The following is a 144179-nucleotide window of genomic DNA, read 5'->3' on the forward strand; positions in this document are numbered from 1 at the left end:
TGCATGCTTGACGTTTGCTTTACCTAGAACAAGTATGAAACTAGAAGTACTTTGTAGGTGTTGTTGGATAGGTTTGCAAGATAATAAAGAGCACGTAAATAAAAGGTAGGGGCTGTTTATATAAAGAAACAATAAAGTAAATATAGCGAGTGTGGAAAAGTGGTGGTAGGAGTTGCGAAATTGCCCCTTAAGCAATTGACTACTTTACTAGACCGATAGCAAGTATTATGTGGGAGAGGCCACTGCTAGCATGTCATCCCTGACTTGGAATTCTATGCACTTATGATTGGAACTATTAGCAAGCATCTGCAACTACTAATGTTCATTAAGTTAAAACCCAACCATAGCATTAAGGTATATTGGTCCCCCTTCAATCCCATATGCATCAATTTCTATGCTAGGTTGAAGCTTCTGTCACTCTTGCCCTCCAATACATAGTCCTATCAACATACAACTAACCCTAGGGTGTGATCCACGCGCGCAATCATATGATGGGCACCAAAGGACAACAACATAACCACAAGCAAATTAAATCAATCATAGCAATTCATCAACCACTGATAGGACAACAAAAATCTACTCAGACATCATAGGATGGCAACACATCATTGGATAATAATATGAAGCATAAAGCACCATGTTCAAGTAGAGGGTACAGCGGGTTGCGGGAGAGTGGGCCGCTGTAGATAGAGGGGGGAAGGTGATGGAGATGTTGGTGAAGATGGCAGAGGTGTTGGTGTAGATCGCGGTGATGATGATGGCCCCCGGTGGCACTCCAGTGCCACCGGAAGCGAGGAGGAGAGAGCCCCCTCCTTCTTCTTCTTCCTTGACCTTCTCCCTAGATGAGAGAAGGGTTTCCCCTCTGGTCCATGGCCTCCATGGTGTGGGAGGGGCGAGAGCCCCTCCGAGATTGGATTTGTCTCTCTGTCTCTCTCTGTTTCTGCGTTCTCAGATTCTTCCCTTTCACCGTTTCTTATATTCCCGGAGATCCTAACTCCGATTGGGCTGAAATTTTAACATGAACTCTATCCGGATATTAGCTTTCTTGCGGCAAAAGAAGGGCATCAACCGCCTTACGGGTGGCCCAGAGGGTCAGGGGCGCGCCTGGGGGGGGGGGGGCAGGCGCGCCGGCCTGCCTCGTGGCCACCTCGGGCACCGTCTCGCGTGGATTTTTCTTCCCAAAAATCATATATATTCCCAAAAAAATCTCCGTCGGTTTTTATTCCGTTTGGACTCCGTTTGATATGGATATTCTGCGAAACACAAAACATGCAACAAACAGGAACTGGCACTACGCACCGGATCAATATGTTAGTCCCAAAAATAGTATAAAAAGTTGCCAAAAGTATATGAAAGTTGTATAATATTGGCATGGAACAACAAAAAATTATAGATACGACGAAGACGTATCATCTCCTCCTCCCAGCCCGGCTCGAGGAATGAGCCGGGGTCATCTTCCAGCGCATACTCCTGGTCCATCATGCGGGGCACGTAGGCCTCCGAGGCTGCCGCCCCGAAGAACTTGCCGAAGTGCCCCACGCTCCATGTTGCCAGGCCCAGCGTGCCGCCCTAAGGATGGTAGGGCGGCACCCCGCTGAGGCCGCGGGTGGCAACGCTCGTGCCCGCACCCATCAGAGATGGCGCAGGTGCAATTGGGCCCCCGGTGCTGCTGGTCGGGCCGGTGTCGATGAAGCCTCCTGGCGTACCTGGGGGCATGCAGGCGTGGCAAGGCCCGCCATGCGATCCGGGCGTGTCCTGAGGCGTAAGCAGGGAGCAGAAGGGCGGTGCTCCCGAGGCCGCAGTGTCCAGTAGCTCGGCGACGCGCTCCAGCAATGCATCCCGACCCCTCTCCATCAGCCGGCATCGCAGCAGCTCCCGTGCCAGCATGAGCGCGGCCCTCATGTTTGCTTTATCCCATCGGGTGTGCGGCGCCATGGCCGCAGTGTGGCTTGAGGCCCTTGAGTCCGCCCACGCTTGTCGTGGAGTGAGAGTGGATGCTGTTTGACCGCACCGCCCGCTCCCCGCAGCGTTTAGCGGTGCGCGTGCCGCCTGGGGCGCAGGGTTGAGGTCTTCTTGGGCGGACGGCGCTGCCCGGGCCGGCCAAGCTGCCCAGCGGTCGGTGTTGGTCCTTGGGTTGCCAGACATCAGAACCGCGGAGCATCGGCGGATCAACTGTCAGAAGAGAAGCTCCGACACACCCCTACCTGGCGCGCCAAATGTCAGATTTCGGGTTCGGGCAAAACCCTTGAGGTTCGAACACTGGGGTGCGCACAAAGATCTCTCCCGCTCTCTAGCTCGCACACATCATGATCTCACGGCCTAGCTCGATGAACCCAAAGAATAGGAGACACAAGAGTTTATACTGGTTTAGGCCACCGATGTGGTGTAATACCCTACTCTAGTGTGGTGTGGTGGATTGCCACTTGGGCTGAGGATGAATAGTTACAAGGGAAGAACAACCTCCTGAGGATAGGTGTTCTTGAGCTCGGTGAGCTTGGGTGGATGAGGATGATCTGAGTGATCCGCCCTCCTATGGTGGTGACTAGTCCTATATATAGAGGACTGGATCCTCTTCCCAAATATTAGGCAGGAAGGGATCCCACAACAGCCAATTTGAAGGGGGACAGCTAGTACAAGCTATCCTGACAAAAGTAGTCTTTGCTTGCCAAAGGCTCTCGTGGTGACGCCGTCTTGGGCTCCACAGTGACCTCCGTCCTGCTGTCCGGTTGTCCTGCTGGTCTTTTTCTTGTTGCACCGATATGGAAACCTTTTCCTGATGCCTCGGGACTCCACGCCTGCGCTTGCCTCTTTAGCACCAAAGAGGAAAAAAGGACACTACGCGCGCTGGCGCCCGCCTGGCTCCAGTCGTCATGGCTTGCGTCACATAAACCTCGCGAGGTGTCCCTTGCCTTGATCATTCCGCCCCTCGCGAGCCAGCCTAGTGAGGCCACCCCTGAGGAGGTCTTGCATCGTCCTCCTTGTGAGGCTTGGCCCCTCGCGAGGGTCTTGAGTGTTTGCTGGTGAAGATGGGCCGTACAGGGCCGCTGATGGAGCCACGCTGTGGGCCGCAGGCAGGCAAGTCTGGGGACCCCCATTCCTAGAACGCCGACACTATCTTTGTGTTGACCGTCGCTTCCTGCAGCAACTAGACTCCTACCGAGTCAGCATCTTCAACCGGCTTCTGGAGAAGCACCGGCAGCTCAAGGAGTAGATCACCACCAAGGAGGAGGAGTTCCACGCCTTGGCAAGTATTCTTTTGCATGCTCTCTTTTGTGGGGGCGCGCTAGCGCACCCACTGAGTGTAGCCCCCGAGATTTGGGCCAACTGTGTAGAAGTTGGGTCGAATCTTAAGATCGTACTTCGTTTCTGATTCTTTCTTCAGCAGCCGAGGTGCTGTCTTGGAGGACTCGGCTGATTCAAGCCTGCATTCATTATGACCGGCTCGTTGCTTACACCGGCCGGCTTGGGGCCGAGGTGGCGAGGGCGAGGGCGGAGGCGATGGGAGCCCGGCGGGCTCTCGATGAAGCTAGCCGTCTGCGGGAGTAGCTAGAGGGTGACAAGGCTCGTCTTGAGGCTGAGGTGGGATGCCTCAAGGCGGAAGCCGCCAAGGTTGTGGAGGCGCAGCGGGCCCTTGCCGAGGCAGAACAGCAACGCGGCAAGCTAGCCGACGACAAGGGTCAGCTCCAGGCCGAGGTGGAGCACCTAAAGGCGCTGGTGGTCGCGGCGGAGGAGACCCGTCAGGGGGAAACCCGTCGCCGCGAGGAGGCCGAGAAGATGACCGAGGCCAAGGACACTGAGCTGAAGGCGGCCCTTGCCAAGGTCGCCATGCTGGAGAAGTTGCTGCAGGAGTGCGACTGCACCCTTGCCTTGGAGCGGCGCGGTACGTTGCTCAAAGCGCAGCACCTAGAAGAGTCCTTCTGCAGTAAGTGCTTTTCTTGGATTCTGCTGGGCTGGGGTCCCAGCTTCTTGTCCTTGGTATGTTTTCTGACTTGCTCTTTTTCTTGACAGGGGCCTTCCTAGAGACGTGCGAGCTAGCAGATGGCCTGACCCGCAGGGGGTCGTCGGCTCCGGGACTGACCCACAGGTGGCGTGGACCTTCCCGGAGATCATGACCGCCGCCAAGGCCCGTTTGCGCGTCTTGGGCGATCAGATGGGGTGGCTCTCTCAGTCCGGCGCGACGATGACGGCGGCCCTCTGGCCGGGTTCCGTTGCGCCAAGCAGCTTCATGCGGCTGGCGCGGTGGTTGGAGGCAGGCCGGATCGGCTCCATGACTGGCGCGTTTCCAATGCTCGTGCTGGCGCCGAGATGGCGCTCAGGTTCGTGATGTCTTGGCATCCGGAACTGTCGCTGGACGCATTGATGGCCCAGCGAGCCAGCTGTAGGCGAAGGCCGGCCGGATTACTGCACAACCCAACTACATCATCGGGTTCGCCTTCCATGATGAGTTCCGGCTGGAGCAGGCGGAAGATGGTGGAGTCGTGCGTGCTGACGACTACGGCCTGCTTTTGGACGTCCCGGAGGGTAGCTCCGAGGAGACGGACATCTACCGCGATGCGGACATGGAGGAGGGAGACACCGACACCTCGGCGAACCCAGAGACCACCGAGGGAGGTGCCTGAGGCTGCCTATTTTTGACTTAGTAAAAAATTCTTTTAGGTAGTAGGTCCAACCACCCACTAGGGTTTTCTGGGTGTAATGAATTCTGGCCTTGGGCCTGTTTGAATTTGAACTCGTGATGTATAAATTCTGTGGCTGTTTGCGCTCTTGCTTTTTGTCTTTTGATCCGTTTTCTTGCGATTTTCCCTTCTCGGGCTCCCCCCCCCCCCGTGAGTCTGACGTCCGAGGCTCTGGTCCGTGACAAGGAGTTCGGCCTTTGAGAGGAGCGCGTAGTATTTAGGCTATCGAAACATTGAGTGCGATCAAAACACCCACTGGGTCGGCTGGCGGCGATCCGGTGAAGCCGATGAGCGAGCAGATGGTCATGTGGTATTTTTAAAGTGGTGGGGTCGGGTCGATCAACCCAGCGGTATGTACGGATTCCGTGGATGCTCGTGCTTTTGCTCATCGTCTGTTTAGCCGTTTTCTTGCGACTTTCCCCTCTTGGGCTCCCCCTTCTAACGACCGAGGCTCCGATCCGTGACAAGGAGTTCAGCCTTTGAGAGGAGCGTGCAATACTTGGGCATTCGAAACGTTTGAGCACAAGTGAAACACCCACTGGGCCGGCTGGCAGCAACCGGTGAAGCCGGTTCGCGAGCAGCCGGTCGTGCGGTAACTTAAAGTGGCGTGGCCGGGTTGGGTAACCCGGTGGTCCTTGACTTAGTGTTCGTGGCGTGCTGGTGCTCTGGCCTTGCGCGCTTGCCGGCCGACAGCCGAAGCCGGTTTCGTGGCTTAAGTCAAAGCGGGAGGCCGCGGCGATCCCAACGCATCAGGAACCGCTGAGTAAGGTGGCGGGTATAGTGACCAAGCCAGCCAGTCCTTGAGCCCCCGGGTCGAGCGAGTCGGACCGGTGGCCGGGTTTGATGAAGAGGTAAATAATGCATAAATGTGGGAGACACAATAGCTTGGTCGGAAAGGGCAGCCCCGAGCGTCGTTCGGGGACCCCATAGTTTTCATATGATTACAAAAGGCAGCGATACATACATGCACACGGCTAACTGTAAAACAGGCGGAGGAGTTCTGCGTTCCACGGTCGGGTTGTTTCTTCGCCGGTCGTGTCTCTCTTGCGCTTGTTTTACTTGCGGGAGTCGAAGAGGTAGTAGGCGTTGCGATCGCACAAGGCCTTGCTGATGATGAAGGGGCCCTCCCACGGGGAGGACAACTTGTGCTGGCCGGCCTGCTGCTGGACGAGTCGGAGGACGAGGTCTCCCTCTCGGAGCGCGAGGGGTTTGATCTTATTGCTGTGGTAGTGTCGCAGGCCTTGCTGATAAATGGTTGAGCGACTGAGCGCTAGGAGATATGCTTCTTCGAGCAGGTCGACACCGTCTTTGTGAGCTTCTTTGGCTTTGGCTTCGGAGTACATCGTGACGCACGGCGAGTTGAACTCGACGTCGGTCAGGATGATGGCTTTCGCTTCGTAGACGAGGAAGAACGGGATGAACCCGGTCGACCGGTTTGGCATTTTTGAAGACTCCAGAGGACGGCGGCAGCTCGTCGAGCCAGCTGCCGGGTGAACAGATGAGCGGCTCGACGAGCCACGTCTTGATGCCGGATAGGATGAGGCCGTTGGCCCAGTCAACCTGGCCGTTGGACTTTGGGTGTGCAATGGAAGCCAGGTCGAGGCGGATGCTGGAGACGGAGCAGTACTGCGCAAGCACGCCCTTGGCGAAGTTGGTGGCATTGTCCGTGATGATGCTATTTGGCATGCCGTAGCGCACCGCGATGTCCTTGACGAATCGGATGGCTGTTGTCCCGTCCAGTTTCTTGATTGGACTTGCTTCGATCCATTTGGTGAACTTGTCCACCGCCACTAGCAACTGCGTCATGCCGCCTCGAGTGGTCTTGAAGGGCCCCACCATGTCGAGTCCCCAGACCGCGAAGGGCCAGGCGATCGGGATGGTCTGGAGTGCCGACGTCGGCTGGTGGCTACACTTGCTGAAGTGCTGGCATCCCTCACACTTGAGGATGAGCGACTCGGTGTCTTCAAGGGCAGTGGGCCAGTAGAAACCATGGCGGAAAGCCTTGGCCACCAGGGACCGCAAGGCGGCGTGGTGCCCGCACTCGTCCTAGTTTATGTCGAGGAGGATCTCAATGCCCCTGTCTTGCTCGACACAGCGCTGGAACACGCCGGTGGAGCTGCATTTGACGAGCTCGTTGTTGATGATGTTGTAGGCGGACGCCCGGTGCTGCACTTGCCGGGCTTCGGTTTCGTCCATGGGGAGGACCTCGTTCTCCAGAAATTCTGAGATGGGCAGGGCCCATGATGGCGCCGTCACCACGGCGAAGACGGCCACCATGGCGGGTTCTGGGACGGCAGTCCCCGGGTTGGGAACGGCGGCGGCCGGGTCGACGGCTGCAGTCCCTGAGCCGGGTTGAGTAGTCCCCGGGCCGGTTTCGGCAGCCCCCGGGCCGGGTTGAGGCGCGGTTGGGGCTTCCGGGACATAGATGGACTCGGAGTCCGGAGACGGCTTGACGGACGGCTTGTGCATGTGCTTGAGGGAGACGCCGGACGGGATGGATTGCCGGGACGAGGTGACCTTGGCGAGCGTGTCGGCCACCTCATTTTCCGCACGCGCTACGTGGAGGAACTCGCAGCCCGCGAAGAATTCGGACAGATTCTGAACGAGGAAGTGGTAGCTCGCCATGTTGGGGTCGCGGGCCTCCCTTTTTCCAGAGCACTGTTGCACCACAAGATCAGAGTCGACATAGCATAGGATGCGCCGGGTGCCGAGTTCCTTGGCAAGCCAGAGGCCATGCACAAGGGCTTCGTACTCGGCAACATTGTTGGAGGCGGTGAAGTGGATCTGGAGCGCGTATTTGAGTCGGTCGCCCTTCGGGAAGGACAACACAATGCCGACCCCTAGGCCGAGACGCATCTTCAATCCGTCGAAGTGCATGCGCCAGTGCGTTGAGTCCAGCGGCGGCAGCATGTACTGGGTCTCGGTCCAGTCGACAAGGAAGTCGACTAGAGCTTGGGACTTGATTGTAGTGCGGGGCTCGTAGAGGATGGTGTGGCCGGCTAGATCGAGCGCCCATTTGGCGACCCGGCCAAAGGCATCCTGGCACCCGATGATCTCGCCGAGAGGGGCCGTGCTGACCACGGTAACAACGTGCTCTTGGAAGTACTGCTTCAATTTCTTGGGGGTGAAGTACACACCTTAACACATCTTTTGGTAGTGCGGGTAGTTCTGCTTGGAGGCAGAGAGCACCTCGCCCAGGTAGTAGACGGGACACTGGACGGCTTGGATCTTGCCCCTTCTCTGGTCGCTCGACCACCATCACCATGCTAACCGACCGTGAGGTTGCGGCGATGTAGAGCAACAGCGGCTCCTTCTCGGCCGGAGCGGCCAGGACGGGTGCGGTGGAGAGCATCCGCTTGAGGTCCCGGAAAGCCTCATCCGCCTGGTCATTCCATTCGAACGGCGGCGTCTTCTTCATCAGCTAATATAGGGGCAAGGCCCTCTCGCCCAGCCGGCTAAGAAACCGGTTGCCGAGGCCAAGCAGCCGGTGAATTTCTAGACATCGCGCAGCCGAGCTAGCTTGCGCATGTGCTCGATGGCCTTGATCTTCTTCGGGTTTGCCTCTCAATGCCGCGCTCCGAGACGAGGAAGCTGAGTAGCTTTCCGGCCGGGACGCCAAAAACGCACTTTTCCGGGTTGATCTTGACCTTGTACTCGCGTAGGTTGGCGAAGGTTTCCTTCAGATCGTCGAGGAGCATGAGGTGCTGCTTGGTCTTCACCACGATGTCGTCCACATAGACGTGGATGTTGCGGCCAAGTTGCGGCAGCAGGCATTTCTGCATGCAGCGCTGGAAGGTGGCGCCGACGTTCTTCAGGCCGAACGACATGGTGATGTAGCAATATGCCCCAAAAGGTGTGATGAAGGACGTCTTCAGGGCGTCGGCCGGGTCTAGCTTGATCTGATGATAGCCGGAGTGTAACGCCCCATATGTAACCTGCCATATTTGTATTCCAACTCTTGCCATTTTCGGCACTAAGTTATGATATTTCCTCGTTGTCGGGTTTTTGTCTTCGTGTTGTTTTTGTCTTTGTCATGCATCTCATATCATGTCATCATGTGCATCGCATTTGCATACATGTTCGTCTCATGCATCTGAGCATTTTCCCTGTTCTCCGTTTTGTATTCCGGCGCTCCTATGTCCTCCGGTGTCCCTTTTTACCTCTTTTCTTCCGCGGGTGCTAAACATTATCGGATTGGACCGAGACTTGCCAAGCGGCCTTGGTTTACTACCGGTAGACCGCCTGTCAAGTTTCATGCCATTTGGACTTCGTTTGATACTCCAACGGTTAACCGAGGAACCGTAGAGGCCTCGTGTGTGTTGCAGCCCAACCCTCTCCAAACTGGCCCAAAACCCACCTAAAACCCCTCCATCATCTCGGTCGTTCGATCACGATCGCATGGCCGCAAACCGTGCTCAATTTGGAGCCTCCTAGCTTCCTCTACCTATATAAAGGCATCTCCTCCCCGAAATCCCGGATCCACTCCAACCCTAAACCTAGTCTCCTCCCACCTCTCGCCGCCGGACGCGTCCGCTTCGGGCCGGACGTATCCGACTTTCCCCGCTGCCGCCACGTGGCACCTCCCGGTTCGCCCGGGCGCCTCCCTCCGCCGCCGGCCCGCTCGGCCCAGGCGCGGCCCTCCCTGGCCCTCGCGCGCCCGCCGCAGCCTTCGCTCGCCCCCGCGCCGCCCCGCCGCCCGCGCGCTGTCTCGCCGCACTCGCCGCTCCACCTCGCCGCGCCGGCCAGTCGCCGCCTCACTGTGCCAGCCGCCACCTCGCCGCCCCACCGACGCCGCTCGCCGCCACCGGTCGCCCGCCGTCAAACCTCGTCGCCGGCGCCGCCCAAGTCCCACTCCGGCGCCACCCAAGTCCCACTCCGGCCGGCCCCCGCCCGTTCCGGCCATCTCCAACCACTCCGGCGCCGACTCTGGCGAGTTCTCCAGCCAGCCTCGTCGAACGTGCCCGATCCAGATCTGAATCTCGAAGGTTGACCTAATTTTGCCCTAAGTCCCCAGCATTTTTAGCGTTTTTCGTCATGCCATAACTCTGCATCCGTGGCTCCGTTTTGGGCGTGTAGCATATCAAATTGTTCGTCTCGACGAGCACTTCATTTCATCCCATTGCACCATGTTCATCTGAGTTCATCTTGATGCCCTAAATGTTGTTGCAAGAGTGTTATGCAATGTTAGTTTCAGGTTCTTATCAGTAATTGGACATTTGTCATTTTTGCCATCATTAATGTGTGCCTCCTATGAACTTGAGCCCTACATGTGTTTTGAAGTATGCCATGCCATCTTTACAGGGGTGTATGCCATGTATTTTTGTGATCTCTGTGGTGACTAGCACAAGTATGCAAAGTAGCTCTCGTAATGTTGCTGATTTTAGGGACTTAGAAATCTTCTAAGTCTTTGCCTTGTTAATATTTTTATGCCATGTATTCATGTTGATACAGAGTGATCCATGCCTCTTTTGAGCATGTTCAGTAAGGATGATTTTGAGATAATGTTATGCTCTATCCATCCATGTCTTTGTTTGCAATTATGGAGCACCCTAGCATGACTCAATCGAGCACTACTTTTGCTATAAAATGTTCCTGGCAGAATGTTTACGTGTCAAGCATTTTTGCCGAGGTTGTTATAGTTGATCCTTGCATGCTATGAGGTTGTTTTTGCCATGTTTAGCTTCTATGCATGTCTACTTGCTGGGTGTATGCTTAGTTTGTCATGCAATGCCTTGTGGTGAGTGCATCGAGCTCCCAAACATGCCTACATGAATCTGTTTTGCCATGTTCCAGTTTTCTTCCAAGTATGAATCTGTTAACGAAAGTTGCTATGTTCACATGGTTGCCATTGTATTTTCTGATCCCTTTTGGCTCATGGTCAGTAAGGGACTGTTGTTGTATGCTTTGAGTAGCTTCATGCCATGCCTTGCTTTGCCATGATATATTCCTGTAGCATGTTGTTATCTTGCTCCAAACATTGCTTCCTGATGTTAAATTCCTGACATGTTATTTTCTCTAAGTCTGTAACCTGTTATCTTTTGCACTTTTGCCATGCTTGTTTGAACCTGCTATTGAGTGAATTAGCCGTAGCTCATTGCTCATCTTTTGTCAAGCATCTTGAGTGGATCACTGCCATGTGTTTTGTTGTTATGTTAGAGTGCAGTAGCTTGTTGTTCTTGATGCATTTAGATGGCCTCGTGTTGTTAATCGTAGATCGGTGCCATATTTGTTTTGCTTGTCTTTTGCAAACTGTGCATCCGATTTCGGTGATCTTTATATCGATTTCGAACGAAATCAACTCATCTTTCCAGTGGCACTCTTGGTTTTCCAAGTTGAGTCTAGGTTCAATCTTTCCTTTCTGAAGCATGCATATACATTGCATATCACATCCCGCATATCATGCCATGTTTTGCATCATGTTGCTTGCGCATTGCACCGTGGTTGATTGTGGTTCCCTTTGTTTGTGTTATTGCTTTGGGTAGAGCCGGGAGACGAGTACATGATCGAGGAGCCCGTTGAGTACGCTTACGATGATCAAGCTAACGTCAACTCGGAGAACTTTGCAGGCAAGATGACCATACCCTCAAAATCACTTCTATCTTTGCTTGCTAGATGCTCGCTCTATTGCTATGCCTATGCTACAATACCTACCACTTGCTTATCATGCCTCCCATATTGCCATGTCAAACCTCTAACCCACCTTGTCCTAGCAAACCGTTCTTTGGCTATGTTACCGCTTTGCTCAGCCCCTCTTATAGCGTTGCTAGTTGTAGGTGAAGGTTGGAGTTTGTTCCTTGTTGGAACATGTTTATTGTTGGGATATCATTATTATATCTTGTCTATTTTTAATGCTTCTATATACTTTGTAAAGGGTGGAAGGCTCGGCCTTATGCCTGGTGTTTTGTTCCACTCTTGCCGCCCTAGTTTCTGTCATACCGGTGTTATGTTCCTTGATTTTGCGTTCCTTACACGGTTGGGTTATAATGGGAACCCCTTGACAGTTCTCCTTGAATAAAACTCCTCCAACAAAGCCCAACCTTGGTTTTACCCTTTGCCACCTAGCCTTTTTCCCTTGGGTTTCGCGGACTCAAGGGTCATCTTTATTTACCCCCCCCCCCCGCACCCGGGCCAGTGCTTCTCTAAGTGTTGGTCCAACCTGAGCGATGTCCAGCGCCCCTGGGCAACCAGGGTCTATGACAACCCGACGTCTGGCTCATATGGTGTGCCCTGAGAACGAGATATGTGCAGCTCCTATCAGGTTTTGTCGGCACATTCAGGCGGCTTTGCTGGCTTAGTTTTACCATTGACGAGATGTCTTGTAACCGGGATTCCGAGTCTGATCGGATTGTCTTAGGAGAAGGAATATCCTTTGTTGACCGTGAGAGCTTGTGATGGGCTAAGTTGGGACACCCCTGCAGGGATTTGATCTTTCGAAAGCCATGCCTGCGGTTATGGGCAGATGGGAATTTGTTAATGTCCGGTTGTAGAAAACCTAAAGCTTAATCTTAATTAAAATGAATCAACGGAGTGTGTGGCCGTGATGGTCTCTTTTCGGCGGAGTCCGGGAAGAGAACACGGTCTCGGGTTATGCTTGAACGTAGGTTGTTCTAGGATCACTTCTTGATCATAGTTTATCGATCGTGCCTTTGCCTTCTCTTCTCGCTCTCATTTGCGTATGTTAGCCACCATATATGCTAGTGCTTGCTACAACTCCACCTCATACCTTTTCCCCCTACCTATAAGCTTAAATAGTCTTGATCGCGAGGGTGTGAGATTGCCGAGTCCCCGTGACTCACAGATTCCTTCCAAAACCAGATGCAAGGACCGATGATACCGCTTCAGGAGATTCAACTGAGCTCAAGTGGGAGTTCGATGGGGACTCGGGAAGATACTACGTTTCCTTTCTAGACGATCAATAGTGGAGCCCAGTTGGGGCGATTGGGGACATTATGCATTTGGGGTTGTCTTTATTTTGGTTCCGTAGTCGGACCTTGAGCGTATCTGGATGAATGTAATGATTTATTTATGCTATTGTGTGACGTGGCGATTGTAAGCCAACTATGTATCTCTTTTCTTATTCAGTACATGGGTTGTGTGAAGATTACCCCACTTGCAACATTGCTTACAATGCGGTTATGCCTCTAAGTCGTGCTTCAACACGTGGGAGATATAGCCGCATCGTGGGCGTTACACGGAGTAAGCATCCAGTGGAGTCGATGACTTGGTCGCTTCGTGAGAGGGCAAATGGATCTTTGGGGCAGGCCTTGTTCAGGCTGGTGTAATCGATACACATGTGCCAGGTCTTGTTCTTCTTCAGGACGAGGACTGGGTTGGCCAGCCACTTGGGGTGAAACACTTCCATGATGAAGCTGGCTGCCAAAAGCTTCGCGACCTCTACACCGATGGTTCTTCTCTTCTCTTCGAAAAAACGTCGCATGGGTTGACGGACAGGATTGGCGTCCTTGCGGACGTGGAGTTTGTGTCCGGCGTACTTCCTCGGGATACTCGGCATGTCCTTTGGGGTCCATGCAAAAATATCTCGATTCTCACAGAGGAAGTCGACGAGCTCGCCTTCCTATTTGCTGTCGAGGCGGGTGCCCATGACAATGTATTTGCTACAGCTAGGGTCTTCCGGGTTCGGCTTCACTTTCTTGGTCTCCTTGGAGGGCTTGAACGAGGCCTCGTCGGCCGGCTCCTCGGCAAGAATTGGTGCGGCCGACGCCTCATTGGCTAGGGCGACGATCTGGTCGAGTTGGCGATGCTCCTCAGCTATGACCAGCGACTCAACCAGCTTGGCGCCATCTCGGGCACACTCTATGGACTTGCGGTAGTCGCCAGTGATGGTGATGAGGCCCTTCGGACCCGGCATCTTCATCTTCAGGTAGGCGTAGTGGGGGACTGCCATGAATTTGGCGAGCGCGGGCCGGCACAACAATGCATGGTACGCGCTGGTTAGGTCCACCACCTCGAACCAGAGCGGCTCACGTCGGAAATGGCTGTTGTCGTTGAACAGGATGTCGAGCCGGACCCGGACGATTGGAGAGCAGGAGAGGTCGAGGACGATGCCGTGGAAGATCGTCCGGGTCGCCTCCAGGTCTTTGGCCTTGAGGCCAAGCTTGGTCATGGTGTCGCGGTAGAGGATGTTGATGCTGCTGCCGCCGTCGATGAGGACTCGGAAGAACTTGCAGGTGCGCCGAGGCACGACGATGGTGGGGTTGAGGATGAGGGCATAGTCACCTGAACTCGGCATGACAGCCGGGTGGTCTTCCCGGGTCCATGTGACCGGGCGCTCCGACCAATGCATGTATTCTGGTTTGGCCGGGATGACGGTGTTCACCTCCTGCCGAAGGAGACGCTCGTTGCGCTTGTTGTCGCCGAGGCTGGTGAAGACGACGTACGTCGTGTTCTGGGCCGAGTAGTTGTCGTCGCGCATCGCACCGCCGGCCGGGGACGGTGGTGGAGGCAGAGGCAGCTGCCCCGCTCCCGGAGCCGGGGTCGGAGGAGGCGGGACGTCGCCCCTCATAATGCGCTTGTTGATGGTGTTGGGGAACGTAGTAATTTCAAAATTTTCCTACGCACACGCAAGATCATGGTGATGCATAGCAACGAGAGGGGAGAGTGTTGTCTACGTACCCTCGTAGACCGAAGCGGAAGCGTTGACGCAACGTAAGGAAGTAGTCGTACGTCTTCCCGGTCCAACCGATCCAAGCACCGTTACTCCGGCACCTCCGAGTTCTTGGCACACGTTCAGCTCGATGACGCACCCCGGGCTCCGATCCAGCAAAGCTTCGGGGAGGAGTTCTGTCAGCACAACGGCGTGGTGACGATCTTGATGCTCAACCGTCGCAGGGCTTCGCCTAAGCACCGCTACAATATGACCGAGGTGGAATATGGTGGAGGGGGGCACCGTACACGGCTAAGGAATGATCACGAAGATCAACTTGTGTATCTAGAGGTGCCCCCCGGCCCCCGTATATAAAGGAGCAAGGGGGAGGGGGCGGCCGGCCTAGGAGGGGGCGCGCCAAGGGGAGTCCTACTCCCACCGGGAGTAGGACTCCTTCCTTCCTTGTTGGAGTAGGAGAAGGGGAAAGAGGGGGAGAGGAAGAAGGAAAAGGGGGCTGCGCCCCTTATCCAACTCGGACCAGAGGGGGGGGCGCAGGCCTCCTTCCTTTTGGCCTCTCTCGTCTATTCCCGTGTGGCCCAATAAGGCCCATATACTCCCCGGCGAATTCCCGTAACTCTTCGGTACTCCGAAAAATACCCGAATCACTCGGAACCTTTCCGATGTCCGAATATAGTCGTCCAATATATCTATCTTTACGTCTCGACCATTTCGAGACTCCTCGTCATGTCCCCGATCTCATTCGGGACTCCGGACTCCTTCGGTACATCAAAACTCAAAAACTCATAATATAACTGTCATCGAAACCTTAAGCGTGCGGACCCTACGGTTCGAGAACAATGTAGACATGACCGAGACATGTCTCCGGTCAATAACCAATAGCGGAACCTGGATGCTCATATTGGCTCCTACATATTCTACGAAGATCTTTATCGGTCAGACCGCATAACAACATACGTTGTTCCCTTTGTCATCGGTATGTTACTTGCCTGAGATTCGATCATCGGTATCTCAATACCTAGTTCAATCTCGTTACCGGCAAGTCTCTTTACTCGTTCCGTAATACATCATCTCACAACTAACTCATTAGTTGCAATGCTTGCAAGGCTTATGTGATGTGCATTACCGAGAGGGCCCAGAGATACCTCTCCGACAATTGGAGTGACAAATCCTAATATCGAAATACGCCAACCCAACATGTACCTTTGGAGACACCTGTAGAGCACCTTTATAATCACCCAGTTACATTGTGACGTTTGGTAGCACACAAAGTGTTCCTCCGGCAAACGGGAGTTGCATAATCTCATAGTCATAGGAACATGTATAAGTCATGAAGAAAGCAATAGCAACATACTAAACGATCGGGTGCTAAGCTAATGGAATGGGTCATGTCAATCAGATCATTCACCTAATGATGTGATCCCGTTAATCAAATAACAACTCTTTGTCCATGGTTAGGAAACATAACCATCTTTGATTAACGAGCTAGTCAAGTAGAGGCATACTAGTGACACTCTGTTTGTCTATGTATTCACACATGTATTATGTTTCCAGTTAATACAATTCTAGCATGAATAATAAACATTTATCATGATATAAGGAAATAAATAATAACTTTATTATTGCCTCTAGGGCATATTTCCTTCAGATGGCGCACTGCCGAAGCATGTGCGTGGACGGCCTTGCGCCGCTGTGGTGCTTGCAAGGGGCGTCGAGCATCACCTCGAAGGTCATGGTGGGTTGCCACATCGTCTTGCCGGTCTGCCGGCGCTTGTCGGCTGGGTCGGTCACGGGCGCCTGTTTGGCGGCCATGACAAGCCGGTTGTCGTAGCGCTGGGCCAGCTGATCGGCCTTGCGCTTATTGTTCTGCTGGTTGTGCTGCTGCCGACTTCCTTCGCCGGCCGGCTTCGGAGGGGGAACCGGCTTCGCTTTGCCGGCTTCATCCAGTGCCACCTGGTTCTTCATGGCAGAGTCGGCTTTGGCTTACTTGTCCGCCGTCACCATGAGCGCGGCCATGGTGGCCGGTTCGGAGCCTAAGAGCTTGTGCTTGAGGAGGGTGCCATCCCGGCACCCGTTGACGAAGTATTGGATCGCTTGGACTTCGTGGACACTCTTGCAGCTATTCCGGAGCTCGGTCCAGCGTGCAAGGTACTCGCAGCTAGTTTCCGTCGGTCCTTGCACGCACATGACGAGCTGGCTGGGACGGCCGGGTCGTTTGTAGGTGCCGATGAAGTTGCGCACGAAGGCTTTCTCGAAGTCGACCCACGCATTGATGCTGCCCACCGGTAGGCTGTTCAACCACGTGCGGGCCGATCCCTGGAGCATGAGCGGCACGTAGCGCATGGCAAGGCGGCGGTTATCGCCGGTGATGCCGATGGTGGTGGTGTAGTCGGTGAGCCAGTGTTCTGGCTCACGGTGTTGTTGTACTTGGGGGTGTGGCGGGGGAGCGTGAACCCTTTGTTAAAGGGCTCATCCCGGATGCATGGACCGAAGCCCGCCGGGCCGACAGGGCCGCTCTCCTCCAGCTCTTGCGAGAGGGCGAGTTGGTTGAGGCGGTGGCGGGCGTTGGTGTCATCAATGGCGTGGGGGCCCAGCCGGCTGGCGACCGTGATACGTCTCCGTCGTATCTATAATTTTTGATTGTTCCATGCCAATATTCTACAACTTTCATATAGTTTTGGCAACAATTTATATTATTTTTGGGACTAACATATTGATCCAGTGCCCAATGCCAGTTCCTGTTTGTTGCATCTTTTTTGTTCGCAGAATATCCATATCAAACGGAGTCCAAACGGGATAAAAATGGACGGAGAATATTATGGGAATATTCGGAGAATATGGGAAGAAAGATCCACGCGAGACGGTGCCCGAGGGAGGCACGAGGCAGGGGGGCGCGCCCCACCCCTGGGTGCGCCCCTGACCCTTGTGGCCACCCCGTAAGGCGGTTGGTTCCCTTCTTTCACCACAAGAAATCTAATATCCGGATAGAGATCGTGTTAAAATTTCAGTCCAATCGGAGTTATAGATCTCCGGGAATATAAGAAATGGTGAAAGGGTAGAATCAGAGAACGCAGAAATAGAGAAACATATCCAAGATAGGACCAGAGAGGAAACGCTTGTCCCATCTAGGGAGGAGGTCAAGGAAGAAGAAGAAGGAGGGGGCTCTCTCCTTCTTCTTTCGGTGGCACCGGAGTGCCACCGGGGGTCATCATCATCACCGCAATCTTCACCAACAACTTCACCGCCATCATCACCAACTCTTCCCCCCTCCATGCAGCGGTGTAATCCCTCTTTTACCCGCTGTAATCTCTACCTAAACATGGTGCTCAACACTATATATTATTTCCCAATGATGTATGGCTATCCTAAGATGTTTGAGTAGATCCGTTTTGTCCTATGGGTTATTTGATGATCGTGATTGGTTTGAGTTGCATGTTTTATTATTGGTGTTGTCCTATGGTGCTCTCCGTGTCGCGCAAGCGTGAGGGATTCCTGCTGTAGGGTTTGCAATATGTTCATGATTTGCTTATGGTGGGTGGCGTGAGTGACAGAAGCATAGACCCGAGTAAGTAGGTTGTTTGCATATGGGACAAAGAGGACTTGATACTTTAAAGCTATGGCTGGGTTTTACCTTCATGATCTTTAGTAGTTGTGGATGCTTGCTAGAGTTCCAATCATAAGTGCATATGATCCAAGTAGAGAAAGTGTGTTAGCTTATGCCTCTCCCTCAAATAAAATTGCAATAATGACTACCGGTCTAGTTATCGTTTGCCAAGGGACAAATAACTTTCTCGTAACAGAAAGCTCTTTGCTAAAACTAACTTAGTTGTGTCTTTACCTAAACAGCCCCTACTTTTTATTTACGTGCTCTTTATATTCTTGCACACCTATCCAACAACACCTACAAAGTACTTCTAGTTTCATACTTGTTCTAGTTAAAGCGAACGTTAAGCATGCGTAGAGTTGTATCGGTGGTCGATAGAACTTGAGGGAATATTTGTTCTATCTTTAGCTCCTCGTTGGGTTCGACACTCTTACTTATTGAAAGAGGCTACAATTGATCCCCTATACTTGTGGGTTATCAAGACCTTTTTCTAGCGTCGTTGCCGGGGAGTCATAGCGTGGGGTGAATATTCTCGTGTGTGCTTGTTTGCTTTAGCACTAAGTAATTTTTTATTTGCTGTTCTTAGTTGTTCTCTATCTTTAGTCATGGATATGGAACATGAAATACCAAAAAAAAGGTGTACCTGCTACTCATGGAGATGGGGAACCTCCTAAAACCCTCGATGCTCATTATGTGAAAGATATTATGTACTACTTATATAATCCTAAGAAACCCCATTCAATTATGTTATGGGAGACACATTGAATCAATGTGAATACTTTAGGGATTATCGTTGACTCAAAAGGGGAAACTATTATGGGATCAAATTCATATGTTGCATTGGTATGCTCGACAACTTTGCTTGAGATATGATTATACTTGTTGCTCTAGGATGAAGGCTCCACACCTTCCCTTTTCATGCAAATTTAATGATGATAAAACCTTGGCTTCTTATGCTAATGGTATATATGATTACTATGATGTGGAACAAATAGAAGAATTTGTTGCTTTTATGGGTGCTTATGAAATTGAATCTTTGTTAAAAGAGTGTGAAAATTTTGATGATTCAGTTTATAGACCTGAAAATTTAGCTATCCTTAAATATTGCTATGAGAATTATGAATTCAATGCCGATATTGATGTGTTTATTGAGAAAGTCTCCGCTGTCCAAGAAGAGACTAATATTTTGCAGGAGTCTATGGAAGAAGAAATTGATGAAACTGTGAGCTCATTGGATGAAAAAGATGATGAGGAGAGTGAAGAACAAAAGGAGGAAGAGCGGATTAGCTACCCGTGCCCACCTTCTAATGAGAGTAACTCTTCAACTCATACATTGTTTAATTTCCCTTCGTGCTTACCGAAGGATGATTGCTATGATGATTGTTATGATCCCGTTGATTCTCTTGAAATATCCCTTTTTGATGATGCTTGCTCTGCTTGTGGCCAAGATGCCAATATAAATTATGCTCATGGAGATGAACTTGCTATAGTTCCTTATGTTAACAATGAAATTATTGCTATTGCACCCACGCATTATAGTCCTATTATCTTTTTGAATTCTCCCGACTACACTATATCGGAGAAGTTTACCCTTATTAAGGATTATATTGATGGGTTGCGTTTTACTATTACACACGATGATTTTGATGAATATAATATGCATGTGCTTGCTGCTCCTACTTGCAACTATTATGAGAGAGGAACTATATCTCCACCTCTCTATGTTTCCAATACGATAAAATTGCAAGAAACTGTTTATACTGTGCATTGGCCTTTACTATGTGTGCATGAATTGTTCTTTTATGACATGCCGATGCATAGGAAGAGAGTTAGACTTCGTTGTTGCATGATATATGTTACTTTGTGCTCACTACTAAATTACAAATCTTTGTTGATTCAAATTGGCTTTGATATACCTTGGGATCCGAGTGGATTCATTACTTGAGCACTATATGCCTAGCTTAATGGCTTTAAAGAAAGCGCTGCCAGGGAGACAACCCGGAAGTTTTAGAGAGTCATTTATTTCTGTTGTGTGCTTTTATAAGGTTTCAAAATAAAAATAATGTGCCAAGATTTGCCTTTAGGATGTTTACTTTGCTTGTTGGTTTGTACGGTGCAGGACAGAAACTTTGGCTGTAGTGCGCGATTTTACATTTTTTACTGGAACGTCAAATGGTTCTGATTATTTTTGCAATGTATTTCTATACAAATTATTTATTTTTCCTAATTTTGGTAGAATTTTTGGAGTGCCAGAGGTATGGTGAATGTTCAGATTATTACAGACTGTTCTGTTTTAGACAGATTCTGTTTTTGATGCATAGTTTGCTTGTTTTGATGAAACTATCGATTTATATCAGTGGATTAAGCCATGAAAAGTTATATTACAGTAGCTACAATGAAAAAAAAATATGAATTGGTTTTCAACAGTACTTAGAGTAGTGATTTGCTTTATTATACTAACAGATCTTACCGAGCTTTCTGTTGAGTTTTGTGTGGATGAAGTGTTCGAAGATCGAGGATGTCTCGATATGAGAAGAAGGAAGAGAGGCAAGATCTCAAGCTTGGGGAAGCCCTAGGGACCCCAAGTAAATATTCAAGGAGACTCAAGCGCCTAAGCTTGGGGATGCCCCAGAAGGCATCCCCTCTTTCTTCAACAAGTTTCGGTATGTTTTCGGATTCGTTTCATTCATGTGATATGTGCAGATCTTGGAGCGTCTTCTACATTTAGTTTTCATTTTCTTTTATGCACCATTCTGGTATGAGATAGTCCTTTGTTGATTTATAGAATGCTCATTGCACTTCACTTATATCTTTTGAGTATGGCTTTATAGAATGCTTAATGTGCTTCACTTATATCATTTGAAGTTTGGATTGCCTGTTTCTCTTTACATAGAAAACCGCCATTTGTAGAATGCTCTTTTGCTTCACTTATATTTGTTAGAGCGTGGGCATATCTTTTATAGAAAGATTTAAACACTTTTACTTCACTTATATCTATTTAGAGAGATGATAGGAATTGGTCATTCACATGGTTAGTCATAAAATCCTACATAAAACTTGTAGATCACTGAATATGATATGTTTGATTCCTTGCAATAGTTTTGCGATATAAAGATGGTGATATTAGAGTCATGCTAGTGGGTAGTTGTGGATTGTAGAAATACTTGTGTTAAAGTTTGTGATTCCCGTAGCATGCACGTATGGTGAACCGTTATGTGATAAAGACGGAGCATGATTTATTTATTGATTGTCTTCCTTATGAGTGGCAGTCGGGGACGAGCAATGGTCTTTTCCTACCAATCTATCCCCCTAGGAGCATGCGCGTAGTACTTTGTTTTGATATCTTATAGACTTTTGCAATAAGTATGTGAGTTCTTTATGACTAATGTTGAGTCCATGGATTATATGCACTCTCACCCTTCCACCATTGCTAGCCTCTCTAGTACCGCGCAACTTTCGTTGGTACAATAAACCCACCATATACCTTCCTGAAACAGCCACCATACCTACCTATTATGGAATTTCCATAGCCATTCCGAGATATATTGCCATGCAACTTCCATCATCCTCATATACATGACTTGAGCATTCATTGTCATATTGCTTTGCATGATCGTAAGATAGCTAGCATGACGTTTTCATGGCTTGTCCGTTTTTTTTATGTCATTGCTATGCTAGATCATTGCACATCCCGGTACACCACCGGAGGCATTCATATAGAGTCATATCTTTGTTCTAGTATCGAGTTGTAATGTTGAGTTGTAAGTAAATAAAAGTATGATGATCATCATTATTAGAGCATTGCCGCAATGAGGAAAGGAAGATGGAGACTATGATTCCCCCACAAGTCGGGATGAGACTCCAGACGAAAAAATAAAAAAAAGAAAAAAAGAAAAAAAGAGAAAGGCCAAAAAATGAGAGAAAAGAGAGAAGGGGCAATGTTACTATCCTTTTACCACACTTGTGCTTCAAAGTAGCACCATGTTCTTCATGTAGAGAGTCTCTTGAGTTATCACTTTCATATACTAGTGGGAATTTTCATTATAGAACTTGGCTTGTATGTGAGACTATCTTCTCCTTTTTGTCTTCTCCACAACCACCATTCTATTCCACCTATAGTGATATGTCCATGGCTCACGCTCATGTATTGCGTGAAAGTTGAAAAGGTTTGAGAACATCAAAAGTATGAAACAATTGCTTGGATTATCATCAGGGTTGTGCATCATGTGAATATTTTGTGTGAAGAAGATGGAGCATAGCCAGACTATATGATTTTGTAGGGATAACTTTCTTTGGCCATCTTATTTTGAAAAGACATGATTGCTTTATTAGTAGGCTTGAAGTATTATTGTTTTTATGTCAAATGATAGACTATTGCTTTGAATCACTCGTGTCTTAGTATTCATGCCATGATTAGATATGTGATCAAGATTGTGCTAGGTAGCATTCCACATCAAAAATTATCCTTTTTATCATTTACCTACTCGAGGACGAGCAGGAATTAAGCTTGGGGATGCTGATACGTCTTCGTCGTATCTATAATTTTTGATTGTTCCATGCCAATATTCTACAACTTTCATATACTTTTGGCAACTTTTTATATTATTTTTGGGACTAACATATTGATCTAGTGCCAGTTCCTGTTTGTTTCATGTTTTTTGTTTCACGGAATATCCATATCAAACAGAGTCCAAATGGGATAAAAATGGATGGAGATTATTTTTGGAATATTCGGAGAATATGGGAAGAAAAATCCATGTGAGACGGTGCCCGAGGGAGGCATGAGGCAGGGGGCGCGCCCTGACCCTCGTGGCCACCCCCTAAGGCGGTTGGTGCCCTTCTTTCGCCACAAGAAATCTAATATCCGGATAGAGATCGTGTTAAAATTTCAGCCCAATCGGAGTTACAGATCTCCGGGAATATAAGAAACGGTGAAAGGGTAGAATCACAGAACGCAGAAACAAAGAGAGACAGAGAGACATATCCAATCTCAGAGGGGCTCTCGCCCCTCCCACGCCATGGAGACCAAGGACCAGAGGGGAAACGCTTCTCCCATCTAGGGAGGAGGTTAAGGAAGAAGAAGAAGGAGGGGGGCTCTCTCCCCCTCGCTTCCGGTGGCGCCAGAGTGCCACCGGGGGGCATCATCATCACCGCAATCTTCACCAACAACTTCACCGCCATCATCACCAACTCTTCCCCCCTCTATGCAGCGGTGTAACCCCTCTTTTACCCACTGTAACTGTAATCTCTAGTTAAACATTGTGCTCGACGCTATATATTATTTCCCAGTGATGTATGGCTATCCTATGATTTTTGAGTACATCCATTTTGTCCTATGGGTTATTTGATGATCGTGATTGGTTTGAGTTGCATGTTTTATTATTGGTGCTATCCTATGGTGCTCTCCATGTCGCACAAGCGTGAGGGATTCCCGCTGTAGGGTTTTCAATATGTTCATGATTTGCTTATGGTGGGTGGCGTGATTGACAGAAGCACATACCCGAGTAAATAGGTTGTTTGCATATGGGACAAAGAGGACTTGATACTTTAATGCTATGGCTGGGTTTTACCTTAATGATCTTTAGTAGTTGTGGATGCTTGCTAGAGTTCCAATCATACGTGCATATGCTCCAAGTAGAGAAAGTATGTTAGCTTATGCCTCTCCCTCAAATAAAATTGCAATAATGATTACCGGTCTATTTATCGTTTGCCTAGGGACAAATAATTTCCTCGTAACAAAAAGCTCTTTGCTAAAACTAACTTAGTTGTGTCTTTACCTAAACAGCCCCTACTTTTTATTTACGTGCTCTTTATATTCTTGCAAACCTATCCAACAACACCTACAAAGTACTTCTAGTTTCATACTTGTTCTAGGTAAAGCGAATGTTAAGCGTGCGTAGAGTTGTATCGGTGGTCGATAGAACTTGAGGGGATATTTGTTCTACCTTTAGCTCCTCGTTGGGTTCGACACTCTTACTTATCGAAAGAGGCTACAATTGATCCCCTATATTTGTGGGTTATCAGACCGCTCCACGGGCGGCCGGGTCGACCATAGTCGGGTGTCCGTATTCCAAGGTCGGCTCGTCGCCCAAGACGCCGACAGTAGTTGGGGCAGGGTTACGCTGGGTCCCCGTGCGACCGGAGCGCGCCTCGCCGGATAGTGAAGACACCGTGTTCTGGTGCTCACCGGGTCCGTCAGTGCGGGTGGAGCCGGATCCCGCCGGCTTGGCGAGTTGGTTGAGGCGGTCCTTCTGTGCGTTGGCCGCAGCGTGGAGGTCATTCACCCGCTTGAGGCGATCCTTCAGCTCCTCTCCCACGAGCTAATCCGGGCCGACCGCAGCCGCCTGGGCGGCGCGCATGCTCTTCACGGGAGTCTCGTAGACGGGCAGGAGGGCACCGAGGCCGCACCCGATCGCGCCGCCCTGGGCCCGCACATCGGCGACCCGGCTTGGCTCAGGTGCGTCCAGCATGAAGCCGTAGGCGGTGTTGCGCTCCAGCTGAGCGGAGTCCAGGCGATGCTGCGTGGCGGCGAGCGTCTTGGTGAGGTCCAGCAGGCACTGGCGGTCCTCCTCGAGCCGAGTCCGGGCCTCGGCAACATTGGAGGCGTCGATGTCTGTGCCGATGGGAACGCGGAGACTCTGCATCATGGCGCGCAGCGGGTTGAGCGAGCCGGCCTGCTCCGCTGCGGCCTTGGCTTCAGCGGCCTTTCTCGCCGCGCTGGATGAGGAAGAGGCGCCAGTGTCGGTGATGAAGACCTCCACGCAGAGGTCCATTGCCCCGGTGATGTCTACTATCCAACCTTCTTCTTGTAGACGTTGTTGGGCCTCCAAGTGCAGAGGTTTGTAGCAAATTTCCCTCAAGTGGATGACCTAAGGTTTATCAATCCGTAGGAGGCGTAGGATGAAGATGGTCTCTCTCAAGCAACCCTGCAACCAAATAACAAAGAGTCTCTTGTGTCCCCAACACACCCAATACAATGGTAAATTGTATAGGTGCACTAGTTCTCCGAAGAGATGGTGATACAAGTGGTATATGGATAGTAGATAATAGTATTTGTAATCTGAAATTATAAAAACAGCAAGGTAACGAATGATAAAAGTGAGCGTAAACGGTATTGCAATGCTAGGAAACAAGGCTACTCTCCACATAAGAAAATTTCTTCTCATGAATAATAGTGGGAGCAAACTCAACAAAATAACTATCATGTGATTGAAAATTAAGATCAAGATGACAAGTTTCATGGTTATCATTATTCTTTAAGGCATACGTGTCATCACAATAATCATCATAGATAGGAGGCATGCTTTCATCATAATAAATTTGCTCATCAAAACTTGGGGGACAAAAAATATCATCTTCATCAAGCATAGCTTCCCCAAGCTTGTGACTTTGCATATCATTAGCATCATGGATATTCAAGGAATTCATACTAACAACATTGCAATCATGCTCATCTTCAAATATTTAGTGCCAAACATTTTATAGATTTCTTCTTCTAGCACTTGAGCACAATTATCCTTTCCATCATACTCACGAAAGATATTAAAAAGGTGAAGCGTATGAGACAAACTCAATTCCATTTTTTTATAGTTTTCTTTTATAAACTAAACTAGTGATAAAACAAGAAACTGAAAGACTCGATTGCAAGATCCAAAGATATACCTTCAAGCACTCACCTCCCCAGCAACGGCGCCAGAAAAGAGCATGATGTCTACTACACAACCTTCTTCTTGTAGACGTTGTTGGGCCTCCAAGTGCAAAAGTTTGTAGGACAGTAGAAAATTTCCCTCAAGTGGATGACCTAAGGTTTATCAATCCGTAGGAGGCGTAGGATGAAGATGGTCTCTCTCAAGCAACCCTGCAACCAAATAACAAAGAGTCTCTTGTGTCCCCAACACACCCAATACAATGGTAAATTGTATAGGTGCACTAGTTCGGCGAAGAGATGGTGATACAAGTGGTATATGGATAGTAGATAATAGTATTTGTAATCTGAAATTATAAAAACAGCAAGGTAACAAATGATAAAAGTGAGCGTAAACGGTATTGCAATGCTAGGAAACAAGGCCTAGGGTTCATACTTTCGCTAGTGTAAGTTCCCTCAACAATAATATCATAATTGGATCACATAACTATCCCTCAACATGCAACAAAGAGTCACTCCAAAGTCACTAATAGCAGAGAACGAATGAAGAGATTATGGTAGGGTACGAAACCACCTCAAAGTTATTCTTTCCAATCAATCCATTGGGCTATTCCTATAAGTGTCACAAACAGCCCTAGAGTTCGTACTAGAATAACACCTTAAGACACAAATCAACCAAAACCCTAATGTCACCTAGATACTCCAATGTCACCTCAAGTATCCGTGGGTATGATTATACGATATGCGTCACACAATCTCAAATTCATCTATTCAACCAACACATAGAACCTCAAAGAGTACCCCAAAGTTTCTACCGGAGAATCACGACGAAAACATGTGCCAACCCCTATGCATAGGTTCATGGGTGGAACCCGCAAGTTGATCACCAAAACATACATCAAGTGAATCACGTGGTATCCCATTGTCACCACAGATACGCATGGCAAGACATACATCTAGTGTTCTCAAATCTTTAAAGACTCAATCCGATAAGATAACTCCAAAGGGGAAACTCAATTAATTACAAGAGAGTAGAGGGGAGGAGAAACATAAGATCCAACTATAATAGCAAAGCTCGCGATACATCAAGATCGTGCCAAATCAAGAGCACGAGAGAGAGAGATCAAACACATAGCTACTGGTACATACCCTCAGCCCCGAGGGAGAACTACTCCCTCCTCGTCATGGAGAGCGCCGGGATGATGAAGATGGCCACAGGTGAGGGATCCCCCCTCCGGCAAGGTGCCGGAACAGGGTCTCGATTGACTTTTGGTGGCTACAGAGGCTTGCGGCGGCGGAACTCCCGATCTAATCTCCGTTCTGGAAGTTTTAGGATACGTGGGTATATATGGGTGAAAGGAGCACGTCAGGGGAGCCACGGGGGCCCCACGGGGCAGGGGGCGTGCCCTAGGGGGGGGGGTGCGCCCCCACCCTGGTGGGCAGCTCCCGTATCTTCTGACGTGAGGTCCAAGTCCATCAGGTGTGTTTCCTTCCAAAAATAACTTCTCCAGTTGATTTCGTTCCGTTTCGACTCCGTCTGATATTCCTTTTCTTCAAAACACTGAAATAGGCATAAAACAACAAATCTGGGCTGGGCCTCCGGTTAATAGGTTAGTCCCAAAAATAATATAGAAGTGGATAATAAAGCCCAATATTGCCCAAAATAGTAGATAATATAGCATGGAGCAATCAAAAATTATAGATACGTTGGATATGTATCACCCGGCGGGAGCGTTGCCGCCGAGGGAAAGGGGGGAGTCGGAAAAGTCAAGTACCTCACTGGGGTACTCGTCAGCCGCAGGCGCACCGGAGATGCACAGCGCGGTGAAGGAGGCGGTGAGTGCGTCGATGATGTCGTCCGCGAGCATGACGGGCTCGTCAGGGTCGGAGAGGAGTCCCGTCTGAAGCATGCTCTCGGTTAAGACCTCAAGCTGCCCCACGGTGGGCGCCAACTGTCGTGGTGGGTGCATGGCAGATACCAAGGGATGGCTAAACATAGGAGGAGACTCGAGGGCACTGGTGGGCTCCATAGGTGAGGTCGGCATGAGCGAGCACGGGGCGCAAGACATACCCAGGTTCGGGGCTCTCCGGAGAGATAACACCCCTAGTCCTGCCGAGTGTAGTTGATGTGTATCAGTACACAGTTGCTCCTAGAGCTGTATGGAGGAAGAAGGAAGTCAGGCCAAGGCCTAGGCTCCTCCCTCTCCTTGGGTGTTGCTTGCTACGTGTGTGTGAGTAAGTGAATGATCGCGTCTCTGTATGCATGAGGGCTCCTCGGGGGTTTTATAGGTCAACCCCCCAGGGGTACAATGGTAATGTTACAAGGCCGTGGGGCCGGGTTGTCATTGTTCGGAAAGCCAGTGTTGGGACCCGCCGGGGGTCAGGGGTCGCCGGGTTCTCCAAGCACGGGGCCCGCTGGGTACGGGGGCACTGTTGGTCGTCTTGTCGATCGTCGGGGAGTGGCCGGGTAGAGTCAGCTATAGTGGCGCTCCATCAGGTCGCCGCTTACTAGCATCATTGGTGACAATGGCTGCATTGTTGCCACGCCGGCCCTGGTCAGCGGGTAGGTGGGGTACTGTTGCCACGCCCCTGCTGACCAGAGGCATGGACGGGGGCACTGTTGCCTCGGTCATCGGTAGACGGAGACTCGTCCCATCGTACGGTTGTGATGGGATGAGAGCTGACCCGTGGCCGGGTTGAGGAACATGCCAAGGGTGGAGCTGGCTTCTTGGAGAAGTCTTGATGTGCCAGGTTTAGCTGTCTTGAGCTGGTTGTTGGGGCCGAGTTGAGGAGTCCGGCCGGGTTGAGGAGTTTGGTCGGGTCGAGGGACCCGGCCAAGCGTGAGCCAGCTTGACGGGCGTTGCTGGCCCCTTTGTTTTTGAAAAGGATCTGGGTTCTGTTTCCTGCCTGGGGTTCGTCCCCCCGACAACACCAATTTCTTCACTTTCAAAGTCTTCAGAAAGCCAAAGTGTTCAGTTGAAGACATTCATTTTTAGGCGTCGACTTTCTCTGTAAATATCAAACTCATCATAGACTTATAGACATGTGTACACTCACAAATGCATTAGTCCCCAAACAAATAAGTCTTGAATACACCAAAATCACTAAGGGGCACTAGATGCACTTAAAATCTCCCCCTTTTTGGTGATTGATGACAATATAGGTTAAGTTCTCAACGGGGACAAACATATGAAGTGTAAATACTGATATTGAGGAATTTGATTGCAAGATATAGAAGCACTCCCCCTGAAGATGTGCATATGTGAGGAATTTGCTTTGAATAGCAAATGCACATTGTAGATTAGAATCATGGAGATCTCCCCCTATATCTTCTAATTCATACACATATTTATCATATGATATGAAGAATTTTAAATGCATGATGAAATATGGTGACTGATGTAATTCAACATGTGTGCATTAACATACTTGAGGAAATAGCATGCAGAAAAACAGAGCAAAAGTATCAGACCACCATAGGACTTAAGTTTACAACTCGATCCAATGGAACACTTCAGAAGAGCGAGAGTTGCAACTTAAAAAATGCCCATATATATACACGCTTGAAGACTAACTCAGGTTTCTCCCCCTTTGTCATCGAATGACCAAAAGGGAAGAAAAATGATTACTAACGCCCCTGAAGTATATCATCATGAAGTCGATGGAGGAACGCCAACGTTGTTGGGGTCATCCGTTGGAGTAGGGCCTGCTGCGGTGTCGTTCAAATCTTTGGCTTCGTCTATCTCGCGCGATGAAGAATTTGAACTGGCAACCAAGTGAGGAACTTTGACCTTCTTGAATTTCTTCGAAGGCGGCTGAGACCAGTCAAAGTCCTATTGGAAGCCCATCTGCTTAAGATCTTCATCACCGTAGAGGTGAGACAATACAGCCCAAGTGTGATCAAAGACTTCATGCAAGTGGTGGTGGTTCTTCTTCACTGTGTTTTGCGTGGTTTTCATGTTCTGAAGAATTGAACCAAACTGACACTTGACCCACTTGTGATTGTGATCCACCTTCTGATGAAGACTGAGGAGAAGCTCACAATCAGTTATCACCCTTGGAGCAGTGGCTTGAGGAAATTGCTTTGAAGCATTTGCGGCAGTATCATGAGTGGCAGAGTCATCATTGGTGAAATAAGATGCAGCTTTGAGAAACTGTCCATCCAATGTACGAGTGCCTTCATCAATTACAACATCCTTGCCCTTCTCATCAGCTGAGGAAATAGTCCTTTTGAGGACTTCAATTGGAGATAAGTAGTTGAGATGATTTTTACAATCAGCCATATAGTTGATTGAAGACCTTGATCTGATGAATCTCATGATCTAGGGAGTGTAAGGTTTCAATTCAAACGGTGACAGAGCTACATTGGCCAAAGTCCGCATGAAGAAATCATGGTAGTTGATAGGAATACCATGTATGATGTTGAAAAGCAGATTCTTCATAATGCCAACAACTTCTTCATCATCAGAGTTGTGGCCCTTGATTGGACTGAGGGTTTTGGTCAATATTTTGTAGATCGTCCTTGGCACATAGAGCAATTCCTTGATGAGGAATTTGGTTCTTAGAGCTTGGCCTGGCTTCAAAGGCTTCATCAGAACTTGCATCAGATGGTTTGAAAGTTCAGGTTCATCATAGATGCGCCTTGCACCTTCAGTGGGAGGACTGACTGGGGCGGCATGAAGCAATTCAGAGGCCAATGCTTTGTAGTGAGTATTTTCTGTCATCTAGTCCAATACCCATGAATTCACATCTTCAACGTATCCAGTGATGTGCAACATGGCATAGAACTAAAGAATGAGTTCTTCATTCTAGTCGCAGATGTCGGTGCAGAAGTTGAGCAGCCCAGCGTCATGAAGAACACTGAGGACTGAGGTGAAGCACGGTAGAGACTCCATATCCACATGAGGAATTTTCTCATGGTCAAAGATCTTGTCCTTGTCAAATAGTAGTGAGGAATAAAAGTTCATCTGGATGGCAGTCCAAAAACGCTTGCGTCAAAGACGAGCAGAGTCATATGGATTGTAGTCAGTGAAGAAACTGTGCTCAACAAAGAAATCATCAGCCTTGAACTTCTGCTTCTTGGTGAGAGGATTTTGTGGCTTGGGCTGAAGATTAGCAGTTGAAGTCTTCACAGCCTCTTGAATCACAATCTCTAGAGCCAAAGGCTATGGAATTTCAGTGGCAAATTTCATCAGTGGCAGCCTTGGCCTCCATTTCTTCAGCAACATTTTCATCATCTCTAGTGGCTGGAATTTCTTCTGAAACAAAAGGAAGTGAAGCTTGATGTCCATCAGAACCCATATGAATTTCTTTACTTTGAACAGGGGACTGAGGAATTCTTTTGCAGAGGGGTGTAGAGTGGTGAGTTGGGGTGATGACTTTCCCAGTAGTCATCATTCAGAATAGGAATTGTACACCCAATATCCACATCTTCATCTTCGTCATCTATTTCTTCAACGTCGGCCTCTTCAGCTATGAACTAAGGCATGGGCGATGATACCAATGGAGTTGAAGTGATATTGTCCACTTCAATTTCTTCATCCAACTGCTCTGACGAAGCAGCAAAGGGATCTTCTTCATATGATTCACTTGGAATCACATATTCCTCACCACAGGGAACAATCTCCTTTGATGGCATGCTTGATATAGGAACAACATCTATTGGGTGTGCAAATGAGCTCGTCAAAATCTTCACTTTCGTCATAGCTGAAGACTCTAAAGATGTAGATGCTTTCCTTTTCTTCACAACTGCTCGCTCCGCAGCCTTGGTTTTCTTCACTTCTGATGCAGAAGGAAGGTTAGAACTTGTCGTCAGTGTAGGAGGAGCAGAGGAAATTGGTGCAGTTTCTTCAAGCGCAACTGATGCAGTTGCCCTGGCAAGTTCAGTTTCTTCAGGCACAGCAACAGATGCTTCAGCTGGCCTAGCTTGCTCTTCAGGCACAACATTAGAGGTTGCCCTGGCAATTTCTTCAGCTGCTGGAATTTCTTCGTCAGCCCTGGTGCTCGCACTTTCTTCAGCAGCCTGATTTTCATCAGCTGTGCTAGCATGTTCTTCAGTAGGCTGAGCAGATGCTTCAGCCTGAGGAATTTTATGTTGTGTTGGGGCTGCAACATTTGTAGTGAATGTCTTGGTCAGCTTGACGAATCTGACTTTGGCTCGCAGCCAATCAGCATAGTATTGTTCAAATTCATCACTTAGACCCTTGATCTCTGTTTCGAGAGATACAAGTTCATGAGGTGATAGTGTCGGGACATTGTCCTTCAGAAAGCGCTCTTCCTTGTACTGAGCTTTCTTCGCTTTCCTCCCTTGTTCAAATTTCCATTTTTCCTCATCAATGAAGGCCGTCAACACATGACTTTGGCCAGGAGTGAGGTTTAGCTTAGGCAAAGGAGTATTGGGGTCCTTGTGCCATAGTTCAATGAAGTCTAGGATCAACTTTGGATCCAGCATTAGTGGCACATTACTGCCTTTGGCTCTAGCGTCCCTGTGTTGTCTGTCTCTGATGATTTCAGCCAATTCTTCATCATCAGCTTCGTCTTCACTTAACAACACTTGAAAGGCGACCTACTTCTTGTGAGGACTTGGCCTTGTGCCTTGTCCAGCAGTGGCCTTTTTCTTCGGCAAAGTTGGGCCTGTTGAGGACTGAGGATGAGCTGAAGAACTTGTAGATGCTCCTGCGGCAATAGAGGTGCCCATGGTCCTTTGGCAAGAGGCAAGATGCGCAGGTGTCGAGGACTTTGCAGCAGCAGCTGAAGGTTTTGCAACAGTGGGAACTGGAGCTGCTTGAGGAATATTTTGTGAGGGATTTGATGAGCTTGGCCGTGAGGGCATTGTAGCTGAGGAACTAGGCTTGTGCGCAGGCTTCTTGGTCATAGCCTTCTTAGGCTTGCTAGCACAGGCCTCAGTAGTGGCAACAGCAGACTCTTCATTGAATTTCCTCACTGCTTCTTTGTCCATTTGGCCAACTTGGCTTGCCGCTTGGCCCATTCATCTCGAAAGTCCTCACCACGCTTGATGCTAGTGGGATTAGCAACTTGGCCTGGTGACAATGGAGGTCTCAGGCAAGGAGGGTGTAAACGAATTTCTTCATGTATTATGGAGTTACGTATCTGTACTCCCTCCATTCCCGTGTCCATCTCCTCTCGATCCTTTGAATGCGCACCTTGCGCTGATTTTTGTTCTCCTTGCCATGTTTGGCTTCATCAGGAGTACACTATTCCTCATAAATGTCATCTAGGATCTCAAAAGCTGTATTTACTTCTGGTCTGTTGCCTCCCTTCTGAGGTCTCTTGCCATCAGCCATTTTCTTCAGCTGGGGATTTTGAACAATAGAATTCTCTGATGATGTATGCAATTTGTCTTCATGGAACGTTGCAAATGAGTTAAGTTGATGAGAACCTAGAGATTCAGCAGCGGACATGTGTACCTGTGAACAGAGTATAGGTGCGAAGAATTTGGAGAGGTCATATGCGTTCTTAGAAGATTTTCAAAAGAAACAAGTTTGAGGAATTTAACCAGGAGCGTCTTGAGGAATTTCACTAAGTGATCTTTGACTTAGGTTCTAGAGTTGTATAGATTGAAAATCCACACAATTAAGGAATCTTGAAGAAACACGTTGCTTAGAGAAACAAATCAAGAAACAGATGCAAGTGTGGTGTTTACGAGTGTGGAAGTTGAAGAATAAACACCTTTTGAAGATTTTGTGGAAATCATCAGAATCAATAAGGGCGGTAAAAATAGAATTTATCCACCCTTGACGAAGAACACGATGAACTGGGAGTTGAAGATGGGAAGTTCATCCGTTCAGATCTTCCACGCCCTAACTTGGCAGTGGAAGACAGCTACGGCAGCGGTGGAGTGAAGATTTCCGCGGCCGGTGCGAGTATTGTCGTGTTTTTGTCATGGCAGATGTCCTAGTGTGAGGACTTAGTCGTGGAGCCATCGCGACGGGTTAACTTAAAGGGGTTAAAGCGGGACAAAGGACGCAAGGATTTTATACTGGTTCGGCCCCTTGCGGTGAAGGTAAAAGCCTAATCCAGTTGTGGTGGAATTGCTTGGGTATCGATGACCAGGGAGCGAATCCGCTTTGCCTGGCTCTCGATCTGTTGTTTCTTGTCCTTGAACCACCGCCGGGTCATCCCTTTATATACACAGGTTGATGCCCGACGGTTTACAGAATACCGGTCGGCTCATAAACGTGTCCGGCTCAGTTTCTGCCCTTTCCTATCTTACAACACAAGTTACACACCATATGGCGGTTTATGTCTATGGGCCCTAATCCGCCTTTGGGCCCTGAGCCTTTAGATCTCTATAATAAAGCGCCATGCTCCTTGTCTTCATGGGCTTTAATATGGATAACTCCTTATGGGTATAACCCAGCCGCTCCTGGGCGGTTTATACTCAGTAGTTATATCCCCAACATTAGGCCCTAGATTGATTTGAACATGTTCATGTCAATTTTCAGCACTTAGAAAATTCCTTCTTCAGTATCTTCACAAAAATCTTGTAAACCGCCGTGATGTCATCTTCCAAGTCCATGATAACTCGCCGTGACGTCATCCGCTATTAACTTTACACTCAACCCAAATCTTTTGATGCATCTCCTTTAATGGATCTCTGAAAATCGAGGCGTCCGCATGTCTGCATATCCATTTTTCGACCTCCTCGATTCTCATGCTTGCCACTTATCCATTCACCTTATAAATTGGGCCGAGGGTAATTTTCACTTTTCCCCTCGTGTCTCTTCGTCCCGTTGTCTTCCTCGCGTCTCCCTAGTGCTCGAGCTCCGCCGCCGCCGTCGGACTTCACCTCTGCTTTGACTTTGGCCGCTGCATCGACCTGTTCGGACCAAATTCTGCTCACGCACATCCGCCATTCAATAGTTTCGGTAAGTTCTTCTTCTCCTCTATAGATCCATTTAGGGTTCACACGGGCTCATGAAAGTTTCGTGGTGTTCTTCCCCTGTTCTTCATCATAGCCTACATGATAGACTCCGAACCTTATATATCCTTATGCGGTAGTAATGGTAGTCCTTCTTTGCCATCAGCTTATCTCTTTTTTTTAGAAAAGCTCGATCTGGAACTTCATGAACTGCTCAAGTACCAACCTTTAGGTCTAAATATTTTCCTTTTCCTAACATGCGGTAGATCTGAAGTTCTAATGTGAAACTGTGAAACTTGTTCTTCCTTACTTAGTCATTTTTTGGCTTCAGATCTATACTTTCATTGTCCTTGTAGGCGTTTTATCTTTTAGAAAATAACCTGCCATATACCATTAGTCCCCTTGTAAACCGTCAATCGCTTTATCATTTATAATAGCATCAACCTCCGGTTTAACAATTTTGCATGCCTGAATACCTTTTGTCTCTTAACCTGCAACGCTTTATGCTTGTCAACCATGAATCTTAAACCGGCACAAACCTTCCTTCAGGTTGTCCAAGAAATGGCCAAGACTTTTTATGCTTGTAACTAGGTTCCATCCCAGATTACGGAAGAAGATCTAAAAGGATGCGTTATAACTGGCGCTTTACCAAAACAGAGTGAAATTCACTAGCGAGTCCCCGGCCCAGAAGATCCTCCTACACCCAAGGATGGCGCGATAGTTGTGTTTGTTGATCATCTGAGCCGTGGTTTTAAACCTCCCGGATCAAAAAAATTCCATGATGTACTTGCTAGCTTCCAGATCCACCCTTAAGATATTGGACCTAACTCAGTGTCCAATATTTGTAATTTTCAAGTGTTTTGCGAGGCTTATCTGCAAGAAGAACCGACTGTTGAACTGTTCAGGGACTTATTCTATTTAAACCGCCGTACCGAATTTATAGACAGGCCCAATACTGAACTTGGCGGCGTTTCAATTCAAAAAAGAAAAGACGTCGGCTTCCCTCATGCCAAGCATCATAGTCGCCCTAAGGATTGGAACCAGACTTGGTTCTATTGCAAGGATACTTCCCCTGATGATGAGAATCCTCTACCGGGTTATCGTGCTCACTGACTTACCAATACACATCCATTTCCCCAAAGGTTGACTCCAAAAGAACGGGCCAAATATGCACCACAACTTGCAAAGCTCAGAGCCTTTATGGCTAATGGTTTGACAGGAATTGACTTTGTTCGTTGCTGGATATCTTGGGGTATTTTGCCTTTAAGCCGTCACCCTGGTTTAATGTGCGAGTACACAGGGGACTCAAAAGACCCTCAACGGCACACTGACATTCAGTTAACTAACGCTGAAATCACTGAAGTTGTTAAAAAGATACTGGATGAATCGGTGGCTGTCTGCAGCAAAACAGGGCTAAGTCCCTTCTGCGTTTCGAATAAACCGCCAGCTCTAAGAATTGCTTAACTCCTATTTGAACCTAACATTCTTAACTCTTCCTTATAACCTTTGCCAATCTTTTAACAGGGTGAAGACCCATTTTGGAAGAAGAAACCTCAGGATAAACCGGCCAAGACCCCTCGACCCAAGACAAAGGTCGTCAAAAAGCCTGCTAAGAAGAAAGTAGCTAAATCCACTGGGTTGAACCTTGATGAGGATCTTGACAATCCAGACTTAGAGGTAGAACTTGATTCTCTTGGTTCATTTTTCATACACCTCATTGACAATGACCCTTATCAGGATGACGCTAAAGCTAGCCGGCGTGATGATCTAGAGGTAATTATTCTTTCCTCCAGTTTAGATCCTCAGCCAACACAGAAAACCCGTCAAGCAAACCAGAAAGTAAAATTTTCACACCCTCTAGCTTATCTGGATCCCAACTTTCTTTTGAAGAAAAAACAGCATGAAGCTCGCCGCACAACCCGACATAGTGGCCAGGTGGTTACTTCATCCGGTTTACTGAACACGCCAGTTCAAAAATGCTGACCAGAGGTTTCATCCATTCCTGACATATCTTATCCCAAGGCTGGTTATTTTCGGAAACCTCTTAATCCATCTGACTCAAACTACCAGGGAACTTCCCATTCATCCTCTGGCGAATCAACAAGGACACAGCTTCCACCTCTTAAGACTGTTCCTGGGTAAGCATACTACACGTAACTCGTTATCCCTTGCACCTATTGAATATACTAACCTTTATTTCCATTCATTTCAGAGCCAAAGCTAGGCCCGGCAAAAAGGCCAAATTGAATACACCGGCTGATGATAATCCATCCATTGAACCGGAACAGACCCCATAACAGTTTGAGCCGAATGCTGATGCTATTCTTGATGATCCACCACCGGAACATCATGAAACCTTTGTTGAACAGATGGAAGATGATTCGACTGGCCATGCTACTGACCTGCCAAGTCCGGCCAAAGCTACAGATAAACCACCAAGCCCATTCAAAGCGGCTGATGAACAATCGAACAATGTCATCGTTACTGGTTTAGGCTACACAACTCCTGGCAACCCCACTGCTTTATCAAAACATAGTGCCAAGGAAGAATTTGCTTCTATGGATAAGGGCAAGTGGAAAACAGATTCGGAAAGCTATGCCCACCTCAGCGCCCAAGATATCCTCTCTGGGTTTTTAAACCGCCTGTACACAAGCCACGACTATGAAGCCGATTTAGTGAACCTGATGAAAGAGCGATATGAGGTAAACACTGTTAACTCTGCATAATAGTTTCTCTTGTGTCCAATTTCTAATATCAATTCCAGTAGCCCCCAAGGGCCGGTTTATGATATCAATGTAAATTGGGACTTTGTAATACTTCAACTTTGCCTGCGTAGCCCCCAAGGGTCGGTTTATCTTTCCAGGATGAACCAGGACTTTAGAGTATGAATCTTGCAATTTTTGGTTGTGTAGCCCCCAGGGACCGGTTTATACCTTTAGGATGAATCGGTACCTTTCTATCAGGAAGCTTCCAAAATTCTTAATAATCATCGTTGTAATCCGATTGAGGAGGAACAAATCCATAACCTTGACTTGAGCAAATATACATTAGCCCCCAAGTGCCAAGTGTATAACTTGTTATGTGCTTGGGACTTTAAAATGTCAGCTGATAAAAAGCAATATGCATTAGCCCCCAAGTGCCAAGTATATAACTTGTTATGTGCTTGGGACTTCAAATATGCCCTACCAACTCATTAAATGTCTCTTGCAGGCTGATCTGAGCAAAAAGGAATCTCAAATAGCCGACCTTTAGGAAAATATCAAGTCCCAGCAAGAAGAAACTTCCAAGGCTAAAGAAGAGCTGACTAGCGCTTTAACAACCATGGAACAACTGGAGGAAAGCTTTAAAAGCAAACGGGCAAGATGGGACACTGAAAAGGAAACTCTGCTAAAGTGGGCGGAGGACGCTGAAACAGCCCTTAATCCGGTCACAGAAGAACTGACTGGCTTGAAGCGGCAAATCAATGCCATCACCACTATTGTGTTTGGTAAGTACTCTTATTATAAGCTGTTAACATGTATTATCCTATGAACTGTCGGTTTATCGGTGTGCTTAATGATGCAGGATCTCGCATTACCCATCTGGGTTCTGATATGCAGAAGAAATTGAAGGCTGCCTATACTCTTATAGAGCAATTATATACCGGCGCACAATGGATCATTTGTACTGCCTCTCATAACAAACCACCCCCAACCTTAATCAAGGAAACATTAGAGAAGCTGTTAATGTTGCCTGCCCGGTTTGAGGAGTTAAAAAGATCAGCTGCAAGGGCAGGTGCTCTAACTGCGCTAATCCGGGCTAAAGCATGGATACCAGATCTTGACCTGGCTGATATAGGACGCGGCTATCCGAGCATAAAGGAGGACAGGTTAAATTTTGACAATGATGATCTCCGAGCTTTGATGAAGGAAATGCGCCCATTAGCGAGCAAATTGGCGGAAGATACGGATCTTTCTCATTATCAGTCGATTTATGACGCTGACAACAAACGGGTTAATGCACCAACTCATGATGTGGAAAATCTTATCCTGCCAATCCGTAAGGATACCTACGCCCCTGATGTTGATCCCTCCACACTTATAAGCGATGAAGCTGTATTCAAGGCCTTAACTAGAATCGACTGGGCAACCATTGACTTCCAGCCGCTGGGTGGAGAGAAGGAGGATGAACCGGCACAGGATGATCCACAACCGTCAAGTCAGCCCGGCGAAGCAGCATGATCCGGAGGCCGGTTTAGCCTTCTGCATACTGCAACACTTGTTGAAAACAATTATCCTTTTGGGCATCAGAGCGCCTTGTAATAGGCTAGTAAAAACACCTGGTCTCCTATGCCATTGTGCATCTTCATTTTGCATCACACTGTTAATCTGCCATGATTATGCTATGTCTGATTATGATTTTTAGCAGTTTTATTCAACCTGTTTCTGCATAAAACAAGTGTAAAGTGTCCTGGTGGTTTACCGCCGGACGCGTCATAATGCCCAACATAAAATCCAGGTTTATAACCAAAGCTATACTTAATCAAATATGAAAGATATCATACGTGTGATATTTTATCACACTGCTGGATCAGCAAGGTAGTATAATAAGGGTGATAACCCATAACTTGAACATAGATATTGCTTAGCTATTGCCAGTTTATGAAAGGACCCAAACCAAGTTTAAATAGCATAAATAAATTACACTCATAAAGTATTATAAACCGAAGAAAAAAATCAAAAAAGTTTGAAATAGTCATAATTGTGGTGTTACAATGATCAAGAGGGTTAAAGCGGTGGTTCGAATACGACCAAAGCCCCCAAGTGATTTCCCTGGTGGCCTTATGCCTATCAAGAGGTGTAGCTATGGTTCGAATACGACCAAGCCCCCATGTGATTTCCCTGGTGGCCTTATGCCTATCAAGAGGTGTAGCTATGGTTCGAATACGACCAAGCCCCCAAGTGATTTCCCTGGTGGCCTTATGCCTATCAAGAGGTGTAGCTATGGTTCGAATACGACCAAGCCCCCAAGTGATATCAAGCCGGATATGCTCAGGTTGACAAAAATCTTAAATAGCTCCCTTGGAAAGGTTAGTGCTATTGTCAGTGATAATGCTATGTGGAAAGCCAAAGCGGAAAATCACTTTCTTCATGAACTGAACCGTCGTCGCTGCATCACATTTGCTCACTGGCTCGGCCTCTACCCACTTAGTAAACTTGTCAACTGCCACCAGGATGTGGGTCTTCTTATCCTTGGATCTCTTGAAGGGCCCCACCATATCAAGCCACCAAACTGCAAATGACCAAGTGATTGGAATCATCCTTAACTCCTGAGCCGGAACATGAGCTCGGTGTGCAAATTTCTGACAACCGTCACACCTACTGACCAAGTCCTCGGCATCAGCATGAGCCGTCAGCCAATAAAAACCATGACGAAAAGCTTTGGCTACCAGAGACTTTGAACCGGCATGATGCCCATAGTCCCCTTCATGGATCTCACAGAGGATCTCATAGCCTTCTTCCGGAGACACACAACGCTGAAACTCCCCTGTAACGCTAAAATGATGCAACTCTCCATTGACAATAGTCATTGACTTGGACCGCCGGATTATCTGTCAGGCCAAAACCTCATCCTCAGGTAAGTCGCCCCGGGTCATATATGCCAAATAGGGAACCGTCCAATCCGGGATAACATGAAGAGCCGCCACCAATTGAGCCTCGGGGTCAGGAATAGCCGAATCCTCCTCCGTGGGTAACTTGACCGACGGGTTATGAAGGACATCAAGAAAAACATTGGGCGGCACCGGTTTACGTTGAGAACCCAGCCAGCTTAAAGCGTCTGCCGCTTCATTCTTCCTCCGGTCCACATGTTCAACCTGGTAACCCTTGAAATAACCAGCGATAATATCCACCTCCCGTCGATAAGCCGCCATGAGTGGATCCTTAGAGTCCCAAGTGTCTGATACTTGTTGAGCTACCAAATCTGAGTCACCAAAGCACCTAACCTGGCTTAAGTTCATCTCCTTAGCCACTCGAAGACCGTGGAGTAAAGCCTCATATTCCGCTGCATTGTTAGTGCAAGGATACATTAAACGAAGGACATAACAAAATTTATCACCTTGAGGGGAAGCTAGCACAACTCCAGCCCCGAGCCCTCCAATTGCCTGGACCCATCAAAGTGAAGAGTCCAATATGTGTTATCTGGCTTTTCCTCTGGTGTCTGCAATTCTGTCCAGTCATTGATGAAATCCACAAGTGCCTGGGACTTGATTGCCGTTCGAGGAATATACTTTAACCCGTGAGGTCCAAGCTCAATGGCCCACTTGGCAACCCAGCCAGTTGCTTCCCTGTTCTGGATTATATCCCCCAATGGAGCAGAGCTGATCACAATGATGGGGTGACCCCGAAAGTACTGTTTAAGCTTCCGGCTTGCCATAAAAACTCCATACACTACAAGAAATATGTTAATACGTGACGGTCCTTAGCTGTCACAGATCAAGCAAAATCTGTCATGCGTGCCCATCCATGACGGACTTGAAATCCGACATGTATATCGCGTCATAATTTGAGATCGTTGCTTCCATGATGGTTCTTGGCCGTCATGGAACTGCCTCAGGCCCGCCCAAGCCCAAACTAGGCTGTGACAGAACAGATCGTCATGGACCAATGCCACGTGGAATGACGTGGCCACCTACGTGGACACTACTTTTCGTCACAAGAACCGTCATGGATTTAGGATCAATTTAAATATGGTACCATCCATTTCTTTCAGACCAATTTTCATCAAATACACTTTCAGCATAATGTGTCCTCTAAATCATAATGCGAATTTTGGACCAAAACAATATTTCCAAAGCACCATACATTACACAAATATTTCCAAAGTACAATATTTCCGAAGCAATTTATCATATCCTCCATGAAATGATAATATACAACATATATTAACACAATATATCACACAACAAGGATTAGGAACTGGTTCAATCCAATTTACATCAACAAACCATATAAACTACTAAGGTTGTCACTCGTGTTCTTGTCGTCGACTCTCCTGATGGCAACCATATGTCATGGCGGATTGTGATGGACATCAACAAGTAGCATGCTACCCAATCATACCTACCATATTCACAATAGCATTAGACATCTGTAGAAATGAATGAATAGATAGTAGAAGAAACTTAAAAAACAAATTACATGCTTTCCAATATACATAAATCTTATTGTGCTTACAAATGACAATAACAAAGTATCTAGTATAAAACAACAATAAACCTGGGGTTGCTACAAATTAATCCAAATATAAATGTGTCAAATGAAAGTATAATCAAGCTGACCTATAAGTGACAACATAATAGAACATACATTGCAGAACTCAAGTATTATAGCAGTAGCATTTGAGGCCATATAAATCCAACGAAAAATGCATCACCAACATACGATATCCATGGCACGGAGCCACCGCTCGTCGACTTGGCTGGTGTAAGCTTCTAATGTTAATATCTCAACAAGTTTACACATGAAACTAAATATTTACATTAGTGAACAACACTTACATGCCAAGTTAACTCCAAATGGCATGCAAAATAACTAAGAGCCATGGCAACTAATAGATCTATAGAAATAAGAGGCAAATGGTTCTGTTAAGAGGTACTGAGATGGTGGTTAGGATGTATAGGTTTACTTTGATTCGAGTGTGTAAGGATATAAAATTAACCACCAAGATCCATGGGGCCCAAACAAATTAGTTCAGAATCACACCCTGGTGAAAAATGCATAACTCTGAACTAGATCAACTAAATAGGTGCATCACCTGTAGCAATTGAGCCGGCGAATGGAAATAACGGAGAAATCATAGTAGTGGAATCCAAATATGCCGAATCCCTCAGTAGAGAACTAACCCTTGGTTGATCGCGATTCAGTTCAACAATGGCCATCGCGATCGCCCTCTGAAGCTCTATTGTGCGCCATGGCTGTTACGAAGCTACCTAGACCTGCATACCAAAAACAAGAGATCATAGTCAGAAAATTAGAGTGTTAAGTTATCAAAATAAAAAGAGAGGAATAAAATCAAGAAAAAATATTTAGGATCACTTATCAGGAGCACTATTGAGGAGGGCGACCTAGTGATGGAGCAAAGGAGTTAAAGAAAAAATGCATTGTGTCACTGTGTTGGCAAGTGCTAGCTCGGTTTGTGCCTCTAGGTTGATATAAGTGAGCGAACACGTGGCCTTGATATTGGTACTAGTAGGTGCACGACCAATGGTAGTACTACTACTCTAAATTGACTCACTAATACATGTGTGTAGTACACAAATAAATAGGTTTAAACATCTGTATTCTTACTGTAGGACTGCCACAAAGTAACAATATAAATTTCTTCTTAGATTCGGATTAAACTTATTTCTGGAGTACATATTCACCGGGCTGCAGGAGACAACAAGGAAATAAAAAGAAATTCCTAGGGAGAAAACTCTAAATAGAACATGTTGACATATTAATACAGTAGCACAAATCATGTCTCCAAGACCTAGGGGCAAAATCTAAACTGAATTAGATCTTGATAGAAGGCCACATTCCACAGTGCAGCGGTTTGTCTCTACTTGGTACCCTGCAGTTTTGTCTCTACTTGGCACCCTGCAGTGTACAAGATACATAAGAAATTCAGAGAAATCTTAGTGTTAAAGATTCAGAAAGGAAGCACACACACACACACAACACACGGGCTGCAGCACCGATAGCAGCTGGCACCACCTTGCCAGCACGCACACTCAACACACCCGTATAGTTAGAGAGGGTAGTAGCCACACTACGAAATCGACACTAATAGTTTGGACCTTTGTTATCAATCTATATAGGAATAGAGGTGAAGCGAATGTCGATATACACGTGCATCATGAAGTACTATCTATATAGGAACAAAGGGGATTAATGGATCAATAAGATTGCAACTTGGTATATAGCGATTGGGAAAAAACTCACCAATAAGATTGTAACTTGGTATATTACTCACTGCCTCCCTCAAATACATCCACCATTAAAAAAATGCCATCAATCAGGCGAGTCAGCAACACACTCTGAACCCAAAGACAGAATGCGAAGTAGTGGGTCAATCAAGCTCAAGCACAAATTTCCTTCTGGAACTTTTGTAAAGACAGAGAGAATGAATTCATAAGGTTATTCACTACAAGTAGAATGAACAATTTACCTACGACTGCTAAGATTTCATGCTGAAACTTACTGCTCATCGACAGGCTGCTCCTTGAATGCCAAGTATTCATAAACAGATCACAAACAGGGGGACTCTCAAACACTTCCTACATGCACGCACAGGGGGATCAGAACAAATCAAGAGAGGTGGGTCGGGGGCATCAGCGACGGGTTAGTGTGATCTGGGTCAGACGAGGGGCTAACCTTGGTAGAGAAGAAGGCGTTGCCGACGGCGGCCCAGGGGTTAGTCGCTCGCCGCTGGATGTTGGGCAGCGACAACATCGCGCATCCCACAAGGTGATTTCCAAGGGGGTGGTGTGGACAGAGACGAGCTACCGGAAAGGCGTTGTGTGGACGGAGAGGAGCCGCCGGAGATGTGCAGCGTTGGATATGATGCCACAGCCAAAACCCTAGCCATGGCTAGGGGTTGCGGGCAAGCGCCGGAGACCGGGAGCGATGGATCTAGCCGGACTGGAGGACGAAGGGGTCGGCGAACAGCTCGTGGTGGGGGACGTCGTCAAAATCGTCCGGTGTTGGTCTCGGCATGAGTGGTTGAACCAGGGAGAGAGAGATGTGTTGCGAGAGGGATGGATGGGTGGGGGATGCGGCGGATCTGGTAGTTGCTGGAGCTGCGAGGTGAGGGGGAGGGAGGGCAAGAGCCAGCGGAGAGCTATGGGAGGAGGGACGCGAAGAGGTGGTGGGTGGCGGCGTGTTGTGGGAGATGAGGGAGGGGGCTACGGAGAGGGAGGGAGGAGGGGGCCGAGGAGGAGCATTTAGGGTTCTCTTTTTATATGGGAACGGTTAGGCGGGCTTGAGCGGGCTTTCAGCGGGCATGCGGGGCTGTACCAGGTCGTTCATGACAGTTTTCCACATTGTCATCGGAAATCCGTCATGGATTAACAGGTTTTTTTAGTGATACACCAGCTTCTGCCAATGTGGGTATCTTTGTTTGGACTCAATGAGTACCTCACTGATATAATAAACCGGCCGTTGAACCGGATATTCTTTGCCTGCCTCCTTCCGCTCTACCACAATAGCCACACTGACAGCTCGGGCATTAGCAGCCACATATAACAACAATGGCTCTTTATCAACGGGAGCAGCAAGCACGGGAAGCTCGGCTAATTGTTTCTTCAAGTCCTCAAATGTTGCATCAACCGCATCACTCTAGACAAAATTATCTGTATTTTTCCTCATCTGATACAGAGGGATAGCCTTCTCCCCCAACCGGCTAATAAACCGGCTCAATGCTGCAATACGACCCGCCAGACGTTGAACATCGTTAATGCACGCCGGTTTAGCCAGAGAAGTGATTGCTTTGATCTTGTCCGGGTTAGCCTCAATACCCCTGTTAGACACTAGAAAACCCAAGAGCTTGCCTATCGGTACACCAAAGGTACACTTGGCCGGATTAAGCATCGACTTATAAACTCAGAGATTATCAAAAGTTTCCTTCAAATCATCTAGCAACGTTTCCTCCTTCCTGGACTTGACAACTATATCATCCACATAAGCATGAACATTGCGCCCAATCTGATTATGAAGACAATTCTGCACGCAGCGCTGATAAGTCGCCTGGGCACTTTTGAGCCCAAAAGGCATAGATACATAGCAGAAGGCTCCGAAGGGAGTTATAAAAGCCGTCTTCTCCTAGTCCTTAACAACCATCTTGATCTGATGATAAGCAGAGTAAGCATCCAGAAAACTCAAACGCTCACAACCCATCGTAGCATCAATGATTTGATCAATACGAGGGAGAGCAAAGGGATCAGCCGGACAAGCTTTGTTCAAATCTGTGTAGTCCACACACATACGCCAAGTGTCGTTCTTCTTAAGCACTAGCACCGGGTTAGCTAACCACTCAGGGTGAAAACCTCCACAATAAAACCTGCTGCCAAGAGTCGGGCTACCTCTTCACCAATAGCCTTATGCCTTTCTTCATTGAAGCGGCGGAGAAACTGCCTGACTGGTTTAAACTTAGGATCTATATTAAGAGTGTGCTCAGCAAGTTCCCTCAGTACACCTGGCATGTCAGAAGGTTTCCATGCAAAGATGTCCCGGTTCTCACGGATGAACTCGATGAGCGCGCTTTCCTATTTCGGATCCAGATTAGCATTGATGCTTAACTGCTTGGATGAATCGTGAGGAACAAAATCAACTGACTTGGTTTCCTCAGCCGATTTAAATTTCAATGCAGGATCATGCTCTGTAGTTGGCTTTTTCAAAGAAGCATATCCGCCGGATCAACATTGTCCTTATAAAATTTCAACTCCTCTGTTGCACAAACCGACTCAGCATAAGCCGCATCACCTTCCTCACATTCCAAGGCTATCTTTCGGCTCCCATGTACCGTGATGGTCCCCTTATGACCTGGCATCTTGAACTGTAGATAAACATAATAGGGTCTTGCCATAAACTTAGCATAAGCCGGCCGTCCAAATAGAGCATGATAAGGGCTTTTGATTTTCACCACCTCAAAGGTCAATGTCTCGGATCAGGAGTCATACTCATCTCCAAATGCAACTTCCAGAGCTATCTTACCAACCGGATATGCTGACTTACCAGGCACCACACCATGAAAAACAGTGTTGGACGGTTTAAGGTTTTTATCCGTCAACCCCATACGACGGAAGGTTTCATAATAGAGGATGTTGATGCTGCTCCCTCCGTCCATGAGCACCTTGGTGAACTTATACCCTCCAACTTGAGGTGCAACCACCAACGCCAGATGACCCGGATTATCAACCCGGAGCGGATGATCCTCTCGACTCCACACAATGGGCTGCTCAGACCAGCGCAAGTAACGGGGTATGGCCGGTTCAACGGAGTTTACTGCCCTTTTATGAAGCTTCTGATCCCGCTTACACAAACTTGTGGTGAAGACGTGGTATTGCCCGCTATTCAGCTATTTCAGGTTACTCTGATATCCAGACTGCTGCTGCTGATTCCCCTGACCGGACTGTTGATGATAGCCCCCCTGATTGCTCTGACTGCCTTGATGACCTTGATGACCTTGGAATCCAGAGCCTGAACCACTACCACCGTAACCCGGCCCCTATGAACCGGATCCTGGACCATCTCCCGATCCATGGTTACCTTGAAAAAGATTTGAATTCTTGAACTCCTTCATAATATAACAATCCTTCCAGAGATGAGTAGACGGTCTGTGACGTGTACCATGCTTTGGACAGGGTTGATTCAACAGATACTCAAGATTCATGCCTGATCCTCCGGTTTGCGGGGGCGGTCTACCCTTGCGGCCCTGGCCATCATTCTGCGTATTGGTATTCGCTACAAAGTCTAGGTTGTTATCGGCCTTGCGCATACCATTACCTCCTTGATTCGCCGTCGGGTTATGCTGCTGCCCTTTGGTGCTGCTCCTCTTCTTTCCCTTTCCCAGTTTGTCATCATCAGATTCAGGGTCCTTGGTACTGTCAGAGTCATCGTACTTAACCAGAGCTACCATAAGTGTCCCCATGTCATTGCAATGACGTTTGAGCCGTCCTAATTTCTGCTTGAGGGGCATAAAACGGCAATTTTTCTCCAATGTCAGGACGGCTGAATCGGCATTGATCCGGTCTGAAGAATGCAATATTGTTGAAACCCGGCGCACCCAATGGTTGTTGATTCACCTTCTTCCTGGACACAGGAGGCCAAATCCACAATTGACATGGGTTGCTTGCACGTGTCCTTGAAATTCTGGATAAATCGGGCTTTTAACTCGGCCCATGACCCAATGGATTTAGCTGGTAGTCCCTTCAACCACGAACGAGCCGTTCCTTCTAACATCATGGTAAAATACTTAGCACATGCAGCCTCGTCAACATCTAGCAGCTCCATCGCCATCTCATAACTCTCGACCCACGCTTCCGGAGGTAAATCAGCCGTATAATTAGGCACCTTACGGGGGCCCTTAAAATCCTTGGGCAACCGTACGTTCCGCAAAGCCGGGGCCAAACACGGCACACCCAGAGATCTGAAGGTTACTCCTGTTTCAAACCGAAGTCGCTGGATGGAACGGAGAACGTTGACGGGCTGCATACTGTGCTGCTAACTCAGCCTCTCGACGTGCTCCACCTTGGTCCCCCATGTTCTGAACATCGGCACCACCGCCCGCTGGGTTATGACCACGGGGCGGGTTACGATTCCGCGCACTGCTTGACACAGATGCTTCTTCGATATGTCTGCTATAACTCCGCTTGGGCGAGGGGTGGAATGAATCCTCTCACGACTGTACAAATAAGCCTGCTGCTGAGTCAAAGCTGTCTGAAGGAGCTCCCTAGCCCGTCGCGTCTCAACCGCTATGGGGGACTCACCTTCCACCGGGAGGGCTGCTAATCGTGAATCGGCGACAACTATGTTATCCAAGGGGTTGGAGAAATGACCCGAAGGCGTTGACACGTGCTGCGACAGGATATTTGGATGAGGCAGATCCATTGTGCGCGGCTAAACCGGTGCCCCAGTTCCAGGTGCTTCGACCCGGTTTTTACCGCTGGCTGATTACTAGTTCCTGCTCCTGGCATGTTAAAGAGATTCCTTGGCTCATAAACTGGAGGCAGGTGAGACCGGTACCTTCTCCTTATTACATCATTTGACGCGTTCTGATCCAACATAAGCCGATAAGCCTGCGCATCCAACTCGGCTCGCTCTGCAGCCATCCTAGTGTTCTCGGCTGCCAGGTCTGCCTTGGCTTGAACTATCTGATCCTTCACCTTCGCGACTTCTGCGTTATGTTGATCTTGATTCGCCGGGTTAACTTCAGCCGCCAGCAGTGTTGCCAGAGCATCAAATAAATCAGACAAGACCTGAGTTGGCGGTTGCGTAGGGCCTCCTGCCCCAGCTGTTGTCGCTGCCGCTGAACCGGAGTTCATTGCTGCTGCAGTTGATGAATGTTGTGCTGACTGGGTACCGTCCATGAAGATCGCAACTCGGCTCGGCAGATCAAAGGGGTCTGGAATGCTGTCGCCATCGGAACAGCCCCCAAACCGGCCATCTTGTAGTTGGTACAATGACTCGGTCTCTCCGGTAGATGACTCGTCATCAGAGTAAACGACAGTTTCCCCACCAGATACCAATCTATCCTCAGACTCCGCTCCATGGATGACTCCAATGAAGGTACGCTTCACGGCAGGCTGAACCCGGGCGGATCTCGCATGCAGAGCTGTTTCGACGATGTCGGTGCAGATGTCCGGCTCAGGGCCTGGTTCGCTGATCTTGCCAATGAAAACGTGAATACGACCAAAGGGGACCCGATATCCATACTCAATTGAGCCTGCCTTGGGGCCCCAGCTTGCATCGTCAATGTAGAGCTTGCCGCGACGACTCTTGGTCATCCGGCCCGCAACGTATCCCTTGAGCCCTTCGAAGCTGCCCTCTAAGAACTTGAAACCATCGTGCGATGGCCCCACTATGGGCGCCAACTGTCGTGGTTTTGTCACGACAGATGTCCTAGTGTTAGGACTTAGTTAGTCGTGGAGCCATCGTGAACGGTTAACTTAAAGGGGTTAAAGCGGGACAAAGGGCGCAAGGATTTTATACTGCTTCGGCCCCTTGCGGTGAAGGTAAAAGCCTAATCCAGTTGTGGTGGATGTCGGTGGGAAATGACACCTATGGGATCACAAGAATCCCTACTGCGGTTGCGGGGCGCGGGGTTGAGAGAAGAGCGGGTCTAACAGAGAGCATGCAGTTCATTTATCCAGGTTCGGGCCGCGAGGATGCGTAAAACCCTAGTCCTGCTTTGGTGGATGTATTGTGAGTTCTTGAACTAGCTACGGGGTGTAATGAGCTCCAAAAAGCCGAATCCCTCTCCTCGTCGCCTTGGGCCTCCTTTTATACAAAAAGGGGTTGCCACAGTGGCACACAGGAGGTGGAAAGGCAACAGTGTTGCGAGGTTATCCTAGTATTACAGGACAAAGCACATTAAATGCGAGGCTTAGGTGTCCCTCCACTTTATCGGGGGCGGGGGCAAGGCCCGTCTCGTCCGTCGCCACTCCTCCAAGCTTCGACACGCGCCCTGGCCAGCGATGCATGCGGCGCCATGTAGGTAGGAAAGCAGCTGAGGTGGCACGGTGGCGGGGTCTCCACGAAGGGCTGCATGTCGCCAAGCAGGTGCCTGCCCAGCTGGTTGGGTCGGCAGCTGCATGCGAACGGCAGCGGAGACTTGGCTGGTGTGGGCCTGACGGTGGCCCTGCTGGTCCGCTTGGCGAGGGCCTTGCCGGGTGGCCCGGCAAGGGTCTTGCCGTGGCGTGCAGGCGTCCCCGGCAAGGATCTTGCCAGGGGTCTTGTGGCTTTCTTCGATGAGGATGGCTGCCTTCCTATCCTCATTTGACCTTGACTATTCTTTGTCTTCACAAAGATCTTCATGCCACGACAGAGGTGCCTCCCGAGCCCTGTCCAATGCATTTGTCGAGTGTTGGTGGGCTCGAGGGTGGCTCGCTTGGCTGGCGTGGGCGAGCTTCCCCGGCAAGGGTCCTTGCTAGGGAAACCTGCTTTCCCCATCTGATCTTTGTGGCCTTGGTCCTTGTCGTTGCTTTGCTTCATCTTGGGCTTCGATCTTACCTTGGCTTACCTCCCTTGCTGTGCTTGGTGTGGTCACGGGCGCGGCTCTAACTGCCCGTGCACAGGTAAATGGGTACAAAAATGTGCCCCTAGTTTTGTACACCGACAGGAGCCCCCGGGCCTTGGCCACACATAAGCGCGACATGTTGTTGGGTCAGGCCCAAAACGGTGTGCGGGCAGGCGGGGCGGTTTTTACCACGGTAAGGTTTTTCGCGCGCTGTGCTTCCCACGACCCGCGCGCGGCGCGGGGTGGAGGGGCGTGCGTGCCGTGGGCGGCATGCGTGGGGCGGTTTCCACACGCAGGCGTCACATCATGGTAAATGGGCGGCGCGACCCGCAGCTTCACCATAAAAAGGGATAGCCGTGAGCGCACTGTTCCTTTTACCATTCGCGCGACCCCAATCTCGGAAACCTCTGCCTGTCTCCCTCTTCTTCTCCAAGCTTCGCCTCCGCTCGCCGCTGTTGTGCTTCTACCGCCCTCCACTCCTCCCTCCTCCTTCAGCCACTATGGCGCCAAAATCCACCAGGGGCAAGGGAGTGGCCAAGGATGTTGGGGCTGTGGAGCCGCCGGAGTGGGCGCTGTCGGGGCAACGGATGCAGTCCGCCTTCTTCTTCCCCTTGACGATCGACGCGTTGGAGCTTCGGGACCTCTTCAGGCCCCTATGGGGAGTGAAGACGGGGGGAGGGGGAGAATTCGGGGGACCCAGCCACGCGCGTCATCCCCGCCGCCTGCGCCGACCCTGCCCCAAATCAGTAGCTCTTCTTTGTTGACTACCTTTCTTGCGGGCTCTGCCCTCCCTTCTCCGATTTCTTCAGTGACATCATGCACACCTTCGGCTTCCGTCTCTTGGATTTTACTCCGAATGCGGTGGTGTGCATGGCCCTTTTTGCGCACCTTTGCGAAGGCTTTGTCGGAGTACACCCCAGCACGACGCTCTTCCGCCACTATTTCTTCCCTCGGATCCAGCCGGGGGGTGCCGTCTTTGGTTGTGTCACTTGGATCCCAAGATCCAAAGGGGCGTACCCGGACGACACCATGAAGGAGAGGGGGGAGGAATGGCGGGGCCGGTGGTGCTGGATTGAAGAGAAGGACCCACCGGCCTTCTGCAAAGTTCGCCGAGTGCCGTCGGTTCGCGGGAGCGATGAGCGACGTTGATGCTGCCGACGGGAGGCTCACGGTTGCCACCACCAGGATTCTCCGGCTTACCCAGGCCGGGCTCACCCTTGAAATGATCGGGGCGGATTTCATCCGCTGCCGAATTGCTCCGTTGCATAACAAGGGGAGGCCAGCCTGGCTCTTCACGAACCCGCCTGACATCATGCGACTCCGCCCCGGCCTCGACCACAACTTTACGGTGCTGGCGCACGCCCATTTCTGCCAGCGGCTCTTCCAGCTTGACGTGGGCCGCGACAGCGAGGTTAAGCAGACTGGAAAGGTTGCGAGGGCCGCCGCAAAGGCCGGCAAGGTCCTCAAGGGGCCTTTGTTCAAGCTGCCAACGGGGGTGGTCCCATTGTGCAACAATTCACATCGATCCGAGATCATTGCCATGATGCCGGACTGCAACGCGCATGGCCCCGATCCGAGCTGGAAGGAGCCGGAGGACGTCGAAGTGCAGCAGTTCTTTGACACCCTACATGAGGGGTACATCGATGCCGACACCGAGCAACTGCTTGTCATGGACACCACCCAGGTGGAGCTGGACTACATCGCCGCCAGGGCGAGGGAGGCAGAGCTTGCCAGGGAGACCGGTAGTGCCGCTGGTGTGGAGGACGAGGCCGCGACGGCTGCGGAGGAGGTGGAGCTCGCCCGGTGGGCGGAGGCCGCCAAGGGAACCAGCAGCGCCGACACCGAGGCTCCTCTAGTTGAGGATGTGACCGGCGAGTCGTCGTCGGAGGAGGCCGGGACCGCAGACCCGACGCCACCTATGGGGAGGGGGCGAGTCTTGCGGCGGGCCAGTTCCGGCGAGCCGGTCTGGCCCCGCAGGGCTGCGCAGCCGCAGCTGACCTCGGAGGGGTCCCGGCCCCACACGAGGGCCGCGGCGGCGAAGGAGCCGGCGAAGGTCGTGGTGAAGAAGAAGACGGCTGCTCCTTCTTCATCCAAGCATGCCCAGACGCCACCTCCCTCCTCTCCTTCGGCGAACATCGGCGCGGGGATCACCTTTGATTATGGATCCCTCAGTCCGAGGAGGAAGAGGAAGGCAGTAGAGGAGGAGGAGGACGATGAGTAAGCATCCGGTTCCTCCCCATTATTTCTGCCTCCCCAACCTGTGTTACTGATCTTGACTTGTCTTCATCTTTGCAGGGACGCGGAGACGCTAGCCCAGAGAGCAAAAAGGGCCAAGGCCTCGGCGGGTGGCCAGCCCCCGGCTGGTACTTTGAGGGCGCCCTTGGTGGTATTGAGCAGCCCGGACAGCAGCCCTCGGCAAAGCCCCCAGCATAAGTTCATCATTCTTCTCTCTTCGACATGTGTCAGGGGTGCGACACATTGGTGCTGACCTAGCCAGGTGTACAGGAGGGGAGCGGCAGCAGGAGGAGCCACAGGGGGCTACTCTCAACACGCCGCCCCCATCGACCACGCCGCCCCGAGGGACGTCCCCGACAAGGGCGCCAAGCACCGGGCCCACACACATGGAGGAGGAGGAAGAGAACTTGGGCGCCGGTGGCTTTGCCTCGACGCCGAATGTTGGCAGAGAGGGGACTTCCGTTTCCCAGCCGGATGTCGGCATCGGTAAGTCGTTTGCCATTTCATCCCTGCTTCTTCTTCTTTTCGGCTCTTGGTCTTGGCTTTGCCTCACCACTGTCTTCGGTGCCCATATTCCTCCTTGGTGGACCCAAAGGATGTGGACGCCATCGTCGAGGGTGTCGCCAAGGCCGCCGGGGCGGACGCCGAGAAGGTCGCCGCCAAGGAGGGCGCCAAGGACGCTACCGAGGAGGCCGACAAGGCTACCGCTGAAGAGGCCGGCAAGGGGCTTGCCGGGGTGACCGAGGAGGAGGCTGGTGACCAGCCTTCCTCCTCTGCTGCTTCCGGCTCCGGCAAGTACCTCAGGGTGAGCTATGACTTGTTTGTCCACCTTCCGGGCGCATCAAGCACCAGGACGCCTGTTGAAGGAGAGGTGTTCGACGATGAGGTGCTTGCCGCCGCCGGGCTCGAAGTCGTTGACGAGCCAATCGTCGGTGGCGGCGGTTCGCAGGAGGGGCGGCTCCTCCACGCCATGGGCGCCAGCTTCCGGAAGCTCCAGGCGCTCCACCGCGCCCGCCTGGACAAGGTTGAGTCCAGGATGGCGGTGGTGGAGAAGGCGGAGGCGGACCTCAAGGAGTGTAACGCCCCGGACACACCCGCCGGTGGTCGTTACTCCTCGTAGGATCTAGACTGGCCCCACAGATCAATACTAGTCTTTTCTGCGCACTTTGTCCTCACTCGTGCGCACCCGGGAGCAACTTCCCGGTCGGTCACCCATCCTGACACTCCTCCAAGCTGAGCATGCTTAACTTTGGAGTTCTGTCCGAATGGGCTCCCGGAAAAGAAGGAATTCCTTATTGATATGAGTAGTCTATCATCCCTAATAAGCCAGGCTGTCACATACACCCCCACTCAGAGGAACCGACGTCCTCGTCGGGCCATAGGAACGTTCCCTCTTGGCACATACGTCTGTGCATCCAGTCCGGTACATGTGCCATGCCGGGTGCCACGACGGGTCACAAACGTCATGAACAACATGACCGCGCACCTGTCCGCAAACATCCGTGTAACCGCAAGGGTCGGCTCTGATACCAACTTGTAACGCCCTTGATGCGGCTATATCTCCTACGTGTCGAAGCACGACTTAGAGGCATAACCGCATTGAAAGCAATGTCGCAAGTAAGGTAATCTTCACAACAACCCATGTAAATATATAAAAGGGGAAAGGATACATAGTTGGCTTACACTTGCCATGTCACACAAATACATGAATAACATTACAATCATCCAATACACTCATGGTCCGACTACGGTACCAAAATAAAAGATCAACCCCCACATGCGACACGGTCCCTGATCGCCCCAACTGGGCACCACTACTGATCATCTGGGAAAGATACATAGTAACGGCGAGAGTCTTCATCGAACTCCCACTTGAGCTCAAGCGCATCGTCTGGAACGGTATCATCGGCCCCTGCATCTGGTTGTGGAAGTAAACTATGAGTCACGGGGACTCAGCAATGTCGCACCCTCGCGATCAAGACTATTTAAGCTTATAGGTAAGGCAAGGTAATATGTGGAGCTGCAGCAAGCGACTAGCATATATGGTGGCTAACATACGCAAATGAGAGCGAGAAGAGAAGGCAAAAGCACGGTCGAACAACTACGATCAAGAAGTGATCCTAGAACAACCGACGGCAAGCATTACTCCAACACCGTGTTCACTTCCCGGACTCCGCCGAGAAGAGACCATCACGGTAACACACGCGGTTGATTCATTTTAATTAAGTTAAGTTTCATGTTATCTACAACCGGACATTAACAAATTCCCATCTGCCCATAACCGCGGGCACGACTTTTGAAAGTTCAAATCCCTGCAGGGGAGTCCCAACTTAGCCCATCACAAGCTCTCACGGTCAACGAAGGATATTCCTTCTAGCGGGAAGACCTGATCAGACTCGGCATCCCGGTTACAAGACATCCTCGATAATGGTAAAACAAGTCCAACAACCCGCCCGAATGTGCCGACAAATCCTGATAGGAGCTGCACATATCTCGTTCTCAGGGCACACTCATATGAGACATCCTACGAGTAAAACCAACCCTCAAGTTGCCCCGAGGTGGCCACGCAGTCTACTCGGTCGGACCAACACTCAGAGGAGCACTGGCCCAAGGGGGTTTAAATAAAGATGACCCTTGGGCTCCGGAAACCCAAGTGAAAAAGAGGCTAGGTGGCAAATGGTAAAACCAAGGTTGGGCATTGCTAGAGGAGTTTTATTCAAGGCGAACTGTCAAGGGGTTCCCATTATAACCCAACCGCGTAAGGAACGCAAAATCCGGGAACATAACACCGATATGACGGAAACTAGGGTGGCAAGAGTGGAACAAAACACTAGGCAAAAGGTCGAGCCTTCCACCCTTTACCAAGTATATAGGTGCATTAAGATAACAAGATAATATGGTGATATCTCAACAATAAACAATGTTCCAACAAGGAACGATCTCCAATCTTCACCTGCAACTAGCAACGCTATAAGAGGGGCTGAGCAAAGCGGTAACATAGCCAATCAACGGTTTTCTAGGACATGGTGGGTTAGAGGTTTGACATGGCAATTTGGGAGGCATGATAAGCAAGTGGTAGGTATCGTAGCATAGGCATAGCAAAAGAGCGAGCATCTAGCAAGCAAAGATAGAAGTGATTTCGAGGGTATGATCATCTTGCCTGCAAAGTTGTCAGAGTTGACTTGATCCTTGTAAGCGAACTCAACGGGCTCCTCGTTCATGAATTCGTCTACCGGCTCTATCCAAACAAGAACAACAAGCAAACAGAACACAATCAACCACGTGCAATGCTCAAACAACATGATGCAAACATGGTATGCTATGCGGGATGCGATATGTGATGCATATGCAAGATTTGACAAAGAATGATTGAACCTGGCCTCAACGTGGAAATCCAAGAGTTCCACTGTAAAGGTGAGGTGATTTCAGTTGAAATCGATATAAAGATCACCGGAATCGGATGCACGGTTTGGAAATGGCAAGCAAAACAAATATGGCACCGGACTGCGATAATCAGCAAGTAGCCATCTAAATGCATCAAGGTAAATATGCTACAGCACTCAAACATGACAACAAAATACATGGAAGGGATCCATTCATGATGCTTGACAAAAGATGAACACTGAGCTATGGCTAATTCATCCATTAACAGGTTCAAACAAGCATGCCAAAAGTGTAAATGATAACAGGTTTCAGACTTAGTGAAATTAACACAAGTCTGGAATTTAACATCAGGAAGCACACTTTAGAGCATGAAAACTACATGCTACAGGAACTTAACATGGCAAAGCGAGGCATGACATGAAGCTACTAAAAGCACTTAACAAAAGTCCCTTAGTGACCTTGAGCCAAAAGGGATCAGAAAATACAATTGCAAGCATGTGAACATGGCAAAAACATAAACAGATCTCAGACTTAGTGAAAAACTGGAGCATGCAAATCAATTAACGAGTAGGCATGTTTACGAGCTCGATGCACTCACTACAGAGCATGGCATGACAAACTAAGCATACACCCATCAAGAATACATAGCATAGAAGCTAGACTTGGTAAGAACAACAACATAGCATGCATGGATCAAGACCAACACCCTCCGCAAAATCGCTAACAAGTCAACAATCTGCCAGGATTCATGATATAGCAAAAGTAGAGCTCGATTGACTCAAGCTAGGGTGCTCCATAAATGCAAGCAAAGACATGGATGGATATAGCACCACAATGTTAACAAAACATCCTTACTGATCATCCTCAAAAGAGGCACGTATCACTAGGAAACAACATGAACATATGGCATAATGACAAAAACAAACCAAGGACTTAGTGAAATTCTAAGTCCCTGAAATCAGCATTACCGATTACACTACTTTGCAAGCTTGTGCTAGTCACCACACATATCACAAAAATATAAGGCAAGCACCTATTTAAAGATGGCATGGAATATAACAAAACTCATGTAGATCTCAGGAGCATATCATGCACACATTAATCATGGCAAAAATGACAAATATCTATTTGATGAAACAGATCTAGCAAATTTATCACATAGCCCTCTTCCAACAGCATTTCGAGCATCAAAATGAGCTCAAATGAAAATAATGCAATGAGATGAAATGATGTACTCATCGAGACGAACATTTTGATATGCTACACACGCAAATCGGAGCTACGGATGCGGAGTTATAGCATGTGCAAGAATGCAGAAAAAATAAGGGGATTATGTCAAAAGAATTTGGTCAACCCTGAGATCTGGATCGGATCTGGCGCGGTACTGTTCATCGGAGGAAACCCGAGGTCGCTGGAGCTCCTATAGCTGCACGGCGAACGAGGATGGCCGGAGTCGGGGTGACGGCGGCCGGACTTGGCGGCGCTCGCCGGCGCGTGGGAGGCGGAGGCCGGACGGCGAGGTGGCCGCGGGCGGCGCGGGCGCGGTCGCCGGAGTAGGCGCCGGGCTGCAAGCCGAGGCAGAGCTCCGGCCGGCTCCAGCGATGGAGCACGGCGGCGTCGGGCACCGGCCTTCGGGAAGACGGCGGCGGGGCTCCTCTGGCCCGGTCGGGTGGCGGGGAGGGCCGGCCACAGGCCGAGCGGGCCCGCGCAGCGGCGGCGAAGTGGGGCACCCGCCCGAGACAGATGGCGGCGCGGGATTGGTCGGTGGAGGTGGTGTCCGGCGCGTCCGGACGTGTCCGGTGCGCTGAGGACGAAAGGACTAGGGTTGGGGTGGTTTTGGATCCGGGATTTTCGGGGAGAGGCCTTTATATAGAGGTAGGAGGAGCTAGAAGTCTCCAAATTGAGCACGGTTTGCGGCCACGTGATCATGATCGAACGCTATAGATGATGGAAAGGTTTTTGGTGTGTTTTCGGCCAAATTGGAAGGGTGTTGGGCTGCAACACAAACGAGGCCTTCTCAGTCCCTCGGTTAACCGTTGGAGTATCAAACGAAGTCCAAATGGCATGAAACTTGACAGGCGGTCTACCGGTAGTAAACCAAGGCCGCATGACAAGTCTCGGTCCAATCCGGAAATGTTTAACCCCCACACACAAAAAGAGGTAGAAAGGGACACCGGAGGAGATAGGAGCGCCGGAATGCAAAACGGACAACGGGGAAAATGCTCGGATGCATGAGACGAACACGTATGCAAATGCAATGCACATGATGACATGATATGAGATGCATGACAAGGCAACAACACACGGAGATAAAAACCCGACACCGAGGAAATAAAATAACTTAGCGCCAGAAACGGCAAGAGTTGGGATACATATAAGGTAAATTACATCCGGGGTGTTACAAGGAGCGTGTCGCCGAAGCGCGGGATTGGTTCCGCGAGGCCACCGAGAAGTTCAAGGCGGCCCAGGACGAGCAGGCCAGGCACGACGTGGAGCTTACCATGAAGCTCGCCGGCGTCGAGAAAGCCCAGGAGGCGGCGAAGAACTCGGTCGAGGCCGCCGAGGCCGTTCGGACCCAGCGCGAGGCCACACTGAACTCCCAGGAGGAGGATCTTGCGGCACGTGAGGAGAAGCTTGCTGCCACACTTCATGGCAAAGATGCCGAGGTGGAGAAGCTTATCCTGTAGCAGACCAATGAGCTGGAGTAGAGGCACAAGGAGGCACTCAATGCCCAGGCCCAGGTTCAGGCCGGCAAGGTGAAGAGCTGGAGGAGGAGTGCCACAGGCTGACGGAGAAGGCGTTGAAGCTGTCCCAGGAGAAGGACGCACTTAACGGTGCTCTGACGGAGGCACATGGCACGGTCATCGGCAAGGCTGGGGAGCTTGCCGAGGCCAACAACTCCATCGGGGATCTCAAGCCGAAGCTGAAGGGTCTTGAGGAGGCGCTGGAGGAGGCCAAGACTCGAGAGGGAAACCTGGCCACGACGCTGGAGGGCGAGAAGCAGTTGCGGCAGAACGAAGGCCTCAACTTTGCCGATCATGTGGCGGGCGTGAACCGTTGGCTCGAACGCCTTGCTGCCGTCGCCAACCAGGCAGCCGCGCAGCTTGCCACCATGGGGATGCCAGACGTGAGGTATGCCCCGGAGCAGAACATGAGCGCCCATTGCACCCTGACCTTGTTCTTTGAGAAGGTCGTCCATACTCTGGAGCAGCTCCACACCAACCGGGCAGTCTCACTAGCCGAGGAGTCCCGGATGCTTTGCCAGGGCGCCATGACCAAGGTCCTCACCAAGTTGGCGCACTGGTACCCCGACCTCGACTTCGACGCTGGGCTTGAGAGCTTGCCGGAGGGTGTTGACCTCGCGCCGCTCAGGGAGCGCATCAAGCCCATCATCAGTCGTGTCAGCAGAATTCTGAGGGTGGAGGGCCAATGCTGGGATTAGGCATCACATTCCTCATTGCCACTATGGGTTCACAACCAAGACAATTGGTATCTCTAGTTAGAACCGTGGCAACAATTTGATGTAACATAACTCTGCAGCACTTTCAGTACTAATGCATGTTATTTCCCTGTTCGATTTCCCGTTGTATACGCACCCTACGCCAACTGGGGAGGCTTGCCGGCGCGTAAGCCCAAGGCGGCATCTTGTGGACGGATCCCCATTGGCCTGCCGGGTATGCGTACTGCCGGACGAGCCACCTTACCGTTCTTAACGTGGCCGCTCGAACTGTCGAGCTTGACTCGAGTCAGAATTGAGAGCGTCGTCAATCGCGGAAGGCTAACCCTGCCGCACTCGACGCGGCCGCTTGAGCTGTTGAGCGGACTTGAAAGAGGGCAAGGGAGAGCCCCCTGGCGTGCAGGTTTTCCATACAAAGGCACGACATCTCCGAGGGAAATAACCTTGTATAAAGAGGAAAGAAAGTAGTCAGGGTTTGGTGTGACTTAGCTTCTGCTTGTAGTCGCACCGACGTTGATCTTTCGACCCCATCTCATGCTTCTCTTAGAGCCATCGCCATGAAGAAATGCTCACTTAACTGCTAAAACCGATTCCCACAATTGTGTGCCCCCTACCTGGCACGCCAAGGATGTCGGTGGGAAACGACACCTATGGGATCACAAGAATCCCTACTGCGGTTGCGGTGCGCGGGGTTGAGAGAAGAGCGGGTCTAGCAGAGAGCATGCGGTTCGTTTATCCAGGTTCGGGCCGCAAGGATGCGTAAAACCCTAGTCCTACTTTGGTGGATGTATTCTGAGTTCTTGAACTAGCTACGGGGTGTAACGAGCTCCAAAAAGCCGAATCCCTCTCCTCATCGCCTTGGGCCTCCTTTTATAGAAAAAGGGGTTGCCATAGTGGCACACAGGAGGCGGAAAGGCAACAATGTTGCGAGGTTATCCTTGTATTACAGGACAAAGCGCATTAAATGCAAGACTTAGGTGTCCCTCCACTTCATCGGGGGCTGGGGCGAGGCCCGTCCCGTCCGTCGCTGCTCCTCCAAGCTTCGACACGCGCCCTGGCCAGTGATGCATGTCGCCACGCAGGTGCCTGCCCCAGCTGGTTGGGTCGGCAGCTACATGCGAACGGCGATGGAGACTTGGCTGGTGTCGGCCTGACTGTGGCCCTGCTGGTGCGCTTGGCGAGGGCCTTGCCGGGTGGCCCGGAAAGGGTCTTTCCGTGGCATGTAGGCGTCCCCGGCAAGGATCTTGCCGGGGTTCTTGTGGGTTTCTTCGGTGAGGATGGCTGCCTTCCTATCCTCATTTGACCTTGACTATTCTTTGTCTTCACGAAGATCTGCATGCCACCACAGAGGTGCCTCCCGAGCCCTGTCCAATGCATTTGTCGAGTGTTGGTGGGCTCGAGGGTGGCTCGCTCGGCTGGCATGGGCAAGCTGCCCCGGCAAGGGTCTTGTCGGGGCCGCTAAGGCTGCCCTCGCAAGGGTCCTTGCCGGGGAAACCTGCTTTGCCCATATGATCTTTGTGGCCTTGGTCCTTGTCGTTGCTTTGCTTCGTTTTGGGCTTCAATCTTACCTTGGCTTACCTCCCTTGCTCTACTTGGTGTGGTCACCGGCGCGGCCCTAACTGCCCATGCACAGGTAACGGGGTACAAAAATGTGCCCCTAGTTTTGTACACCGACAGTGGAATTGCTAGGGTTTCGATGACCAGGGAGCGAATCCACTTTGCCTGGCTCTTGATCTGTTGTTTCTTGTCCTTGAACCGCCGCCGGGTCTTCCCTTTATATACATAGGTTCACACCCGGTGGTTAATAGAATCCCGGACGGCTCATAAACGTGTCCGGCTCGGTTTCTGCCCTTTCCTATCTTACAACACAAGTTACACACCATATGGCGGTTTACGTCTACGGGCCCTAATCCGCCTTTGGGCCCTGAGCCTTTAGATCTCTATAATAAAGCGCCATGCTCCTTGTCTTCATGGGCTTTAATATGGATAACTCCTTATGGGTATAACCCGGCCCCTCCTGGGCGGTTTATACTCAGTAGTTATATCCCCAACAAGTACGATGGCTATGAGGTCTAGGCAATGAAGCTCTTCCTCACCGGTGACGATGGAAAGTAGCGGCGGCACTAGGTCAGAGAGCTCGAGCGAGGGGAGTGAGGTCGAGCGGGGTAAATGCGGTTCGAGGAGGGTGAGGGTATTTATAGCCGAGGTGAAAACCGCTCGTCCGAGGAAAATGGACGAACGTGCCCCTGACCCTTCTCATCCTAGCGACATGTTTCACCCACATACTATTAAGTGGAGATCGTGTGAGATCATGGGTGAATATAATAATCATAGCATGGGATGTGGAACGGTTTGAGCGGCAAAAGCCGAAAATTCAGATAAGAATATTTTAAAGTTTCGTTCCCAAATTCTTCAGCTGACAAGGACACAATGAAGATTTTGAACAGGTTTCAAATAGAACGCACATGAAGAATTTGTGAACAGACTGGGTTGAGTTTAGCATAGAGGGGGAAGGGTCCGATCACATTCACTTAGCAGAAAAGTCAACTTCAAGAATTAGCAATAAGTGAATGCTGTAGAGGATAAAAAACTCAAATAAATAAATAAATATATATATATATACTCAATGAATAACAAGGTCAGAAAGAGTGAAGACTTGCAAACTTGAAGAATTTGAACAACTGAGGAATTTCAAAACTGAAGAAAAACTCAAATTGAAGATTTTCAACTTTTGTTGGTGGCATGACCCACCGTATAAGAATGATGATTTCAGACGCCGCCTACAATTGTCGTAGGGCTCTAAGAATCAGGTTCTTCGTTAATTTCTTCACACTTAGAGGGTTAGTCTTCATTGATTGAAGAAAAACGTTACTTCGTGTGTTGCACATCTAAGTCATCAATTTTGCATAAGTGTTAGGATGTGTCCTTTTCAAAGAACATTAGAAGATTCTAAGATATTTAGCTCACATCACAACTTGCTAAATCTCTTCTCATCCAAGGGCTTTGTGAAGATATCGGCTAGTTGTTCTTCAGTCTTCACGTGCTCGATAGAGATGTCGCCCTTCAACACATGATCACGAAGAAAATGATGACGATTCTAGATGTGCTTTATCTTCGAGTGCTGAAATGGGTTATGAGAAATCTTGATGGCACTCTCATTGTCACACAAGAGTGGCATATTCTTCACATTGATTCCGTGGTCCTTGAGGGTTTGCTTCATCCATAGCAATTGAGCATAGCACGAACCAACAGCAATGTACTCAGCTTCAGCAGTAGAGAGTAATACGCAGTTCTGAAGGAAATATGCCCTAGAGGCAATAATAAAGTTGTTATTTATATTTCCTTATATCATGATAAATGATTATTATTCATGCTAGAATTGTTTTAACCGGAAACTTAGTACATGTGTGAATACATAGACAAACAGTATGTCCCTAGTGTGCCTCTACTAGACTAGCTCGTTAATCAAAGATGGTTAAGTTTCCTAACCATAGACATGTGTTGTCATTTGATGAACGGGATCACATCATTACAGAATGATGTGATGGACAAGACCCATCAGTTAGCTTAGCATTATGATCGTTTAGTTTTATTGCTATTGCTTTCTTCATGACTTATACATGTTCCTCTAACTATGAGATTATGCAACTCCCGAATACCAGAGGAACACCTTGTGTGCTATCAAACGTCACAACGTAACTAGGTGATTATAAAGATGCTCTACATGTGTCTCTGATGGTGTTTGTTGAGTTGGCATAGATCGAGATTACGATTTGTCACTCCGTGTATCAGAGAGGTATCTCTGGGCCCTCTCGGTAATGCACACCACTATGAGCCATGCAAGCAATGTGACTAATGAGTTAGTTGCTGGATGTTGCATTACGAAACGAGTAAAGAGACTTGCCGGTAACGAGATTGAACTAGGTATGATGATACCGATGATCGAATCTCGGGCAAGTAACATACTGATGACAAAGGGAATGTGATGCGGTTTGACCGATAAAGATCTTCATAGAATATGTAGGAGCCAATATGAGCATCCAGGTTCCGCTATTGGTTATTAATCGGAGATGTGTCTCGATCATGTCTACAAAGTTCTCGAAAACATAGGGTCCACACGCTTAACGTTCGATGATGATTTGTATTATGAGTTGTGTGATTTGATGACCGAAGTTTGTTAGGAGTCCCGAATGAGATCACGGACATGACGAGGAGTCTAGAAATGGTCGAGAGGTAAAGATTCATATATTTGAAGGTTGCATTTGGACATCGGAATGGTTCCGAGTGTTTCAGGCATTTTTTCGGAGAACCGGGAGGTTTCCGGAACCCCCCGGGAGAAGTATTGGGCCTATTGGGACTTATTGGAGGAGAGGAGAAACGCAACATGAGAGGGGCACCCCCCTTGCCCAAACCAAATTGGACTAGGGGTGGGGGGTGGCCCCCTCTTTCCTTCTCCCTCTCTCTCCCTTCCCCTTTTCCCTCTCCGGTGGAAGGAAGGAGGGGGGCCGAATCCTACTTGGACTAGGAGTTAGGACTCCCCCCTTATGGCACGCCCCCCTAGGCTGGCCACCTCCTCCTCTCCCTTTATATATGGAGGCCGGGGGCACCCCAAAGGCACAACAGACATCTCTTAGCCATGTGCGGTGCCCCCACCATAGTTTACCACCTCGGTCATATCGTCGTAGTGCTTAGGCGAAGCCCTGTGCCGGTAACTTCATCATCACCGTCGCCACGCCGTCGTGCTGACGGAACTCTCCCTCATCCTCGACTTGATCAAGAGCTCGAGGGATGTCATCGTGTTGAACGTGTGCTGAACATGGAGGTGTCATACGTTTGGTACTTGGATCGGTTGGATCATGAAGGCATTCGACTACATCAACTGCGTTACTAAACGCTTCCACTTTTGGTCTACAAGGGTACGTGGACAAACTCTCTCCGTCTCGTTCCTATGCATCTCCTAGATAGATCTTGCGTGATCGTAGGAAAATTTTGAAATACTGCGTTCCCCAACAGTCGCATCCGAGACAGGTCTATGCGTACATGTTATATGCACGAGTAGAACACAAAGAGTTGTGAGCAATAATAGTCATACTGCTTACCACCAACGTCTTACTTTGATTCGGCGGTATTGTTGGATGAAGCGGCCCGTACCGACATTACATGACCACGTTCATGAGACTGGTTCTGCCGACGTGCTTCGCACACACGTGGCTGGCGGGTGTCTGTTTCTCCAACTTTAGTTGAATCGAGTTTGATTACGGCCAGTCCTTGTTGAAGGTTAAAATAGCACACTAGACGAAAAATTGTTGTGGTTTTTATGCATAGGTAATAACGGTTCTTGCTAGAAGCCCATGGCAGCCACGTAAAACTTGCAACAACAAAGTAAAGGATGTCTAACTTGTTTTTGCAGGGCATGATGTGATGTGATATGGTCAAGACATGATGAGATATAAATTGTTGTATGAGATGATCATGTTTTGTAAAAGTTATCGGCAACTGGCAGGAGCCTTATGGTTGTCACTTTATTGTATGAAATGCAATCACCATGTAATTGCTTTATTTTATCACTAAGCGGTAGCAATAGTTGTGGAAGCAATAGTTGGCGAGACGACAACGATGCTACGATGGAGATCAAGGTGTCAAGCCGGTGACGATGGAGATCATGATGGTTCTTTGGATATGGAGATCAAAGGCACAAGATGATGATGACCATATCATGTCACATATTTTGATTGCATGTGATGTTTATCCTTTATGCATCTTATTTTGCTTAGTACGGCGGTAGCATTATAAGATGATCCCTCACTAAATTTCAAGGTACAAGTGTTCTCCCGGAGTATGCACCGTTGCTACAGTTCGTCGTGCCGAGACACCACGTGATGATCGGGTGTGATAAGCTCTATGTTCACATACAACGGGTGCAAGCCAGTTTTGCACATGCAGAATACTCGGGTTAAACTTGATGAGCCTAGCATATGTAGATATGGCCTCGGAACACTGAGACCGAAAGGTCGAACATGAATCATATAGTAGATATGATAAACATAGTGATGTTCACCATTGAAAACTACTCCATCTCACGTGATGATCGGACATGGTTTAGTTGATATGGATCACGTGATCATTTAGATGACTAGAGGGATGACTATCTAAGTGGGAGTTCTTAAGTAATATGATTAATTGAACTTTAATTTATCATGAACTTAGTACCTAATAGTATTTGCATGTCTATGTTGTTGTAGATCAATGGCCTGTGCTACCATTCGCTTGAATTTTAATGCGTTCCTAGAGGAAGCTAAGTTGAAAGATGATGGTAGCAACTACACGGACTGGGTCCGTAACTTGAGGATTATCCTCATTGCTGCACAGAAGAATTACGTCCTGGAAGCACCGCTAGGTGCAAGACTTGTGATGTCTACTACACAACCTTCTTCTTGTAGACGTTGTTCGGCCTCCAAGTGCAAAGGTTTGTAGGATAGTAGCAACTTTCCCTCAAGTGGATGACCTAAGGTTTATCAATCTGTGGGAGGCGTAGGATGAAGATGGTCTCTCTCAAACAACCCTGCAACCAAATAACAAAGAGTCTCTTGTGTCCCCAACACACCCAATACAATGGTAAATTGTATAGGTGCACTAGTTCGGCGAAGATATGGTGATACAAGTGCAATATGGATGGTAGATACAGGTTTTTGTAATCTGAAAATATAAAAACAGCAAGGTAACTAATGATAAAAGTGAGCGTAAACGGTATTGCAATGCATTGAAAAAAGGCCTAGGGTTCATACTTTCACTAGTGCAAGTTCTCTCAACAATAATAACATAATTGGATCATATAACAATCCCTCATCATGCAACAAAGAGTCACTCCAAAGTCACTAATAGCGAAGAACAAACGAAGAGATTATTGTAGGGTACGAAACCACCTCAAAGTTAATCTTTCCGATCAATCCATTGGGCTATTCCTATAAGTGTCACAAACAGCCCTAGAGTTCGTAGTAAAATAACACCTTAAGACACAAATCAACCAAAACCCTAATGTCACCTAGATACTCCAATGTCACCACAAGTATCCGCGGGTATGATTATACGATATGCATCACACAATATCAGATTCATGTATTCAACCAACACAAAGAACTTCAAAGAGTGCCCCAAAGTTTCTACCAGAGAGTCCAGACGAAAACGTGTGCCAACCCCTGTGCATAAGTTCACAAGGTCACAGAACTCACAAGTTGATCACCAAAACATACATCAATTGGATCACGTGAATATCCCATTGTGACCATAGATAAGCACATGCAAGACATGCATCAAGTGTTCTCAAAACCTTAAAGACTCAATCCGATAAGATAACTTCAAAGGGAATACTCAATTCATCACAAGGAGATAGAGGGGCAGAAACATCATAAGATCCAACTATAGTAGCAAAGCTCGTGATACATCAAGATCGTGCTAAATCAAGAACACGAGAGAGAGAGAGAGAGATCAAAGACATAGCTATTGGTGCATACCCTCAGCCCCGAGGGCAAACTACTCCCTCCTCGTCATGGAGAACGCTGGGACGATGAAGATGGCCACCGGTGATGGATCCCCCCTCCGACAGGGTGCCGGAACAGGGTCCCGATTGGTTTTTGGTGGCTACAGAGGCTTGCGGCGGCGGAACTCCCGATATAGGTTTCTTTTTGGGGGTTTATGTATTTATAGGAATTTTTGGTGTCGGTCTCACATCAGGGGGATCTTCGAGTCATCCACAAGATAAGGGGTGAGCCCAGGGGGTAAGGCACGCCCTCCACCCTCATGGATGGCTCGGGACACTTTTCGACCAACTCTTTTACTTCGGGGGCTTCTTTTGGTCCATAAAAAATCATCAAAAATTGGCACGTCAATTGGACTCCGTTTGGTATTACTTTTCTGTAAAACTCAAAAACAAGGAAAAACAGAAACTGGCACTGGGCTCTAGGTTAATAGGTTAGTCCCAAAAATCATATAAAATAGCATATAAATGCATATGAAACATCCAAGATGGATAATATAATATCATGGAACAATAAAAAATTTTAGATACATTGGAGACGTATCAACCCGCTGCAGGAGCAACTCCAGATGTTATGAATGTCTGGCAGAGCAAAGCTGATGACTACTCAATAGTTCAGTGTGCCATGCTTTACGGCTAAGAATCGGGACTTCAAAGACGTTCTGAACATCATGGAGCATATGAGATGTTCCAGGAGTTGAAGTTAATATTTCAAGCAAATGTTTGAATTGAGAGATATGAAGTCTCCAATAAGTTCTATAGCTGCAAAATGGAGGAGAATAGTTCTGTCAGTGAACACATACTCAGAATGTCTGGGTACCACAACCACTTGACTCAGCTGGAAGTTGATCTTCCTGATGATAGTTTCATTGACAAAGTTCTTCAATCACTGCCACCAAGCTATAAAGGCTTTGTGATGAACTATAATATGCAAGGGATGGAAAAGACAATTCCCGAGCTCTTCGGGATGATAAAGGCTGCGGAGGTAGAAATCAAGAAGGAGCATGAAGTGTTGATGGTTAACAAAACCACTAGTTTCAAGAAAAAGGGCAAAGGGAAGAAGGGGAACTTCAAGAAGAACAACAAGCCAGTTGCAGCTCAAGGGAAGAAGCCCAAGTATGGACCTAAGCCTCAGACTGAGTGCTTCTACTACAAAGGGACTGGACACTAGAAGCGGAACTGCCCCAAGTATTTGGCGGATAAGAAGGATGGTAAAGTGAAAGGTATATTTGATATACATGTTATTGATGTGTAGCTTACTAATGCTCGTAATAGCACCTGGGTATTTGATGCTGGTTCTATTGCTCATAATTGCAACTCAAAATAGGGGCTACGGATTAAATGAAGATTGGCTAAGGACGAGGTGACGATGCGCGTGGGAAATGGTTCCAAAGTCGATGTGATCGTCGTTGGCACGCTACCTCTACATCTACCGTTGGGATTAGTTCTAGACCTAAACAATTGTTATTTGGTGCCAGCATTGAGCATGAACATTATATCTAGATCTTGTTTGATGCGAGACGGTTATTCACTTAAATTAGAGAATAATAGTTGCTCTATTTATATGAGTGATATCTTTTATGGTCATGCACCCTTGATGAGTGGTCTATTTTTGTTGAATCTCGATTGTAGTGATACACATATTCATAATATTGAACCCAAAAGATGCAAGGTTAATAATGATAGTGCAACTTATTTGTGGCACTGCCGTTTATGTCATATTGATGTAACACACATGAAGAAACTCCATGTTGATGAGCTTTTGGAATCGCTTGATTATGAATCACTTGATGCTTGTGAGCCATGCCTCATGGGCAAGATGACTAAGACTCCGTTCTCCAAAACAATGGAGCGAGCAACAGACTTATTGCAAATAATACATACTGATGTATGCGGTCCGATGAGTGTTGAGGCTCGCGGCGGGTATCATTATTTTTTGACCTTCACAGATGATTTGAGCAGATATGGGTATATCTACTTAATGAAATATAAGTCTGAAACATTTGAAAAGTTCAAAGAATTTCAGAGTGAAGTGGAAAATCATCATAACAAGAAAATAAAGTTTTTATAATCTAATCGTGGAGGTGAATATTTGAGTTATGAGTTTGGTCTTCATTTGAAACAATGTGGAATAGTTTCGCAACTCACACCACCTGGAACACCACAGCGTAATGGTGTGTCCGAACGTCATAATCGTACTTTATTAGATATGGTGCGATCTATGATGTCTCTTACCGATTTACCGCTATCATTTGGGGGTTATGGTTTAGAGACAGTTGCATTCACGTTAAATAGGGCACCATCTAAATCCGTTGAGACGACACCATATGAATTGTGGTTTGGCAAGAAACCTAAGCCGTCATTTCTTAAAGTTTGGGGCTACGATGCTTATGTGAAAAAGATTCAACCTGATAAGCTCGAACCCAAATCGGCGAAATGTGTCTTCATTGGATACCCAAAGGAGACTGTTGGGTACACCTTCTATCATAGATCCAAAGGCAAGATATTCGTTGCTAAGAATGGATCCTTTCTAGAGAAGGAATTTCTCTCAAAATGAGTGAGTGGGAGGAAAGTAGAACTTAATGAGGTAATTGTACCTTCTCCCGAATTGGAAAGTAGTTTATCACAGAAATCAGTTCCAGTGATTCCTGCACCAATTAGTGAGGAAGCTAATTATGATGATCATGAAACTTCGGATACTACCGAACCTCGTAGGTCAACCAGAGTACGATCTGCACTAGAATGGTACGGTAATTCTGTTCTGGAGGTCATGTTACTTAACCATGACGAACCTACGAACTATGAGGAAGCGATGATGAGCCCAGATTCCGCAAAATGGCTTGAGGCCATGAAATCTGAGATGGGATCCATGTATGAGAACAGAGTATGGACTTTGATTGACTTTCCCGATGATCGGTGAGTCATTGAGAATAAATGGATCTTTAAGAAGAAGACTGATGCTAGCGGTAATTTTACTGTCTACAAAGCTCGACTTGTTGCGAAAGGTTTTCGTCAAGTTCAAGGAGTTGACTACGATGAGACCTTCTCACCCGTAGCGATGCTTAAGTCTGTCCAAATCATGTTAGTAATTACTGCATTTTAGGATTACGAAATTTGGAAATTGGATGTCAAAACTGCATTCCTTAATGGATATCTTAAAGATGAGTTGTATATGATGCAACCAGAAGGTTTTGTCGATCCTAAAGGTGCTAATAAAGTGTGCAAGCTCCAGCGATCCATTTATGGACTGGTGCAAGCCTCTCGGAGTTGGAATATACGCTTTGATAGTGTGATCAAAGCATATGGTTTTATACAGACTTTTGGAGAAGCATGTATTTACAAGAAAGTGAGTGGGAGCTCTGTATCATTTCTAATATTATATGTGGATGACATATTGTTGATTGGAAATTATACAGAATTTCAGGATAGAATAAAAGGATACTTGAATAAGAATTTTTCAATGAAAGACCTCGATGAAGCGACTTATATATTGGGCATCAAGATTGATAACCCACAAGTATAGGGGATCGCAACAGTTTTCGAGGGTAGAGTATTCAACCCAAATTTATTGATTCGACACAAGGGGAGCCAAAGAATATTCTCAAGTATTAGCAGTTGAGTTGTCAATTCAACCACACCTGGAAACTTAATATCTGCAGCAAAGTGTTTAGTAGCAAAGTAATATGATAGTAGTGGTAACGGTAGCAAAAGGTAACAGTAGTAAAAGTAATGTTTTTGGTATTTTGTAGTGATGATAGCAATAGCAACGGAAAAGTAAATAAGCGAAGAACAATATATGAAAAGCTCATAGGCAATGGATCGGTGATGGAGAATTATGCCGGATGCGGTTCATCATGTAATGTAGGCATGTATTCCGAATATAGTCATACGTGCTTATGGAAAAGAACTTCCATGACATCTTTTGTCCTACCCTCCCGTGGCAGCGGGGTCCTTACGGAAACTAAGGGATATTCAGGCCTCCTTTTAATAGAGAACCGGAACAAAGCATTAACACATAGTGAATACATGAACTCCTCAAACTACGGTCATCACCGGTAAGTATCCCGATTATTGTCACTTCGGGGTTAACGGATCATAACACATAATAGGTGACTATAGACTTGCAAGATAGGATCAAGAACACTCATATATTGATGAAAACGTAATAGGTTCAGATCTGAAATCATGGCACTCGGGCCCTAGTGACAAGCATTAAGCATAGCAAAGTCATAGCAACATCAATCTCAAAACATAGTGGACACTAGGGATCAAACCCTAACAAAACTAACTCGGTTACATGATAGATCCCATCCATCCCATCACCGTCCAGCAAGCCTACGATGGAATTACTCACGCACGGTGGTGAGCATCATGAAATTGGTGATGGAGGATGGTTGATGATGATGATGGCGACGGATTCCCCTCTTCGGAGCCTCGAACGGATTCCAGATCAGCCCTCCCGGGAGGTTTTAGGGCTTGGCAGCGGCTCCGTATCGTAAAACACGATGATTTCTTCTCTCTGATTTTTTTCTCCCCGAAACTCAATATATGGAGTTGGAGTTTGAGTCGGAGAGGCAACAGGGGGCCCATGAGGTAGGGGGCGCGCCCTAGGGGGGCAGGCGCGCCCCCCACCCTCGTGGAGAGGTGGTGGGCCCCCTGGCCTTCATCTTTTGCAGGTATTTTTCTTATTTTCTGAAAAGTGCCTCCGTGAAGTTTCAGGTCATTCCGAGAATGTTTGTTTCTGCACATAAATAACACCATAGTAATTCTGCTGAAAACAGCATCAGTCCGGGTTAGTTCCGTTCAAATCATGCAAGTTAGAGTCCAAAACAAAGGCAAAAGTGTTTGGAAAAGTAGATACGACAGAGATGTATCAACTCCCCCAAGCTTAAATCTTTGCTTGTCCTCAAGCAATTCAGTTGAGAAACTGAAAGTGATAAAGAAAAACTTTTACAAACTCTGTTTGCTCTTGTTGTTGTAAATATGTAAAGCCAGCATTCAAGTTTTCAGCAAAGATTATAACTAACCACATTTGCAATAACGCATAGGTCTCAAGTTTACTCATATCAATAGCATAATCAACTAGCGAGCCATAATAATAAATCTCGGATGACAACACTTTCTCAAAACAATCATAATATGATATAACAAGATGGTATCTCGCTAGCCCTTTCTAAGACCGCAAAACATAAATGCAGAGCACCTTTAAAGACCAAGGACTGACTAGACATTGTAATTCATGGTAAAAGAGAGCCAGTCAAGTCATAGTCAATGTAAACTAACAGTAATGAATGCAAATGACAGCGGTGCTCTCCAACTGGTGCTTTTTAATAAGAGGATGATGACTCAGCATAAAAGTAAATAGATAGGCCCTTCACAGAGGGAAGCAGGGATTTGTAGAGGTGCTAGAGCTCGGTTTTGAAACAGAGGTGAATAATATTTTGAGAGGTATACTTTCATTGTCAACATAACAACCAAGAGATGGTGATATCTTCCATGCTACACACATTATAGGCGGTTCCCAAACAGAATGGTAAAGTTTATACTACCCCTTCCACCAACAAGCATCAATCCATGGCTTGCTCGAAACAACGAGTGCCTCCAACTAACAAGAGTCCCAGGGGGAGTTTTTTTTGCAATTATTTTGATTTAGTTTGCATAAAGCATGGGACTGGGCATCTCGGTGACCAGCCATTTATCTCGTGAGTGAGGAGCAGAGTCCACTCCTCTTGAGAATAACCCGCCTAACATGGAAGATACAGACAACCCTAGTTGATACATGAGCTATTCGAGCATACAAAACAGGATATTTATTTAAAGGTTTAGAGTTTGGCACATACAAATTTACTTCGAACGGTAGGTAGATACCGTATATAGGTAGGTATAGTGGACTCATGTGGAATAACTTTGGGGTTTAAGGGATTGGATGCACATGCAGTATTCCCACTTAGTACAGGTGAAGGCTAGCAAAAGACTGGGAAGCGACCAGCTAGAGAGCGACAACAGTCATGAACATGCATTAAAATTAATCAACACCGAATGCAAGCATGAGTAGGATATAATCCACCATGAACATAAATATCGTGAAGGCTATGTTGATTTTGTTTCAACTACATGCGTGAACATGTGCCAAGTCAAGTCACTTAAATCATTCAAAGGAGGATACCACCCTATCATACCACATCACAATCATTTTAATAGCATGTTGGCACGCAAGGTAAACCATTATAACTCATAGCTAAACAAGCATTGCACAAGAAACTATGATCTCTAGTTGTCATTGCAAACATGTTTATTCATAATAGGCTGAATCAGGAACGATGAACTAATCATATTTACAAAAACAGAAGAGGTCGAGTTCATACCAGCTTTTCTCATCTCAGCCAGTCCATCATATATCATCATAATTGCCTCTCCCTTGCACGATCGAATGATGTGAATAATAATAATAGTGCATGTGCATTGGACTAAGCTGGAATCTGCAAGCATTCAATAAAGAGGAGAAGACAAGGCAATATGGGCTCTTTTGTCAGATTAATAATAATGCATATAAGAGCCACTTCAACAATTTAATTATGGTCTTCTCCTATCAACTCCCAAAGAAAAGAAAAGAAATAAAACTATTTACACGGGAAAGCTCCCAACAAGCAAAAGAAGAACAAGAAATATTTTTGGGTTTTATTTTTATTACTACTAGATGCATGGAAAGTAAACTAATTTTTTTGGTTTTTCTTAAGGTTTATTAAACACACAAGAAGAAAGCATAAAAGGAAAATAACCTAGCATGGATGATTCAATGAAAAAGTATGAGCACCGACATCTAGCAATGAGTGTGTGAACATAAATGTAATGTCGATGGGAAATACGTACTCCCCCAAGCTTAGGCTTTTGGCCTAAGTTGGCCTATGGCCGCGGCTAGCCTGGCGGATATCCATAATAGTAGCTGGGGTCGTACTGCGATGCAGCGGCTATCGCCTGCTGAGCTGCAGGGTGGCAACGAGCGGCCTCCTCTCTCCTCTCGTACTCATCTGCCTCCTCTCTGGTAATAGTATATCCTCCTCTTGCCTGATAATCAAAGAAGGCAGGAGCAGGGAGAGTAATACGGACAGCACGACGTCTGTCAAAGATTAGTCGATACTAGAGAGGTGATTCGTTCCTCTTGACAAACTGGTGGTGAACCATGGCATTAAAATCTAGATAAGCAGAAGGTAATTCAATATCATCTTCATGCATGGATATACCAAGAAAATTAGCTATGCGGGTTGCATAAATTCCACCAAAGAAATCTCCATTAAGTCTATTAAGATGCAACCTACGTGCAATAATGGCTCCCAAATTATATGATTTGTCTCCTAACACAGCACTCCTAAGAATACTAAGATCGGGGACACACATGTGACATGCCTCATCTTTACCATTAATGCATCTACCTACAAATAGAGCAAAATAATGTATAGCTGGAAAGTGAATGCTCCCTACGGTAGCTTGTGTAATATCTCTAGATTCTCCCACAGTTATGCTAGCAAGAAAATCTCTAAATTCAGATTTGTGAGGATCCCTTATACTACCCCATTGTGGAAGTTTGCAAGCAGTGGTAAAATCCTCTAAGTCCATAGTGTAAGATTTATCATAAAGATCAAACAGAATAGTTGGAGAATTACGTGAAGTTGAAAATTCAAACCTCCTCACAAAGGTACTGGTGAGGTTGTGATACTGGCTGCACTTCTCTTCCTCGAAGCTCGCAAGATCAGCGTTACGCAAATATGCGTTGAATTCTTCCTTAATCCCCACTCGATCCATAAAGTTCTCAGAGGGCCATTCACAAGGACGCACTGGAGCGGCTCTTGGTGGCTCGTCATCAGCATCATGCATTGCAAGCCTGGGTCCTTGCTTCCTTGAAGAACCACCTTGGAACATTTTCCTAAGCATATTTCTTCCTCTAAAAAATTCTGAAATTTTTTAGTAACTTCAAAATAACAGTAAACCAAACTCAATAATATGGATCGCAACTACTCCTACCAGTGCCTAGGGCCTATATCATGCATCAAAACTACTCTTGACCAAATAATTTTGACATGCAAGCTCAAGAACAGGGTCACCTAACCAGCAAAAATTTGCAATGAATAAAGCACTAGAACAAAAACTAACTGGACCAATGGAGGAGTCACATACCAAGGAACAATCTCCCCAAGCAGTTTTGTGGGAGGTGCTTTGAGCAAGGAGATCGAAAATGGCAGCAAAGTGAGCTAGAACTCGTGCTTGAGCTGGATATTCGTGTTTGTGGGAGGAAGAAGAAGTGTATGGGTGAAAGTATAAGTGGAGGAAGACCACCGTGGGCCCACGAGGTAGGGGGCGCGCCCAGGGGGTAGGGCGCGCTTCCACCCTCGTGGGCAGGTGGTTGACCCCCCTGCTGTGTTCTCAGTGCCAAATATTCTCAAATATTCTAGAAAAAATCATATTTAAATTTCAGGGCATTTGGAGAACTTTTATTTTTGAGGGATTTTTATATTGCACGGATAATCAGATAACAGACGGAAAAATATTTAGTTTTATTTAATATAAATAACAGAAAGTAAAAGTTGGGTACAGAAGGTTGTGCCTTCTAGTTTCATCCATCTCATGATCATCAAAAGGAATCCACTAACAAGGTTGATCATGTCTTGTTAATGAACTCATTCCGAATAACATGGAACCGGAGAAATTTCGAATAACACTATGTTACCTCAACGGGGATATGCACATCTCCAATAATAAGAATATCATATTTCTTCTTGACAGTAGGAAGAGGAAATTCAAAACCTCCAAATATAATCGATGGCATTATTCCAACAGAGTTGATACTATGAACTTGAGGTTGTTTCCTCGGAAAGTGTACCGTATGCTCATTACCATTAACATGAAAAGTGACATTGCCTTTAGTGCAATCAATAACAGCCCCTGCAGTATTCAAAAAGGGTCTTCCAAGAATAATAGACATATTATCATCCTCGGGAATATCAAGAATAACAAAGTCCGTTAAAATAGTAACGTTTGCAACTACAACAGGCACATCCTCACAAATACCGACAGGTATAGCAGTTGATTTATCAGCCATTTGCAAAGATATTTCAGTAGGTGTAAACTTATTCAAATCAAGTCTACGATATAACGAGAGAGGCATAACACTAACACCGGCTCCAAGATCACATAAAGCAGTTTTAACATATTTTCTTTTAATGGAGCATGGTATAGTTGGTACACCGGGATCTCCAAGTTTCTTTGGTATTCCATCCTTAAAAGTATAATTAGCAAGCATGGTGGAAATTTCAGCTTCCGGTATCTTTCTTTTATTTGTAATAATATCTTTCATGTACTTAGCATAAGGATTGGTTTTGAGCATATCAGTGAATCGCATACGCAAAAAGATAGGTCTAATCATTTCAGCAAAGCGCTCAAAATCCTCATCATCCTTTTTCTTGGATGGTTTGGGAGGAAAAGGCATGGGTTTTTGAACCCAAGGCTCTCTTTCTTTACCATATTTCCTAGCAACAAAATCTTTCTTATCATAACGTTGATTCTTTGATTGTGGGTTATCAAGATCAACAGCAGGTTCAATTTCTATCTCATTATCATTACTAGGTTGAGCATCATCATGAACATTATCATTAACATTACCGCTAGTTTCAGGTTCATTACCAGATTGAGTTTCAGCATCAGAAATAGAAATATCATTTGGATTCTCAGGTGTTCCAACAATAGGATCAGTAGAAGCATGCAAAGTCTTATCATTTTTCTTTTTCTTCTTTTTAGAAGAACTAGGTACATCTATGTTATTTCTCTGAGAATCTTGCTCAATTCTCTTAGGGTGGACTTCAGGATACAAAGGTTCCTGAGTCATTCTACCAGTTTTAGTAGCCACTCTAACAACATTATCATTATCTATACTATTCAATTCATTGAGTAAATCATTTTGAGCTTTAAGTACTTGTTCTACTTGAGTGGTAACCATAGAAGCATGTTTACTAATAAGTTTAAGTTCACCTTTGACATTAGCCATATAATCACCCAAGTGTTCAAGCATATTTGAATTGTATTTCAATTGTCTACAAAAATAAGCACTAAAATCTTCTTGTTTAGCCATAAATTTATCAAACTCATCTAAGCATGGGCTAGCAATCTTAGTAAATGGGATTTCAGCTTTATCATATCTATAGAGAGAATTTACCTTTACTACCTGTGTCGGGTTATCAAGACCATGAGTTTCTTCAATAGGTAATGAACTAAGACCACGTATTTCTTCAATATATAGGAGGTAAATTCTTAACATCTTCAGCTTTAATACATTTTTCTTTCATAGATTTCTTTGCCTCTTGCATATCTTCAGGACTGAGAAATAGAATACCCCTCTTCTTCGGAGTTGGTTTATGAATAGGCTCAGGAATTGGCTCCGGAGGTGTCCAATTATTTTCATTTGTCAGCATATTATTCAATAGAATTTCAGCTTCATTCGGTGTTCTTTCCCTGAAAACAGAACCAGCCCAACTATCCAGGTAATCTCTGGAGGCATCGATTAGTCCAGTATAAAAGATATCAAGTATTTCATTTTTCTTGAGAGGATGGTCAGGCAAAGCATTAAGTAATTGGAGAAGCCTCCCCCAAGCTTGTGGGAGACTCTCTTCTTCAATTTGCACAAAATTATATATATCCCTTAAAGCAGCTTGTTTCTTATGAGCAGGGAAATATTTAGCAGAGAAGTAATAAATCATGTCCCGGGGACTACGCACACAATCAGGATCAAGAGAATTAAACCATATCTTAGCATCACCTTTTAATGAGAACGGAAATATTTTAAGGATATAAAAGTAACGAGTTCTCTCATCTTTAGTGAACAGGGTGGCTATATCATTTAATTTAGTAAGATGTGCCACAACAATTTCAGATTCATAACCATGAAAAGGATCAGATTCAACCAAAGTAATTATATCAGGATCAACAGAGAATTCATAATCCTTATCAGTAACAAAGATAGGTGAAGTAGCAAAAGCAGGGTCAGGTTTCATTCTAGCATTTAGAGATTGCTTACTCCATTTAGCTAATAACCTTTTGAGTTCATTTCTATTTTTGCAAGCTAAAATAGCTAAAGAGGCTTCTTGATCAAATACATAACCCTTAGGAATAACAAGTGATTCTTCATCATCACTTTCATTAGTATCATCAGATTCAATATTTTCAATCTCTCTAGCCCTAGCAAGTTGTTCATCAAGAAAATCACTAAGTGGCACAGTAGTATCAGGCATAGAGGTAGTTTCATCATAAGTATCATGCATAGTAAAAGTGGCATCATCAATAACATGCGACATATCAGAACGAATAGCAGAAGCAGGTGTAGGTGTCGCAAACTTACTCATAACAGAAGGTGAATCAAGTGCAGAGCTAGATGGCAGTTCCTTACCTCCCCTCGTAGTTGAGGGATAGATCTTAGTTTTTGGATCTCTCAAGTTCTTCATAATGATAAGCAGATATATATCCCAAGTGACTCAAAGAATAGAGCTATGCTCCCCGGCAACGGTGCCAGAAAATAGTCTTGATAACCCACAAGTATAGGGGATCGCAATAGTTTTCGAGGGTAGAGTATTCAACCCAAATTTATTGATTCGACACAAAGGGATCCAAAGAATATTCTCAAGTATTAGCAGCTAAGTTGTCAATTCAACCACACTTGGAAACTTAATATCTGTAGCAAAGTGTTCAGTAGCAAAGTAATATGATAGTAGTGGTAACAGTAGCAAAAGGTAATAGTAGTAAAAGTAATGTTTTTGGTATTTTGTAGTGATGATAGCAATAGCAACGGAAAAGTAAATAAGCGACGAACAATATATGAAAAGCTCGTGGGCAATGGATCAGTAATGGAGAATTATGTCGGATGCGGTTCATCATGTAACAGTCATAACCTAGGGTGACACAGAACTAGCTCCAGTTCATTAATATAATGTAGGCATTTATTCTGAATATAGTCATACGTGCTTATGGAAAAGAACTTGCATGACATCTTTTGTCCTACCCTCTCGTGGCAGCGGGGTCCTTACGGAAACTAAGGGATATTAATAGAGAACTGGAACAAAGCATTAACACATAGTGAATACATGAACTCCTCAAACTACGGTCATCACCGGTAAGTATCCCGATTATTGTCACTTCGGGGTTAACGGATCATAACACATAATAGGTGACTATAGACTTGCAAGATAGGATCAAGAACACTCATATATTGATGAAAACATAATAGGTTCAGTTCTGAAATCATGGCACTCGGGCCCTTGTGACAAGCATCAAGCATAGCAAAGTCATAGCAACATCAATCTCAGAACATAGTGGACACTAGGGATCAAACCCTAACAAAACTAACTCGATTACATGATAGATCCCATCCAACCCATCACCGTCCAGCAAGCCTATGATGGAATTACTCACGCACGGCGGTGAGCATCATGAAATTGGTGATGGAGGATGGTTGATGATGACGATGGCGACGGATTCCCCTCCCCGGAGCCCCGAACGGACTCCAGATCAGCCCTCCCAAGAGGTTTTAGGGCTTGGCGGCGGCTCCGTATCGTAAAACGCGATGATTTCTTCTCTCTGATTTTTTTCTCCCAAAACTCAATATATGGAGTTGGAGTCGGAGAGGCAATAGGGGGCCCACGAGAGTGGGGGCGCGCTCGTGGGCTACGCCCTAGGGGGCAGGCGCGCCCCCCACCCACGTGGAGAGGTGGTGGGCCCCCTGGCCTTCATCTTTTGCAGGTATTTTTCTTATTTTCTGAAAAGTGCCTCCGTGAAGTTTCAGGTCATTCCGAGAACGTTTGTTTCTGCACATAAATAACACCATAGTAATTTTGCTGAAAACAGCGTCAGTCCAGGTTAGTTCCATTCAAATCATGCAAGTTAGAGTCCAGAAAAAGGGCAAAAGTGTTTGGAAAAGTAGATACGACGGAGATGTATCAAAGATCTATAGCGATAGATCAAGATGCTTAATTGGACTTTCACAAAGCACATACCTTGATAAAGTTTTGAAGAAGTTAAAAATGGATCAGTCAAAGAAAGGGTTGTTGCCTGTGTTACAAGGTGTGAAGTTGAGTCAGACTCAATGCCCGACCACTGCAAAAGATAGAGAGAAAATGAAAGTCATTCCCTATGCCTCAGCCATAGGTTCTATCATGTATGCAATGCTATGTACCAGACCTGATGTGTGCCTTGCTATAAGTTTAGTAGGGAGGTACCAAAGTAATCCAGGAGTGGATCACTGGACAGCGGTCAACAACATCTTGAAATACCTGAAAAGGACTAAGGATATGTTTCTCGTCTATGGAGGTGACAAAGAGCTCGTTGTAAATGGTTACGCCGATGCAAGATTTGACACTGATCCATATGACTCTAAGTCACAAACCGGATACGTATTTATATTGAATGGTGGAGCTGTCAGTTGGTGCAGTTCCAAGCAGAGCGTCGTGGCGGGATCTACGTGTGAAGCGGAGTACATAGCTACTTTGGAAGCAGCAAATGAAGGAGTCTGGATGAAGGAGTTCATATCTGATCTAGGTGTAATACCTAGTGTATCGGGTCCAATGAAAATCTGTTGTGACAATACTAGAGCAATTGCCTTGGCGAAGGAATCTAGATTTCACAAGAGAACCAAACACATCAAGAGACGCTTCAATTCCATCCGCGATCAAGTCAAGGACGGAGACATAGAGATTTGCAAGATACATACGGATCTGAATGTTGTAGACCCATTGGCTAAGCCTCTCTCACGAGCAAAACATGATCATCACCAAGACTCCATGGGTGTTAGAATCATTACTATGTAATCTAGATTATTGACTCTAGTGCAAGTGGGAGACTGAAGGAAATATGCCCTAGAGGAAATAATAAAGTTGTTATTTATATTTCCTTATATCATGATAAATTTTTATTATTCATGCTAGAATTGTATTAACCGAAAACTTAGTACATGTGTGAATACATAGGCAAACAATATGTCCCTAGTGTGGCTCTACTAGACTAGCTCATTAAGCAAATATGGTTAAGTTTCCTGACCATAGACATGTGTTGTCATTTGACGAACAGGATCACATCATTAGAGAATGATGTGATGGACAAGACCCATCCGTTAGCTTAGCATTATGATCGTTTAGTTTTATTGCTATTGCTTTCTTCATGACTTATACATGATGTGATGGACAAGACCCTCTCACTATGAGATTATACGACTCCCGAATACCGGAGGAACACCTTGTGTGCTATCAAACGTCACAACATAACTGGGTGATTATAAAGATGCTCTACAGGTGTCTTCGATGGTGTTTGTTGAGTTGGCATAGATCGAGATTAGGATTTGTAACTCCGTGTATCAGAGAGGTATCTCTAGGCCCTCTCGGTAATGCACATCACTATGAGCCTTGCAAGTAATGTGACTAATGAGTTAGTTGCGGGATGTTGCATTACGGAACGAGTAAAGAGACTTGCCGGTAACGATATTGAACTAGGTATGATGATACCGACGATCGAATCTCGGGCAAGTAACATACGGATGACAAAAGGAATGTTGTTATGTGGTTTGACCGATAAAGATCTTCGTAGAATATGTAGGAACCAGCATGAGCATCCAGGTTCCGCTATTGGTTATTGGCCGGAAGTCAGTCTCAGTCATGTCTACATAGTTCTCGAACCCATAGGTTCCGCACGCTTAACGTTCGATGACGATAGGTATTATGAGTTTATGTGTTTTGATGTACCGAAGGTAGTACAGAGTCCCGGATGTGATCACGGACATGACGAGGAGTCTCGAAATGGTCGAGACATAAAGATTCATATATTGGAAGGTTGCATTTGGACATCGGAATGGTTCCGAGTTGTTCGGGCATTTTTCCAGAGAACCGGGAGGTTACTGGAAGCCCCCGGGAGAAGTATTGGGCCTATTGGGCCTTATTGGAGGAGAGGAGAAAGGCCATTTGAGAGGGGCGCTCCCCCCTTGCCCAAACCAAATTGGACTAGGGGAGGGGGCGGCCCCCTCTTTCCTTCTCCCTCTCTCTCCCTTCCCCTTTTCCCTCTCCGGTGGAAGGAAGGAGGGGGTCCGAATCCTACTTGGACTAGGAGTCCATGTAGGACTCCCCCCTTATGGCGCGCCCCCTAGGCCGGCCACCTCCTCCTCCCCCCTTTATATACGGAGGTCGGGGGGCACCCCAGAGGCACAACAGACATCTCTTAGCTGTGTGTGGTGCCCCCTCCACAGTTTACCACCTCAATCATATCGTCGTAGTGCTTAGGCGAAGCCCTGCACCAGTAACTTCATCATCACCGTCGCCACGTCATCATGCTGACAGAACTCTCCCTCATCCTCAACTGGATCAAGAGCTCGAGGGACGTCATCATGCTGAACGTGTGCTAAACACGGAGGTGCCGTACGTTTGGTACTTGGATCGGTTGGATCGTGAAGATGTTCGACTACATCAACCGCGTTACTAAACGCTTCCGTTTTCGGTCTACGAGGGTACGTGGACACACTCTCCCCCTCTCGTTGCTATGCATCTCCTAGATAGATCTTGCGTGATCGTAGGAAAAATTTGAAATACTGTGTTCCCCAACAAGTTCTGCTTCTTCGAGGACCAACATACCAAGGATCGTCTGAGGAAATGGCATGTGCCTGATGTTGACTTACGGTCCACACGATCACTAGCATAGTCAAAGTCAGAATATCCAACGAGATCAAAAGCCGAGCCCTTGGTATACCATAATCCAAGTGTTGGAGTGTGAGCTTGATACTAAAGAATATGCTTCACAGCCTTATGGTGTGATTCCTTCGGTGTAGCTTGAAAACGGGCACACATGCCAACACTAAGCATAATATCTGGCCTAGATGTACATATATACAATAAAGAGCCAAGCATGGAGCGGTATACCTTTTGATCGAAGTGAATACCATTTTCATCAATGCAAAGATGGACATTTGTGGGCATAGGGATTTTGACGCCTTTGCAATCTTGCATGCCAAATTTCCTCAATACATCCTTGAGGTATTTCTCTTGAGATATGAAGATGTTGTTGCGATGTTGACGAATTTTAAGACCTAGGAAGAATTTCAGTTCTCCCATCATAGACATTTGATATACCTCACTCATCATATAGGCAAATTTGTCATTGTAACGTTGGTCAGTACAGCCAAAGATAATATCATCAACATATATTTAGCTCATGAATAATTCATCATCATAGGTTTTGGTGAAAAGAGTTGGGTCAAGTGAACCGGTTTTGAAGCCTTTCTTCATGAGGAATTCCTTCAAAGTATCATACCACGCCCGAGGGGCCTGCTTGAGGCCATAGAGGGCCTTATTGAGTCTGAAGACTTTGTCAGGATGCTTTGGATCTTCAAAAGCTAGGGGTTGAGCAACATATACTTCTTCCTCAAGCTTACCATTGAGGAATGCACTTTTCACATCCATTTGATATAAGATGATATTATGATGGTTAGCAGAAGCAATCAATATGCGAATAGCCTCAAGTCTAGCAACAGGTGCAAAAGTTTCCTCAAAATCAATTCCTTCAACCTGTGTGTAGCCTTGAGCTACAAGCTGTGCCTTATTCCTCGCCACAAAGCCATTTTCATCTTGCTTGTTGCGGTAGATCCATTTGGTGCCGATGATATTGTGCTTGCGTAGGTCTGGTCGCTTGACAAGTTCCCAGACATTGTTGAGCTCGAATTGGTGTAGTTCCTCTTGCATCGCTTGAATCCACTAAGGCTCCAGAAATGCCTCATCTACTTTGGTGGGCTCTAGGATAGAGACAAAAGCAAAGTGCCCACAAAAGCTAGACAAATGTGAAGCCATTGAGCGTGTGAGAGGACCTGGTGCGTTGATGTCGCTGATGATTTTATTGATATGCACTTCATTTGCAATGCGAGGATGAGCGGGTTAACGACGTTGAGTTGGCTCAGCATTTTCTTCAGAGCCATTTTCCTCAGGTGCACCAGCATGATGTTCTTCACGATCTGGAATGACTTCTTCAGCAGGTTCTTTGGTATGAATGGCATCCTCAGTAGCTTTGAGCTTGATGGATTCCTGAGGTGACATTTCATCTAGCAAAGGAGGTAGGTGCTCTCTTTGCAAGCCATTAGTTTCATCGAACCGCACATCTACAGTTTCAACAACCTTGTGATGAATGGTGTTGAAGACTTTGTAGGTGTGCGAGTCCTTTCCGTAACCAAGCATAAAACCTTCATGTGATTTCGGCGCAAATTTAGAATTGTGATGAGGATCTCTAATCCAACATTTAGCACCAAATACTTTGAAATAACTCACATTGGGTTTCTTATCAGTGAGGAGTTCATATGAGGTCTTTTTGAAGAATTTGTGAAGATATACTTTGTTGATGATGTGGCATGCAGTATCAATTGCCTCAGGCTAGAAGCGAGGAGACGTCTTGTATTCATCAAGCATAGTGCGAGCCATCTCAACAAGAGTCTTGTTCTTGTGCTCCACGATGCCATTCTGCTGAGGAGTATAAGGAGCAGATAACTCGTGAGTAATACCAAGTTCATCAAGATAGTCATCAAGACCAGTATTCTTGAACTTGGTTCCATTGTCACTTCTAATGTGCTTGATCTTCACTCCGAAGTTTATTGAAGCCCTCGAGGAAAATCGTTTGAAGACTTCTTGCACTTCAGTTTTGTAAGTGATGATATGCACCCATGTGTAACGAGAATAGTCATCAAGAATAACAAAGCCATATAAATATGCAACATTAGTGAATGTAGCATAGTGAGTAGGGCCGAAGAGATCCATGTGAAGCAATTCAAATGGACGAGTGGTAGTCATGATGGTCTTTGAGGGATGCTTGGCCTTCGTCATCTTTCTAGGTTCACAAGCTCCACACAGGTGATCCTTAAGGAATTTGACACCCTCGATGCCAATGACATGCTTCTTCTTCACGAGTGTGTGCAAGTAGACATGTGGCGGGTTGTGGTCCTATAGAGAAATCAACAATATACAAGTCTCCTCTCCTAAAGCCTTCGAAGACTTTGGAATGGTCAGCTTCCATGATCACAACACAACGATACTTTCCCAATACAACAACCATATCAAGATCACAAAGCATTGAGACAGACATGAGGTTGAATCCTAAGGACTCGACAAGCATGACTTTGATCATGTGTCGATCCTTTGAGATCGCAACCCTACCTAGACCCAATACCTTGCTTTTTCCTTTGCCAGCGTAGGTGATATGTTTCAGATGTGATGGAGTTAGAGTAGTATCCATCAATAAGTTCCTATCACCAATCATGTGACTTGTACATCCACTGTCGAGGACCCACTCAGTAGCTTTGGGTCGATCATCCTACAGATGAATTAGTGCATCTTACGAACTCATATACTTCATTAGTGAATAATATGACATCAAATTCATTAGATCAATTTCATCAAGCAATAGAGAATATACAGCAGTATGAGGACGTGTGTAACATCCCAAAATTCTAAATTTTGGAATGTTATAAACAAATAGATAGATTTGATTGATTGTCTGAAAGTGAGTGAATTCGAAGCTTTTTGAAAGTTAAATGAGATGGAATAAAAGGACTTTCCCAAACTTTCATATTTGCTTTATGATCTCCGTGAATTCAAATTCTTTTCACCACGAAACCCTGGAGAGAAGATGACATGACTTCTTCCATTTATTTAAATGACAAGGGGTGCTGAAAACATTTGAATTTCATTTGGAAAAATATTTCCAATTCTGCAACTCTATGCAACTCAATGATTTTCACGAGAGAAGATAAAATGACTTCTTCAAATTATATGAAATATGAGTTGGGAGTTTTCTCAAATTTGAATAGAGGATCATTTGATTTATTTATTCCATCTTCAATAATTTTTCCGATGTCAAAATAAGAGAGAGGGAATAATATGACTTTCCCGAAATTTAGGAAAAATGAAGATTTAATAAATAGATCAAATTTTGTTTTCCGGTGTTTGTTTGCATTTTATTTGGATAGGGAAAAATGCGCGTTTTCAAAAATTGCATTTTAGGCCCGGAGAAAAGTTCATTTTGTTCGACTCATTTTTAGGAGTCGGGGAAAATTTACTTTTACAATTTTGGAGCCCTTTTAGTTTAGTTTTTTTTTCTGCGCGCGAAATCTGTTAAAAAAAACTGGAGCAAGCCGGCCAGGCCAAGGCCCAGCCGGGCCAAAGGCCACCGCCCCCAGCCGCCATGCGCCAGGCGCAAGGCAGGCGCCAGCGCCGCCGCCTCTTGCCTCGCCTCTAGTCCGGTTTGGACTAAGGGTTAGCCCCTCCCCTTTCCTTGTTTCGTTTTCTTTAGTCCTACTCCATTTATTCTTTCCTATTCCTAGTCTATTTCTTGTCCCCTACCCCAAGTCTCCTCACCCCTCCCCAATATAAATACCCCCACACCCCCCTCTCCCCACACAAAATCCCAAGCCCCTCTCTCCTCTCCAAGCCGCGCCCCACCCCGCGCCCCTCACCCGCCGCCGCACCACACCCGCGCCGCCGCCGCACCTTTCCCCGCCGCCTTGTGCACCGCCACCGCCGCCCAACGCCGCTGTTCGCTAGAGGTACCGCGCCGCGTCTCTTCTTTCCCTCGGTTTGGTTTTTCTTATAAACCGTTCCGATTCTTTTCTTCTTTACCGATTCGTTTTCTCTCCGATTCTTCGCCAAACCATTCCGGTTTTCTAGATCGGTTTTCGTTCTTCTTTCGGACCGTTCGTTTCAACAAACGTGATCACCAATTCTTCTAGGTTAACGAACGTCGGATTCGTTTAACCGTTCTTCGTTTTCTTTCTCGTCGGATTTATTCCGCGATCGCGATCTCAGATCCGATCTTCGTTCTAGTTTATCTTCTCGCCCGTTTATCAGAATCGGGTGATTCAAGCGCCAGGAGTTTCATCTCGAAACCGCCATTCCGTCTAATCAACTTGAACAAGCTTTTGCTACAGTAAAATTTGACCTAGTTTCAACTTGCTAGAACCGAGTTGTTTTCTGCCGCCGTTTGTTTTCCGTTTCTTTGTTCGGTTCATTCTTTCTTTGTAACCGGAGTTCTTAAGTTGAAATTTCTGGTTCGTTCTCTCGTTCGAGTTTTACCTGTGCATTAGATGAGTACTTATTGTGTGGTTACAATTGCTTGATTATGATAGATTGACCGGAGTGTGATGAGTAGATCTATCAAGAGTTTTGAGTGCGCATCATCTTCATCAACATTGCAGGCAAGTAACACTTTGATCATACCTTTTCTACAACCCATGTTTTATTACATTAGATCAATCCTCTCACAATTGCATGATTACGATCTAATTAAATTGTGGGATGGGAAGTAGATGAGGTAGTACCTATTACCTATATTATTATGAAACCTTTGGGAGTTACTTCTATGTTTGCTTATTATTATGCCATGCTATGCTAGTAGACATGGATTGGGTGAGTGATATCCATGACAGATGTGAGTTGATAATTTTAATGGTTTATCTAAGGTGGCAACTTAAACACACATCTGGGTGGATTGAGGCACCTGATGTCTATCAGGACTTGCCTGTTTTTTTTCGGACCGCCACCCAGGCTCAAAGGGATCATAAGATAATTCATGCTAGAAACTTCCGTGTGCAGCCACATGCTACTATGGGCTCTGGCATAGTTGACTAAGTCATGCGAACTCTTACGGGGTGGACTAGCAGATGTAGGGGATGTAGGTGTACCGGTCTACCCCACATGTATGGTGCTAGTGCTTCTGAAAGACTATGTCTCGGTCATCCGTTTCTCAAACACCATGTAGTGCGAGAAACCAAACGGAGGCGATCGAGTCATGTGGGGAAAAGTGCGCAAACCTCTGCAGAGTGTACAAACTAATCATGATTAGCCGTGTCCCCGGTCATGGACATCTTGAGTATCTAGTACTTGAATATCCTGTGAATCTCAACATGTTACTTCTAATTAATGTTGTTGGGTTTTAATTATTTTTAATTGGGATTGAGAATGCTGTCAACCATTCTCAATGTTACACAACCACCATGATAGTTAAATAAATTTATTCCTTTGCAGTAGGGAAAAATTGGCTTTACGCAAAAACCTTATAACCGTAGAGCCTTTCCACCAGCCATATATGCATATAGTGATAGCCATTGTTCATCATTTTCTCTATGGTGTGAATTTGCCAGTACATTCAATGTACTGACCCGTTTCGGGCTGCAACGTCTTATGTTGCAGGTTTCTTACGACGAGTAAGTGTTACGTTAGGGTTACGATTTCTACACTCAACTTTGCCGTTGGTGTTGATGGGAAACCACAACCTTGCTGCTTCCGCTATATGGATTGAGGTAATAGTATTTACGTTACTATATACATGTGATTTACCTCTGCTATAAATCCTTCGAGTACTGTGTGTGTCAGCATACTGATCCAGGGATGACACATAAGCACAGAGACTTGATCCATTCGGGTCGGGTCCCTACAAGATGGTATCAGAGCACATGTTGACTATAGAACGTGACCCTAGAAACTGGCAAGCCCATAGCAAAGATTTTTCTCTACAACTTTCCCCTTTCAAAAAGATCTTTTACCTCTCTTCTCTTCTGAGCTTATTCAAAAAAATTCTCTTTAGTGTGACCATACCCCTTTCCCCTTTTGACCATTCGAAGATTCGACGGATGAGACCACTCCAAGAAGTACAGGATATCAGACCAGTAAGACCATTCGGAATGAAGAAGATTTTACCATACATTATGATAATGAAAACTACAGCTGTTGAAGACTTTGAAGACTAGGAGAATTTGTAGGCTCTGAAGAATTCTCAGATTTGTATGAGCTAGGAAGGCTACCCTTATGGAACTTGGCAGATTATGGAAGTTGTCAATCCCCGAGATCAAGCTGTATCAGAGAAAGACTGAAACAAGGAGTATGAGAACTCGAAGTTTTGTCAAGGAAAACCCTAAGGCAGGAGATATCAACTATGGAGAGATAGCTCATGGAAATGACAGCCACGGCTATCCATGAGGTTATCACCCGCTTATGCTATTGTCACCGTGCTGAGTTAAGCATGCATATGCATGGAAGGATTAAATGGTAGAAGGCTGATGAAGCACCTATTAGTAAGAAGAAGTTTCAACCTTAGCTAGTGTATCACCAGGATCTGGAGTGTTACATCAAGAAGTTAAGATGGACATGCAGGAAGTTGTATTTGACAAGAAAACATTTCGTGAAGAACTCAGGAACCAAAAGCTGTAAGTAGCCAAGCTGGAGGATCTACACCCTCAAGATACCGGAGAATTGTCAAGAACTGAAGGACAGTATGACCATGGCTCATGCCAAGGATGTTGAAACCTAGAAGTTTGGAATGCAATTCCAAAATATTCAAGGATGTCACGAGAGACTTCGCGTCAATAGAGTTGATCTGGCAAAAGAACTTGAGAAGACAAGCATGATCGGAAGAAGCCATTGGAGGCATGAACAAGGCTTGAAGAGTTTGGAGACGTTGAAGATTTGTTGACCTTTAGAAGACCAAACCCCTGTTATATACCTACATTAGATGCGACATTTGTGAGCTGTCAATTGTTTGTTGTTTTTTTTTCGACAGCCACAACAAAAATCTGTCTTTTCAAAACTTTTGTCTGCATTGTGTGTATCCCTCTCTATCTCTCTTATCTCACCCCAAACCCATGGACCCAATAGATGATGAATGGAGATGAGCTTGTATTTTCTGGACCGATGAGTCAATTGGAGACAGACCGATGGATTCAGAACATGGAGGATCATATGGAGAACAACCCTATAGTCGGAAAGGATATGGCCCAGTATACTCTTCAATGCTTTGAAAGAGGTGCTGCTACTTGGTGGAGGATGTACCAAACCATCAATGGATGGCAAGGAGTAACCACTTGGAAAGAATTTAAGTTGACTTTGCTAAAGTCACAGTTTGTGTCCCAGAAATTGAAGCCTTATTGAAAGGACATGAAGAATCCTTGTGCATGCAAGATTTGTGGAGAAATAGGACACACCCATAAAGAACACAAGGATGAATGCCCTAATTTTGGAGGAAGTCACCCAGTTGAAGAATGCCCAGCTAGGCAGATCACTTGTTTCTTGTGTGAAGGGACTACCCACTACCCTGCTCAGTGTCACATTTACCCCTTGGTACAAAGAACCATCCAGCAGAAGGAAGAAGCAATGAAAGGAGCTCATATGGAAAGTTTAGAAGAACCTGTGATGAAGAAAGAGGTGGAGGACACACCCAAAGAAGAACCAATTAAACCCTGCACCAAGTCTTGCTATTCATGTGGAGAAGAAGGACACATCTCCCAAAATTGTATGAATGGGGATCTAGTAGAATTCCCAGCTGAGGAAGTAGAGTATGACCCACAGGAAATAGAAGCCCTGATTGGAATGGAAAAGTCCAGAAAGAGAAGTAGATTGGATTCCAGGAAGGATCTGAGTCATATCATCTGTTACAAGTGCAAGGAGTCAGGGCACTACCTCAGCAGTTGCCCAAAAAGGAAACCTCGATACTTGTCAGAAGTAATATGTTTTAGTTGTAATAAAGCAAGGCACTTTGCCAGAGATTGTCCGAAGGAGAAGGAGACTTGTGATAAGTAGTTGAGTTTGTAACAGAAGGAATATAGTCGTAGTAGTGAGGACATTTTCCTTTATATTGAGGTGTCGAGTTGAGGCATGTAATGGAAAAATAGGAGATTGTAATAATTTGAGAATCAATAAAGTTAGCAGTGTTGGTACTGATTTGGATTTTATGAGTTGTTACTCTATGAAGAAGGATTTTGACCATTTTTGAGGATAAGAGAAATATGGTCTATGGAAGGTTGTGCATTTTAAGGGTGGTAGTACCCTGTAATGGATTTCGGACAAAAATGAATACGAGTTTTGTCTCGATATGTGTGATGCCCCAAGAGTATGTGGGGTGACGTTGGAGACCGACAGTTGTTTGGACCAAAGGTGATCAAAGGAGTTAGAAGAGAATGTTAAGTTGATTCGAGATAGACTGAAGGTAGCTCAGTCCAGGCAGAAGAGTTATGTAGACTCAAGGAGGTGGTCTATGAAATTGGAGATAGAGCATGTCTTCGTGTGACCCTTCTGCGAGGAGTTAAAACGATTTGGAGTTAAGTGACAGTTAGCCCCGAGATTTGTAGGACCATACCGAATTTTGGAGCGTATGAGAGAAGTGGCCTACAAGTTTGAGTTACCCGAAGGACTGTCAGGAGTTCAAGATGTGTTTCACGTTTCCCTGTTGAAGAAGTGCCATGCAGAGATGGCCAATATTCCCCTGTAAGGACGCTTGACCGCGGAAAGGATAATGATGTTCCACGAAGTGGAATATGGACTTCATAAGTATAAGTTTTTATCTCGGTATGAGGGATATCCCACGAGGATGAAGAGATGAAGTACTATTGGATATAAAGGAGGTATGATGTTGGTAATATGGAGCAATGGCAACCCCATGATGAGTCTGAGTAAACATGTCCTAGTTTGGAGCCAATAGAAGGAAGGAAGACAGTACAATTGGATGGATTTAAGTATACTAGGAAAGCTGGAAGTTGGATGTTGGATTAGAGATCCGCTGCCCCGATGAAGAGTTCAAGGTTTGCAAGTGATGAGATGGGCCATAACCACAGGCCCCAGTACCTGCCAAGAAGCAAGCACATTCTTGCTGAAGGAAGGACCCTGGAGGAGGATATACCTTTGTCGATAGACGATTTTATAGGAGTAACGCAAACCTGAGAGTTGTGAAGGAACGATAGATGTTTGTCTGGCTTGCAGAATCCATGGATTATCCGAACTTAGTTCGTCGACAAGAGAAATTCTGCAATGCTTGTGAGGATGACCAAGTGTTAGTATGCGAGATTCGCTAAACTGTATACATGGTAATGATTTGGGTGCGGGATGGATTGATCACCATACCGACTTACTCTTATTATTCGCCTTGCTATATGGGATGGTAAATCTGAGTGACTTACCTATAGTAGAGAGATGATGATAAAAACCTTGTTTAAGCCTTAGAATGGTATAGGTATTTTCCCCCTGTACAAGGCAGCTTTTGCCAACCGTAGGTTATACGGTGAGGATCAACCCAGACCCATTTCCTGCAGAAGAAACCATAAATTGTTGACCACCATGAGATATCGATAGTTGTTTAGTTTTGGCGCCAGACCCGTCAGCTAAGAAGACCCAGTCTCGGAAGAACCTTACCAAGAGGAAAGGATAGAAGAAATGAGGAAAAGGTTATGCCACTACCGGAAGAGCCCGGATAAGGAATTATCCTGAAGATCTGAGAAGACCGACACTGTTAACAATATGGATGAAGTATATGAGTTTCGATGGAACAGTAACCATGCTTCTAAGGGTGGTAGCACCCCAGACCCCTATGATGATCAATGGATTTTGAGGAGACCCCCAAACCCTAACCTTTTCTTGCTAGCCTCTCCGAATCTCGAGGACGAGATTCATTTTAAGGGTGGTAGGTTTGTAACATCCCAAAATTCTAAATTTTGGAATGTTATAAACAAATAGATAGATTTGATTGATTGTTTGATTGATTGTCTGAAAGTGAGTGAATTCGAAGCTTTTTGAAAGTTAAATGAGAGGGAATAAAAGGACTTTCCCAAACTTTCATATTTGCTTTATGATCTCCGTGAATTCAAATTCTTTTCACCACGAAACCCTGGAGAGAAGATGACATGACTTCTTCCATTTATTTAAATGACAAGGGGTGCTGAAAACATTTGAATTTCATTTGGAAAAATATTTCCAATTCTGCAACTCTATGCAACTCAATGATTTTCACGAGAGAAGATAAAATGACTTCTTCAAATTATATGAAATATGAGTTGGGAGTTTTCTCAAATTTGAATAGAGGATCATTTGATTTATTTATTCCATCTTCAATAATTTTTCCGATGTCAAAATAAGAGAGAGGGAATAATATGACTTTCCCGAAATTTAGGAAAAATGAAGATTTAATAAATAGATCAAATTTTGTTTTCCGGTGTTTGTTTGCATTTTATTTGGATAGGGAAAAATGCGCGTTTTCAAAAATTGCATTTTAGGCCCGGAGAAAAGTTCATTTTGTTCGACTCATTTTTAGGAGTCGGGGAAAATTTACTTTTACAATTTTGGAGCCCTTTTAGTTTAGTTTTTTTTTCTGCGCGCGAAATCTGTTAAAAAAAACTAGAGCAAGCCGGCCAGGACAAGGCCCAGCCGGGCCAACGGCCACCGCCCCCAGCCGCCGTGCGCCAGGCGCAAGGCAGGCGCCAGCGCCACCGCCTCTTGCCTCGCCTCTAGTCCGGTTTGGACTAAGGGTTAGCCCCTCCCCTTTCCCTGTTTCATTTTCTTTAGTCCTACTCCGTTTATTCTTTCCTATTCCTAGTCTATTTCTTGTCCCCTACCCCAAGTCTCCTCACCCCTCCCCAATATAAATACCCCCACACCCCCCCTCTCCCCACACAAAATCCCAAGCCCCTCTCTCCTCTCCAAGCCGCGCCCCACCCCGCGCCCCTCACCCGCCACCGCACCACACCCGCGCCGCCGCCGCACCGTGCCCCGCCGCCGCTGCCCTGCGTCACCGCCGCCGCCTTGTGCATCGTCGCCGCCGCCCAACGCCGCCGTCACCGCCGTTCGCCGGAGGTACCACGCCGCGTCTCTTCTTTCCCTCGGTTCGGTTTTTCTTATAAACCGTTCCGATTCTTTTCTTCTCTACCGATTCGTTTTCTCTCCGATTCTTCGCCAAACCATTCCGGTTTTCTAGATCGGTTTTCGTTCTTCTTTCGGACCGTTCGTTTCAACAAACGTGATCACCAATTCTTCTAGGTTAACGAACGTCCATTCGTTTAACCGTTCTTCGTTTTCTTTCTCGTCGGATTTATTCCGCGATCGCGATCTCAGATCCGATCTTCGTTCTAGTTTATCTTCTCGCCCGTTTATCAGAATCGGGTGATTCAAGCGCCAGGAGTTTCATCTCGAAACCGCCATTCCGTCTAATCAACTTGAACAAGCTTTTGCTACAGTAAAATTTGACCTAGTTTCAACTTGCTAGAACCGAGTTGTTTTCTGCCGCCGTTTGTTTTCCGTTTCTTTGTTCGGTTCATTCTTTCTTTGTAACCGGAGTTCTTAAGTTGAACTTTCTGGTTCGTTCTCTCGTTCGAGTTTTACCTGTGCATTAGATGAGTACTTATTGTGTGGTTACAATTGCTTGATTACGATAGATTGACCGGAGTGTGATGAGTAGATCTATCAAGAGTTTTGAGTGCGCATCATCTTCATCAACATTGCAGGCAAGTAACACTTTGATCATACCTTTTCTACAACCCATGTTTTATTGCATTAGATCAATCCTCTCACAATTGCATGATTAGGATCTAATTAAATTGTGGGATGGGAAGTAGATGAGGTAGTACCTATTACCTGTATTATTATGAAACCTTTGGGAGTTACTTCTACGTTTGCTTATTATTATGCCATGCTATGCTAGTAGACGTGGATTGGGTGAGTGATATCCATGACAGATGTGAGTTGATAATTTTAATGGTTTATCTAAGGTGGCAACTTAAACACACATCTGGGTGGATTGAGGCACCTGATGTCTATCAGGACTTTCCTATTTTTTTTTCGGACCGCCACCCAGGCTCAAAGGGATCATAAGATAATTCATGCTAGAAACTTCCGTGTGCAGCCACATGCTACTATGGGCTCTGGCATAGTTGACTAAGTCGTGCGAACTCTTACGGGGTGGACTAGCAGATGTAGAGGATGTAGGTGTACCGGTCTACCCTACATGTAAGGTGCTAGTGCTTCTGAAAGACTATGTCTCGGTCATCCGTTTCTCAAACACCATGTAGTGCGAGAAACCAAACGGAGGCGATCGAGTCATGTGGGGAAAAGTGCGCAAACCTCTGCAGAGTGTACAAACTAATCATGATTAGCCGTGTCCCCGGTCATGGACATCTTGAGTATCTAGTACTTGAATAGCCTGTGAATCTCAACATGTTACTTCTAATTAATGTTGTTGGGTTTTAATTATTTTTAATTGGGATTGAGAATGCTGTCAACCATTCTCAATGTTACACAACCACCATGATAGTAAAATAAATTTATTCCTTTGCAGTAGGGAAAAATTGGTGTCGGTGTACTAAAGTAGGGGTACCCTTAGTACCCCGAACTTGTGCACGGGCAGTCGCAGCGTCCCGCGGCAAGGCCTGCCAGGTCACCGCCAAGATCCTCCGTGGTCCCTTTGAAGACCATTCAAGAACAAAGTACTCAAGCTAAGACCCCGGCAAGAGGAGCTTGCCGGGAAGAAGGCAAGACCCCGGCAAGAGGAGCTTGAAGGCCATCAGAAGCGTCCCAAGGCCCCGGCAAGAGGCGCTTGCCGGGAAGGCCATCCAAGGCATTCCAAGGAACTTGCCGCGGTGCACTACGTGCCCCGACAAGGCCCGGTGAGCGACAAGCTCCCGGAAGCGACAAGTCGACGGCCGCGGCAAGGCGCTTGCCGCGGCCAGCCCCCACTCCACGCCCGCGCTCCAGCACATCCACCCACGTGTCGCTCCGGGGCCCCTCCCAAGCGCATGTGGCAGGAGGCTGTGCAGCTAGGGGCGTGCGGTGGCACGCAGGCGCTGACAAGACAACCATCATGGCAAGACGGTGGCGTCCCTAGCGGTCCCTTTCGGTGCTGTCTAGGCGACACAGACGGACATTTAATGCCCTTGTCCCCTGCCGTCAGGGTTAGGTATGATAACACTGTAGCAGCTAGCTGTGCCTGCTACAGCACCTAGCTGCCCCTACTGCGGCGCCTTTCCGTTTTTGCGCTTGGCCCCCGTTGCTCTATGTCGGTAACCCCTTGAGTATAAAAGGAGGCCCGGGTGCAACGTAGAGGGGGTCGGCCATTTTGAGAGCCCTCAGGGTTCAGCAATTCCACACACTCACGCTCGGTCCTGCTCGCCGCCGGTGTGTACTGTAGCACTCCGCGCCCCCGAGCTAGAAATCAATACCAATCCACAAAGCAGGAGTAGGGTTTTACGCATCCGTGCGGCCCGAACCTGGGTAAATCGCTCGCGTGCTTCGCCTCGATTTACTCTTCGCACGACCAACCGCCCGCGTGCTTCGCCTCGATCTGCTCTTTGCGCAACCTCCGCCCCCCGCCGAACCGAAAAGCGACCCGGTCCGCCGGTCCCATAGGTGCCCGTGGATCAGCAGCCCCGGCATCTCTGGCGCGCCAGGTAGGGGGCGTCGAAGTGGTGTGAATCAGATCCGGCGTTCTTGCGGGCTAGATCTTCATCTTCTTCATCGATCTTCACCATCTTCATCAACATGCCGCCGAAGAAGAAAGTTTCAGAGGCAGCTGCTCCGTCCGCGCCGAGCCACCCACCGCCGGAGCAAACGGATGGTGGGCCAGGCGCCGGCGGAAGGGCACGCATCGACGAGGGAACTCACGGTGCTGCCAGGTCCCAGGGCAAGGCTGCGCTGCCCATCGGCGGCGTGGCCGGCTCCCACAACGACCGGGCGCACTCCAAGACCTCGGCGTCCGTGCATGCTCCGCGCCCATCTCAGGAGGCGCGGGACCGGCAGCGCCATGGTACTCACGGTGCCATGCGCTCGCTGGATCAAGATCGAGCTGGTGGATCCCGGAGCGCCCAGGACCACCATGCGTGTCAACAAGCCGGCGCGAGCGAGACGCGGTCGCCTGGACGAGATACTGCTCCTTCTAACATAGTTAGAAGTCCCAGCTTATCCCGCTCCTCGCACCGTTCGCTACCGCCGCCCGCCACCGCAGCCGAAGCTCTGGCGCGAGCTCAGCTGCTCCTAGACTACCCTCCAGCGCTGGACAAGATCGATGACTGGAGGGCCACCTATCCAGAGTCTCATCGGCTTCGCCAACGGCGACACTCCTCGGCAGCCGACCACGTCGCAGCCGCAGCGAGTCAGCCAGGGCACGAACCGGTGAGACAAGACCGGTGGGGGTGCAACCTCTGTGCACTCCCCACCCCGAAGGCCAAGATCGCCGACCCCCGGATCCACCTCGACAGCGACTCCACCGCGTCGTCGGATCCGCGAGCTCGTCGCGATCAGCGCCAAGTTCTTCAAGAACGACAGCAGGAAGACGCTCGTACTCGCATCGAGCGCCGAAGAGAGAGCGACGTCAGTCAGACCAGCGCGCTGGGCCCTCTGTTGACATGCATGCGCCAGGGGAACCAGGCGACTTGCCGTACGGTAGGTTGCCCTGCGTTCACTCGTGAGCTGCGGCAAGTCCAGTGGCCCAGTACGAAGAACTTCAAGCCAGTACCAGAGAAGTACGACGGCAAGTTGCATCCGTCGGAGTTCCTCAGCATCTACACCATCGCGGTGCAGGCTGCTGGGGGACGGGACGACAAGATCCTTGCCAACTACTTCCCGTTGGTATAGCCCAACGTCAGGTCCTGGCTCATGCACTTGCCGGACAACTCCATATCCTCCTGGGCTGAGCTGTGCCATCAGTTTGTTGGCGCCTTCACAGGCGGCCACAAACCTCATGGCCAAGAGAGCGATCTTCATCTGCTCGTCCAGAAGGAAGGAGAGCCCCTGCGCCAGTACATCCAGAGGTTCAGCCGTGTACACCACAACATCCCAAATATCCACCCTGCCGCGGTAATCAGCGCGTTCCATCAGAACGTGCGTAACCGCAGGATGCGGGAGGAGTTGGCGATGTGCAAGATTCGGGACGTCAGCGAGCTTTATGCCCTGGCCGACAGTGTGCACGCGCTGAGGAGGGGAGGAAATTCCCCGGAGAAAGCACTGGAGCAGGAGGATCTGACATGAGGAGCGAGTGACTGCCCGCCCCGGCAAGAAGAAAAACCGGCGGCGCAACAACAGGAAGAAGCAGAACAAAGAGGTGCTGGTCGTTGAGCAGTCCGGCAGCGACGGTGGCGCCAAGAAGCCAAGGTTGGTAGCTCCGGCAAGGAGGTTGCCGCATGCACCAACTGCCAGGGCTGGCCGCCGCCGACAAGCAGGACGGCTCCGACAAGCAATACTGCAAGATTCACCGCACCAAGGGCCATGACCTCCAGAGCTGGAAAGTCGAGCAGCTTGTCCAGCAACGAGAGGGCTGAGTACGAGCGCCGCGACAAGGAGAGAGCCCAAGGGCGTGCCGAGAAATCCGGCCAGAAGCGCACCGTCCAAGGAGAATGCCGCAGCAAGGGCAAGCAGCGGCAAGGATACAGGCCTCCCCGCGGGCGCGACAAGGATTAAGACGACGACGACAGCGACGAAGACCTGGATGATGTCGAGACCAGCGAGCAGGAGTTTCAGAAAGCCACAGAGGTCTTGTGTGTTGACGGTGGTGCTTCTCTGCATACCTCGCGCCGCCGACTCAAACAGTGGGTGCGGGAGGTTAATGCAGCAGAACCACCTATCGAATCACGCAAGCTTCTGAAGTGGTCCAGCACGCCTATCATCTTCGACATTGAGGATCACCCCGATCGCACAACCGCAGTCGGGTGCTTGCCGATGTTGGTATCACCAACTATCCGCAACCTCAAAGCCACCAAGATGCTAGTTGACGGCGGGGCCGGCTTAAACCTGATCTCCTCCGCTGTACTCCAAAAACTCCAAATCCCTGACAGCGAGCTCGAAGAGACCGGGCACATTCCAAGGAATCAACCCGGGAAGGAGCAAGCCGAAGGGGAAGGTCACGCTGCCGGTAACATTTGGCAGCGAGCTAACTTCAGGACTGAGAGGGTCACATTCGACGTTGCCGATATCCATTGCCTTACAATGGGATACTTGGCCGTCCAGCACTCGCCAAGTTCATGGCAGCCTCTCATTACGCAATTACAACATGCTGAAGATGCCAGGCCCGATAAGCGTCATCTCTGTCCCTGGCGACAGGAAGGATGCGCTTATCTGTGCCGACAAGATCTACCGAGAAGCAGCAGCCACGGCAGATGGACATCCACTTGCCGCTGAAGCTCCCGGTGGCAAGAAGACCAAGTCCGGCAAGAGCTCTGATGCCCACTCCGGCAAGCGCACCTCTTCAGAGTGCTGCGCTGCCGTCGAGGACGCAGCATCGAGCTCCACCGGCAAGAAGACCAAGTCCGGCAAAAGCTCTGATGCCCACTCCGGCAAGCGCGCCTCCGGAGTGCTGCGCTGCCGTCGAGGACGCACCATCGAGCCTCCACCGGCAAGCACAAGAAGACGATGGCAAGCTCCGCCAGAGACGAAGAAGGTGTCCACCAAGAGATGGCACTTGGTGGGTACCTTCACCATCAGTGCCGCGCTTGATCGTAAATAGGAAAGGCATTGCTCGTTCCTTTTCCTGTGGCGAAATGTCGACGTGTTTGCATGCAACCGTCCTGACTCCCGGTGTTCTAGGAAAGTGATGGAGCCACCACCTTGCTGTTTGTCCTCATGCGCGGCCCGTCAAGCAGAAAGTCCGGAAGCAGGCGGTGGAGCGGCCAAGAATTCATTGCGGAGGAAATCAAGAAACTTGGAAGCAGCAGGCCCGTCAGAGGAGTGCTCCCCCACGTGGTTGGCCAATTCCTGTTAGTCGTGCGCAAGGCCAAACCGGGAAATGGAGGCTTTGCATGGATTTCAACCGATGTTACACAAAGCTTGTCCCCAAGGACCCATTTCTTTTGCCGGCGCATTGACCAGATTGTTGACTCCACAGCTGGGTGTGATTTTCGTTTCATTTCTTGATGCATACTCCGGGTATCATCAGATCTCATGGCAGAGGAGAATGGAAAGAGAAGACCGCATTTATTACTCCATTGTGGCACGGTACTGTTTCGTACGGATGCCTTTCGGATTAAAGAATGCTGGTTCACCATTTGGCAAAGTAGTCCATTTGCTCTTGCCACAAATACCACAGAAATGTGGAAGCCTACATGGATGATATAGTGGTCAAGAGCAAGGACGGAGCAACCCTGAATCCCAAGACTTGGACGAGACTTTTGCAAACCTGCGCAAGATCAGCCTCAAGCTCAACCCAGAGAAGTGTGTGTTTGGAGTTCCCTTCGGCAAGCTTCTCGGGTTCTTCGTGTCTCAGCGAGGGATTGAAGCCAATCCCGACAAGATCAAGGCCATTGAGCAGATTGAAGGCACCGAAGCGCGGTCAAGGATGTACAGAAACTTGCCGGTTGCGTGGCTGCTCTCAGCAGGTTCATCTCTCGGTCTGCTGAGCGCGCCCTGCCATTTTTCAAATTATTGAAAAAGGCAGGTCCAATGAAATGGACTCCGGAAGCGGAGGCTGCGCTGCAAGACCTGAAGAGATACCTGTCCTCCCCTCCAATACTTGTCGCACCTAAACCACAAGAGAAGTTGCTGCTGTACATAGCGGCAACCAATCAAGTGGTTAGTGCTGCGTTAGTGGCAGAGAGGGAGGCGGATGATGGAGCCAGCACCACCGCGGCAAAGCCGCATCCAGCGACAAGCAGGGGTTCCCCGACAAAGCTCTGGTCCCCCGACAAAGATGAACCCGCGCTGATACACGAGGAGACACGGAAGAAAACGGTGCAGCGCCCAGTTTACTTTGTCAGTTCCCTCTTGCAGGGGGCTAGGTCAAGGTACTCTGGTGTGCAGAAACTGCTTTTCGGCCTTCTCATGGCCTCGAGAAAGCTGCGCCATTACTTCCAAGCACATGAGATCACAGTGGTCACTCGCTTTCCGCTGAAGAGGATACTGCAGAATCCTGAAGCGACAGGCAGGATTGTTGAGTGGGCACTGGAACTGTCAAGCTTTGGTCTCAAGTTTGAAAGCACTTCAACTATCCAGAGCAGAGCATTGGCAGAATTTATAGCAGAATGGACGCCAACATCCAGATGAAGAAATCCAGAGACGAGCATCCCCGACAAAGAAAGCGAGCAAAAGAGTGGCTGATGTACTTGATGGTCCTTTTCGGCTGCAGGGCGCCGGCGCTGGTGGTGCTGCTTATCGCACCCACTACGAGAGCACCTCAAGTACGTAGTCCAGATGCACTTTCCCAAGGAGCAAGCAACAAACAATACTGCAGAGTATGAAGGCTTGCTTGCCGGTCTCCGGATCGCGGCAGACCTTGGGATCAAGAAGCTCATTGTCAGGGGTGACTCACAGCTTGTCGTCCGCCAAGTAAACAAGAATTATCAGAGTCCGTTGATGGAAGCTTACGTCGACGAAGTGAGAAAGCTAGAAGAGCGCTTTGACGGCCTACAAATGGAGCACGTTCCGAGATCTCAGAACGCACCTTGCTGATGGCCTGTCAAAGTGCGCCGCACTTAAGCTACCTGTGGAACCAGGGACCTTTGTGCTCAAGCTGACTCAACCGTCCGTAACACCATCAACTGGACAAAGCAAGAAGAGGAAGTTGATTCCTGGTGACTACCTGCCGGCAGAGCTTCCCGAAGCCGCCGCCAAGAAGGTCCCCAAGATCAACACCGAAGGCGCTGAGGAGCAGTGCTCCGGCAAACGCCCTAGGGTTTGTTCCGTTGAAGCAGAAGCTCCCGGCAAGCTTGTCGCGGAATGTCACGCTCCGGCAGAGACACAGCTTCTCGCCGTAGAAGCGGATATTCCCGCAGCAATCTCCAAGATCAACGCCAAGAGCGCCGGGGAGCAAGATGCTCCGGCAAGCCCAGGGTTTGTTCCGTTGAAGCTGAAGCTCCCGGCAACTTGTCGGGGAACGTCAAGCTCCGGCAGAGACACCAGCTTCTCGCCGTAGAAGCGGATGTTCCCGCGGCAGCAGAGTTGCCTTTAGTCCTTGTTGTCGAGCCACAGGCTCCAACGTGGGCGCAGCAGATTGTCCGTTTCCTTCAGACAGGAGAACTTCCCGAAGAGCAAGAAGAAGCCGAAAGAGTAGCCCGGCAGTCAAGTATGTACCAGTTCGTCGACAAGACACTGTACAGAAGAAGACTCAACGGTGTGAAATTGAGGTGTATTCCCCGGGAAGACGGACAAAAGCTGTTGGCAGAGATACACGGAGGCATATGTGGTCACCACATTGGCGCGAGAGCACTTGTCGGCAAAGCATTCCGGCAAGGATTCTTCTGGCCAACAGCCCTCCAGGATGCAACTGCACAAGTAACCAAGTGTGAAGCGTGCCAGTTCCATTCCAAGCAGATACACCAGCCAGCTCAAGCTCTCCAGACGATCCCTTTATCCTGGCCATTTTCGGTCTGGGGGCTCGACATCCTCGGCCCCTTCCCCCGAGCTGTCGGGGGCTTTGAGTACTTGTACGCGCAATCGACAAGTTCACAAAGTGGCCGGAAGTGGAACCAGTGAGGAAGGTGACCGCACAGTCAGCCGTCAAGTTCTTCAGGTCGATTGTTTGCCGCTTCGGGATCCCTAACAGGATAATCACCGACAACGGCACACAATTCACGAGCACGCACCTTCATGCAGTACGTCCAAGACTCGGCGCCAAGGTCTGCTTCGCTTCTGTTGCTCACCCGAGAAGCAACGGTCAAGCGGAGAGGGCAAACGCTGAGGTGCTGCGCGGGCTCAAGACCAGAACTTTCGACAGGCTGCACAAGTGCGGAAGAAACTGGATCGAGGAGCTACCGGTGGTTCTTTGGTCGATCAGAACGACGCCAAATCGAGCCACTGGACAGACACCCTTTGCTCTAGTCTATGGAGCAGAGGCAGTTACCCCCACGGAACTCGTATACGGGTCACCTCGAGTGCTCGCTTACGATGAGCTTGAGCAAGAGCAGGCTGCGGCAAGATGACGCGCTGCTCCTTGAGGAAGATCGTCTCCAGGCTGCTGTGCGAGCTGCTCGCTACCAGCAAGCTCTGCGCCGCTACCACAGCCGCAGAGTCAGTGCCAGGAGTCTCGAGGAAGGCGACCTTGTTCTTCGGCGCGTTCAGTCGGCCAAGAATTCCAACAAGTTGACGCCGAAGTGGGAAGGCCCTTACCGGGTGAAACGAGTCACAAGGCCTGGCGCTGTCCGCCTTGAGACCGAAGATGGCATTCCAGTGAGCAACTCCTGGAACATCGAGCATCTTCGTAAGTTTTACCCGTAAGGCGCGGTTGTCGGACCCCGTCCGGCAACCACCTTTCTGTACAGTCTTGCCGCTGTTGCATGTAATCCTTTGTACAGAGCCAGGCGCAGACCCTGAGCACCAAAATGAAGCGCTGCATACCCCGGGGTTATAGCATGCATGCTAGGTTGAGTCTCGTCCTTGGTTAGGGTCGATAGTCCCTAACAGCGGCTAACCCCTAGCTTAGAGGTCGAGTGTCCGTCCCTTTGCTTTTCCTTCGTTCGCAGGGCTCGCACGTCCTGGCCAGACCACCTGGAGACGAAAAGGAGAAGAAGGGCGCGCCGGCACCTGGGCCCCGGCAAGAACGCCGGGGGCTGCGAATGCCAAGATGTCACCCCCGGAAAGCCAGAGTTGCCGGGGGATGCAATATCAGATAAGTCTTTCATCCCTCTTCATGCATCCTCTTATGGACTGGGGAATGCGAGTCCGCGTTTCTTCCCGAAAACTGCCGTGCTCCCTCGCTCTAGGCCCTGGAGCTAGTTCCCGGGGCCAAGTTTGGTCGTAGTCGCGGCAGCAAAGGGATGAAACGAGGAGGCCACACCCACCTCGTTCCCGCCTCCGTCAAAGGCGCGAGAGCGGTCGAAGCGACGTGGGAAGGCGGCGGGGCTTGTTGTCGGGGAATGGAATGCCTGTCCGAGAGATACCAAGGATTTGTTCCTTGGCGTGGGTTCAACCCGCGAGGCAAATAACCCGGCAAACATCCCCTTTTCATTAAAAAAACATCCCATACAGGTACAGTCCATAGAGGATGAAAAACATGAAGAGAGGATCACAAGTTCTAGATACAACTAAGGCCCGAAGGCTTACAATTAAAAAGATAAGGTGCCCATAATCCCTTTCCTGTCCCTCTCTTCAGGAGGTAGGTCAAGGAGGCGAAAAGGGGAAAGGGGCGCCAAGGCGAGCTACAGGTGCCAGAAGACACCAAGAGAACATCCCGGGGGCCGGACGGTGATGGCAACGCCGGGAGAAGGGTGCGAAGGAGGGGCGGCAGGACGTCAGCGTGCTGTCGAGGGCACCACGCCCTCGTACTCCGACCTGACGGCCTTGTCGCCAGCCCTCTTCCCCTTCCGCGGCCTCCCTACGCCAGCCGCCCAAGGAGACGCCCCCCGGGGAGTTCAAGAAGCCGGCGGTGCGGATGATGGGTTCGCCGGTGCCGCACGAGACGGCGCCCGACACCTAGTCGGAGCCGCCATCCTGCCGCCCGCCACCCTCACCATCACTGCCGCTCTCCTCCTCGTCACTCTCGCTCGAGGAGGAGTCTTCACTATCGGAGGAGCTGTCCACGCAGCACTTCGCCCGGGTGCCGAAGCACCCGAAGACCTTGACGGAGAGGAGATCGCCCTCCACCAGCTTAAAATGGAGGGTGAACCCCTCCATCAGGCTGTGGATGCGGGCGAACGTCTTCCACCCTCGATCGAGATACATCACACTAGGGGCTGGGAACACCACGCGGACTCGCGTGCCGCTGATCCCACAGCCCCTCATGTGTAATCTTAGGGTTTCGGGCGGGTCCGACTCCATCGCGCTCGCGAACAGAGCTGGAAGCCGGAGGCGACGACGAGGCGCCCGGCGCAGCTTGACGAAGAACTCGCAAGCGTTATCCCCTATATGGACCGCCGCGGGGGGAGGAGCCGCCGGCGGGGGCGAAGCTGGCGCGTCGCCCCGTCCGCCTCTTCCCCGAGCACCTCGACCTCGTCCTCGACCTCGTCCACGACCTCGCCCCCTCCCTCTTCCCCTTATGGCTGGCTCTGCCACCACGAGCGAGGAAGAGGGGAGGGTGCGCTGTCTGGTGGCGACCCTCGCCGCCACAGATGAAGGCCCAGGATTCCCTTTCTCCATGGCGAATGAGAGAAAGGGGAGCAGAAGCTGAAGAAAGGAGGAGACGAGAGAGTGCAGGCTTCGGTGCTCCCTTCCCGCTCCTTATAAAGGAGCGAAGTGGGAGCCCAGCCGCCCCGCTCAGCGAATCAAGGCACGGGAAGAGTAGGGAGGCAGGCCGACCCGCCACCTCTGCTCGCAACGGCCCAGGTTCCCGCTCCCACCGTCCGCGATCCCAAGTGCATGGGAGCCGCATGGCGGGGATGCAGAACTGAGGCGACGGATGGGGCGGCCTCGCCCTACCCCGTAATCTCGGGGAGTGGGCGCTTCGAAAACCGCGCACCGGCCCCGTCCAGTAAATGCCCCACGCCCCCACGCCTACCTCCGTTTGGAGAAGAGGGCGTGGGCCATTCCCCTTCATCATGGTTTGACGCATGCTCGCGGGGCTTAGCCCCCCGCGCGCGCCGCCCATGTCACCCACGACGCCGCGTTTGACGCGTGCCGTTCCGGGCGTGCGCGAAGGAAGCGGAGAGATATACGGCGTGACCCAGGCCGCACGTGCCCGTGCACTGTTTTGGGCCTGACCCAACAGCGCTCGGCACCGTGTCTGGCCCAGGCCCGGGGGCTCCTGTCGGTGTACTAAAGTAGGGGTACCCTTAGTACCCCGAACTTGTGCACGGGCAGTCGCAGCGTCCCGCGGCGAGGCCTGCCAGGTCACCGCCAAGATCCTCCGTGGTCCCTTTGAAGACCATTCGAGAACAAAGTACTCAAGCTAAGACCCCGGCAAGAGGAGCTTGCCGGGAAGAAGGCAAGACCCCGGCAAGAGGAGCTTGCCGGGAAGGCCATCAGAAGCGTCCCAAGGCCCCGGCAAGAGGCGCTTGCCGGGAAGGCCATCCAAGGCATTCCAAGGAACTTGCCGCGGCGCACTACGCGCCCCGACAAGGCCCGGTGAGCGACAAGCTCCCGGAAGCGACAAGTCGACGGCCGCGGCAAGCCCCCACTCCATGCCCGCGCTCCAGCACATCCACCCACGTGTCGCTCCGGGGCCCCTCCCAAGCGCACGTGGCAGGAGGCTGTGCAGCTAGGGGCGTGCGGTGGCACGCAGGCGCTGACAAGACAACCATCGTGGCAAGACGGTGGCGTCCCTAGCGGTCCCTTTCGGTGCTGTCTAGGCGACACAGACGGACATTTAATGCCCTTGTCCCCTGCCGTCGGGGTTAGGTATGATAACACTGTAGCAGCTAGCTGTGCCTGCTACAGCATCTAGCTGCCCCTACTGCGGCGCCTTTCCGTTGTTGCCCTTGGCCCCCGTTGCTCTATGTCGGTAACCCCTTGAGTATAAAAGGAGGCCCGGGTGCAACGTAGAGGGGGTCGGCCATTTTGAGAGCCCTCGGGGTTCAGCAATTCCACACACTCACGCTCGGTCCTGCTCGCCGCCGGTGTGTACTGTAGCACTCCGCGCCCCCGAGCTAGAAATCAATACCAATCCACAAAGCAGGAGTAGGGTTTTACGCATCCGTGCGGCCCGAACCTGGGTAAATCGCTCGCGTGCTTCGCCTCGATTTACTCTTCGCACGACCAACCGCCCGCGTGCTTCGCCTCGATCTGCTCTTTGCGCAACCTCCGCCCCCCGCCGAACCGAAAAGCGACCCGGTCCGCCGGTCCCATAGGTGCCCGTGGATCAGCAGCCCCGGCAATTGGCTTTACGCAAAAACCTTATAACCATAGAGCCTTTCCACCAACCATATATGCATATCATGATAGCCATTGTTCATCATTTTCTCTATGGTGTGAATTTGCCAGTACATTCAATGTACTGACCCGTTTCGAGCTACAACGTCTTATGTTGCAGGTTTCTTACAACGAGTAAGTGTTACGTTAGGGTTACGATTTCTACACTCAACTTTGCCGTTGGTGTTGATGGGAAACCACAACCTTGCTGCTTCCGCTATATGGATTGAGGTAATAGTATTTACGTTACTATATACATGTGATTTACCTCTGTTATAAATCCTTCGAGTACTGTGTGTGTCAGCATACTGATCCAGGGATGACAAATAAGCACAGAGACTTGATCCATTCGGGTCGGGTCGCTACAACGTGAGAAATGAAAATTCATTTCTTCATGATTAGCTTGCGTCCTTTCCAGCGTACTCAAGTCTCCAGCAAATTCTTCAGACGTTTAAGTTTGTTTGGAGACCTGACCCTGCATAAGAGATTAGTTCTTTTTCTTCACCACACACATTTGGAGGGGTGGCAAAGAGTTCATCATTCTGCGAGCTCCATATGAGAAAGTGTGACACCCTCGATTCAATCGTACACTAATCATACACGCAAATGTGTACGATCAAGATCAAGGACTCATGGGGAGATATCACAACACAACTCTAGACACAAATTAAAATAATACAAGCTTTATATTACAAGCCAGGGGCCTCGAGGGCTCAAATACATAAGCTCGAAAACACAAGAGTCAGCGGAAGCAACAATATCTGAGCACAGACATGAGTTAGACAAGTTTGCCTTAAGAAGGCTAGCACAAAATCAACATCGATCGAAAAGGCAAGGCCTCCTACCTGGGAGCCTCCTAACTACTCCTGGTCGTCGGCGGTCTTCACGTAGTAGTAGGCACCGTCGGGGTAGTAGCAGTCGTCAAAGGTGGCATCTGGCTCCTAGACTCCGACATCTGGTTGCATCAACTGGAAAGAATAAGAAAGGGGGAAAAGGGGAGCAAAGCAACCATGATTACTCATCCAAAGTACTCGCAAGCAAGGATCTACACTACATATGCATCAGTATCAATGGAAAGGGTTGTATCTGTGGACTGGACTGCAGAATGCCAGAAAAGAAGGGGAAAGCCTAGCCTATCGAAGACTAGCATCTTCTGGAAACCACCATCTTGCAGCAACCGGAGGGAGTAGAGTAGCATAAAGTAAAGTAGTAGAAGTGTTATCAACCTCGGCCAGAGATCCTTTCTCGACTCCCTGCGAGAAAGCAATCCCAGAGCCATACTATTGAGTTCTCATCATAATCCAATTCTCATCACAAATATCCATTTCTAGTTGTATCGATCGGGATACAACTCCAAGTGTCTGTTACTGTAGGACAGGCTATCGATAGATGTTTTCTTCCCATACAATGCCCACACGATGGTTAGTGCTATCAGGCCAGAGGCCCCTCGGATCAAATATCCAAATTGTAGTGGATTAGGAACATGCGGTAACGAGCAGAGACTCACGATCGATGTGACCCTGTCGCCCCGTCTCGAGTACTTGCGGCAAGGGCTAAGAATGCCCAGCCACGCCTCGTAAGTATCTCGCATGCACCTTCCAGGTCAACCTGACTCCACATCACTCGCTATTAAGCTCGTGAGGGTACCCCTCAGGGTTGACCCGTCGTTAGTAACATGGCTCAGTGTAAAGTCATAGTAACCATAGTAACTGTGTGTCTAACACCAAGGGGAAAACCCGAGGAATCACCCCGGTGAATTCCACTCAATGTTGTCATCAAGGTGAACGTAAGAGGATCCACCCTCGAGGTTCACGCTTGAGGGGTTGCACGACAGAGCCATATCGGAAGTGATTAAGGAGGAAATCACCCTCGATGACCACGACCCGATAGCTACACTACAGAGATCTCATCAGGAGTGATGTAAGAGGTTCCACCCTCGGCACTCGATGGTAACTCTGTAGAGTCGTACAACTAGGGGGGTGGTGTGCGGTGTCGGGGCCTGGACGTCGATCACGTTGATCGAGTCATCGAACATAAAGCGAGGCAACTGGGACAAGGTGGGGGTCACTGATGGATCTCTAACCAGCCTATACTAAGCAGTTTAGGATAAGCAGATAAGGTATGAAAGCAGGTAACAACAACATGCTATGCATCAAAGTAGGATCATACAGAAAGAAGTAGCAGTTCTAATGCAAGCATGAGAGGGAAAGAAATGGGCGATATCATAATGCTCAAGGAGGGTTTGCTTGCCTGGTTGCTCTGGCAAGGAGCGGACGTCGGGGATGTAGTCGTACTCAGTCGCATCAACGTCGGTCTTGGGGTCTACCGGAGAAGAAGAGGGGGGAGAAACAGTAAATACGGGGCAAACAAGCATCACAAAAATATAACAAGGCAAAACGCGGTACCAGGGGTGACCTAACGTAGTATTAGGCGATACTGGCGAAGGGGGAAAACATCCGAGAAAGTTTTCCCGGAGTTAGGCATTTTTGGACAGATGAAACGAAGGGGAAAGGTTGCATGTTCGCTATGATAGGGGCATGTGGTGGACGAACGGAGCGCGTATTTGGATTCGTCTCATCGTTCTGAGCAACTTTCATGTATACAACTTTTTCATCCAAAATACGGATTATTTTATATGATTTTTCAAAGTTTATTTGAATTTTTGGAATTATTATATTTAGCTTAAACCGAATTGACTAAGTCAATTTTGACTAGTCAAAGGGCAGTTGTGGCCCACATGTCATAGACTATTTACCTAAACAAATAAATAAACGTAACTTATTTAAAGGGGCTTACATGTCATCTACTAGTATTAGACTAACTTAGCAGAACGCACGCACCTAGTAGTACTAACCTAAGCAAGGGCCTGGCCTAGCCCAGCCGGCAACACGCACGGCGCACTCAGACACCACGCTGCACACACACACCGGACCTCCTTGATGTGCTACCGGGCGACGGAAACGACGGTGGCCGTGATGATGACGGCAACGGCGAGGTGGGGCGGAGGAGGCCGACGAGGCCGAGCGCGAGGGAGGGAGATGGGGGCGAGAGGAGGAGGGCGCTAGGGTTTCGGGGGGGCGCCCGGGGGGGCTTTGTAGGCAGGGGCAGGGGACGGATGGCCGCCACGGCCCCCCTTGTCCCCTGTAGCGAGAGGAACAGGACAAGAGGGGGTGGGCTGGGTCTTTTGTGTAGCTAGCTGGGCCAAATGCCCAGTAGCACCTCTCTCTCTTTTCTGCTTCCTATTTTTTTATAACTCTGTTTTGCATATTAATTTGTTAGCAAAAGAGTTTTGTAAAAAGTGTAGATGGCCACATAATTAGTATTGCAATATTTTGAGACCACACACAATGTTTCGCATCATTTGGAAAATTATAAATATTTGCTTATTTTGAAAAGGCCAATTTAAAAGCTTTGGACCACTTATTAATTTCCTAGGAATTTATTTGTGAGTCAAACCAAGTTGGTTTCAACATGATAAATATCTGGGGATTATTTGCAACATCACAAACATTTTTGTTTGTATGGCAGAAGAAGTAAATATTCGACTTGTATTTCAAATGGAATTGGGTTTTGATTTTCATCAAGTGGCGATTTAGTCTGAAAAACATGATGACATGGCATCATTAAAGGGGAGATCACTGTAGCATGATTCTCGGGGTGTTACAGAAAGGTGGCATAGAAGCCAGTCCACTTCGTTTCACATATGAGGGGTTAGAGTAAGCATATGAATAAGCAGAGAAATTCTTCAAGGACTTATGAACATAATGATTTGAAGAATAATGCACATATTCACAGCCCTGAGGCTTTCCCTGCGAAACCGAAGTGTTAGCACGATGATGTTCATATGAGGACTTTGATCCATATGAGGAATTTGATCCATATGAGGACTTGGATTCGAATGAAGACTTTGGTCCATATGAAGAATTCGATCTGGGGTTCCTATTCTTCACAAGTGGTGTCATGATGACATTCACCTGAAGACTTTCAAGGCACCTTTTGGAAACCCAAATTTCTTCATAGGGGGTCGTTCTTGCAATTAGTCCCAACATATCTAGCAAATAATTCACCATTCCGATTTTTGAACAGTTTATAGTTGGAGTCAAATGACTCATCGGAAGAATATGAAGATTCACATGTAAAGCTAGATAAAGTGGATGGATCTACGGGAGGTCCCTTTGCAGCAACCCATGAGGTTTTGGGATACTGCTCAGGTTTCCAATAGGTCCCATCAGCATTGAGTTTCCTCTCAAAGGCAATACCCTCTTTCCTAGGGTTCCTGTTGAGGATCTGCTTTTTAAGCACATCGCAGAGAGCCTGATGCCCTTTGAGGCTTTTGTACATGCCTGTCACATACAATTCCTTCAGCCCTACATTGTTAGTGATACTAGTGGCATCCTCAAATGAGGAATTTGTGATAGCAGAGACAATTGAAGAATTTGCAGCAATAGAAGCATTTGAACTTTCAGGTGATGAATTAGCAGATTCACGTTCAATGCATTTCAAACATGGTGGAATGAATTCATCCTGAGCGGCACTGATCTATTGAGCAAGCAACGAATCATGCATCTTCCGAAGATCTTCATAACTCACCCTTAGCTTTTCAAGATCTTGCTTTCTTTGAAGAAATTCATAAGAAAGCTTCTCATGATCGTCTAAGAGAGTGTTATGATGACTTTGAAGGTTGTCAAACTTAGACTGAAGTCTCTGAAGATTATCAATCAAGGTTTGAGTTCGATCCATTTCTTCACCCAACAGGTCATCGCTTTTGCCTAGCATATTTTTAACCTTTTCAAAAGCCTTTTGTTGTTTCAAATCAATCTTAGCAAGTTTACAATAGCTAGGCTTGAGGTTTTCATCAGATTCATCCTCACTTGATTCAGAGGATGGATATTTGAGTACCTTGGCACCTTTTGCCATGAAGCAATAGGTGGGAGTGTAGTCATCATCGCAGTTGTCAGCAGTATTGGGGAAGTCATTTTCCTTAGAGTTGAAGATGGACTTGCTGATGAACGCAGTAGCGAGGGCTAGGCTCGCCACACTAGAGTCTGACTCCTCAAATGCCTCCTCTTCCTCATTTTCCTCATATTCAGCTTCAGAGTCCATTTCCTTGCTAATGAATGCCCGAGCCTTTTTGGAGCTGCTCTTCTTGTGAGATGAAGACTCTGAAGATTTTGACGATGAAAACTTTGAGGATTTCTTCTTCTTCATTGAGTCATCAGAACTGTAGTCCTTGTATTTCTTCTTCTATGATTCCTTCTCCCACAGAGGACAATCAGTAATGTAGTGACCAGGTTTCTTGCATTTGTGGCAAGTTCTCTTCTTGTAGTCATGGGATGAGGAATCTGATCTCATGTCATCACTTCTTGAGGATTTACCAAAGCGACCACGCCTTGAGAACTTCTGGAATTTCCTCACGAGCATTGCTAGCTCCTGGCTCAGTTCTTTAGGATCACCAAGGCTGCTACCAGAATCCTCACCTTCAGATTCAGAGACTGCCTTGGCCTTCAGAGCGCGTGATCTGCCATAGCTCAGTCCATAGAGATCTCTCTTCTCAGTGAAAGTGCGTTATATCGACTAGAGGGGGGTGAATAGGCGATTTTTATGAAATTCTTCACTGAGGAATTTCCCGGTGAGGAAATTCCTTAGTGAAGAACTACTAGCAGCGGAATAAGTACTCAAAAGTAAACATAACAGAACACAAGCATAGTCATCATGATGAAATGAAGACAGGCACAGAGTACAGGAAGTGTGAGCACAGGATAACACAGGATGAAGACAAACAGACTGAAGAAATTGAACTGGGGAAATTGAGAGAGTCTTTAGTCAAAGTCTTCAAACACAGATATGAACAAACACACAACACAGTTATGAGGAAATGAAAGAGTTGAGGGAATAGAACCAGTAAGCTTGGTGAAGACAATGATTTGGTAGACCAGTTCCAACTGCTGTCTTAGTTGTACATCTGGTTGGAGCGGCTGAGTATTTAAACTCGAGGACACACAGTCCCGGACACCCAGTCCTGAACACGCAGCTCAGGACACCAAGTCCTCACCGTATTCTCCTTGAACTAAGGTCACGCAGACCTCGTCCAAACACTCGTGGTATGTCTTCAGGTGACTTCCGAACCTTCACAAACTTGGTCACTCGGCGATCCACAATTCCTCTTGGATGCTCTAGACCATGACGCCTAACCGTCTGGAAGAAGCACATTCTTCAAAGGTAACAAGCGTCGGATCCACGCAGGATCAATCTCTTCAGTGATGGTCAATCACTTGGGGTTTGTAGGTGTTTGGGTTTGGGTTTTTCCTCACTTGATGATTTTCGTTCAAAGTCCTTGGAGGATGGGTTGCTCTCAAATGACAAGTGTCAGTTTCTCTCGGAGCAGCCAACCAGCTAGTGGTTGTAGGGGGCGGCTATTTATAGCCTAGGGAGCAGCCCGACATGATAAGACATAAATGCCCTTCAATGATATGACCGTTAGGTGGATAGATATTTTGGGATAGCTGGCGCATAGCACAGCAACGGTCGGAATTTTGAGTAGCAAAATCCTCAAGGCTATCATGTTCCTCACTGTGTAGACAATCCACACTGGCGAATTTCTAACTCCTCAGTAAGAACAAATTCCTTAGAGACCAGAAGAACTTCGTCTCTGTCACTGAAGAAGTTGACTGAACTGTACGAGATTTCCAATGGCTTCACTCGAAGGGATTGGTAGGTGTAGGATTTTGAGTTGAGCATCACATGGAAATTTTTCCTTAGTATTTCCTCGACCCCCTTTAATAGTATGGTGTTTCCTATGACTCAAGAAAGAGAAAATGAAACTACGAAAACAAAAGTCTTCATGCTTCATGTACCTTGAATGAATACCAAGTCTTCAAGGTCACACCAATTTCTTCACTTTCAAAGTCTTCAGAAAGTCTTCAGGAATCCAAAGTCTTCAGTCGAAGAACTTCATTTTTTGGGGTCGACTTTCTCTGTAAATATCAAACTCCTCATAGACTTATAGACCTGTGTACACTCACAAACGCATTAGTCCCTTAACCTATTAGTCTTCAATACACCAAAATCACTAAGGGGCACTAGATGCACTGACAATCTCCCCCTTTTTGGTGATAATGACAATATAGGTTAAGTTTTCAACGGGGATAAACATATGAAGTGTAAATACTGATATTGAGGAATTTGATTGCAAGATATAGAAGAACTCCCCCTGAAGATGTGCATAGTGAGGAATTTGCTTTTGAAGCAATGCACACTTGAAGAGTTGAATCATGGAGATCTCCCCCTATATCTTGTAATTCATACACGCATTTGACATATAACAGTGAAGAATTTGAAATGCATGATGAAATATGGTGACTGATGTAATTCAGCATGCGTGCATTAGCATATATGAGGAATAGGCATGCAGAAAAACATATCAAAAGTATCAGAGCACCATCGGGTTTAAGTTTACAACTCGATCCAATAAAGTCTCAGAAGAACGAGAGTTGTAACTTAAAAAATGCCCATATAGAAAGACCCGCTTGAAGACTAACTCAAAATTCTCCCCCTTTGTCATCAAATGACCAAAAGGATCGAATATGAGGACTAACGCCTCTGAAGAATATCAAGTTGATGAAGGAGCGCCAGCGTTGTTGGGGTCGTTTGTCGTAGTAGGGCCTGCCGCAGCGTCGTCCAAGTCTTCATTCTCATCGGTGTCGCACGATGAAGAAAATGAGCTGGCCACCAGAGAAGGAACCTTGATCTTCTTGAATTTCTTCGGTGGAGGTGCAGACCAGTCAAAATCTTCCTTGAGACCCATTTTCTTCAGATCTTCTTCACCATACAGATGTGACAGTATTGCCCAGGTGCGACCGAAGACTTCATGGAGGTAGTAATGGTTTTTCTTCACTGCATTGTGTGTAGCAGTCATGTTGTGAAGAAATGAACCAAACTGACGCTTAACCCATTTATGATTTCGATCCACCTTCTGGTGAAGACTAAGCAGAAGCTCACGATCAGTCATCACACGAGGAGCAGTGGCTTGAGGAGTAGACTTGGGTGCATTGGCAGAGTCATGTGTGGCAGAGTCATCATTGGTGGAATAAGAGGCAGCTTTGCGAAACTGTCCATCCAATGGATGAATACCTTCATCTATAACAGCTGGTGCCTTGCCCTTTTTATCAACTGAGGAATAGGTCCGCTTAAGGACTTCAATTGGGGGCAAGTAGCTGAGGTGATTCTGAAAATCAGCTTTGTAGTTGAGTGAAGACCTTGTCCTGAGGAATCTCATAATCCAAGGTGCATATGGCTTCAGCTCAAACGGAGACAGTGCAACATTTGCCAGAGTCCTCATGAAGAAATCGTGATAATTAATAGGAATTCCATGAACGATATTGAATACCAGATTCTTCGTGATGGAAACAATTTCCTCATCAGATGAGTCGTGGCCTTTGATAGGACTCATTGTCCTCGTAAGAATATGATAGACAATTCTGGGCACATAAAGTAATTCCTTCACGAGGAATTTGGTTCGTGGGGCCTGACCTGGCTTCAAAGGTTTCATCAGAACTTGCATGTAGTGATTTGTAAGCTCAGGTTCACTGTAGATGCAACGAGCTTCTTCAAGGGGAGGACTGAGTGGTTAGGCACGAAGCAATTCAGTAGCTGGTGCTGTGTAGTGAGTGTTCTCAGACATCCAGTCCAGCACCCATGAATTCACATCTTCAGAATCTCCTGTGATGTGCAGCGTCGCATAAAATTGAAGAATCAGTTCTTCATTCCAATCACAGATGTCAGAGCAAAAGTTTAACAGTCCATCATCGTGAAGAACACTGAGGACTAGGACGAAACACGGCAGAGATTCCATATCCACGTGAGGAATGTGCTCATGGTAGAAGATTTTCTATTTGTTGAACAACACTGAGGAATAGAAATTTGCTTGACTAGCAGACCATAAACGCCTCTTCCTTATACGAGCAGAATCATATGGGTTGTAGTCTTTGAAGAATACGTGCTCGCCGAAGAAATCATCAGCCTTGAACTTTTGCTTGCGTGAGAATGGATCCTTTGGCTTGGGAAGAGGAGTGTCAGTGAGTTGCATCACGACCTCAGGAATTGCAATCTCAGGTTCTTCAGGCTGAGGAATTTATGGTTCCTCTTCAGTGGCAGTCTGTGTCTTCAGATGTTCAGCAGCAGCAGTTTCTTCAGCACTAGTGGCTGGAATTTCCTCACGTTCAGATGAAGTGGGGTGAGTTTTTTCAGATCCCATTTGAACAGTTTGTGCGGGGGACTGAGGTAGTTGCTGCAACGGTGTGAACATTGGAGAGTTTGGATGCTGACTTTCCCAGAATTCATCACTCATCACTGGTGTGGAGCAGCCAATGTCCACATCTTCATCTTCCATTTCTTCAACGCCAGCCTCTTCAGTTGTGAACTGAGGCATATGCAAGGAGATAATAGGTGTTGAAGGGATCGTATCCACTTCAATTTCTTCATCAATCTACTCTGACGAAGCAGCAGAATGATTTTCTTCATCAGATCCGCTAGGGATCTCATATTATTCACCAAAAGGAACAAGGTCCTTTGATGGCATGGTTGAGATCAGAACAGCATCAATAGGATTGGCAAATGAACTGGTCAAAGGCTTCATCTTCCTCGGAGCTGATGAATCTGAAGTAGGCGGTGCTTTCCTTTTCTTCACTGATGCACGCTCTGCAGCCTTGGTCTTCTTCACATCTGATGCAGATGGAAGGATCGGAGTTGGTGTTGGCATAGGAGGAGTAGAGGAATCTGGTTGATTTTCTTCAGGCACAACTGATGCAGTTGCCCTGATTTCTTCAGTTGCTTCACGCGCACCACTAGAGGATGCCCTGGCAATTTCTTCAGCGGCTGGAATGCAGTCATCAACCCTAGAACTCACATTTTCTTCAGCAGCCTGATTGTCATCAGCAGTGCTGGCATTTTCTTCAGTAGGCTGAGCAGATGCTGCAGCCTGAGGAATTTCTTGTTGCGATGGGGCTGCAACATGTGAAGTGAACTTTTCAGTCAGTTTAACAAACCTGACTTTGGCTCCTTTCCAATCAGCATAATACGAATCAAATTCATCACTGAGGCTTTTGATTTCAGCCTAGACCTTCACTAGTTCTTCAGTTGTCATGGTGACAATGTTTTTCTTCAGAAGTTTCTCTTTTCTGTACTGTGTTTTCTTGATTTGTCTGGCCTTCTCAAACTTTCATTTTTCTTCTTCAATGAAAGCAGTCAAGACATGACTTTGACCAGGAGTGAGGTTTATCTCCGGCAAAGTTGTATTGGGATCCTTGTGCCATAGATCAATGAAGTCTAGGATCAGCCTTGGATCTAAAAGCAGTGGCACATCGCTTCCTTTGGCACTAGCGGCCCTGACTTGCCTATCTCTGATGATTTTGGCAAGTTCTTCATCATCAGCTTTGTCTTCTTCAGACGGCACTTGGAAAGCGGCCTGCTTCTTCTGAGGACTTGGTCGAGGACCACGTCTAGCAGTTGACTTTGTCTTCAGTAGAGAGGGTCCCGTTGAGGAATTTGGTGCAACTGAGGAACTAGATGAAGCTCCTAAGGCAATTGAGACGCCTATGGTCCTTTGATACGTGGCGAGATGCACAGGTGTAGAGGACTTTGTCGGAGGAGCTGAGGACTTTTGAGGAGGAGGAGCGGCATGAGGAATTGGCCGTGAGGGCTTTGAGGATTCTGGCCGTGAGGGCATTGCTGAGGAACCTGGCCTTGAGGGCACTGTTGGTGAAGCACTTGGCTTACGCGCAGGCTTGTTTGACATAGCCTTCTTCGGCTTGACAGCAGAGGCCTTAGCAGAGGCAGCAGCAGCAGAGTCTTCACTGAATTTTGTCACTGCTTCTCTGGCTTGCTTAGCCAACTTGGCTCGGCGCTTGGCCATTCATCAGGATAGTCCTCACCGCGCTTGAGGCTGGTGGGATCAGCTATTTGGCCAGCTGCCAATGGAGGTCTTGGGCATGGAGGATTGAGTGCGAATTTCTTCATGTACTTGGGAGTAACACACCTATACTCCCTCCACTCTCTTGCCCATCTCCTTTCTATCCTCTGTATGCGCACCTTGCGCTGATTTTTGTCCACTTTTCCAAACTTGGCCTCATCAGGAGTGAAGTAATCCTTGTATATGTCATCAGGGATTTCAAACGTTGTGTTGACCTCAGCCCTCTTTCCTCCTTTCTGTGGCTTCTTACCGTCAGCCATTTACTTCAGTTGAGGAATTTGAACAATTGAATTTTCTGAAGAAGTATGCAACTTTTCTTCGACGAACGCTGCAAATGAGTTAAGTTGACGAGAACCTAGTGATTCAGTAGCTGACATGAGTACCTATGAACAGATCATAGTTGCGAGGAATTTGGAGAGTTCATATGCGTTCTCAGAAGGTTTTATAAAGAACAAGTTTGAGGAATTTGACCAGGTGAGTCTTGAAGAATTTCACTAAGAGTTCTTTGTCTTAGGTTCCAGAGATGTGTAGATAAAAAATCCACACATTTGAGGAATCTTGAAGAAAAACATAGCTTAGAGAAACGAATCAAGAACAGATGATATGTGAGGTTATTTAGTGTGTGAAGATATGAAGAAAAACACCTTTGAAGATTTTGTATATAATCATCTAATCAACGAGGGCAGTAAAAGTAACTTTTAATTACCCTGAACGAAGAACACGACGAACAGTGAGGTGAAGAACTGGTGTTCGTCTGTGTAGATCTTCCACGCCCTAACTCGGCGAAGGAAGATGACTACGGCGGCGGCGGAGTGAAGATTTCCGCGGCCGGCGCAAGTACGGCGGTGACAAGGTCGAGGCAGTGAAGCTCTTCCTCACCGGCGACAATGAAGTAGCAGCGGCGCTAGGGTTTGAGAAGCTCGAGTTGGAGGGAGGTCGAGCGGAGTAAAGGAAGTGAGGAAGGGAAGAGGGGTATTTGTAGCCACGGCAAAAAACTATTCGCCCGAAGAAATTGGACGAACGTGCCCCTGACCCTTCTCATTCGTATGACATGTGTCACCCACGTACTAAGAGGTGGAGATCGTGTGCGATCATGGGTGAAAGGATAAGTGTATCGTGGGATGCGGAACGGTTTGAGCGTCAAAGCCGAAAATTTAGATAAGATAGGTTTTAAAGTTCCATTCACAATTTCTTTAGCTGACAAGGACACAGTGAAGATTTTTAACGAGTTTCAAATAGAACGCACATGAAAATTTTGTGAACAGATTGGGTTGAGTATAGCATAGAGGGGGAAAGGGTCCGATCACATTCACTTAGCAGAAAAAACCAACTTGAAGAATTAGCAATAAGTGAATGCTGTAGAGGACATAAACTCATATATATATATAGCCAATGAAGAAAAACGACGGAAACAGTGAAGACAATGCAAAGTTGAAGAATATGAACAACTGAGGAATTTCAACTTTTGGTGGTGGCGTGACCCACCGTATAAGAATGATGATTTCAGACACCGCATACAATTATCGTAGTGTTCTGAGAATCAATTCTTCGTTAATTTCTTCACACTTAGAGTGTTATTCTTCATTGATTGAAGAAAAACGTTTCTTCATGTGTTGCACATCTAAGTCATCAGTTTTTCATAAGTGTTAGGATGAGTGTCCTTTTCAAAGAACATTCGAAGATTCTAGGATATTTAGCTCACATCGCAACTTGCTAAATCTCTTCTCATCCAAGGGCTTTGTGAAGATATCGGCTAGATGTTCTTCAGTCTTCACATGCTCAATAGAAATGTTGCCCTTCAACACATGATCACAAAGAAAATGACGATGAATCTGAATGTGCTTAGTCTTCGAGTGCTGAACTGGGTTGTGAGCAATCTTGATGGCACTCTCATTGTCACAGAAGAGAGCAAATTCTTCATGTTGACGCCATAGTCCTTGAGAGTTTGCTTCATCCATAGCAATTGAGCACAGCAAGAACCAGCGGCAATATACTCAGCTTCAGCAGTAGATAGTGATACGCGGTTCTGTTTCTTCCAGGACCAACAGACCAAAGATCGTCCGAGGATATGACATGTACCAGATGTTGACTTGCGGTCCACACGATCACCAGCATAGTCAGAGTCAGAATATCCAAGGAGATCAAAAGCCGAGCCCTTGGGGTACCATAATCCAAGTGTTGGTGTGTGAGCTAGATATCGAAGAATATGCTTCACAGCCTTATGGTGTGATTCCTTCGGTGTAGCTTAAAATCGGGCACACATGCAAACACTAAGCATTATGTCTGGCCTAGATGCACATAAGTACAATAAAGAGCTAATCATGGAGCAGTATACCTTATGATTGAAGTCGATACCATTTTCATCAGTGCATAGATGGCCATTTGTCGGCATAGGAATGTTGACGCCTTTGCAATCTTGCATGCCAAATTTCCTCAGTACATCCTTGAGATATTTCTCCTGAGATATGAATATGCCATTGCGTTGTTGACGAATTTGAAGACCTAAGAAGAATTTCAACTCTCCCATCATAGACATTTGATATTCTTCACTCATCATATAGGCAAATTCATCACTATAACGTTGGTCAGTACAGCCAAAGATAATATCATCAACATATATTTGGCACACAAACAATTCACCATCATAAGATTTAGTGAAAAGAGTAGGGTCGAGTGAACCAGGTTTGAAGCCTTTCTTCATGAAGAATTCCTTCAAGGTATCATACCATGCCCATGGGGCCTGCTTGAGGCCATAGAGGGCCTTGTTGAGTCTGAAGACTTTGTCAGGATTCTTTGGATCTTCAAAACCTGGGGGTTGAGCAACATATACTTCTTCCTCAAGCTTACCATTGAGGAATGCACTTTTCACATCCATTTGATATAAAGTGATATCATGATGGTTAACATAAGCAAGTAATATGCGAATAGACTCAAGTCTAGCAACAGGTGCAAAAGTTTCATCGAAGTCAATTCCTTCAACCTGTGTGTACCCTTGAGCTACGAGCCGTGCCTTATTCCTCACCACAGGGCCGTTTTCATCTTGCTTGTTGTGGTAGATCCACTTTGTGCCAATGATATTGTGCTTGCGAGGATCTGGACGTTTGACCAGTTCCCAGACATTGTTGAGCTCGAACTAATGTAATTCTTCTTGCATGGCCTGAATCACTCAGGCTCCAGAAATGCTTCATCTACATTAGTGGGCTCTGTCATAGAGACAAAAGCATAGTGCCCACAAAAGTTAGATAAATGTGAAGCTTTTGAGCATGTGAGAGGACCTGGCACTTTGATGTCATTGATGATCTTTTCAACTTGCACTTCTTTTGCAATGCGAGGATGAGCTGGTTGTCGTTGAGGAATTTGATTAGCATTCTCTTCAGCACCATTTTCTTCAGTATTTTCTTCCGGTGCATTAGCTCGACGTTCTTCACGTTCTGGAATGAATTCTTCAGTAGGAATGGCATCCTCAGTAGCCTCGAACTTGATAGTTTCCTCAGGTGCTGGTTCATCTATCACAGTAGGTAGGTGCTCTCTTTGCGAGCCATTAGTTTCATCGAACCGCACATCTACAGTTTCAACAACCTTGTGAAGAACGTTGTTGAAGAATCTGTAGGTGTGCGAGTCCTTTCTGTAACCAAGCATAAAACCTTCATGTGCTTTCGGTGCAAATTTTGAGTTGTGATGAGGATCTCTAATCCAACATTTAGCACTGAAGACTTTGAAATAACTTACATTGGGTTTCTTATCAGTGAGGAGTTCATAGGCAGTCTTGTTGAAGAATTTGTGAAGATATACTCGGTTGATGATGTGGCACGCGGTATCAATTGCCTCAGTCCAGAAACGACGAGGCGTTTTGTATTCATCAAGCATTGTGCGAGCCATCTCAGCAAGAGTCCTGTTCTTGCGCTCCACGATGTCGTTCTGCTGAGGAGTATAAGGAGCAGATAACTCATGAGTAATACCAAGTTCATTAAGGTAGTCATCTAGACCAGAATTCTTGAACTCAGTTCCATTGTCACTTCTGATGTGCTTGATCTTCACACCAAAGTTGGTTGAAGCCCTCGAGGAAAATCGTTTGAAGACTTCCTGCACTTCATGTTTGTAAGTAACAAGGTGTACCCATGTGTAACGAGAGTAATCATCAACAATAACAAAGCCATATTGAGATGCTTCATTTGAAATAGCAGAATAATGATTAGGATCGAAGAGATCCATGTGAAGCAATTCAAATGGACGAGTGGTGGTCATGATAGTCTTTGCTGGATGCTTGGTCTTTGTCATCTTCCTAGCTTCACAGGCTCCGCATAACTGATCCTTGAGGAATTTGACATTCTCAATGCCAATGACATGTTTCTTCTTCGCAAGCGTGTGCAAATTCCTCATGCCTGCATGACCAAGTCGTCAATGCCATAGCCAGCCTTCTGAAGCTTTTGCAAGTAGGCACACGGCTCGTTGCGGTCTTGTAGAGAAATCAACGATATACAAGTCTCCTCTCCTAAAGCCTTCGAAGACTTTGGAATTGTCAGCTTCCATAACCACAACACAACGGTACTTGCCAAAGACAACAACCATATCAAGATCACAAAGCATTGAGACAGACATAAGGTTGTATCCTAAGGACTCAACAAGCATGACTTTGTCCATGTGTCGATCCTTTGTGATCGCAACCTTACCTAGACCCAATACCTGACTTTTGCCTTTGTCGGCAAAGATGATATGCTTCAGATGCGACGGAGATAATGGAGCATCCATCAATAGATTCTTGTCACCAGTCATGTGATTTGTACATCAACTATCGAGGACCCACTCAGTGGCTTTGGGTTGATCATCCTGCAGATGAATTAGTGCATCTTACAAACTCATATACTTCATCAGTGAAGAATATGACATTAATTCATCTTTCATCAAGCAACAAAATAGATAAAGTAGTATGAGGACGTGAGAAATGAAAGTTCATTTCTTCATGATTATCCCACATCCTTTCAGGCATGCTCAGGTCTCCAGCAAATTCTTTAGACGATTACGTACGTCTGGAGACCTGACCCCGCAGAAGAGATTAGTTCTTTTTCTTCACCACCCACATCTGAAGGGGTGGCAAAGAGTTCATCATTCTGCGAGCTCCATATGAGAAGGATGGCATAGAAGCCAGTCCATTTCGTTTCACATAAGAGGGGTTAGAGTAAGCATAAGAGTAAGTAGAGAAATTCTTCGAGGACTTATGGACATAATGATTTGAAGAATAATGCACATATCCATAATCCTTAGATCTTCCCTGCGAAACAGACGGGTTCGCACGATGATGTTCATATGAGTACTTTGATCCTTTTGAGGAATATGATCCATGTGAGGACTTTGGTCTGTATGAGGACTTGGATCCATATGAAGAATTTGGTCCATATGAAGAATTTGATCTGGGGTTCCTATTCTTCACAGGTGGCTCATGATGACATTCACCTAAAGATTTTCAAGACATCTTTTGGGAACCCAGATTTTCTTCATAGGGGCGCCGTTCCTGCAGTTAGTGCCAACATATCTAGCAAATACTTCACCATTTTTATTTTTGAATAGTTTATAGTTGGAGTCAAATGACTCATCATCAGAACAAGGAGAGTCACATGCAAATCCTGATAAGTTAGATGGATCAACTGGAGGTCCCTTTGCAGCAACCCATGTAGTTTTTGGGTACCGCTCAGGCTTCCAATATGTACCATCAGCATTAAGTTTCCTCTCAAAGGCAATACCCTCTTTCCTAGGGTTCCTCTTGAGGATCTGCTTTTTAAGCACATCACAGAGAGTCTGATGCCCTTTGAGGCTTTTGTACATGCCTGTCATGTACAATTCCTTCAGCCCTGCATCGTCAGTGATACTAGCAATGTCCTCAGATGAGGAATTAGTGATAGTAGAGGCAGGTGAAGAATTTGAAACATTAACAGCATTTGAACATTCAGGTGAAGAATTAGCAGTTTCACGTTCAATGCACTTTAAGCTTGGAGGAACAAATTCTCTTGAGAAGCGCTGATTTGTTGAGCAAGTAATGAATCGCGCTCCTTCTGAAGATCTTCATAACTCACTCTTAGCTTCTCAAGATCTTGCGTTCTTTGAAGAAATTCATAAGAAAGCTTCTCATGATCAGATAAAAGAGTGTTATGTTGATCTTGAAGGGTGTCATACTTTGTATGAAGTTTCTGAAGACTTTCAGCCAAAGCTTTTGACCGATCCATTTCTTCACCCAACATATCATCGCTCTTATTTAGCATGTAGTGAACTTTTTCCAAAGCTCTTTGTTGTTTAGTGGCAAGGGAAGCAAGTTTGATATAGCTGGGTCCAAATTCATCACCAGATTCATCATCACTAGACTCGGATAGGTAGAATTCAGTTACCTCAGCATCTTTTGTCATAAGGCATGATGCAGAAGATGATGATTCTGGTTCAAATGTCATCTCTTTGAGAGATTCCTTGAAGTCCTCAAACCAAGGATCATGACAGGTTCGATGACCTTCATAGACCTCAGAGAGACGGTCCCAAATGAGCTTCGCATGATCGAGATGCATGATATTCCTAAACTGATTTTAAGACAGACAGAAGCAGATGACATCCTTCGTCGTGAGGTTGAGAAGAGTGTACTTGCGAATGTCATCAGCTTCCGCCATCTTGCACAGATCGGTCAGACCAATCTCAGTGACAGTCCACAGCTCGCTGTTCATCGCCATGAGGCGTTTCTTCATCATGGCCTTCCACTTGAAATACTCGGGACCGTCAAAGATGGGGCATGTCACTTTCTTCATACCTGCAGTCGACATAACTAAACTCCAGGCGGTTAAACCAAAATCACACAGAACAAGGGAGTACCTTGCTCTGATACCAATTGAAAGTGCGTTATATCGACTAGAGGGGGGGTGAATAGGCGATTTTTATGAAATTCTTCACTGAGGAATTTCCCGGTGAGGAAATTCCTTAGCGAAGAACTACTAGCAGCGGAATAAGTCTTCAGTCAAAGTCTTCAAACACATATATGAACAAACACACAACACAGTTATGAGGAAATGAAAGAGTTGAGGGAATAGAACCAGTAAGCTTGGTGAAGACAATGATTTGGTAGACCAGTTCCAACTGCTGTCTCAGTTGTACATCTGGTTGGAGCGGCTGAGTATTTAAACTCGAGGACACACAGTCCCGGACACCCATTCCTGAACACGCAGCTCAGGACACCAAGTCCTCACCGTATTCTCCTTGAACTAAGGTCACACAGACCTCGCCCAATCACTCATGGTAAGTCTTCAGGTGACTTCCGAACCTTCACAAACTTGGTCACTCGGCGATCCACAATTCCTCTTGGATGCTCTAGACCATGACACCTAACTCTCTAGAAGAAGCACAGTCTTCAAAGGTAACAAGCATCGAATCCACGCAGGATCAATCTCTTAAGTGATGCTCAATCACTTGGGGTTTGTAGGTGTTTGGGTTTGGGTTTTTCCTCACTTGATGATTTTCGCTCAAAGTCCTCGGAGGATGTGTTGCTCTCAAATGACAAGTGTCAGTTTCTCTCGGAGCAGCCAACCAGCTAGTGGTTGTAGGGGGTGGCTATTTATAGCCTAGGGAGCAGCCCGACATGATAAGACATAAATGCCCTTCAATGATATGACCGTTAGGTGGATAGATATTTTGGGACAGCTGGCGCATAGCACAGCAATGGTCGGAATTTTGAGTAGCAAAATCCTTAGGGCTATCATGTTCCTCACTGTGTAGACAATCCGCACTGGCGAATTTCTAACTCCTCGGTCAGAACAAATTCCTCAGAGACCAGAAGAACTTCGTCTGTGTCACTGAAGAAGTTGACTGAACTGTATGAGATTTCCAATGGCTTCACTCGAAGGGATTGGTAGGTGTAGGATTTTGAGTTGAGCATCACATGGAAATTTTTCCTTAGTATTTCCTCAACCCCCTTTAACAGTACGGTGTTTCCTATGACTCAAGAAAGATAAAATGAAACTACGAAAACAAAAGTCGTCACGCTTCATGTTCCTCGAATGAATACCAAGTCTTCGAGGTCACACCAATTTCTTCACTTTCAAAGTCTTCAGAAAGTCTTAAGAAATCCAAAGTCTTTAGTCGAAGAACTTCACTTTTAGGGGTCGACTTTCTCTGTAAATATCAAACTCCGCATTGACTTATAGACCTGTGTACACTCACAAACGCATTAGTCCCTTAACCTATAAGTCTTCAATACACCAAAATCACTAAGGGGCACTAGATGCACTTTGTGACTCCCGGATAATTAAGCTACAGTAACTTTCCACTAATGATGCCACGTCACCTCGATTACTGTTGCTAATCTCGCGTTAGTTCAGAACCTATCCAAATTCAACTTTAAATTAAAGTCAACCGATAAAGTTTTCAAACGTTAAAACTAAAATGTTCTAGAGGTAGCAAATAATCCATAATAAATATTGGAGGAGAAACCACATTTTTATAATGTGTTTGCGTGTTCCAAAATTAATAAAACATTGATTTAAATGTTTTGTTAAATGCCTTTTTATTATTTTGAAATACTAAACTATTCTATTTAGTAGTCAAACTTGTTATTGCAGAGGCTTATGTTACAACACTAATTTAGGTGCCAATTGTGTATTTTACAAAACGAAAATGAATTGAACAATAAATAAAATAGAGAAGAAAATAAGTAAAACAGAAACCAAAAACTAAAATAAAAATAAAGGCCACCCCCTTTCACACATGGGCCTCAACCCACCAGGCACCACCTAGGCTGGCCCCACAGCCCAGCTCGCTCCCCCCCCCCTTAACCCCCACTACCCCGAACCCTAACCCAAGTGCGCCTGAGGGAGTCCTGGATTAGGGGGTGTCCGGATGGCCGGACTATACCTTCAGCCGGACTCCTGGACTATGAAGATACAAGATTGAAGACTTAGTCCCGTGTCCGGAAGGGACTTTCCTTGGCGTGGAAGGCAAGCTTGGCGATAAGGATATGCAGATCTCCTACCATTGTAACCGACTTTGTGTAACCCTAACCCTCTCCGGTGTCTATATAAACCGAAGGGTTTTAGTCCGTAGGACAACATACAGAACAACAATCATACCATAGGCTAGCTTCTAGGGTTTAGCCTCTCTGATCTCGTGGTAGGTCTACTCTTGTACTACCCATATCACCAATATTAATCAAGCAGGACGTAGGGTTTTACCTCCATCGAGAGGGCCCGAACCTGGGTAAAACTTCGTGTCCCTTGCCTCCTGTTACCATCCGGCCTAGACGCACAGTTCGGGACCCCCTACCCGAGATCCGCCGGTTTTGACACCGACATTGGTGTTTTCATTGAGAGTTCCTTTGTGTCATCGCCGTCCGGCTCGATGGCTCCAACGATCATCAATAGCGATGCAGTCCAGGGTGAGACCTTCGTCCCTGGACAGATATTCGCCTTCGGCGTCTTCGCACTGCGAGCCAATTTACTTGGCCATCTAGAGCAGATCGAAAGCTATGCCCCTGGCCATCAGGTCAGATTGGATGCTTAAACTACACGGCTGACATCCGCGGGGACTTGATCTTCAACGGATTCGAGCCATTGCCGAGCGCGCCGCACTCACGACGAGCATGATCTAGCTCTGCCCGAACAGTGCCCTGGAAGGCCGCACCCCGCAATCGGCTTCGACCCTTAATTCGGAGCCACCGGCGCCGATCGAAGGATGGTGGTTGGACGCCGCCTCAGGGGCTGCGATCCCAACGGCGATCGAGTCGAACACCAGCCCCACAACTCTGCAAGACTCATGACTCCAAGGATGCCGACTCCTCTCCGAACTCCGAACCCTCCGCGCCCTGCCGATCCGAATCCGATTGGGCGCCGATCATGGAGTTTACTGCCGCGGACATCTTTCAGCACTCGCCTTTCGGCGATATTCTGAAGACACTGAAGTCTCTCTCTTTATCAGGAGAGCCCTGGCCGGACTACGGTCAGCAAGGTTGGGGTACGGACGATGAAGAAATTCAAAGCCCACCCACCACCCACTTTGTAGCCACTGTCGACGATTTAACCGACATGCTCGACTTCGACTCCGAAGACATCGACGGTATGGACGCCGATGAAGGAGACGATGAAGAACCAGCGCCTATTAGGCCCTGGAAAGCCACCTCGTCATATGACATATACATGGTGGACACCCCAAAAGAAGGAGATGGCGATGGAACAGCGGAGGATGACCCCTCCAAGAAACAGCCTAAGCGCCGGCGTCAGCGGCGCCGCTCAAAATCCCGCCAAAACAAATACGGTGATTCCAGCACGGGAGATAATAATACTCCGGAGAGTGCCGAAGAAAACCCCCTCCAGCAAGATTTAGCACAGGAGGATGGAGAAGCCAGCCCTCATGAGAGAGCGGCAGACAGAGAGGTCGAGGACGATAATTATATGCCTCCCTCCGAAGACGAGGCAAGCCTCGACGACGAATTCGTCGTGCCAGAGGATCCCGTCGAGCAAGAGCGTTTTCAACGCAGGCTTATGGCCACGGCAAGAAGCCTCAAGAAAAAACAGCAACAGCTTAGAGCTGATCAAGATTTGCTAGTCGACAGATGGACTGAAGTCCTTGCGGCCGAAGAGCATAAACTCGAACGCCCCTCCAAGAGCTACCCAAAGCGCAGGTTGCTACCCCGATTAGAGGAGGAAGCACTTAAACCTGCATCACCTGCACTCGATACGGCCGATCGGCCACCTCGTGGCCGCGACAGAGAGGCCTCTCGGCCCTCCACTCAAGCCGCACCCCGTACCAAGGCACGGGAAAATGCGCCGGACCTGCGAGATATGTTGGAGGACAAGGCAAGGCAAACAAGATCGATCTACGGATCGCGTGGGCGCCCCACGGACTCGAGACGGTAACCGTCACGCCGGCCACAAATTCGGCAGGGCCGAACACAGTAGACAAAGCTCATTGGAGCTACGTCGTGATATAGCCCAGTACAGAGGCGCCGCACACCCACTATGCTTCACAGACGAAATAATGGATCATCAAATCCCCGAGGGTTTCAAACCCGTAAAACATCGAATCATATGATGGCACAACAGATCCTGCGGTATGGATCGAGGATTATCTCCTTCATATCCACATGGCCCGGGCGATGATTTCCACGCCATCAAATACCTCCCACTCAAGCTTAAAGGACCAGCTCGGCATTGGCTTAACAGCTTGCCAACAGGATCAATCAGTTGTTGGGAGGACCTGGAAGCCGCATTCCTCGACAATTTCCAGGGCACTTATGTGCGACCCCCAGACGCCGATGACCTAAGTCACGTAATTCAGCAGCCAGAGGAATCGGCCAGGCAATTCTGGACACGGTTCCTAACAAAGAAAAATCAAATAGTTGACTGTCCGGACGCTGAGGCCCTAGCAGCCTTCAAGCACAATATCCGTGACGAGTGGCTTGCCCGGCACCTTGGACAGGAAAAGCCGAAATCTATGGCAGCACTCACGACACTCATGACCCGCTTTTGCGCGGGAGAAGACAGCTGGCTTGCTCGTAGCAACAACATGACCAAGAACCCTGGTAATTCGGATACCAGGGACAGTAGTGGCAGGTCGCGTTCGCAACAAGCAGAAGCGCCGCATTAACGGCGACAATGCTGAGGATACGGCAGTTAATGCCGGATTCAGAGGCTATAAATCCGGTCAGCGGAAAAAGCCATTCAAAAGAAATCCTAGGGGCCCGTCCAGTTTGGACCGAATACTCGACCGCTTGTGCCAGATACATGGCACCCCGAAAAGCCGGCCAATCACACCAACAGGGATTGTTGGGTGTTCAAGCGCAGGCAAGTTAAATGCCGAAAATGAAGACAAGGGGCTGCATAGCGATGACGACGAAGAGCCCCGGCCGCCGAACAACAGTGGACAGAAGGGTTTTCCCCCACAAGTGGACGGTGAACATGATATACGCAACCCACATCCCCAAGAGGGAGCGGAAGCGCGCGTTAAGGGACGTATACGCGGTAGAGCCAGTCGCCCCAAAGTTCAACCCATGGTCCTCCTGCCCGATCACCTTTGATCGAAGGGACCATCCCACTAGCATCCGTCATGGCGGATTCGCCGCATTGGTTCTAGACCCAATTATTGACGGATTTCATCTCACTAGAGTCCTTATGGACGGCGGCAGCAGCCTGAACCTGCTTTACCAGGATACAGTGCGGAAAATGGGCATAGATCCCTCGAGGATTAAGCCCACCAAAACGACCTTTAAAGGCGTAATACCAGGTGTAGAGGCCAACTGTACAGGCTCAGTCACACTTGAAGTGGTCTTCGGATCTCCGGATAATTTCCGAAGCGAGGAGTTAATCTTCGACATAGTCCCATTCCGCAGTGGCTATCACGCACTGCTCGGACGAACCGCATTCGCCAAGTTCAATGCGGTACCGCACTACGCATACCTTAAGCTCAAGATGCCAGGCCCTCGAGGAGTAATTACGGTCAATGGAAACACCGAACGCTCCCTCCGAATGGAGGAGCACACGGCGGCCCTTGCAGCGGAAGTACAAAGCAGCCTCTCCAGGCAGTTCTCCAGTCCGGCCATTAAACGTCCGGACACCGTCAAGCGCGCCCGGAGTAACCTACAACAAGACCGCCTGGCACGTTCCGAGCAGGCGTAGCAATGCGGCCCCAACCCCAGCCCTCGCAAAAATGCGACACCAGTACTTCGCGTACATAACTACGCTCTAGAAATACCATGGGTACAGGGGGAGGGGCACCATCACGGCACGCCCAAAACACGGCTTAAACCGCACCAGGGGCTGCCGATTTTTTAATTTTCTCTTACTTTCAGGACTCTCTCTTCGGAAGGCCTGTTCGGCAGTTCAATTGCCGCACAAACGATGCAAGAACCAGGGAAGCAGACAAGCCATGCATTACGGAACTCCCAGGTGGTCTCTATCACGAGCAGTATACCTGTTTCGCATACCATTCCGCAGCCTGCCCCTGGAACGGACATGTTAAATAGTCCAACCTTTTGCTTATCGCATTATTTGTATCGTTCTGCTTTGATCGCAGCCCTTTTTAATAAACAATGCATAGCTTTTGTCTATTTTTGCATTACTCTTTTTTAAATATATGTTCCTTAACGACATGTTGCACCCGTACACTTTGGTACGGCCAAAATACGCCAGGGGCTTTAGTACCCCTCAATATGGTGTGAGAAGTCCGAACACTTTAACAAGTGCGGCACCCCGAACTTATAGCATTATATGCATCGGCTCCGAATCATGTCTTGGGTCAATAGTTGGGTTTGCCCGGCTCCTATGTTTTGGTGCCTTACGTTCCGCTATATCGGCTAAGGTAGCACTAGGAGAACCACTGCGATTGTGCCCCAGTTGAGCTGGGTCGAGCACCTCAGTGGAGAAAGCTAAAACTGACTGTCATGATGAAGCAAGAGCTGGTCGCTGTTCGAGAGGTTTTTCGAGTCCCTAAAGACTTATGCCGCTTAGAGCGAGGAGTCGGCTCTGTCCGGCGAAGGCGTGAATAGCGCCCCGAACTCGGTCTTCCGAATACTAAGGGCTTCGCCGAAATTTAAAATTATAGAATTCTATGGCTAAGTGAGAGTGTTCATGCATTATAGTCCGATTGCCTTGTTCGTTGGGCTGAGCGCCTCCCTCTAAGGACCCAAACATGGGAAAAAGAGCGCCCAGGTTTATCCCCGAACACCCCAGCACTAGCGGCACGGGGGCAGAAGCCGACGACTCGCCATATCTCAGTATTGATAAACAGCCGCACAGAAGGTAATATTTTAAATTCCAACAGCATCGCTTAGCGCATATGAACAAGTTTTCAGCGCACATGACAAAACAAGCGAGTTTTACTCAAAAAATACATCCTTGGAACATTCATACGCCACAAGGTAGGCACCCTTCAGAACATCCTTATAATAATTCTCGGGCTTGCGATGCTCTTTCCCCGGCGGTGGCCCGTCCTTCGCAAGCTTCTCAGCATCCAGCTTACCCTAGTGCACCTTAGCACGGGCAAGGGCCCTACGGGCACCTTCAATGCAGATGGAGCGCTTGATGTCTTCGAGCCTCGGACAGGCCCCCACCAGCCGCCGCACCAGCCCGAAATAGCTCCCAGGCAGAGCCTCTCCAGGCCACAGCCGAACTATGAGGCCCTTCATGGCCTGTTCGGCTACCTTGTGGAGCTCGACCAGTTGCTTCAGCTGGTCACTCAGGGGCACGGGGTGTCCGGCCTCAACGTACTGAGACCAGAACACGTTCTCTGTCGAGCTGTCCTCCTTGGCTCGATAGAATGCGGCGGCATCGGACACACTCCGGGGAAGATCTGCAAACGCTCCTGGAGAGCTCCGGATTCGGGTAAGTAACAAGTAACTCATGTTTATGTGTTTGCTTTGCATAAAGAATGCCTTACCCGCCGCTATCTTGTTCACCTCATCCAACTCCTAGAGGGTCTTCTGGGATTCAGCCTTGGCAGACTTGGCATTTTTAATAGCCACCGCGAGCTCGGACGCTCGCGTCTTTGAGTCAAGCTCCAAACTCTCATGTTTTTCATGAGAACCTGGAGCTCTTGCTGTACCTTGCCAACTTGGGCCTCGTACTTCTCCCGCTCGGTGCGCTCCGTGGTCGCCCTCTTCTCGGCCTCGACCAGCGCATGCTTAAGGGTCGCCACCTCAGACGTGGCCCCTACAATAGCCACGATAACCCTGTCATTTTTTGCAATTGCACCTTTTTATATATATTTAAACAATGTATTTCTTACCTTCATTATCCTCGAGCTGCTTCTTGGCATGCCCGAGCTCTAGCTCGGACCGCTCGAGGTTCTGCTTTAGCATGTCCACTTCCGTAGTTAGTGCGGCGGACGCAAGCAGAGAAGCCTGCATACGCATATTGACTCCTTTTTGTTAGACTCCTGCGAATTTTATTTGATCCTCTATTCGGCTTTTCTTCCCGAACGCTAAACAGAGCATCAGGGGCTACTGTCTATGCAGTAATATTATTTAAACATTCTTTACTTACCTCAAAGCCTGTTAAAAGGCTAGTACAAGCTTCAGTCAGTCCGCTCTTGGCGGACTGAACCTTCTGGACCACCGCACTCATAATGGTGCGGTGCTCCTCGTCGATGCAGGCGCCTTGAGCACCTCCAACAGATTGTCCGGCGCCTCCGGTTGGACGGGGGTCACCGGCACGGTGGGCTTGCTCCTCTTGGAAGGAGGTCGCCCGCCGGACTCTGGAACCTTTGAAGGTTCCGGAGCGGTGTCCGGCCTAGCCGGACTTGGAGCCCTGGAGGGTTTTATCCCCTTTACTCCTGGAGTCCGGGAGGTCGCCTTGCGGCGCCTCCAGGACCACCTCCTCCCGGCTTGAACCTGTTGGGACAACACTTCGGTGTCGTCCGTGGGGCGGGGGGAGGAAGCCGTCGGAAGAGAGTTCACATCCGACGAGTCCAGTGAGTCGCTCGACGACGCGTCGAGCCGGTCTTTGGGTGGGCTACATAAACATATTCGACATAAGGGAAAGTTGTGCAATAAACGAATACTATGAATTACTCTAGTATCCGGATACTTACGATTTCGCCAAGGGCTTGGCCCTGAGCGGCCACTCCTCTCCGCCGTCGTCGGCGTCAGTGGAGTAGTCCGGAGGAAGTGTTTTCCCCTTCTTGGACCCTCCGGCCTCCCCAGAGAGGGCGGCCTTTCGTTTCTTCTCTCCTCCCGCTAGAGGGGGAGAGGTCTCTTCTTCTTCCTCCTTGTCTTCACGGGAGGAATGCGCCTCGGAGCTGTCGGGTGATGAATCCAACACATCCTGGCGCCGGGCACTCTTTCGAGTCCCCATGGTCTTCTTCGTGGCCTTCTTCTCCGGTACCACATAGGGTGCCGGAACCAGCAGCTTCGCCAAGCGGGCATCGGCTAGGTCTTCGGGCAAAGGAGCCGGACAGTTGATCTGTCCGGACTGTGCTTGCCAAGCCTGTCAAAGGTAAGGGAGCTTAGATCCCGCAAAGATTCAAACTATGGAAAACTAATACCCTGTAAAAGGTACAAACAACTTACCGCGCTAGCGTGACGCTGCGTGCCGAATCCGCGATCCTTGGTAGTGGATGCGAGAGCTTCGGCGCCCTTGAAGAGCACCTTCCAGGCATCCTCGTACGTCGTGTCGAAGAGCCTGCTCAGATTTCGGTGCTGCGCCGGATTGAACTCCCTCAGATTGAAGGCCCGTTGTTGACACGGGAGGATCAGGCGGATGAGCATAACCTGGACTACGTTGACAAGCTTGAGTTGCTTGTCCACCAGGGATTGGAGGCATGTTTGCAGTCCAGTCACCTCTCCTTTTCGCCCCACGACAGGCCCGTCTCTTTCCAGGATGTGAGTCGTGTTGGGGGTCCAGACCGGAACTCGGGGGCTGCGACCCACTCAGGGTCGCATGGCTCGATGATGTAGAACCACCCCGATTGCCACCCTTCAGGGTCTCCACAAAGGAGCCCTCGAGCCATAAGACGTTGGGCATCTTGCCACCATGGCGCCTCCGCACTCCGCCTGGTTGCCGCGCACCACCTTCGGCTTGACATTGAAAGTCTTGAGCCATAGGCCGAAATGGGGGCGGATGCGGAGGAAAGCCTCGCACACGACGATAAACGCCGAGATGTTGAGGATGAAGTTCGGGGCCAGATCATGGAAATCTAGGCCGTAGTAGAACATGAGTCCCCGGACGAATGGGTGGATTGGAAAGCCCAGTCCGCGGAGAAAGTAGGGAAGGAACACTACCCTCTCATGGGGCCTAGGGGTGGGGATGAGCTGCCCCTTTTCAGGAAGCCGGTACACGATGTCGTTAGACAAGTATCTGACCTTCCTCAGTTTTTTGATGTGTCCCTCCGTGACGGAGGAGACCATCCACTTGCCTCCCGCTCCGGACATTGCTGGAGAAGGTTGAGGTGGGGAGTGTGGAATTGGGCGCTGGAGCTCGAGTCCGCGAGAATGGATAAGCAAGGGAGGAAGAAGGCGTAGGTGAAAAGGTGGATCCTTATCCCCTTATATGGGTGGATGCAACTACGTGTCCCCACCAGCCTGGTAAAACTTGCTGATCTCCAAGCGCCGTAATCAATGGCGCGGTTGGGTTACCCACGCCCGTACTGATGAGAATCCCGGAATAAGGGGACACGATCTCTGCTTTAACAAGACGTGCCAAGGAAAGCCCACCTCGCATGACGCGCTGAGGTGGGATAATAAAATGACTCGGATAAAGGCTTGGCCGTAGTGTGTCTACGGAATACGTCAGCAGATTAGATTGTGTAAATATTATTCTCTCTATGGCAATATGTGGAAACTTATTTTGCAGAGCCGGACACTATCTTTGTGTTCAAAATCTTCTATGAAGTACTTGGAGGATGAACCCGCCTTGCAATGCCGAAGACAATCTGCACTCCGGACTCGTCGTCATTGAAGCCTGGTTCAGAGGCTACTGAGGGAGTCCTAGATTCGGGGGTGTCCGGATGGCCGGACTATACCTTCAGCCGGACTCCTGGACTATGAAGATACAAGATTGAAGACTTCGTCCCGTGTCCGGAAGGGACTTTCCTTGGCGTGGAAGGCAAGCTTGGCGATACGAATATGCAGATCTCCTACCATTGTAACCGACTTTGTGTAACCCTAGCCCTCTCCGGTGTCTATATAAACCGGAGGGTTTTAGTCCGTAGGACAACATACACAACAACAATCATACCATAGGCTAGCTTCTAGGGTTTAGCCTCTCTGATCTCGTGGTAGATCTACTCTTGTACTACCCATATCATCAATATTAGTCAAGCAGGACATAGGGTTTTACCTCCATCGAGAGGGCCCGAACCTGGGTAAAACTTCGTGTCCCTTGCCTCCTGTTACCATCCGGCCTAGACGCACAGTTCGGGACCCCCTACCCGAGATCCGCCGGTTTTGACACCGACAGCGCCCCACTCCCCCCCCCCACGTCGCTCGATCCCCACCCTCTCCCTCCAGCGCCGCCCAGGGGAGAGCCCCACGCTCGATCCCCCACTTCCCTCGTCCTGAACCCCACTCGCTCCCCCACCCCTCTCTCCCTTCCCCCATCTGGATCGGGGCAGAGGGCCCGACCCCTTCGCCACGACGCCGCCACCCGGCGCCTCCAACCACCCGCTATCGTCGCCTCACCTCCTCGCCCCTCCTTCGCACCGCGAGACACCGCCCGAGGCCTCTACCTCGCCACGCTGTCGCCGAACGCTGCCACCTCGTCGTGCCGTCGCCGGACCTCGACACCTTCGCCAGCTCACCGGACTGCCGCCTCCTCGTCCCCTCCACGCCGACCGCCTCGAACTTTGCCGATTGAACCCCTACACCAGGGGTATGACCCCATCTCCCCTACCCCTTTCCCTAGGTCGTCCGCGCCGGTGCCGCCCCGTACTGCTGTCGTCGTGCTCCCGGCCTCGCCGTGCTTACGCGCCACGCGCGCGCGCGAGCCCACGCCCGCTCGCGCCTCTCCCTACGGCCATCTCCGCCTTCACCCCACCCCTTCTAGCGCCCGCCTCTGCTCGCCGTGGCTGTCGGCCGCGCCCTCGCCCCACTATGTGCTAGCCTTCGCCGGATCCGCACGTCCGCCCTAGGCCTCGTCTCTGGCCATAGGGCCGCTCGCCCCAGCCGCGCCGACGACCACGCGCCCGGTGCCGGCGCCCCGCGCACACACGTGCCTGTGCTTCGTTCGTTCGGGTGCCCACTTCCCTCGCCCGCTGCCCGTTAGCACCCCCACCCCGCTGGCCCCTAGGACACTGCCAAAGGGGCCCCACCAGCCCCTTTTTCTAAAAAAAATAAAAATAAAAATAATTAATTAATTAAAGGATTAATTAACTTAATTAATTTTGATTAATTAAACTAAAACAACTAATTAAGCCTAACTAATTAACCTAAACCCTAATTACCTAAAACAGTCAATGACACGGGGGTCCCACCCTTATTGACCAGTCAAACGTTGACTGGTCAGCTGGGTCCCTCTGGCCCACCTGTCAGCCACTGTGTACACTTTTGTGTACACTATGCTGGGTGCGCCTAGCAATTTAGCATTTATTTTTGAATTAAAAATAATTTCAGAATAATATTAAAAGTTTGAAAAATCATAGAAAATTAACCATAGCTCAGATCGAAAAAACTTTGTACATGAAAGTTGCTCAGAACGATGAGACGAACCCGGATACGCAGCCCGTTCGTTCGCCACGCATCCCTAGCATAGAAAACACGCAACTTTCCCCCTCCGGTTCATCTGTCTGAAAATGCAAAACACCAGGAATACTTTCCTGGATGTTTCCCCCCTTCACCGGTACCACCTCTTACCGCGTTAGGGCACCCCTAGCACCGCTACTTGTCATGTCATGCATCGTCATGCATTTGTTTGCATTATATTCATTGTTTCTTCCCCCTCTTCTCTCGCTAGACACCGAGACCGACGCCGCTGCTACCCAGTACGACTACGGTGTTGACGACCCCTCTCTCTTGCCAGAGCAACCAGGCAAGCCCCCCCTGATCACCAGATATCGCCTACTCTACTCTCTATACTACTTGCATTAGAGTAGTGTAGCATGTTACTACTTTCCGTTAATCCTATCCTGATGCATAGCCTGTCCTCGCTACTACTGTTAATACCTTACCTGCAATCCTAATGCTTAGTATAGGATGCTAGTTTATCATCTATGGATCTACATTCTTGTCCGTCTGCCATGCTATACTATCGGGCCGTGATCACTCGGGAGGTGATCACGGGTATATACTATATAATTTATACATGATACATGTGGTGACCAAAGACGGGTCGGCTCGTAGGAGTACCCGCGAGTGATTCACGGATTGGGTCCGAAAGGACGTTTGTCCCGACGGCCCTCTGAGTGGATCGTTGTGGCGAAGCGACAGGGCAGGTTGAGACCACCTAGGAGAGAGGTGGGCCTGGCCCTGGTCGACGTTCGCGGTTATTTCAAAATAACACGTTTAACGAGATCTTGGTATTTGATCTGAGTCTGGATATTGGCCTATACACACTAACCATCTATGCGGGGACAGTTATGGGCACTCGACATCGTGGTATCAGCCGAAGCCTTCATGACGTCAGCGACTGAGCGGCGCGCGCCGGGTTGGACCGCGTAACGCAACTTCCTTTGTAATGGAGGTTGCTAGGTCTGCTCACCGGCCGCGTACGCAACGTGCAGGTGTGCAATGGGCGATGGGCCCAGACCCCTGCGCCATAGGGTTTAGACCGGCGTGCTGACCTCTTTGTTGTGCCTAGGTGGGGCTGCGACGTGTTGATCTTCCGCGGCCGGGCATGACCCCGAAAAGGGTGTTCGGCCAAATGGGATCAATCCTGTTGGGTTATGTGGTGCACCCCCACAGGGAAGTTAATCTATTCGAATAGCCGTGATCTTCGGTAACAGGACGACTTGGAGTTGTACCTTGACCTTATGACAACTAGAACCGGATACTTAATAAAACACACCCTTCCAAGTGCCAGATACAACCGGTGGTCGCTCTCTCACAGGGCGACGAGGGGAGGATCATCGGTTAGGGTTATGCTATGCGATGCTACTTGGAGGACTTCAGTCTACTCTCTCCTACATGCTACCAGACGGAGGTTGCCAGAAGCATAGTCTTCGACAGGATTAGCTATCCCCCTCTTATTCCGGCTTTCTGCAGTTCAGTCCCCATATGATACCCTTATTCCATTTGATACCAATGCATACATATGTAGTGTAGCTCCTTGCTTACGAGTACTTTGGATGAGTACTCATAGTTGCTTTACTCCCCCTTTTCCCCCTTCCTATACCCGATTGCTGCGACCAGACGTTGGAGCCCAGGAGCCAGACGCCAGCGTCGACGACGACTGCTACTACTCGGGAGGTGCCTACTACTACGTGCAGCCCGCTGACGACGACCATGAATAGTTTAGGAGGATCCCAGGTAGGAGGCCTGCGCCTCTTTCGATCTGTATCCCTGTTTGTGCTAGCCTTCTTAAGGCAAACTTGTTTAACTTATGTCTGTACTCAGATATTGTTGCTTCCGCTGACTCGTCTATGATCGAGCTCTTGTATTCGAGCCTTTGAGGCCCCTGGCTTGTAATATGATGCTTGTATGACTTATTTTATTTGTAGAGTTGTGTTGTGATATCTTCCCGTGAGTCCCTGATCTTGATCGTACACGTTTGCGTGTATGATTAGTGTACAGCCAAATCGGGGGCGTCACAAGTTGGTATCAGAGCCGACTGCCTGTAGGAATCCCCTTTCCAACTCCCTGGCCGAAGTTGAGTCTAGTCATTGCAAAACCTTTACTAACATGGCTGTGTGGCCTATGGGCCCACGTCGCCATTGGGTGGTATTAGGATCTTTTATTCCTCGTCTATGCTCTGGGACTCTGAACTCTCTCCTATTCGGGTTTAATGAATTTACTAAAAATCTAACTTAGGTTCTCGAAAATACTTTCTCCCGGAGAGCCCCTTCAGTCCAGATGATCGCCGGCTGCACTAGAAGATTTCGAAGATACTCTCCGATATTCTGTCGAGACCTTGTGCCTGTTGCTTTTGCAATTCCCTTCTATCGATAAACCTCTATGGATAACCACGTACACGTGCCATTCATATAATCATTCCTCATTGATCTTGTTATTACAAGATGCCCCAAAATTCTCTCTATTGTTCCGAGAATACTTTGTGCCTACTGCCTTGCATTTCTTTGCCACATGAATACCACTATGGGTAATTTCTAGCACTCACCGGATATTTGCTCATCCCCAGTTGGTTCATGTATTTCACAAAAGTCTTCAAAATACTATTTGAACTTCCGAAAATCCTGAGTAGCCTATTACTCTTGAAGTTCTTACTTGCTTGCATTATGGTTAATCCCATAAGTCTATAATTTTATTGGCATCCCTTGTCATTATCATTTTGAGTCTGTTGATTCAAAATGTTGTGAATGCACGCCATCCTCAATCAGATCCAATGATTCATCCTTCCGGCTCACACGTCATTTTAAACATGAGATGGTTATCGACCAATCAAATTGTCGTCGATTGTACCCCTAAGTCTATTCGACTAATCCATTCTTAATGAGAGCGTTGGCTTTTGATCCCTTGATTGGGAAATGATAATTCCTTTGTATTTGAGATTTGAAATAGTCAGTTGTTTATATAATCTGATGCCCTTTCATTCCATCTTCCTCAGATAGAGTATCGATACTCTCATCAGCTCCATTGTAGACCATAGGACCCCTTGTTGGATTATTATCCGGCAGTGTCCTTCCTATTCAATAACCTTGTGAGCCTTTCCATGGGTATATGATACCTTTGGTAAATGGTATCCTCTGTTTTGCTAACCATGCTCTACTTTCGAGCTTGTGATATTTACTCTTGAAACTTGTGGTATATGTTTCTAAGAAACCCCGATGGGTTGAACCTATACAACCTTCTGTAAAACCGTGTGAACTCGAAAGTTTTCACGAGTCATACACTTCTGGTATTTTGCTAGATGAAATTTCAACACTACAACTTCTTCGAAAGTGAGAAGTGAATGAAAGGTTATGCATTGGAGAAGTGGGAGTCGACCTTGAACTTTGTGTTCATGCCCATGGACACGATGTAGATCTTATCGTTAAAGCTTCTCTTAAATTAAATTATTCCTTTGGTATAAGTTCATCTTATATCTGGGATCTGACCTTTTGCAATCGTGGTTCCGACCATGTTCTCCTTTAAATACCATTTCGTCTGCAAGTTTAAGCGCTTGTCTTCTATAGAGCAATACCCCAGTCCAACCTCTACTTTGATCTGTCATCGAGTATTACCCCCTCTGGTATCTCGAGATTATCACGGAACTACATAACTTCTTATGAGTTCTTCTTCAAGTATTATTTGACTTTCGCTGCATCATCATTTGACTTGATGTCATCGCCAACCAATTACATCTTCATGAAATCTCTCGACAAATGTGTCGTGGTCATCATCAACATCCCGAGCTCTTCCAAGATATATATCGAATTCTTGATGAGAAATACCATCCTCGCCCCTCAATGGTTTGTGTTATCACCGACCACTTTATTGCCTTCCGTTCAACACAAACTTATTCGTGTTTTGTGTTATACCTTGAGATCCTTGCTATCCAGCATTTGTTCCTCTTTACCTTGGAATATTACCACCTTTTATGTCAAGATTGTCGTGGTAATTTTACCACCTCTTGAGAATTCTTGATATAGTAATATCTCTCGCCTTTTGCGTTCATTTCTTGGTCTCCGTGTTGATTCTAACCGGAATACCGACAAATGGTCTATGATGTGTAAATTCTAAACTTCTAGCAACCCTATTGCTTTGAAGTTATTGGTCTACAGTTTCATTCTAAGTCTATTGCTTATTGAATCATCATTCAAACATTGATCGTGCTACCTAGTCCAGATTCCTGGGTGCACCCTTCTATCATTGTTTAGTTGTGTATGTTTCCCTCGAGCATACATCATTATATCATTTGATCCGACAAATGATATTTCCTTGTTCACATAATTGTGGAAATCAATCCTTTGGAAATCTCGATGATTTGTTGCTGAGTTCATCAGCCACCTCTTCATCCTCTCCTTGGTTTTAATGATGAACTCTTGTTTTAGGACTCGCTTCCATAGTACATTTCCCGAGAATCTTGCAATGTCACCTCGTCAATTGTGTTACACCATTTCTTCTCAGGCATCCTGAGTCTGAGGCATCCTAGCACCAATCAGATCTGAATCTCGGTCAGGTATGATGGTTGGAACATATTTCCAAGAGTTATTACATTGGTCCTTATATATCGGTAAGGTGAGGTCATGCCTGTCACACCTGGTCGGAGGACTTGTTGTTATAGATTCCTTTTCAGCAAGGTTATCCCTTCTTCCATGAGGGAATTGTAAGATCTATTCTTCAATATTATTCCTGATGGATCCTTTGTGTCTCCAGAGTCTAATCTTCACTTGTTGACCATGTCAATGCTATCTCGAAGCATGTCTATGGTATTCCGATTTTCAACAAGAACATTGAAGCTAATGTTAAATGTTTCCTGCTCAATTATCCAAACACCGTTGTATGGGTGATATCATGAGCTTTCTCCCCCTTACTCAAGTGGTTTTATGCCTTCTATACGGTCTTGGATATCATACTCTGCTTGTTCTTGGGAGGGATATACCCCTGAAATATGTGTTTAAACACATTTTCCTTTCCATTGTTCTGTTTAATCTAACAATCACATTTTCCTTTCCATTGTTCTGTTTAACCTTCTTGAGGTTTATATAATCTAAGCAGTAATACGTCACTGCTTTTATAAGCACCTCAGTGTACAACTCTGTCAATAAGACCCTGTTACTATTGTTGTTGACATTCTGGTAACCACCGATGGACGAGAACTTTGCCTATTGGTCCGCCTCATTCAACGAGCAGGCAGATAGTTCTCTTCGCCCCTCGCCCTTGGTACCAACGTTGTTGCCGACATAATTGACGGGCTACCCTTTGACATGCCTTGCTGTCATGATAGAGCAAGATGTCACCGCTCCTTCTACTTTTAACCCACATGGTGGGCCCATAACCCACAGTTGCACAGGATCGAAACCTGACTCTCCTGTACATCCCTGCTTCGTAGTTATCCCTCGCTCTTCGTCTCATATGTAATTCACGAGCCACCTTCCGATGAGATCATCAATACTGGTATTAGACACAACACTTATTTCCATTACCCTGAACCCCTTCACACCCTGTTTCAGGCATCGAACGATTGCCTATACACTCGAAACTTCTACTTTGCACCTTCTTACTTTGCTCTCGATAATTTCTTAAGTTTCAATTTGAGAGTTACTTTTCGCCACATTCCCTAAGGATTATCTATCGGATAAGCAACCATGCAGAGTTCCATTCTTACGGTATACCCCCTTATTCTTTCATAAGTACGATGGAGTTTCCAAAGAGAGGATGCCAACTTCATCATGAGAACCTGAAGCAGAGGAATGAAGACATCAAGGTTATGGATCGGCCTCTTCGAGAAGAGCAACCAAGACCGAGAACACTCGCTAGAAATTCGTAACCAGAACCTTCTCCCTTACTCCCCTCTTAAATCTCAGGATGAGATTTCTTGTAGTGGAGGAGAATTGTGACGCCCGAATAATTAAGCTACAGTAACTTTCTACTAATGATGCCATGTCACCTCGATTACTGTTGCTAATCTTGCGTTAGTTCAGAACCGATCCAAATTCAACTTTAAATTAAAGTCAACCAATAAAGTTTTCAAACATTAAAACTAAAATGTTCTAGAGGTGGCAAATAATCCATAATAAATATTGGAGGAGAAACCATATTTTTATAATGTGTTTGCGTGTTCCAAAATTAATAAAACATTGATTTAAATGTTTTGTTAAATGCCTTTTTATTATTTCTAAATACTAAACTATTCTATTTAGTAGTCAAACTTGTTATTGCAGAGGCTTATATTACAACACTAATTTAGGTGCCAATTGTGTATTTTACAAAACAAAAATGAATTGAACAATAAATAAAATAGAGAAGAAAATAAGTAAAACAGAAAGCAAAAACTAAAATAAAAATAAAGGCCACCCCCTCTCACTCATGGGCCTCAGCCCACCAGGCCACCACCTAGGTCGGCCCCACAGGCCCACTCGCTGCCCCACCCCTCTCTCCCTTCCCCCGTCTGGATCGGGGTAGAGGGCCCGACCCCTTCGCCACGACGCCGCTGCCCGGCGCCTCCGACCACCCGCTGCCGTCGCCTCGCCTCTACCTCGCCACGTCGTCGCCGAACGCTGCCACCTCGTCGTGTCGTCGCCGGACCTCGACAACTTCGCCAGCTCGCCGGACTGCCGCCTCCTCATCCCCTCCACGCCGGCCGCCCCGAACTTCGCTGACCGAACCCTTACACCGGGGGTATGACCCCATCTCCCCTACCCCTTTCCCTAGGTCGTCCGCGCCGGTGCCGCCCCGTATTGTTGTCGTCGTGCTCCCGGCCTCACCGTGCCTACGGCCACGCGCGCGCGCGAGCCCGCGCCCCCTCGCGCCTCTCCCCGCGGCCATCTCCGCCTTCACCGCACCTCTTCTAGCGCCCGCCTTCGCTCGCCGTGGCTGCCGGCCGCGCCCTCGCCCCACTACGTGTGGCCTTCGCCGGATCCGTACGTCCGCCCTTGGCCTCGTCTCCGGCCATAGGCCCGCTCGCCCCGGCCGCGCCGCCGACCACGCGCCCGGCGTCGGCACCCCGTGCACGCACGCGCCCGTGCTTCGTTCATTCGGGCGCCCACTTCCCCCGCCCGCTGCCCGTTAGCACCGCCCCGCTGGCCCCTAGGACACTGCCAAAGGGGCCCCACCAGCCCCTTTTTCTAAAAAAATAATAAAAAATAAATAAAGGATTAATTAACTTAATTTATTTTGATTAATTAAACTAAAACAACTAATTAAGCCTAACTAATTAACCTAAACCCTAATTAACTAAAACAGTCAATGACAGGGGGGTCCCACCCTTGTTGACCAGTCAAACATTGACTGGTCAGCTGGGTCCCTCTGGCCCACCTGTCAGCCAGTGGGTACACTTTTGTGTACACTGTGCTGGGTGCGCCTAGCAATTTAGCATTTATTTTCGAATTAAAAATAATTTCAGAATAATATTGAAACTTTGAAAAATCATAGAAAATTAACCATAGCTCGGATCGAAAAACTGTGTACATGAAAGTTGCTCAGAACGACAAGACAAACCCAGATACGCAACTTGTTCGTCCGCCACGCATCCCTAGCATAGAAAACACACAACTTTCCCCCTCCGGTTCATCTGTCCGAAAACGCGAAACACCGGGAATACTTTTCCGGATGTTTCCCCCTTCACCGGTACCACCTCTTACCGCGTTAGGGCACCCCTAGCA

This window comes from Triticum urartu, chromosome 5 (assembly GCF_003073215.2).
Source record: "Triticum urartu cultivar G1812 chromosome 5, Tu2.1, whole genome shotgun sequence".
NCBI lineage: Eukaryota > Viridiplantae > Streptophyta > Magnoliopsida > Poales > Poaceae > Triticum > Triticum urartu.